This window comes from Mya arenaria, chromosome 12 (genome assembly GCF_026914265.1).
Source record: "Mya arenaria isolate MELC-2E11 chromosome 12, ASM2691426v1".
NCBI lineage: Eukaryota > Metazoa > Mollusca > Bivalvia > Myida > Myidae > Mya > Mya arenaria.
Window position 1 is genome coordinate 28,672,810 of NC_069133.1, and position 124,084 is coordinate 28,796,893.

At 37.1% G+C, this 124,084-nt stretch overlaps 6 protein-coding genes across 7 annotated transcripts; 3 read left to right on the forward strand and 3 right to left on the reverse strand.

The window, feature by feature from the left end:
* Positions 1 to 50,391: 50,391 nt before the first annotated feature.
* On the forward strand, positions 50,392 to 50,820 carry LOC128210582 (uncharacterized). Its single transcript, XM_052914934.1, has one exon. It carries the CDS (start codon positions 50,392 to 50,394, stop codon positions 50,818 to 50,820), a length of 429 nt encoding a protein of 142 aa, XP_052770894.1.
* Positions 50,821 to 50,822: 2 nt separating this feature from the next.
* LOC128210584 (putative uncharacterized protein ENSP00000383309) lies at positions 50,823 to 51,530 on the forward strand. The gene has a single exon (XM_052914935.1). It carries the CDS (start codon positions 50,823 to 50,825, stop codon positions 51,528 to 51,530), a length of 708 nt encoding a protein of 235 aa, XP_052770895.1.
* A 4,017-nt stretch (positions 51,531 to 55,547) lies between these two features.
* Positions 55,548 to 71,784, forward strand: LOC128212542 (chitinase-3-like protein 1). Of its 2 annotated transcripts, none has more exons than XM_052918034.1 (13): positions 55,548 to 55,746; positions 59,853 to 59,919; positions 60,384 to 60,552; positions 61,614 to 61,866; positions 62,683 to 62,792; positions 63,231 to 63,354; positions 63,792 to 63,977; positions 64,559 to 64,678; positions 65,171 to 65,423; positions 65,600 to 65,762; positions 67,007 to 67,158; positions 67,296 to 67,472; positions 70,835 to 71,784. In XM_052918034.1, the coding sequence occupies exons 2-13, from the start codon at positions 59,865 to 59,867 to the stop codon at positions 70,909 to 70,911; spliced, it is 1,839 nt and encodes a 612-aa protein (XP_052773994.1). In that variant the 5' UTR covers positions 55,548 to 55,746; positions 59,853 to 59,864; the 3' UTR covers positions 70,912 to 71,784. The 2 variants fall into 2 exon arrangements, with proteins under 2 accessions (XP_052773994.1, XP_052773993.1); XM_052918033.1 differs by having other exon boundaries at positions 55,548 to 55,682.
* Positions 71,785 to 72,146: 362 nt separating this feature from the next.
* LOC128212543 (golgin subfamily A member 6-like protein 25) lies at positions 72,147 to 87,265 on the reverse strand. Its single transcript, XM_052918036.1, has 7 exons — positions 87,124 to 87,265; positions 82,977 to 83,054; positions 82,639 to 82,701; positions 82,314 to 82,444; positions 78,786 to 78,856; positions 77,838 to 77,944; positions 72,147 to 73,002 (listed from the first exon to the last, which is right to left on the reverse strand). The coding sequence occupies exons 1-7, from the start codon at positions 87,244 to 87,246 to the stop codon at positions 72,829 to 72,831; spliced, it is 747 nt and encodes a 248-aa protein (XP_052773996.1). The 5' UTR covers positions 87,247 to 87,265; the 3' UTR covers positions 72,147 to 72,828.
* A 12,550-nt stretch (positions 87,266 to 99,815) lies between these two features.
* On the reverse strand, positions 99,816 to 107,655 carry LOC128212157 (transmembrane protein 272-like). Its single transcript, XM_052917453.1, has 5 exons — positions 107,576 to 107,655; positions 104,856 to 104,924; positions 103,239 to 103,307; positions 102,674 to 102,886; positions 99,816 to 101,966 (listed from the first exon to the last, which is right to left on the reverse strand). The coding sequence occupies exons 2-5, from the start codon at positions 104,911 to 104,913 to the stop codon at positions 101,545 to 101,547; spliced, it is 762 nt and encodes a 253-aa protein (XP_052773413.1). The 5' UTR covers positions 104,914 to 104,924; positions 107,576 to 107,655; the 3' UTR covers positions 99,816 to 101,544.
* Positions 107,656 to 110,721: 3,066 nt separating this feature from the next.
* On the reverse strand, positions 110,722 to 114,377 carry LOC128211909 (39S ribosomal protein L43, mitochondrial-like). Its single transcript, XM_052917034.1, has 3 exons — positions 114,228 to 114,377; positions 111,822 to 111,928; positions 110,722 to 111,407 (listed from the first exon to the last, which is right to left on the reverse strand). Exons 1-3 carry the CDS (start codon positions 114,356 to 114,358, stop codon positions 110,980 to 110,982), a joined length of 666 nt encoding a protein of 221 aa, XP_052772994.1. The 5' UTR covers positions 114,359 to 114,377; the 3' UTR covers positions 110,722 to 110,979.
* Between the last annotated feature and the right edge of the window lie 9,707 nt (positions 114,378 to 124,084).

Here is a 124,084-nt window from a genome sequence, read left to right on the forward strand (position 1 = left end):
ATGTTACTGTGAATACGGTACCGAAGAGATCAATCCCTGATGCCACTCCGGTATCCTGGATAAAATGTTACTGGTGAATACGGTACTGAAGTGATCAGTCCCCGATGCCACTCCGGTATCCTGGATAAAACGTTACTGGCGAATACGGTACTGAAGTGATCAATCCCTGATGCCACTCTGGTATCCTGGATAAAACGTTACTGGTGAATATGGTACCGAAGAGATCAATCCCTGATGCTACTCTGGTATGCTGGATAAAACATTACTGCTGGATACTGTAATGAAGTGATCAATCCCTGATGCCACTCTGGTATCCAAGATATATTATGTTACTGGTGAATACTGTACTGAAGTGATCATTCCAAGATGCCACTCTGGTATCCTGGATAAAATGTTACTGTGAATACGGTACCGAAGAGATCAATCCCTGATGCCACTCTGGTATCCTGGATAAAATGTTAATGGTGAATTCGGTACTGAAGTGATCAGTCCCCGATGCCACTCTGGTATCCTGGATAAAACGTTACTGGTGAATATGGTACTGAAGTGATCAATCCCTGATGCCACTGTGGTATCCTGGATAAAACGTTACTGGTGAATACGGTACTGAAGTGATCAGTCCCAGATGCCACTCTGGTATCCTGGATAAAACGTTACTGGTGAATACGGTACTGAAGTGATCAGTCCCCGATGCCACTCTGGTATCCTGGATAAAATGTTACTGGTGAATACGGTACTGAAGTGATCAATCCCTGATGCCACTCTGGTATCCTGGATAAAATGTCACTGTGAATACGGTACCGAAGAGATCAATCCCTGATGCCACTCCGGTATCCTGGATAAAACGTTACTGGCGAATTCGGTACTGAAGTGATCAATCCCTGATGCCACTCTGTTATCCTGGATAAAATGTTACTGTGAATACGGTACCGAAGAGATCAATCCCTGATGCCACTCCGGTATCCTGGATAAAACGTTACTGGCGAATTCGGTACTGAAGTGATCAATCCCTGATGCCACTCTGGTATCCTGGATAAAATGTTCCTGTGAATACGGTACCGAAGAGATCAATCCCTGATGCCACTCCGGTATCCTGGATAAAATGTTACTGGTGAATACGGTACTGAAGTGATCAGTCCCCGATGCCACTCCGGTATCCTGGATAAAACGTTACTGGTGAATATGGTACCGAAGAGATCAATCCCTGATGCCACTCTGGTATGCTGGATAAAACGTTACTGGTGAATACGGTACTGAAGTGATCAATCCCTGATGCCACTCTGGTATCCTGGATAAAATGTTACTGTGAATACGGTACCGAAGAGATCAATCCCTGATGCCACTCTGGTATCCTGGATAAAATGTTACTGTGAATACGGTACCGAAGAGATCAATCCCTGATGCCACTCTGGTATCCTGGATAAAATGTTACTGGTGAATTCGGTACTGAAGTGATCAATCCCTGATGCCACTCTGGTATCCTGGATAAAACGTTACTGTGAATACGGTACCGAAGAGATCAATCCCTGATGCCACTCTGGTATCCTGGATAAAACGTTACTGGTGAAAACGGTACTGAAGTGATCAATCCCTGATGCCATTCTGGTATCCTGGATAAAACGTTACTGGTGAATATGGTACTGACGTGATCAATCCCAGATGCCACTCTGGTATCCTGGATAAAACGTTAATGATGATTTCGGTACTTAAATGATCAATCCCCGATGCCACTCTGGTATCCTGGATAAAACGTAACTGGTGAATATGGTACTGACGTGATCAATCCCTGATGCCACTCTGGTATCCTGGATAAAACGTTACTGGTGAATACGGTACTGAAGTGATCAATCCCTGATGCCACTCTGGTATCCTGGATAAAATGTTACTGTGAATACGGTACCGAAGAGATCAATCCCTGATGCCACTCTGGTATCCTGGATAAAATGTTACTGTGAATACGGTACCGAAGAGATCAATCCCTGATGCCACTCTGGTATCCTGGATAAAATGTTACTGGTGAATTCGGTACTGAAGTGATCAATCCCTGATGCCACTCTGGTATCCTGGATAAAACGTTACTGTGAATACGGTACCGAAGAGATCAATCCCTGATGCCACTCTGGTATCCTGGATAAAACGTTACTGGTGAAAACGGTACTGAAGTGATCAATCCCTGATGCCATTCTGGTATCCTGGATAAAACGTTACTGGTGAATATGGTACTGACGTGATCAATCCCAGATGCCACTCTGGTATCCTGGATAAAACGTTAATGATGATTTCGGTACTTAAATGATCAATCCCCGATGCCACTCTGGTATCCTGGATAAAACGTAACTGGTGAATATGGTACTGACGTGATCAATCCCTGATGCCACTCTGGTATCCTGGATAAAACGTTACTGATGATTTCGGTACTTAAATGATCAATCCCCGATGCCACTCTGGTATCCTGGATAAAACGTTACTGATGATTTCGGTACTTAAATGATCAATCCCCGATGCCACTCTGGTATCCTGGATAAAACGTAACTGGTGAATATGGTACTGACGTGATCAATCCCTGATGCCACTCTGGTATCCTGGATAAAACGTAACTGGTGAATATGGTACTGACGTGATCAATCCCTGATGCCACTCTTGTATCCTGGATAAAACGTAACTGGTGAATATGGTACTGACGTGATCAATCCCTGATGCCACTCTTGTATCCTGGATAAAACGTAACTGGTGAATATGGTACTGACGTGATCAATCCCTGATGCCACTCTTGTATCCTGGATAAAACGTAACTGGTGAATATGGTACTGACGTGATCAATCCCTGATGCCACTCTTGTATCCTGGATAAAACGTAACTGGTGAATATGGTACTGACGTGATCAATCCCTGATGCCACTCTTGTATCCTGGATAAAACGTAACTGGTGAATATGGTACTGACGTGATCAATCCCCGATGTCACTCTGGTATCCTGGATAAAACGTAACTGGTGAATACGGTACTGACGTGATCAATCCCCGATGTCACTCTGGTATCCTGGATAAAACGTAACTGGTGAATATGGTACTGACGTGATCAATCCCCGATGTCACTCTGGTATCCTGGATAAAACGTAACTGGTGAATACGGTACTGACGTGATCAATCCCTGATGCCATTCTGGTATCCTGGATAAAACGTAACTGGTGAATACGGTACTGAAGTGATCAATCCCTGATGCCATTCTGGTATCCTGGATAAAACGTTACTGGTGAATATGGTACTGACGTGATCAATCCCTGATGCCACTCTGGTATCCTGGATAAAACGTTACTGATGATTTCGGTACTTAAATGATCAATCCCCGATGCCACTCTGGTATCCTGGATAAAACGTAACTGCTGAATACGGTACTGAAGTGTTAGTGATCAATCCCTGATGCCACTCTGGTATCCTGGATAGAATGTTAATGGTGAATTCGGTACTGAAGTGATCAGTCCCCGATGCCACTCTGGTATCCTGGATAAAATGTTACTGGCGAATACGGTACTGACGTGATCAATCCCTGATGCCACTCTGGTATCCTGGATAAAATGTTACTGATGAATACGGTACTGAAGTGATCAATCCCTGATGCCATTCTGGTATCCTGGATAAAACGTTACTGGTGAATATGGTACTGACGTGATCAATCCCTGATGCCACTCTGGTATCCTGGATAAAACGTTACTGATGATTTCGGTACTTAAATGATCAATCCCCGATGCCACTCTGGTATCCTGGATAAAACGTAACTGCTGAATACGGTACTGAAGTGTTAGTGATCAATCCCTGATGCCACTCTGGTATCCTGGATAAAATGTTAATGGTGAATTCGGTACTGAAGTGATCAGTCCCCGATGCCACTCTGGTATCCTGGATAAAATGTTACTGGCGAATACGGTACTGAAGTGATCAATCCCTGATGCCACTCTGGTATCCTGGATAAAATGTTACTGTGAATACGGTACTGAAGTGATCAATCCCTGATGCCACTCTGGTATCCTGGATAAAATGTTACTGGTGAATACGGTACTGAAGTGATCAATCCCTGATGCCACTCTGGTATCCTGGATAAAATGTTACTGTGAATACGGTACTGAAGTGATCAATCCCCGATGCCACTCTGGTATCCTGGATAAAATGTTACTGGTGAATACGGTACTGAAGTGATCAATCCCTGATGCCACTCTGGTATCCTGGATAAAATGTTACTGTGAATACGGTACTGAAGTGATCAATCCCTGATGCCACTCTGGTATCCTGGATAAAATGTTACTGTGAATACGGTACCGAAGAGATCAATCCCTGATGCCACTCTGGTATCCTGGATAAAATGTTACTGGTGAATACGGTATTGAAGTGATCAATCCCTGATGCCACTCTGGTATCCTGGATAAAATGTTACTGTGAATACGGTACCGAAGAGATCAATCCTAGATGCCACTCTGGTATCCTGGATAAAATGTTACTGTGAATACGGTACCGAAGAGATCAATCCCTGATGCCACTCTGGTATCCTGGATAAACGTTACTGGTGAATATGGTACTGAAGTGATCAATCCCTGATGCCATCTCTGGTATCCTGGATAAAATGTTACTGGTGAATTCGGTACTGAAGTGATCAATCCCTGATGCCACTCTGGTATCCTGGATAAAACGTTACTGGTGAATACGGTACTTAAATAGCTAGCGTTTCTGATCATTCCTAGATGCCAATATGGTATCCTTCATAAAACGTTATTGGTAACTATGGTACTGAAGTGATCATTCCCAGATGCCAATATGGTATCCTTGATAAAACGTTATTGGTAACTATGGTACTGAAGATATTAATCCCAGATGCCAATCTGGTTTCCTGCGTTACTGGTGAATTCAGTACTGAATTGGTTCCTGACCTGAAACAGATTTACATCAAACTGAAGCTATGCACAAAACAGACTTCAAAACTCCTATAGTTCATTTTTAGGCTGTATGCAACACATACTGAAATGATATCTTTAACACTTCAAGAATGAGTATTAGCACCAGTGGTGTTTTCATTAAAGGCAGAAATAGCCATTTCCCAGGGTTCGAATTTAACTTTGAGGACCACTCACAAAATTTTGCGAGTGCTTTTTGAGGCTACTTGCAAAATGAAAAATCAACTTTTTTATCATTTGCTTTAATTATTCCCTTATAATATTGTCAAATTAAAGTAGAAATTTACACCTAAGACATGTTATGAATATTAAAAAGTATCAATCTGAGTGACTCGACTACTAGAACTTAATGATGGCTTATTCTTTTTTGGGGGTACAAAAAGACTCATCAGATGCTGGCCGCTTTTTGATAACAAAACTGTCCAATAATTTGACATTGTTCACTTTGTATATTTAACCTCGCTATCGGGTAATAACCATTCGGCAAGCACGCTACAGATTTCTTTAAGAATATAAGTATAAAAAATGATAACATTATAAATTTAAAACAAATAACAGTAAATGTAGCATGGATGCTTTGGACCATAAAAAATATTGATTGACGAAGTCTTAATTCACTTGGACAGCTGGGCAGAAATATATTCAAAGGTTGAAGGGGTTGACACAGAGTGTGCGAAAGTTAGCCAATGATTGAGCTAGGTAATTACGTCATTTTAATTCACTTTGTATAATGCACGCCTCGGAGCATCCCGGAAAGATTCAAGATAAAACTCGGCTTTTTCCGTATTTGTTCTATTTTTGAAAAAAACTTACTAGAGCATGACTCTGTACTGTCTTCTTTATACTGATACTGTAAACATGCCACTTATAGGCTGTTTGCAATTGGTTTTGTAGCGGAGTTAAGTTCATGTTTATTCTACTTTCCTTTTAACATTTTGTGGTCTCGAAAAAGCCACTCGCAATTTGCAAATGTCGCTCGCATTTTGCGAGTATGCGAGTCTAAGTTCCAACCCTGTTTCCATCAAATGGTTAGCCATTTACTTTTTAAGAGCCATTATTTCCTCATGCATTGGAGTTATTTGACCAAGTAAAGTTCTCCTTGTAGCTTTCAATGGTGTAATATAAAACAGCACCACAAAAATGCCTTGCCTACTCTAATATAACATTTTTTCTAAGCAAAATAAGATTTTTCCACTTTATCGACTTAGCTTTGTATATCAAAAATGACATAGGGCCAAACTGAAATGTTTCAAGTGGTCAAATTTATGCTTTTCTGGTCCAGTTTTATACAAAGGTAACAGAAATGTTCAGTTTAACAAAAAAAAGTGATCATGAATTTATAGACATTCTAAGCACCACTACATAATGCCAAATTGATTGCTTCCGGGACAAATGGTGCAACATAAGAAATGGCAAAAAACCCAACCAAAACTGAAAAATTTATGTCAACTGCTAGTGTTTTCATGTATGAGGTGGCTACATGAAGTAGAAAATGCAGCAATAGCATTATTATGCCCATTTTTATTTTATTTTTTATTTTTTATTTGTTTTGAAGACTAGATTTGGCTTAAAATTAAGAGTACAGCACTTTACCATTGTCTAAAAGTTGCTTATTCACACCTGATTTGCTATAAATCTCACTCTTTTGAAACACACAAACAAGTACTACAGAGTTTACTAACTTTATTCTTTTGAACTATTGGATTCAGAGCCTCATCTGAATCATTGTCACTAAAATGTTGTTTAAAACCATTTTGGGTACATACAATGAGAAACACAACACATCTGAAGATATTTAGTGCCTTTGATATACAAAAAACAAACATTGTATTCAGATGCCTGTGGTTATAATTATTTAGCCGTTTTTTTTTATTACTATTGAATAATATTAGTTAATTAACGCTAAATATGTTTAATATGTGTTCATTTTTTCAGCTACTTGTTTTAATTTTACATATATAAACTCTTTATTGAAATAAATGACTGCATGATCAGTTCAATGTTTCAGTGCCCACTGTACTGGAAGTGTCCAACGTCCAAATGAAGTGATTACACATGCAATTGAGTTGGTTATGGGCGACAACTCACTGATGACGGTACTTAGCTTGACAGCTGGATTGAAGAGGGCGATCAAAGTGTATGAAACTTAGCATCTTTAGGTAAATATATAAATAATGCTAGAATTGATGACAAAAATGCATAGTCCGTGTACAAGGGTTAAGTATGTAATGGATGGTGATGATGGTCTTGCATATGATGATGATGATGATGATGATGATGATGATGATGATGATGATGATGATGATGATGATGATGGTGATGATATGATGATGATGTGGATGATGATGATGATGATGATGATGATGATGATGATGATGATGATGATGATGTCGATGATGATGATGGTGGTGGTTGTGGTGGTGGTGGTGGTTATGGTGGTTGTTATGGTGATGGTGATGGTGGTGGTGATGGTGGTGGTGGTGGTGATGGTGGTTGTGGTGATGATGATAGTGGTGGTAGTGGTGGTCATGGTGGTGGTTATTGTGATGGTGGTGGTGGTAATGGTGGTGTTGATTGTGGTGGTGGTTATGGTGATTATGATGATGGTGATGATGATGATGATGATGATGGTTGTTCGTGATGGTGATGATGGTGGTGGTGGTGGCTGTGTTGATTGTGGTGGTGGTGATGGTGGTGGCGGTGATGGTGATGGTGGTGGTGGTGGTGATGATTGTGGTGGTGATGGTGGTGGTGGTGGTGGTGGTGATGGTGAGGGTGGTGGCGATGGTGGTGGTGGTGGTGATGATGGTTGTGGTGGTGGTGGTGGGGGTTATGGTGATGTTGGTGGTGGTGGTTATGGTGATGATGAGTGTGGTGGCGGTAGTGGTGGTCATGGTGGTGGTTATGGAAATGGTGGTGGTGTTGGTGGTGGTGATGGTGTTTGTGGTGATGATGATGGTGGTGTAGGTGGTTGTGGTTGCTGTGTTGATGGTGGTGGTGGTGGTGGTGGTGGTGGTAGTTGTGATTATGGTGATGGTGGTGGTGATGGTTGTGGTGATGGTGAGGGTGGTGATGATGATGATGGTGGTGGTGGTGGTGGTGATGGTGGTAGTGGTGATAATGGTGGTGGTTATGGTGGTGGTCACGGTGATGGTGGTGGTGATGGTGGTGGTGGTGATGGTGGTTTTGGTGGTGGTGATGGTGGTGGTGGTGGTGATGATGGTGGTGGTGGTGGTGATAGTTTTTGTGGTGATGGTGGTTTTGGTGGTGGTGGTGATGGTGGTGGTGGAGGTGGTGGTGATGGTGGAGGTGATGATTGTGGGGATGGTGATGACAATGATGATTGTAGTGGTTGTCATAATGTTTTTGGTTGTGGTCAACTATGATGTTGGTGATGAAGATGAAAATGATGATGATGGTGATGATGGTGATGATGATATTGATAATGAATATCCCTAAGCTTACCTTTGAAGCTCTTTAAATTTCTTGTCCATAGTTCCTAAGCTGTTTCATTTAGATTGGTGTACACCGGGAGACATTGGCATGATGGTGGTTGTGGTGGTGGTTGTCATGATGGTGGTGATAGTTGTGATGGGGCTACATTGGCAGTCGTGTTCGCAAAATAGGCTGTGGACAACATCAATAACAAAGATATGTATTTTTTGCTCACTCCTTTGTATTAAAATTTGTTCAAAGTAAATATTATCTATAATGCATTTTAAATTGTGGAGAAATGTCGGATCAATTTTGTTATTTTAAATAGAAAATAAAAAAAAACAGCCACAATTGAAATATTCTTCTTCATGAGCTTATCATTTTTTGTCTAAAATTTATGGACATAATTCTTTATTATTAAATCAATATTTTTTATTTATTTTTTAAAATGTTCTTTGAATTAACAAATCTGAATTATTTTTTAAGAAAAACACGAAAACTGAAAATGGCATTTTCTGATGGTTTTTTAAATCTTATAGTGAAAATGCTAAAAGGCACCAGCATTCTTTCCCAAGATTTTCTTAACCAAACCCAGGTATCAGAAAATGTTTATTTCATATTCGTGTATATTCCTATATACTACCTTAATTTAAAAAGTTGAACAATTATGAGGCTTCATATGTATAATTTTGCACGTGGCTTATAATAGACTGGTAGGAAAGACTCATAAGTTGAGAAGTGAAAAACCATTTACAGCAATGTGATGTATTAGTGTAGTGAACATATTTTAAATTAATTTTAAACAATATTCGTTAAATATAAGCACGTTAATTAATATATTTGATATTTTCTTCTTTAATTATGATATTTATTTGAATCATGTATAAGAGTTGATGGTGATGAGCACGGTAGATGTGGTGGTCATGCTTGTGGTGGTGATGATAGGGATGAGCACGGTGGAGGTGTGGTCATGATTGTGATGGTCATGATGGCGATGAGCACGGTGGAGGTGGTGGTCATGATTGTGGTTGTCAGATGGTGATGAGCACGGTGGAGGTGGTGGTCATGATAGTAGTGGTCATGATGATGATGAGCATGGTGGATGTGGTGGTCATAATTGTGGTGGTCATGATGGTGATGAGCACGGTGGAGGTGGTGGTCTTGATAGTGGTGGTCAAGATGGTGATGAGCATGGTGGAGGTGGTGGTCATGATTGTGGTTGTCAGATGGGGATGAGCACGGCGGAAGTGGTGGTCATGATTGTGGTGGTCATGATGGTGATGAGCACGGTGGAGGTGGTGGTCATGCATGAGTGTGGTGGTCAGATGGGGATGAGCACAGTGGAGGTGGTGGAGTTGATGGAGGTGGCGATAGTGGTGGTGGTAGTGATTGAGGCTGAGGTGGTGATGATTGCGATGTTGCTGATGATAATGGAGTTGCTGATGCTGGTGGTGAGGGTGATTGAGGTGGAGGTGATGATGGTGTAGGTGATGGAGGTGGAGGTTAAGGTGGAGGTGATGATGGTGATGGTGATGGTGGAGGTGGTGGTTATGATGGTGGTGGTCATGATGGTCATGAGCACGGTGGAGGTGGTGGTCATTATTGGGGTGGTAAGATGGGGATTGGCACTGTGGAGGTGGTGGTCATGATTGTGGTGGTCATGATGGTGATGAGCACGGTGGAGGTGGTGGTCATGATTGTGGTGGTCATGATAGTGATGAGCACGGTAAAGGTGGTGGTCATGATTGTGGTGGTCATGATCGTGATGAGCATGGTGGAGGTTGTGGTCATGATTGTGGTTGTCAGATCGTGATGAGCACGGTTGAGGTGGCAGTCATGATTGTGGTGGTCAGATAGGGATGAGCACGGTGGAGGTGGTGGTCATGATTATGGTGGTCATGATGGTGGTGGTCATGATGGTGATGAGCAAGGTGAAGGTGGTTGTCATGATTGTTGTGGTCATGATGGTGATGAGCACGGTGGAGGTGGTGGTCATGATTGTGGTGGTCATGATGGTGATGAGCACGGTGGAGGTGGTGGTCGTGATTGTGGTGGTCATGATGGTGATGAGAACGGTGATTGTGGTGATGGACATGTTGTTGATAAGCACGGTGGTGATTGTGACGGTCATGATGGTCGTGGTCATGATGGTTGTGAACACGGTGGATGTGGTATTGGTCATGATGGCGATGAGCACGATGGTGGTGATCGTGGAGGTGGTGGTCATGATGGTGATAAGCACGGTGTTTGTGGTGGTGGTCATGATGGTGATGACAAAAAAAATAAAAAACAAAACGGAAATAGGTATCTGCGGTACAAGTTACCATTTCCTACCTGCTTTTTAATAGACAAAGTGAGTATGTGGCCACACAATTGCTTCATTACCTAATGATGCATGTTTGAAGGTGAACTCGTTAGAGTTTTCAAGCCTGACTGGTGGTTTAAGTACATGATGTTGATTGCAGACATCCCTTCGATACTGATCGGACTATGCGGCTGATTCACCCGATACCTGCTTCAGTATATCTTTTCGTGTATCTTGATCATAAGTTTGGCGTTATGCCCATAAAATACCAGTTTGGCCCCGTAGAAATAATCCGAGAGGCCCAGTACTACTCCTCGCTAGGACCTCTACAGTAGAGAACCCGCCTTGGAGGGCTCTTAAGGGTGCTGGCAGAGTAATGGTGTGTAACTTCTCCTTTGTCAAGTGTTTAACCTGACCTAAGCCAGTCACAAGTCTGGTTGAAAAAACAGGGAGTGACCACTTTCATAGGAAAACAGTTCTTTATAAAACAAGAACTGTGTTAATTAATTATTAAGTCTAATGAGTGGAGGGTATAGCAGTTATTAATAAATATCCCAATCTGCCCTAAAACATTAACCTTAATTCCAAAGTCAATCAAGGGCAATAATGTGTATATAAAGGATAATATGGATTTATCAAACCTCATAACGTCACGGCCCTGAACAACTGTGTGAAGTACTAAGTAAAGTGAATGAAGGGTATTGAAGTAATAAGTGAAAATCTCAACTTGCCCTAAAACTTGAACCGGACGCCGACGCTGGGGCGAGTAGTAAAGACTTCCTTATTCCTCGAATAGTCTAGCTGAAAACTATTCTCATATTTATTTCCTTTAAAATTTTGTCATTTTAGCTCTTGTATTTTTTGCTTCTGATTGTGTTTCATGAATCAAATTTCTTTTACAAATGTATGTTGTTATGTTTCTATTGATTATGCATGTTTGTACTTTGTCATCTGTTGCCTTCTTTAAATAAATCTGAAACTGGCATTAGTTGTACATATATATGAGAAATTACCAATGTTATCCAACAACCGAGTGAAAAAGATTTTTAACACCATGAAAACGTTTGTCTTTTTAAATGGGAGTGATCACTTCACTTAAGCGAGAAAAGCAAAACATAAACGAAAGATATCGGTGTTCCTATTGCATTATAATTTTAAATTCTCAGTGCTTGTGTCTGATTTATTCATAAATTCAATTGATGTCAGATGTATTTTAAAACAAATTACAAGCTGTGGCCTCAATTTACTAAGTTATGGCCATTATATAAATAAAGTATACGGATGTCACCTCTGTTCCACCGTAAGAAACACATTTTGGATTATTATAAAAGTTTGAGCGTACAGGGAACAAAAAGATTATATAAGATAACACGAGATGATACATTCACTTTTTTTGGATGCTGCTTATGCAAAAACACACTTTGTGACTCTATGGCGAAGAATTAAATGAATGATTTACAAAGTGACAAAAGTATCCTTCCAAGAAAGAATTGAATGTGCACAGGAGAACAGAATCAGAGGTCATGCAGTAGTATTTGACCAGTTATGCAGTTGGTATAAATATTTATATGAATAACTACAGAAACAAATCCAGGTACGGAAAATAAGGGTTTTTCATTATTTAGGAACTTCCTTTTACCATTTTCTATATAGCATGATGGTGATATATTTTCGTAGCTATGACGAATTTTATGAAAGAATTATCAAAAAGTAGAAAAAATAGGAGACCTTAAAAGTGGGAAGGAAGTGGAAAAAGAAGGAAATGTAGGATCGCTGGAAAGCACACTATTTAGTCTAATTCCATTAACTCGTTATTTTATTTCAAACTCATTCACAACTTAACACTATATCAGTTTTATTCCAAAAAGTGATTTATCAACTACAAACAGTTTCCAGGCATGTAATGAAAGTTCAAAAGGCACACATCAACAATATTGCAAAATGCGAGTAGCAAACACGTAAAAAAAAGTAACAGAATCTGCTGGTTCACATTTCATAGGTCATTCCAAAAACATTTTTGATTTGAAAGGCAAACATAATGCTTGCAACAATTATGAAGTATCATCAAAAGTAAAATTAGAGCTCTTTTGTGTCAGCTATGAAAATTAATAATTTAAATAAAATATTACAGACGACATTTTGCTGTAAAGCATGAGTTACGCTAAAATTAACACAATTCTTTTTACATGAGTGTCTGCATGTTGATGGCAAGTGATCGATAAAAAGTATGAATATGAGTAAATTAAAATAAATGAACAGATTTTAAAACAAATTCTTAAAGTGTCCCTTAAAAATGAACAGTTGTAATCATTATCAATAAGAACATATCTTTTGTGAACTAAAAATGTTTGAATTCCGTACAGTTGTAGGCCTACATGATAACAAAATTAAATAGAGCTATCACTGAAGGTGATTAATTCTCCTGAATGCCGCCTTTCATAATGATTTATCATTGGATGAAGTTTTATAAAATTCCATCTAATAGTTTTGAAGTTATTGTCCGGACAAAAGTTTGACAAAAAACACAGAAAAAGGCAATAACTCTATAATTTTCTAAAATAGTGTAATGATTCATGTATACTGAACTCCTTCTCATTGTGCTGTACAATTGTAGAAAGTTTTATTACATTCCATCCAGTAGTTTTCAAGTAATGCTCCGGACAAGAAAAAAGTAACAAAGGGAAATTACTCTGTAATTGGCTGAAATAGAATTGCGGTTCCTGTACTCTGCACTTCCTGTCATTATGATCTATCACTGGATGAAGCTTTATTAAATTCCATCCAATAGTTTTTAAGTTATGCTCGGGACAAGAAAAAAGTATTTAAGGCCATAACTCTGTAATTAGCTAAAATAGAGTTATGGTTCTTATGCACTGTACTGCCTCTCATTGTTCTTAACCGTTGTATGAAGTTTCAATAAATTATATCTAGTGGTTTGCAAGGTAGTGTCTGGAAAAATATGACAGCAAAAAACATAAAGGGCAATAACTCAGTAATTAGCTAAAGTAGAGTTATGGTTCTTAAACACTGCACTTCCTCTTATTGTGCTTTACCATTGTATGAAGTTCCAATGAAATCCATCCAGTACTTTTCAAGTTATACTCCGGACAAAAAAGTAACAAAGGGCAATAACTCTGTAATAAGCAAGAATAGAGTTATGGTTCTTATGCACTGCACTTTCTCCCATTATGCTTTACCATTGTATGAAGTTTCAATAAATTCCATCTAGAAGTTTGCAAGGTAATGTCTGGAAAAACATGACAGCAAAAAACACAAATAAAGGGCAATAACTCAGTAATTAGCTTAAATAGAGTAATGGTTCTCGAACACTGCGCTTCCTCTCATTGTGCTTTACCATTGTATGAAATTCCAATGAATTCCATCCAGTATTTTCCAAGTTATACTCCGGACAAAAAGTAACAAAGGGCAGTAACTCAGTTATAAGCAAGAATAGAGTTATGATTATTGTACACTGCACTTCCTCTCATTATGCTCTACCATTGTATGAAGTTTAATCCGATTCCATCTAGTAGTTTTTTAAGTTATGCTCCGGACAAGGTAAGTTGCAACGGACCGACCGACGAGCCGACAAACCGACCGACCGACCTCAGTATGACTCGAATATACCACCTTCAAACTTCGTTTGTCGGGGGTATAATAAAAGCCAACATAAGCAGCCAGTTTATTAATATTTTAGAGCAAAAAAAAAGCATTTGTGTTTCTACTTTGTCAATGACCCTTTATACACGTGTGTTTCTAGTATGTCCCTGTCCCTTTTCAAAGATTCATGCTTTCAAAAATAACTCATTCTACCCACGAGTTATAAGCACAATACATGTACACAAATTAAGATTTGAAATGTAAAGACATATTTATAACTTTAAATATAATATTGCACAACAGTTTAGTGTTTTTAATATCCTGAAACATTAATTACATTAATTTAAAAAAAAATGTTTATCTTATGTAAGCGGCAACTTCAAAGGCTTTTATCATGTTGGACTTTAAAGCAGCATTTTGGTTAGGTCAGATAAAATAGGTTTGGTAAGGGTTACATCCTATTTCAAAACAGGTAGGGTAGGTAGGCATTAGGCCACTCCTTTTTTATTTTTTGGTTTACAAGAATTTTTGGTAAAAATGTCCACCGGGTGGTCGAAAAAAAAAAAAAAAAAAAAAAAAAGGAAAAAAGTCACAAAACATACTCTTAAAGGGTGAAAATCAGAGAACAACATAAAAACATTGAAAATTTATATCATTTGCTTGACATTTTAACATGTTTACACGTATAAACTATCAAAGATACATTGAATATCACTCAGCAAGACATTTGTTTAGCTTTAACGGTATGCTAAAGCAAAAGTGAATGCAGAACACTTAAAAACTGACCAATATAAAAAAATTAAAAAAGAAGAAAAAGCGAATTTTACGCATTAAAATATACAAAAATTGCACTGTATTAAAACAATTCATTACATTTTCTAAATGTTGTTTCAGTTTTTTCAATATTGGAAAATGTCAATAAAGTGAAATAATTACCAATTTTGAAAATAAGGAAATAACAGTTTATGAAGACATTTGAGTTTTAATATTATGAAAACAATTCCTGAAAAACTAAAAACAAAACTAGACCTAGATTTGAGTTTTAATAACCCTTACCATGCTTGGTACTAGTTGCATGTTACCTGATCCATGCAAAGTCCGGATATTTTCAGACAGGGATAATTACCATGGGATGTTCACCAAATCCATTTCAAATTCAAATCTTGCAGCAAATTACCACATCAGTACATAAAAATCACATAGCAAAATAATAAATCTTGTATGTTACTTAACATTATGTACCAATGATAGTAAACTGACAGAGAAATCCATAATTATGTATCAGATATTTTCATCTTCTTCCAACTCCGCCATTTTGTGTATACATGCATTCACAGGGCATCTATACTTCATGCTTGTTTATTTTTCATTTTAAAGAGTATTCCTTGGTTACAACAACAAATTTTATTAACAGTGAACTATCAAGCTCATTACAAATTGAAATGGACTTATTCAAAATAGTTTTCCGTGTTGTTTTATCTAAATGTTCTGCACACAACTCGCAGGCATTAGTAAATGTCATTGACACATGTGTTTAACTCTGTCATTGTTTTTACTCTTCTATCCCAAACATGAATAGACATGTAATCTAGAATAAACACAAGCTTTACATTGACTCAATGACAAGTATTTCCAAACAATTCTGTGATTTAAAATCCATAAACACCACCGACCGAACTTGTGAAACTAGGTCACCGGTGTCAACTTAGAAATTTTACTTTCGATTTCACCACTCACACTTAGTGCACTGTTATTTGATATTTAACCATAACATGTTATAAAATGTTTTTTCTCACACATTATTTTCAGATATTTGTGTCTACTAATTCGATGGCAGCCGCTGACACTTTTATTTTTTATCTATAAACAACAATATTTTCATGACCTAAATTGGCGGGGAAAAACAACAATCACGTGACAGTAATTGTTCGTGTCGGCTGTTAAATTTGCTAGTGTTTATTGCTATTGTTATTTTAACAACTCCTGCATATTTAAATTAATTATTTCATACAAAGAATGACTGCTATCGTCAATTCTACCATTGCCAACGGCGCTGCCATAACAGTTGACTGGCACACATGCTATCACTATAAATTGGCGAATACGCCTAAGAAACAACAAACCAGTCGAGATCTACTGCATTCGTACTCTTATCTGTTCGTTTTTCTTTCGTTTCGCACCAAAATCAATACGGTCGGGAAAGTAATTTTGAAAAAAAAAGTGAAAATCATTTTTTTTTTTTTTGTACTTTTCGGAAAATTAGACCCGCCGGTTTTGTAAACCAATTTATATAAAAGAAGTGGCCTTAGGCTTTAAATAAAAACTTTATTGTCATAATTGGAGAATTGATGTTTAAGTTATCTTCTGTATAAAGCTTAAGGTTTAAAACTCAATATTCATGCATACACTGACTACCAACCGACCCTAAAAACGGTAGGGTCTGTGCCTATTTCGTAGGTAGGGTCTGGTAACCAGAACCAAATGTATTTTTAGGCCTTATCAGTATATCTTAATGTTAAAACCATTGTTATATTTAAAAAAAATAACGTAGCATGCTGTTTTTAAAGGTCACATATGGAAAATTCGACCGCCAAATGTTTGTTTGTGCATGTACACATATGCATCTTAACGACAAACGCTGTTTTAAATCACTTTCATTCGTATACTTGCCAGTCGGATATTCGACCATTTCCAATCGATTATTCGCAAATATTCAACTTCTTACCAGTCAGTAGTTGGGGATTCAGAGTATGTCTTTATATATAGTTTTAAAGGTCACATATAAAAAATTCGACCGCCAAATGTTTGTTTATGCATCTACACATATGTATCTTTGCGGGGATTCAGATTATGTCTATATATACGGTTTTAAAGGTCACATATGGAAAAATTCGACCGCCAAATGTTTGTTTATCCATTTATGCATATGTATCTTTGCGACAAACACTGTTTTAAATACCTTTTATTCGTATATTCGCCAGTCGGATATTCGACCATTTCCAGTCGATTATTCGCGAATATTCAACTACTAACCAGTCAGTAGTTGGGGATTCAGATTATGTCCATTTATATGGTTTTAAAGGTCACATATGGAAATTCGACCGCCAAATGTGTGTTTATGCATTTACACATATGTATCTCTGCGACAAACACTGTTTTAAATAACTTTTATTCGTATACTTGCCAGTCGGATATTCGACCATTTCCAGTCAGTAGTTGGTAATTCAGATTATGTCTATATATATATAGTTTTAAAGGTCACATATGGAAAATTTGACCGCCAAATGTTTGTTTGTGCATGTACACATATGTATCTTGACGACAAACGCTGTTTTAAATCACTTTCATTCGTATACTTGCCAGTCGGATATTCGACAATTTTCAGTCGATTATTCGCGAATATTCAACTACTAACCAGTCAGTAGTTGGGGATTCAGATTATGTCCATATATATGGCTTGAAAGGTCACATATGGAAATTCGACCGCCAAATGTGTGTTTATGCATCTACACATATGTATCTCTGCGACAAACACTGTTTTAAATAACTTTTATTCGTATATTCGCCAGTCGGGTATTCGACCATTTCCAGTCGATTATTCGCGATTATTCAACTACTTACCAGTCAGTCCGACTTTCGAAATATGTCCGTTAAATGAAATTATAAAATAAAATATAAATCATACTCACCTTTGTTCATGTAAACATAGGACACAGCTCCACCACGGAAGTATCAACAGCCCTTTTTCTTTGCACCACCGTAAAGTGGTGGAGCTGGCGTTTAGAGGCCGTGTAATACTATTTTTACTATGAAACGGATAACATCTTAGAAACAGTGAAATTATATTTCGATTCATACATTATTTCAAACGTTGAGATTATCCAGATATAACCAACCGAATTTCAATACGCCACTGGAAGGCATGGAAAAGATTATATTACCTCGTGAACACCAAGAGAAAATATTTCTCTCGTGGAAGTTTACTTTTGGTGCTCACTAGATGAAATACATTGCAATCTTCAACCAAAACAAACAATTATCCTCTATATATTCCGGAACCATCACCAATTCGAAAGTATTCATATTATGAATACTGAATCGCTTACTAGTAATTAAAAATCATTACGCTTTTAGTATTCAATTTGGTTTCTATTCAAGACAATAAAATGTAAATGACTTTTATATATCCTAGTATGATAAATCTGAATAACTGTCAAAAATATAACGACGACTCACGATGTTGACTCCGTGCGGGAATATTTGTTACTGGCATCTTAGATCAAATAAAGTAGCATTTGTCCGATTTTTAAGGAACATGATGCAATTATACTGGCGGATTAAAAAAAAACATTGCGTGCACAATAATAATAATAATTGTCCCATGGTTGAATACCCACTGTATAACAGTTACATTAAGGATTTAAATAACAAACAATATCATAAAAAATGACATTATTTTCGACAGAGTCTATATAACGCACAGTTTCTTTTTCCCGCTAACGTATAATCTTGTATATATCTTATCAGCGTTCTGATTTTAAAGGTATTAGTTAAAATAAGGCATTTCAATGATTCATTCGTCGGACATGCGGGGGCTCGGGCTTTTATGCCCCCTCTCCCTGCTATGATCCCTCAATGGCAGTACCCTAGGCCTATGTCTGCTTAACCTAAGTGACAATGAAGTCATATAGTTAGAATTGCTCCTTGAACTGCCATAGTACGCTGTCTGTCTGGATGATGTACGACATGATCATGTCTGAGGTCGAATGTACTTGTGAAAACGAGGTTTCTTGTATGTCGTATCTGTGGCGTATTTGATTTTACAACAATTGTGAGACAAGTTATTACAATATTACATTAATCACTCTCGTTGGCACGATGATCTGCGAGTTTGTGGTCTTGTGAAATGAAAAGAAACCGTAGCACCCGGAGGAAACCCACTCATGCGGCTTGACGACCACAACCCAAACTCACATTCCCCAACACCGGGTATCAGACCCGGACGCCCGCTCTGATATATGTGTAAAGGCTCGCTAAGCAAGATTTCTTACTGTTGATATTGACAATGGAGAATTTAAAATCAAATATTGACACTTATTTTAGCCATAAAACATCAATGAACTTGCAAACAATCAGGTATTTTACACATGAAATAATTAATTACTTTACATTGAAACGTTTTGATTTTTGTTTCAATTGTAGTTTTCATGCTTGTCTTCGTACATATATAAGAAATCCCGCTTCGGCTGCCTTTGACCGTAAGGTATGTTAGGTATTCCATTACCGTTATTAAAACAGAACAACCCAATTTTCGTACGTGTATATATCAATGCTCATAATAAATTATCAGACTTTTATCAAAAGGATGGAACACGTTACTGCTTCTACAAAGCTCCGATAGCAATAACACTTAAGGAGCAACGCACCTATCCAACTATGTAACGATACAATTGCTATAGACACAATGTCCAAAGGAAAAGAAACATCTTACAAACTCGGTTAATTTGTTTTGAATAATGCGGCATGTCGACCTTCGGATTTCAATCTAAATAAATCACAATTGAAATTGTGTGCTTTTCACTGGCTGAACAATAAATACCCGCCTACTCATGTGCGTCTAGAGACTACCATTTCGATAATGTTATTCCACGTCGAACCCATAACATGTTTGTATTGAAATATGTTTTGGAAATTTGTCTGAGATGACTCATGCAATTCAAGGTATACTATTCTTGATTTATGTTACATAAAAACCATATCTTAAAACCAAGATCTTGCTGAATGCTTGCATGATTTTGATTGGATGCATACCTCGTTATTCTGATCACTTCAGAGACATGCCCAGTATTCCAATAAAGACGGTCATCGAAGTATTGGTTACTGGTGACTCGATAAACGGATTGTATAATAAGCAACTGGAGAGTTTGATTCTCAACCGGCGTCTTTGCAACTGCTGCTTTCAAAACAAGACCATAGGCACAGTGTCTGAAACCATCACCATTTTAATAATCATATATAATTAAGTTCGAATTAAAGGCTTATCATAACTGTCTGAGCTTGTGGCATATTGAGCTTGTGGCATAATGAGCTTGTGGCATAATGAGCTTGTGGTATATCGAGCTTGTGGCATAATGAGCTTGGGGCATATTGAGCTTGTTGAATATCCGTTCACTTAAAAAACAAGAGGAGGAACGATTGGTATGTTATGGTACACATATTATCGAAGTTAACTTCCCGCAAAGTAAAGAAGCCGTCTAATGTGTCATGTTTTGGTATCAAAGAGAAACATAGAAGGTCTTCATTTGGCTGTGGTTTATACCATATACATGTTAATTTACGCATGTTGTTATACCATTTTCAGTCATTTTATTTAGTGAACTGCAGTATAATCTTAATGTAATCTGCGCTTAGCAATCTAAACAACTTTTAAAGCTATTTTGTATTCTTTTTTAAAGCTGAAACTACTTTCAGTTGAAAAACACTAGCATAGCAAACAGGTTATTTCAGAAAGATTGAGACCGTTTCGTTTATACTGGCTTATACGTTGTTTCAAGGCGTTATACTGGTCTGGAGATTAATATAATATGGAGAAGAGACTTCACTTAATTGTAATGAAAATGAATACATTTCGCTATATCGTTAAGCGAACTTGATTGATGAAATGTCAAACACAGTGTCATATTGGCTCTTATTGACTTCGAAACATTGTGCTTCTGTATTAAGCGAACCCCGCCATAACCTATGTAGACACTTCTTTTTAATCAATTTGGATTTTTGTGTGCAAACATGTTTATGTAGACAGCTCACGAATTGTCTTCAATTGTGAGCAGTATCTAAAGCAACCAAACGACAGGACATTCGTATATATATATATATGCATTTGGAATTGTATAGAGTAAATGAAATATTAGGATGAAACTGACTGAATCGTTTTCTTTTTCCATCATGTTAACAGGTGACTTTTGTTTTAACTACTGGAAATAAGTTGACTTCTTCGTCAGCGTTACTGCAATTATGCAATACTACAGTAACAAACACTCTCGAACTTTTGCATAAAACTAACAATAATCTGTCTGATTCCCAACTCTAAGAGAAATGACCCTTGAATTGGCAAAAAAAAATCCTCAAAGTGTCTACTCTTTAAATTTTCCTTCACATCGCTAATCACCAAACCTGGTGAAATAAAATAAGGAGGGGCATATTTTGTGACAGTCAGTGACCTCATCTTGTTTTTTTATATATTATTGCCCAAGTTTGACCAAGTTGGTGTGCATTACTTTGCACATGCTGGTCATTCTGTCAGTAGACCAACGCTTGTGAGGCTGAAATTATAAATGCTCAAGCCTAACTTGGTACTTGCACTTGGTAATGAGATTGGTCATGGATACTAGATGACTCCTTATTTGAGATCTTGAGGTTAAAGAAAGAGAAAGGTAAACATAAACACATTAAGCTTGGCCAACTACAGAATGCTATGGCAAAATATATCTTCAGGATGACTGAAGCTATAACTACCTTTACCAAACAACAAGACAAAACAAGGACTAAGCCTTTTTATTGACAACAATTTTTACATTGTAAGATAAATAGATTGAATCTGTGTCTTTGTGCCTGCTCGGCCACATCAGTCATCTTACATTTTATCCTGGATCGGAATGGTCATAGCCTCACTGACTGAGCTCTCTGAACTTGGCACACGTAAACTGAAACAAAAATAGCTTCAAATCTGAGTAAACATAAATTTAATGTTAATTCATCCCCATAACAATCTGCATTGTAAAAACATTGTTTTTCTCATACTTACATCTGCTGATACTTATCTCGAGATCTAAAAATAAAATCCTAATATGATTTGCTGAGCAGATTGGTGTGACATAAAAGTTTTCTGTTGCCAATAAAACCTCGAGTGACAATATTTCCCCCAACATGAAACTGGTTTAAAAATTGAGAAATGAAAATAATTTTAATTAATAGTTTTGAGCATGTCTATCTGTAATGTGTTCAGTTCTAAAAAGATCTGGTCTATAAGGAGGTTAAACTCATTAAATGTAGCAGAAAAAATTCAAACAAGAAAACTAAATCATCCTGTTGTATCAAGTCTCCATTTGTGCTCAGAAATCAGTAAAAGGTGCATTACGACACCAGACAGTTCTATATGATTCCTTCTGTATCTAGATTTATTTAACTGCATTTAAAATATAGACACAAGTTTATGTAGATCACAATTATCAATGATGGTCAAGAATGTGTAACATAAGCAGCATTAAGCTCTGTAAAACCTTTTAGCTCAATTACCTGGTATTTGGACTACAGTTTTGGCCAGACGAGCTATCAAAACTATCCCATTCCAGCGATTGTGTCCCTAGGTTGATCTCTAGGTCTATGAATAATATAAGAAATGTGTTTAAGTATGCTACGATGCACGAAATAAGCAATACTTTGTTCCTAAATCTTGCATTCTTTAACTATTTCATATAATCCTTATAATTGCAATTGATCAAATGAGATAGTTAGGTTAGCTAAACCTGTCCAAATACTAGGTAACTGTGGTTTTTAGCAATGAACTTATGTGTAGATTTAAAATCTGTTTTGAGTATGTAATAAAGAACCATTTATTGGTTATAACCAGAACTATTATCAACAAAACTCCAGGTGGGAGTCGAACTTGGGACCCTCTGATACAGAGTATGATTAGCTAACCTCTCCATTGCCACTAATACACTTAACAAATAAACATTGAACTGTTTTATATTGACATTAATCCAGAGGGGATTTAAACCAAACCAGGTCAATGAAATAGTAGTTATAACTGACCACAGGGGCAGGGTGTGTTGTTTGCCACAGCCCTATGGTCCTTATCATTTCCAAAAGGGCAAACTTATTCCCAGGCTGATATATAAAGATGGGGGAATTGTTACTAGTCCTAAATCACAATCACATGCCTCTTGTTTCTGTCTAGTCAAGAGTTCACTAAAAATTATTTGTGCCATTTTTCCTAATATAAAAAGTGTTCAAATACCGTTGTTTAATTATAATGCACCAGTCAATTGTAACCATGGCCTCCCCAGGTCCGGGGAATAGCGGGGACTTTGACGTTCAGCCAGGCCCTGGTAAAATACCCGCCCTGCGGAGACAAACTGATGGTAAAATCCCCGCCGAATGCCACTGCACCCAAGGGACCCTAGGTAAGGCCCATTCCCCACTATATTTGGAGCGAAGACAAAACAAGCGCATTCAACCCCCGATCAACGTTTACATCTTAATGCCCATTGTTATACCTTTCAACTATTTCATATTATCTTCATTCACATTACAAATCTAATTGATATATAATTCACTTCACAAGTCTTGGTAGCAAATTTGTGAGGGCAGCACAAATAATTAAGATTGAGTCAGCGTGTCTTATCAGAGATATAGGCATGGTGTTTTTCAAGATTTGAAATCGTTTAACTCGTTAAATTGGCCGCTCAACATGAATTCTAGACTATAAAGTATCCTAGCACATTCTACTTCTTGCTGTGAAAACTGTGTTTTTCCTCTAGCAAATGGCGGTATTGCCAAAGTTGCTCCATGAGCAGCCAGTTCATCTGAAATAAGGAACCCTCTGTCTGCAAGAACCAGGTCACCTACTTCAAGCTTTTCATAGAATTGTGAGTAAGCTGTTATCTCTTTGTCAGAGATTCTGCCACCCCAGCACTTAGAAATAAAAGACACAGCTCCATAAGGGGTTATACCAATTAAAAACTTTAAAGTATTATGGTGTTTGTAATTTGACCATGATTTTGCTCTTGGATCCAGATTTAACTTAAGTCTCATGGCAAGATTTGGTAAACATTGACTAAGAATTCTGGACACTTGTGTCGGGCAGGTATGAAACCTCATTGCTAAGTTAATATTAATGAGGTTAAGCCTTAATTTCATTAGAACGCTCAAGATCATGTCACCTCGACATAGCTTTCCGGTTGGTTTAATTAGCCCAGACATTAAAGTCAGCAGCCACAAGAACACTGCCACCGACGGCAGACCAGTCAATGATGTTATTGCATTGTTACTTAGATTCTTGTAAGTAAACTTTTCACTTTCCATCTTGTCTTTCAAGTCTCTGTTTTCACATAGCAGGCGTTGATACTCTATCTTCAAGGAGGAGTAGTCTGCCTTTAGTTGATCAAACTCTCTTTGTAGTGGATAAGGGCCTGGATATGTGCCTACAACAGTTGGGAGCAATAACATTTGAACAAAATTTGAGCTGCTATTGTTATGTAATTGGCAAATGTTCGCAAATAAAAAGTATCAAATATTCATGCTTCTCGAACATCATCATGTCAACAAACACTGACCAGTTTATTACATCACTAAGCCTTAATATAAAAACCATTAGTGTCTATTATAGGTTTAACTCCATATACAAATAGATAAGTTGATAATAGAAAAAATATCTTTGTCACATGGATGTGGAAGGTCTTGCCCTAACATCAGGAGTGTTTCTGCAATATCGGTTGTCTCACTGTGCGGGGGTGGGGGGGGCAATTTTCCTTTTCAAGTGGAGTCAACACAAGTCTGCCCTTATGCAAACGCTTATACCTCTCCACACGTGCTGGAGTCTGTTGGGGATGTTGAGGAGACGTAAAACTGAAAACACTTGGTGAGTAATCCGGATGGCATGGGTCTTTTGATGGGTTGCCTGAAATATGCATGAAGCACTCTTTAAAGTTGTTGTACTATTCTGCCTAAGTATTGCAATCACACTTCTGACACGAAAAATTCATAAACCGATTATTAACAACAGCTCAACTTTACACAGTATACATTATTTTTTTTAACAAATGAACTACATTCAATTTATTCGTTCATTGATGTTGTGAACATAACTTAGTATTCATCTTAATGGATTATTATTTGAATAAAATATAACAAAATTCAATAATCAAAAATGATATAAAAATACCAGAGATGAAATGCTGACTGCATAACCGATCATGCTGGGAAGGCTCCCACAATTTCAGGTAGTTCATAAAGTCACGTCGCCGCAGAGATTTCTGCCATTTCAACCCCCTATCTTTATCTTTAGGGAATCTAAAGAAATGAATTCATGAGTTCTTAGTAAAGCGTTGCGTGCATCCATGGTCGCAACAACTCGTCGGCATACTTTCTGATTGTTTAAGTTGTTATAGATCTTTTATTCTCACCCATATATGCCAATTTTAAAGTGATAGACAAAACCTCCGGTTAAACAACACTGATTCACTAAACACGGGGAGATAATAATAATAACACAGACTTATAATCATGGTTTAAATACCCAGAACCTTCCCATGTAATAACCGAAAAACCGCATAACCGATAAACATGTTAAATAAGGTGTAGTTTGGTGTTTAGGGGCCTAGTTTGTAGGCCTTTATAGTCGATTATACGTTTTTTTAATGCAATGAATCAATTAATTAATCAATCAATTAATCAATCAGTCGATCCATCAATCAGCCAATCATTACATGAACTAAAATATCTAATGTATTTTCCCTGATTTTTTATAACACTTCATTCGGCCTTTGGCCTTTCCGGAAATTGTTCAGAGTTGCACTTCTATTTATGGTTAAAACTAGTACACTCGGACTGTTGACCCAAATGGTACGTCAAAGGTTTGTTGGTCATCTACAGGTTTCCGAGCGTTTTTATTTATTCTTCAAATAAAAACACGCGTTTTGTTGTAGGATTACTTATTAAAATTCTATATATAAAGGAATTTCCTGTAAACTGTGTTTTTTTCGAAACATGCCTTTCCAAGGGATTGTGACTCAAAACATATTACGATTTGACTTTATATACAGCAGAATAATAATACAAATATTCGTAAGATTTTTGTAATTAAACACATAATCGACAGGCACACCCTTAAAATATATCAATCAAATTAAATTATCACATTATAATAATGGCATTGATGCAGAAGTAACAAAACATCTCAGCATTGTTTGTGCATAAGCTGTCTGCTTAAATCCAGGGACATAAACAAAGGGGTATAAATCCTGTATTTCATTGCAACATGTGAGCAACTAGAGTTTGTGTTCGCATGCGGATGGTTAGATCTCAGTGTGAATAAATCGTATAAAACGTATAAAATGGTTTGCAAGTAAGAAGGCGTGTGCCCCTGTAAGCACTAATGAAAAAAAGATTACAGACAGACAGAAAGACAGAGTTGTAATAAATATGGTCAAAGTCTCACAGAGATACATGGCAAATATTAAGGAAAAGGTTAAAAACATAAAGACAGATAAAAATTAAAAGATTACAGCGTGAACACGTCCTTGGGTGGTATTCAATATACAACTTGAGTAAATCTTATGGTCGTACATTATTGACATCTTTCACACTATTGGTCAGTTATTAATCACAAATAATCCGATTAGCTACATCGTTCTTAGATCCGATTAAGATCAATATTGAATACCAGCCCTTTACATATTTGCCTAGAGGGTTTCGATTTCGACAAAAGGTTGGTAAAGGGGACACAACTACTACTAGAATGTTGGAATTAAGTTTTTTGTGGAAGGGGCAGTACTGTATATGAATATTTTAAATAAACAGTATAAAGTGTACGCTTACGTATTGATTAAATATTATTTTTTAGGATGTTTATAAATACTGTGAGTTATGACTATGTTTATGAACTAATGACCTCTTCATATTAGATGCATATATTCCATTCACTAGATTAATTAGTTTTTCAGAATTAGTTGACGAACAATTACCAGTTCAATTAAATGATAATTATTCATAATATGCGAGCTTGATTTTTGTATTCCAAAGATTTTTAAAATTCATCTAGGCAAATTCTGATCAAGTTTCACGAAGATTGGAGCAAATATATTGCCTCTGTTTGTTCACACATTTTCTTTTTAGGAGTTTACCTTAAATTCAAGTGTTTGAACCAATGTGACCCACTTATAAAGTCTACCAAGATAAAATAAATGGGAACATTCTGACCACAGTTCGACCAGTCAATATCAATAATTTGTTCCGGACATGATATTTTAAGAATTGACCTAGTGATATACATTCTGACCGCAAAAAAAGTCATTGTTTTCACCAAGGGTTACATTCTCATTAAGTTTTAAAAGTATTGGACCGGATGTATTGTCTGAAGTATGCTCCCAAGATTTATTCTCAGATTTGACCTAGTTATTAACTCTATGTGACCAACTTTTAAATGCAGTGCATTTTATAAAAAGAAACATTTTATCCAAGTCTGAACATAATCTGACCAATCATTACCTTTATATGGTTCCAGACAAAAAAAACAAAGCTTAGATTTGACCAAGTGACCTATTATTTAAGTTTTAAATTAGTCCAAGAGTTCATTCTGATTACGTAAAATGAATAATGGACCATATGTAATGCATCTAGATTGTTTTAAACATTCTTTTAAGATTTGACCCTGTGACCTTGTTTTTACCCTATTTGCCCCGACTTTACAAGCGGATATAATATATCTAGTATGTTCCAAAGATTAAACCTTTTGACATAGTTTTTGACCTATTGACCTTGTTTCATGAGAACTTTTTCAAATGGTCGAGATTTCAGCAAGTGTGTACATTTTTTGAGCAATCCCTATCAAGATAAGGTTCCTGACAGAAAACAACGGATAGACGGACGGACGTACGGAAAGACCGAACTACGGAAGGACGGACAATGCCAAAACAATATCCCCCTTCCAACCTTCGGTTCGATCAGGGATAATAGATATAAGACATTTTCATGGTTGTTTTTACCTCAATTTGTTGGTGAAGAACGTGTTTTAAATTCCGCATAACGTAGTGATACAGCGTATTGTATAATTTTAGCAGCTTTAATTGCCAGGCTTACACGAGCTGTCACAGAGACAAGGCGCACGTTAAACCAGAATGATAAACCCACCATTTGTAATACAGGCAAATATAAATATCTGACTTGAACTAAGTACATGCAGCTTGTATTGTTTGGAAGCTGTTGTATAAAGTTCCGATGCAATACATCAAGTAGTTGCTGATGTATTCACATATGCGCGCTAAAGTGCAAAAGTTTATACAGAATATTTTAGCCATACATGTTTTATAAAGGGTCATTATTTGTATTAAATATAAAACAGTTAACTTAGTTTAATAGGAGGATTGGATTATTAAAATGGAGACCCTTGCATATAGTATCAAATTACTTTTGAAACTTAATGAGAATGTTTTCCTTGATAAAAACAATGACTTGTTTGAAACTTGGTCACATTAGGTCAGAAGGTAGGTCACTAGTTTAACACTTTCAAAAAATATTTCCAGAACCAAATATTGATATTGACTGGTGAGACTTTCTTCAAAATTTGGTTAGAATGTTCTCCTTGATTTAATCCTTGTAGACTTTAAAAGTGGATCAAATGGGGCCAAACATAAGGAAATAAGGTACAATCCTAAACACTGAAATACTTTAACAAACAGAGGCAATATATTCGTTTCGATCTTCATGAAACTTGATCGGAATTTGCCTCAATGAAATTTTGGCTTAGTTTGAAACTAGCTCACATGGGATCAAAAACTATGTTACTAGGTCAAATGTAAGAAACACCTTGGAAACACTCAAGATGCTATATTTTTGCAATATTTCTGGCACAATCTCCATAAAACGTAAGACAAATGTCTTAATGAAATCTTTCATTAGTTTGAAAATGTAAACATGAGGTCTAAATCTGGGCTACGGGGTCAAATCTGATTGATTCACTGTAAACATTTTGTTTTTAATTAAAAGAGATGCAAACTCATATCTCAGAGATAAAGTCCATCACTCTGCAGCCGTATTGGATGTTTCGGTTTGAATATTTTATTAACGCTCATTTCCATGCCATCTTCTTTGCCAAATCTGGCGGGGATATCAATCTAACGAATTTGCTTGTTAAAAATAGTCTTACAAGAACATTGCTTTTTTGTCGTATCAGTAACGAGACAACAAATTGGCGGCTAGCAAGTATATCATTTATAATCATGATGATGTACGTTTCTAAAATTAAATATAATGTATTCTTTCATGCTTTTCGATGAAATATGGAGTTTTGTCAGTGAAATAACAAACAGTGAAAATATCAAATTTACATTTTCAGTGCAAAATAAGGAGTGGAAATATCAACTTTCAGAACTACTTTTAAAAACCATTGCAGTTACCCTTGATCAAAACAGAACACTCAACCACAAAATGTTGGCAAAAACTTTTAAAATCTGAAGAAATTGTAGATAGCTTTAAACAAATATATTTGGAAATTAACAATTTACCGTTTATTAGAATATGGTTATCCCGTTGTTTTTTTCAGACATTGTCTTGATATTGAAGCCGAGTGTTCGAACATTTATTGTCATACCAAACAAATTACAGACGAATACAACTGTTTGAACATATATAGAATGTTATATCATCGCTCCAATGTATTTTTAACTGTTTGTCCTTGTAATACGACCTTCCCGGAAAATTAACACAGATATTTACAGATTAACTGATTTGTTTACCCCACGCGTCAAATTTGTCAAAAAACTAGCGTGGTCCTCATCATTACCGGGAAAAAACGACCTGTATTCAAGTGAAACATATTGGTCTCTGACAGTAAGATGACTGAATGTATCATGAAACACACTCTTAAACTAAGAAAAATGTTTTATATCCAATGATTATCCGCAATTGTTTTGACATCACATTCGACCTTTCATATTTTCATTCAATAAATGGCGGCGTATTAAATTGGTTATGTTTTCATACCACGCTTAAAATAAAAGTGTTTCCGTTATTTTTTGGAACATGGATGTACTTATAAAACTTCATTGAAAACTGTGCATAAAATCTTTACACTAAAAAACGAGCGAAAAATAAACTATAAAAAGAATATCAGAGAACTCTTTCTCCACAAACCGGAAATAGAAAATTGACAGTTATAATTTTTGCATGAGAGGCGCCCCACGGGAAACGGTGTAAATAACGCCCTTTTCAAAAAAGGGGGTATTTTAGAAAATAAATTATGTTTTTGTAAAACTCGGAAATAAGCATAAAAATGACAGAAAATTTGTTTATTTCAGTGTGAGATCGTATTTTACTCCACTCGTGATCATAGAAAAACTATATTTTCACTCGTGAAAATATTTCTTTATATGACACTTGTGAAATAAAATACGATCTTACGTACTGAAATAAACAAATATCCTCTATTTATCTATCACCTATTACGTATTTGACGCGATATTGGATCAAATGTTGTACTAATATTAGACAATTGACGACAATATATGCCAAAACTCGCCCAATATCGACCAAAGTCTGCCAATATGAAATCCACCGTTTTAATTGGCTACTAAACTCGCCAAAGACAGGATTAGAGAAATGGACCATTTTCATTGGCTGTCGAAACTCGCCCTAATATGAGAAATATGCCGGAACCTATTTCGCGCTCAGGCAAATACAGCTAGCCTCAGATAAATATCTGGGCCAATATAAAATAACCTTATTAATAACATTATATTACGAACAGTGTTGAAGTTTGATATTCTCTTGAAGTATGGGATTTCAAACTGGATGTTCATCAAACAACACATTGTGGCTGTTTGCCCTCCAAAAAATACCTATTTGTAAGGTTTCATTAAAAGGGACTTGCTAATGTTTTGGCACCAAAAATGAGTTATTGCGGTAATGCATTTGATAACATTTATATTATAAATATTTTACCATTTCATACCAAAGCTGCAGAACAACATACAATTAAAGTATTAAAACCCCTAGTTGTGGTGGGGTGCAAACCCACGCCGGGTAAAAAACAACTGATACCGTATACACTTGCCCACAAGAACTAGTTCATAAGCTGATGGATATTTCAACCATATTGATGACATTGGTAGCATCACGTGAAAATCAGCCTTTTGCTGAACCGCATTACTAACGCTTTCAAATCGCAGACTTCAAAGACAGTAGTTGAGCATATGTCAACATTTGTTGGTGTGTTCCAGACGCCAGTATCCTCGCCATACTTTATTTCGTGACATTGTTTTCCCCATAAAAAAGTTCATTTTACAAATTATTATAATTATTTTAATATTGCCTTTAACTATTATTTCATATATACTTTTAAAATACAGAATAGTATTTTACAAAACATGACATTGAATAGGACGAGGCGCATCCAACATTATGATAAAACAACAACACAAATACAAGAACAACAACAACAAAAAGAAGAAGAACACACCTAATTTGAAGCATTCTTATAGTTTTATATTCATTCTTCACATGTACAATCATATGGAAATATACTTTAAAAGGTAAGGTGGCCAGTACTGAGGTTGCTGATCCTTTTAACCGTTTTTAAAGAAATTCCTGCTAGTGTATGAAGACCAGTCAATTCTATTGCACACTGTCCAACACGTTCACAGAGTGAAGCACGCGCATATTACCGCAATTATCGTTGTAACGGTAACATAATACCGTGGCGCACTTCCGGTCGGAATGGGCGGGTCGTCCTTCACCACTGCAAACGAAAAAGGGGTGTTCATACATAAATATGCTGCGAGTGTGTCAAAACATAAATGCAATTTCAGTAAGATTTGATTTTGGACTTGTTTAATGTTACACTTTCATTTATATGTGTGTATAATGAAGATGAATGACAGTTGGTGACTTACTCATGGCCCCGCCCCTGCTTGCAATGATCCCGGGGGCCGGGGGAGGCTGCTGCGGCTGCTGTGGCTGGCTGCCTCCTACCAGAAACGGGGACCCTGAAACCAACGAATTAATCGAAGAAATAAATCATGGTCATGACACCCTAAATCAGGTTCACGTGAAACAACAGCCTTAAATCGAATCCATGGATAGGATGCACTGATACCACCACGACGGCCAACCTAGAATATAAATTTAACAATTTTAATCGAACAAATGGATGGATATATATTCATTTCATAAAAGAATTATTATTTGGAATAAAAGTGTTGAATGCATTATCGTCAATGTTGAGAGAGTAGTTTAAACTACTTATTAAATCAATTAAGCATGTTATGAGAAGAATTCACGTTAACAACAGCAAATAAAAAATTCACGTTAACAACAGCCTCTATTGAAATATCGATATTCATTAAAAGAACTAAAATAAATTTTACAAACAATTCGTTTAATGAATGAAATGAGTAATATCAACATATTAACACATGTTTGAGTTCTGAAATATTACTAATTACTAAGAAATGTATACAAAACAAAGACTCACGGCGCAAACAGCGTTGCATCGTTCTACAAAATCCTGTCGATTCGACATTTTGGCCAAGGATTCCATCGTTATATTACAAGTAAATCCAAAATATTTCACACTTGTAGAAGCAGAAAATAGTATAGTCTTTTATAGGCTAAGAAATATTTACCCATCTTTTCTCTCAAAATAGTTATTTAGAAATAACTGTCACTTTCTTGCTTGTTTACATCGGTTTTGAACCGTTGTGACACATGTGAGAACCCCGTTGAAGACACATGATTCCTCACCCTGGATACAGAGTCCTTGGATATAATGCGCTAAAAATGAATCTTCGGATATATCGCCCTTATTATCGATTGCCGGGACTTAGCACATTGCAACAGAATCTTGAATATAACGCTGGTATACGCAATCACTGGATGGAATGTCGTGAAACAGACACCTGGTATATAACGCCTTAATACAGAATACTGGAATGTGTGTGTGTACATTCGGAACTCCTCGGCAATTTTGATCGAAAACAACCTCTTATGTATATGGACGGTTTACAATGACAGAAATCTGGTCATTTTAAGTCCGCTGCAAGTAGATCGCGTAGTAATTTAACATTACAGTTAAACTTGATGACTTACCTCTTTGGAATCATATATATGTTTGCAATAATACACTTCACCGGTAATCAATTTAAACTTAGATAAACAAATACAAGCTAAAACACTAATTTTGATAAATATAATATTTTTTACGAACTACTTCAACTGATGTACCGGCAAACATCCGAGGTTGTTTTCGATAAAAATGGCCGAGGAGCTCCGAATGCTGGAATGTAATGCATTGAAACAGACTCCTTGTATATGAGACCATAAACAGAATCCTTAGATATAACGTCTTAATACAGAATCCTGGGATAGACCGTCCTAATACAGAATCCTGGGATAGACGGTCCTAATACTGAATCCTGGCATGTAACGTTTTAATACAGAATCCTGGGATAGACCGTCATAATACTGAATCCTGGCATGTAACGCCCTAGTACAGAATCCTGGGTAGACCGTCCTAATACTGAATCCTGGCATGTAACGTCTTAATACAGAGTCCTGGATAGACCGTCCTAATACTGAATCCTGGCATGTAACGTCTTAATACAAAGTCCTGGGATAGACCGTCCTAATACTGAATCCTGGCATGTAACGTTTTAATACAGAATCCTGGGATAGACCGTCCTAATACTGAATCTTGGCATGTAACGTCCTAATACAGAATCCTGGGTAGACCGTCCTAATACTGAATCCTGGCATGTAACGTCTTAATACAGAGTCCTGGTTAGACGGTCCTCATACTGAATCCTGGCATGTAATGTCTTAATACAGAATCCTGGATAGACCGTCCTCATACTGAATCCTGGCATGTAACGACTTAATACAGAGTCCTGGGTAGACCGTCCTCATACTGAATCCTGGCATGTAACGTCCTAATACAGAATCCTGGGTAGAACGTCCTAATATTGAATCCTGGCATGTAACGTCTTAATACAGAATCCTGGGTAGATCGTCCTAATACTGAATCCTGGTATGTAACATTTAATACAGAATCCTGGGTAGACCGTCCTAATACTGAATCCTGGCATGTAACATTTTAATACAGAATCCTGGTTAGACCGTCCTAATTCTGAATCCTGGCATGTAACATTTAAAGTCCTAATACTGAATACTGGCATGTAACGTTTTAATACAGAATACTGGGCAGACCGTCCTAATACTGAATCCTGCGATAGACCGTCCTAATACAGAATCCTGTGTAGACCGTCCTAATACAAAATCCTGGGATAGACCGTCCTAATACAGAATCCTGGACAGACCGTCCTAATACAGAATCCTGGTATATACCGTCCTAATACAGAATCCTGGGTAGACCGTCCTTATACAGAATCCTGGACAGACAGTCCTAATACAGAATCCTGGGATAGACCGTCCTAATACAGAATCCTGGGTAGACCGTCCTAATACTAAATTCTGGCATGTAACGTCTTAATTTTGATACCTGGGCAGACCGTCCTTATACTGAGTCCTGCGATCTAACGTTTTAATACAGAATCCTGGGTAGACCGTCCTAATACTGAATCCTGGGATGTAACGTTTTAATACAGAATCCTGGGTAGACCGTCCTAATACTGAATCCTGGGATAGACCGTCCTAATACTGAATCAAGGGTAGACCGTCCTAATACTGAATCCTGGCATGTAACGTCTTAATACAGATTCCTGGGTAGACCGTCCTCATACTGAATCCTGGGATAGACCGTCTTAATAATGAATCCTGGCATGTAACGTTTTAATACAGAATCCTGGGTAGACCGTCCAAATACTGAATCCTGGGATAGACCGTCCTAATACTGAATCAAGGGTAGACCGTCCTAATACTGAATCCTGGCATGTAACGTCTTAATACAGATTCCTGGGTAGACCGTCCTCATACTGAATCCTGGCATGTAACGTCTTAATACAGAATCCTGGTCAGACCGTCCTAATACTGAATCCTGGCATGTAACGTCTTAATACAGAATCCTGGGTAGATCGTCCTTATACTGAATCCTGGCACGTAACGTTTTAATACAGAATCCTGGGTAGACCGTCCTAATACTGAATCCTGGCATGTAACGTTTTAATACAGAATCCTGGGATTTAATGTCTTAATACAGAATCCTGGGCAGACCATCTTAATACAGAGTCCTGGGTAGACCGTCCTCATACTGAATCCTGGCATGTAACGTCCTAATACAGAATCCTGGGTAGGCCGTCCTAATACTGAATCCTGGCATGTAACGTTTTAATACAGAATCCTGGGTAGACCGTCCTAATACTGAATCCTGGGATAGACAGTCTTAATAATGAATCCTGGCATGTAACGTTTTAATACAGAATCCTGGGTAGACCGTCCTAATACTGAATCCTGGGATAGACCGTCCTAATACCGCATCCTGGCATGTAAGGTTTTAATACAGAATTCTGAATGGACCGTCCTAATACTGAATCCTGATATGTAACGTCTTAATACAGAATCCTGGGTAGACCGTCCTAATATTGAAACCTGGGATACACCGTCCTAATACTGAATCCTGGCATGTAACTTTTTTATTACAGAATCCTGGACAGACCGTGCTAATACTGAATCCTAGCATGTAACGTCTTAATACAGAGTCCTGGTTAGACGGTCCTCATACTGAATCCTGGCATGTAATGTCTTAATACAGAATCCTGGATAGACCGTCCTCATACTGAATCCTGGCATGTAACGTCTTAATACAGAGCCTGGGTAGACCGTCCTCATACTGAATCCTGGTATGTAACGTCCTAATACAGAATCCTGGGTAGAACGTCCTAATATTGAATCTTGGCATGTAACGTTTTAATACAGAATCCTGGGTAGATCGTCCTAATACTGAATCCTGGTATGTAACATTTAATACAGAATCCTGGGTAGACCGTCCTAATACTGAATCCTGGCATGTAACATTTTAATACAGAATCCTGGTTAGACCGTCCTAATTCTGAATCCTGGCATGTAACATTTAAAGTCCTAATACTGAATACTGGCATGTAACGTTTTAATACAGAATACTGGGCAGACCGTCCTAATACTGAATCCTGCGATAGACCGTCCCAATACAGAATCCTGTGTAGACCGTCCTAATACAGAATCCTGGGATAGACCGTCCTAATACAGAATCCTGGACAGACCGTCCTAATACAGAATCCTGGTATATACCGTCCTTATACAGAATCCTGGGTAGACCGTCCTTATACAGAATCCTGGACAGACAGTCCTAATACAGAATCCTGGGATAGACCGTCCTAATACAGAATCCTGGGTAGACCGTCCTAATACTAAATTCTGGCATGTAACGTCTTAATTTTGATACCTGGGCAGACCGTCCTAATACTGAGTCCTGGGATGTAACGTTTTAATACAGAATCCTGGGTAGACCGTCCTAATACTGAATCCTGGGATGTAACGTTTTAATACAGAATCCTGGGTAGACCGTCCTAATACTGAATCCTGGGATAGACCGTCCTAATACTGAATCAAGGGTAGACCGTCCTAATACTGAATCCTGGCATGTAACGTCTTAATACAGATTCCTGGGTAGACCGTCCTCATACTGAATCCTGGGATAGACCGTCTTAATAATGAATCCTGGCATGTAACGTTTTAATACAGAATCCTGGGTAGACCGTCCTAATACTGAATCCTGGGATAGACCGTCCTAATACTGAATCAAGGGTAGACCGTCCTAATACTGAATCCTGGCATGTAACGTCTTAATACAGATTCCTGGGTAGACCGTCCTCATACTGAATCCTGGCATGTAACGTCTTAATACAGAATCCTGGTCAGACCGTCCTAATACTGAATCCTGGCATGTAACGTCTTAATACAGAATCCTGGGTAGATCGTCCTTATACTGAATCCTGGCATGTAACGTTTTAATACAGAATCCTGGGTAGACCGTCCTAATACTGAATCCTGGCATGTAACGTTTTAATACAGAATCCTGGGATGTAATGTCTTAATACAGAATCCTGGGCAGACCATCTTAATACAGAGTCCTGGGTAGACCGTCCTAATACTGAATCCTGGCATGTAACGTCCTAATACAGAATCCTGGGTAGACCGTCCTAATACTGAATCCTGGCATGTAACGTTTTAATACAGAATCCTGGGTAGACCGTCCTAATACTGAATCCTGGGATAGACAGTCTTAATAATGAATCCTGGCATGTAACGTTTTAATACAGAATCCTGGGTAGACCGTCCTAATACTGAATCCTGGGATAGACCGTCCTAATACCGCATCCTGGCATGTAAGGTTTTAATACAGAATTCTGAATGGACCGTCCTAATACTGAATCCTGATATGTAACGTCTTAATACAGAATCCTGGGATACACCGTCCTAATACTGAATCCTGGCATGTAACTTTTTTATTACAGAATCCTGGACAGACCGTGCTAATACTGAATCCTGATATGTAACGTCTTAATACAGAATCCTGGGATACACCGTCCTAATACTGAATCCTGGCATGTAACTTTTTTATTACAGAATCCTGGACAGGACCGTGCTAATACTGAATCCTGGCATGTAACGTTTTAATACAGAATCCTGGTTAGACCGTCCTCATACTGAATCCTGGCATGTAACGTCTTAGTACAGAATCCTGGGTAGACCGTCCTAATACTGAATCCTGGCATGTAACGTCCTAATACAGAATCCTGGGTAGACCGCCCTAATACTGAATCCTGGGATAGACCGTCTTAATAATGAATCCTGGCATGTAACGTTTTAATACAGAATCCTTGGTAGACCGTCCTAATACTGAATCCTGGGATAGACCGTCCTAATACTGCATCCTGGCATGTTTTAATACAGAATTCTGAATGGACCGTCCTAATACTGAATCCTGATATGCAACGTCTTAATACAGAATCCTGGGTAGACCGTTCTAATATTGAAACCTGGGATACACCGTCCTAATACTGAATCCTGGCATGTAACGTTTTAATACAGAATCCTGGGTAGACCGTCCTAATACAGAATCCTGGGTAGACCGTCCTAATATTGAATCCTGGCATGTAACGTTTTAATACAGAATCCTGGCATGTAACGTTTTAATACAGAATCCTGGGTAGACCGTCCTAATACTGAATCCTGGCATGTAACGTTTTAATACAGAGTCCTGGGTAGACCGTCCTAATACTGAATCCTGGCAAATAAAGTTTTAATACTAAATCCTGGCATGTAACGTTTTAATACAGAATCCTGGCATGTAACGTTTTAATACAGAGTCCTGGGTAGACCGTCCTAATACTGAATCCTGGCAAATAACGTGTTAATACAGAATCCTGGCAAATAACGTTTTAATACAGAATCCTGGGATAGACCGTTTTGATACTGAATCCTGGCAAATAACGTTTTAATACAGAATCTTGGGATATACCGTTTTAATACAGAGTCCTGGGTAGACCGTCCTAATACTGAATCCTGGCAAATAACGTTTTAATACAGAATCCTGGCAAATAACGTTTTAATACAGAATCCTAGGATAGACCGTTTTAATAATGAATCCTGGCAAATAACGTTTTAATACTGAATCCTGGCAAATAACGTTTTAATACTGAATCCTGGCAAATAACGTTTTAATACTAAATCCTGGCAAATAACGTTTTAATACTGAATCCTGGCATGTAACGTTTTAATACAGAATCCTGGCAAATAACGTTTTAATACAGAATCCTGGGATAGACCGTTTTAATACTGAATCCTGGGATAGACCGTTTTAATACTGAATCCTGGCATATAACGTTTTAATACTGAATCCTGGCAAATAACGTTTTAATACAGAATCCTGGGATAGACCGTTTTAATAATGAATCCTGGCATGTAACGTTTTAATACAGAATCCTGGGTAGACCGTCCTAATACTGATTCCTGGGTAGACCGTCCTAATACTGAATCCTGGCATGTAACGTTTTAATACAGAGTCCTGGGTAGACCGTCCTTATACTGAATCCTGGGATAGACCGTCCTAATACTGAATCCTGGCATGTAAACGTCCTAATACAGAATCCTGGGTAGACCGTCCTCATACTGAATCCTGGCATGTAACGTTTTAATACAGAATCCTGGGATAGCCCGTTTTAATACTGAATCCTGGCATGTAACGTTTTTAATACAGAATCTTGGGTAGACCGTCCTAATACTGAATCCTGGCATGTAACGTTTTAATACAGAGCTCTTGGTAGACCGTCCTAATACTGAATCCTGGCATGTAACGTTTTAATACAGAGCTCTTGGTAGACCGTCCTAATACTGAATCCTGGCATGTAGCGTTTTAACACAGAGTCCTTGGATATAATACCCTAAAACAGAATCATGTGACATAACGCCCTTATACCTACACCTGGGATGTGACGCCCTACAACAGATAAAACTTACATACAGCAGCTTCCACTGAATTAATTGTTCCTGACGTCCGTTGTTTTTTTTATTGAATTGCATATTTTATAATATATGATAAATATTCGATACATATTGAATCTTTGTCAAAGATATTATACATAACAGTTTTAAACACATTTTCGCCGATTTAAGCTGTTGTAAATTCATAGTTTTACACTAACCTGGATATAAGGCGCCCATATCTTCAAACGGCCCGTCATCAAACGGCCCATCATCAAACGGCCCATCATCATCAAACGGCCCATCATCAAACGGCCCATCATCGAAAGGCCCATCATCCATTGGGCCATCATCTTGATAATGTCAATAAAAGAAGTCAAGGCGTGTACATAATTATATCAGTTTACCGTGTGGTTGTCTAAATATGTGAAAGCCATTTCCAAGAAGTGGGCCTGCTGATATAACGTCGGTGTTCGAAAACAAGGTTGAGGATTAAGGCAAGTTCTGTTTCTAAAAGTCATTTAACGACGTTGAATATATCGTGTGTGTAAATTTCATTTTCCAATGCCACCGAACGTAAAAACAGCTATATTTTTCTTACAATTCTTCATCTCTATATTTAAGAATTGATATGGTTAGTGAGATGATAATCCGTGCAGTGATACATATAGGTGAGCCGTTATTTTGAAATATTTATTATGTATATGTTCACTCAATATTTGCAAATGTTTTCTAAGATAAACCAACTACAACGCTGAAAATAACAGTTCCTATATAATTGTCAATTTGAACAGCGACGTCGGCAATAACGCCTATTGTCTCATCTACGTCACATACACGTTACAACGACATGGCCCCATAACGCCACTCACAAGTTTTTCTACGATCAAAGGTTTCCCGAAGAATACTTGAATTGCAATGTGAGTGTAAATATAACATGCTGTTTCAAAAACCAAGTCGTAAAGTGTTCAATTGAAGCACAAAGCGTACCTCCTCCCATTGCCATCCACGCGGTGCCGTCTGAACGTCGGAGCATGGAGGCCATGAGATCCGACCGGGCCGCCATCAATGTCGTGATCTTCTGAATATCCCAGCCGCAGAACGGCGTCTCTGCGGAATTCAGTAGAACAAACAATAATTTGTACAGTGAGACGTTCAACTCCATTTGGGTGCCAAAATGTGATATACCCCTTGAACGTTACACACACAAATAAATTGAATGTGGCTAAGTGAGTTTTTGGGCAAAGTATTGATTTGGCATAGACAAAGCCCATGGAAATTTCTATTTCAAAATGACAGCCTACATGGAAAAGACAAATGCCTTTATTTGAATCCAGCCATCTGATGGGACGGTAATCGGGAAACATCTTACTATAATTAGTAATGTTTACGTACGCCTCATAGCGAAGATGGAGGAGAGGACTCGCTGCTGGTCCACGTTCGCCGTACAGCCATCATATTCTGTTTTCATGCATCGTAACATGGCCGTGTAGTTGCTATAGGGTATAATCACATAGTCGTAAGCAGGGGGTATGATACTACGGTATATTGGACGTACCATATATGATATGTATAGTTTGTCCACTGAAGAAAAGTGTAAGTCCGGCCAATGCATACTATATAATTGTTCCGATGTTGTTTGCATATGTATGCATGTGTGCGCAATGTAACTCCATTGTTTAATTCTGACCAAACTTGCTCAAATTAGTCTTATATACTTTATCTCAACAAACATTTTTAATTGCGTGCTTTAATAAGTGTGCCAAAAGTGACGTGATATATTCGGGTCGTCAAACCTATCAGATTGATTTCAGCAACAACACATCTCGTCATACAAATTTCAAACGTGTGGTCTTCGTAACAAGGTAGTCAATATTAACAACTATTCAAGAATATAAATTTCACAATAATGAAATATCGAACGGAAAATCTACTACAAGTTATCTCTTTTCTATGTCATTTATTTATTTCATTGTAAATTAGCTCCTTGCATGGTCACATGTTTATGCCGTTTCGTTTTTTTCGCCCAAAATATTCTCATACGGAAAATAACCGAAAATGCGCCGATAGGCAAGGCAAAATGACATGACATGACAGTTTATTGCCCCGTCATTTACCGTATTTAAGTCGTATTTTCGCCATGCGTATTTGTATTTTTAGTGTATTTTTCAACTTTCGGTGGGCATGCCCAAACGATTGGGTATCTATCAGTAAAGGATTTAGGTAAAACAAATACATGTTCTCGTTAAGTAACTCGTTGATCAGGGACGCTTGGTCTTGAAATACGTTAATGCTAATGTCTGAAAAAACAGCGGTATGATTTGTTTTGTTAGAGATTTGAGCATACCTACGGAAAGTGGCGGGTCGAAAATGCGAAATGTGATAATTAATACATATTTTCGCCCCGCTACATGGCAAATTGTCGTATTTTCACCATGCTCTTTCGGCAAAATACCTGATGCGGGTATATCAAAACTAAAGATAGTAGTAGCGTTGATACAAATTGATCTTGCATACTGTCAAATTCAAATAATTGGCTTTCACATTAAATAAGTTATGTAAAGAACGTCCGTTTAGACGTTTTGCTTTTCGCACAGTGGAAACACCTTGGCCATTTATATCCAACAAAAATGACGGGTCTTGAAAATTAGTCCCGCTTGGCGGCCCCATATTGACCACGAGTGGTATTTGTTTTCAGCTGTCAAAGGAGATATTTAAAGTTTTAGGGATGAGAAGCAGTGATATTAAACCGGTCATGAAACTTTAAATGGATTTCTTCAAAGCGTTATTAAGATACGAATCCAAATCATTCATTTCAGCACACTGTTCACTTTATCGAATGGGTCTACTTAGCGTAATGATGATTGAGTTAATCGCCGGCAGCCTCATCCAATTTTGGAACACCTTGAAGTCCATTTTCAAGGAAAATTCCGAACTTGACAAACATTTCGCAAGGCCTTACTTACTTGCGACAATTTTTGCTGTTGTGAAAATCGCAAAGCAGCATGCAACTGTTTATGACGTCATGCAGCGGCCCATCAAATATTTTGGACAGGTCTGGACCGTCCAAAACTATAGTATGAGTCGCTGACGTCATAAAACTGGATTTTGATTAAAATGAAGTGAAATATGGACCTATGAACTATTATAAAAAGAATAGACACTAAGCTTCAGTCAATATACACATCCGGGGATGAATGGCCGGTACTTATAATGCTATATGACCCTCAGTGGTGTGTAATATTTCGTAATATATATTAATATCAATATAATTGATTGATTCATTATAAACTGAACGACAACAAACATGATTAACTTTTAGGGAGAAGAGCGATGAAAACGATTTAATTGGTACAATAAATTCTAAAAAGACGTAAAAGGTCGTTCCGCAGGATACTTACTCGCAAGAGGTGAATAATGTGAATCCATGGCTACAGTTGTCCGGCTGACAGACGCCGTACACATCCACCAATACCGCTCCTGTACGAAAGAAAAAACAACAACATAAAGGCATCAATTGATATGACATATAATTATTTGCTGATATATTCTTCATTTACGGACAGTATGTATTTATTGGCTGAGTTCTTGTCTGAGCTTATCGCACATGTGGGGGTAAGGTGTTTGCCTGAGGGAACAGTTCAGAACCCAAATAGTGGTTGGATTTGATTCGTATTGCCTGTGAACAAAATTGTAAGAAGAAGTATTTTTGAAAAATATACTCGGCCGTGGTAAACCAGCGGGGTGACATGTATCGGGACGAATGGTTTGAATGTTCGACATATGGTAGAGTTTTACAATGTTCGACTAAACACGTGTTATTTTCAATACAGAAATGTTTTCACCGCTAAAGAGTGATGAAACGTTATCACGGTGGAGAACCCACGTGACTTATTTGGTAAAGTGCACGGCGACAAATGTCAACAAGTCTCGATTAAGGTAAGGTTTTTAAAGATAACTTTCTTAATATTTGGAGAATGTTTGTGAAATAAAGACCATAAACCCCGCATTTAAGAGCTCTATCCACAGTAATAAAGAACTTTCTCTAATATTCTAAAGTTTTCCTGAAAATCTTGACCAACTGATTTCTCAGAGTTGAAATCTAAGGCAAAGTACACGGTTTTGACAAATCTATCGCTTTACTTCATGTTAGCCGTAAATAATTCATACACAAATCTTATTTTAAGCAATTTTATGTATTTTAAAGTTTTCAGCGTGTATTGTTGAACTTCTTATAGTTATTTCAAAGGCGAAAATGAACTAAAACCAAATTAATAAAGTACACGGACATTTTAGGTTTGATAAAGTACACGGTCATTTACAACCTTCAGTGTATATACTCATTATTTCACTGACTGGTGCTAAAACGAGTTATTATAGATTTATTTATTATTTCTATTCTTCAAATTCATTATTGAACATTGCTCCATGTTTGAAAATACGCATTGTAATGGAGTGACAATGGAAGAATGAACGCGTGTTAACAGTTAGACCGACGGAGTCGCCTAAATGATGGGCTCATTTTCATGAATCATGGAAACATGTGTTATCACACTAAAATTCAGTCCCGTATTTTAACAATATATTCGAAATTGACATATAAAGGGCTTGAAGTTTTTGTAAAGGGTGTTCCACTTCTCTTTCGTATCGTATATGTAAAACGTGTTTGTATTCATTGTACATGGTAAACAGTAACACATTTACTGCTTAATAACTTTTCATTTTGTCAATTTTGAGAAAGAAAAGTGTTCTTGTACTTTTAATTTCTTCGATTGCTAGCTGATTTGATAGACTTATGATTTTGTGACATTTGTTTCATTTCAGAATATGAAGACTCCGACTTTATGCAAAGAATGCGGAATGGCATTTCAAAATAAAACAAAAAAACAACAACACCTAGTAGACCACGATAGAAGGCATTCTGGTCAATTGCCATCGTTTTTGTGGGAAAGTGTTTACACAGACACAGGTTAGTTTTTAGCATTCTTTTTTCGCAGAGAAATAAGAATATACTAAAGTTATACTTTTATTATGACTCCCCTCGTGTAGAGGTTAAGATTTGCCGTCGTCTGACTGTGTTTCAACGTTTTTTAGGAGTTGCGTTATTCACATAATAATGTGGTCCGTGTTTCAGTGGACAGGGTCGTTTAGTTTTATGATGCTGATTACACGATCAAACACTCATTGCGTGGCAGTAATATAGTGTTTTTTATAAATTATATTCAATTACTGACATTGCCAGCATTTCTCGCTAACTTGTGACAGTACATGTCTTTTTTATAGGTGCAGCAATCACGGCGAGACAAAGTTGCACGTTTGCAAATATTGTGCCAAAACTGCTCTTGCAAGACTTGAAAATACACGAAAGACGCGAAAGCGGCCAATTGAAGCTAACCTGTGATGTGTGTGGGTTCAAATTGGGTGACACGACCAATCTCAGTGACCAGATTTCTACTAGACATAGGGGAATGACACGTCACAAATGTCTACAGTGTCGCTCAGCATTCAAGTTCAAATCTGGACTCAGCAGGCACGTTAAGGCGAAACACACCTAATCAGGACACATTGAAAGATCACAATGGTCTAGTTAGAAGTGCATTCCAGTATGTTGCCGAGTTAAAATAACGTTTTGATGAGTTTAACATTTTATTAAGATAAATAGCAAAACGTACTGTTACCAAATGGTGCTCTTTCAAAATGTTCGTTTGTCTTACAGTACTGAAAAAAATGCTGTGTAAAATTAGTATGAAAACGGATTGAGCATAAAACATTTTCACAAGGTTTAGAGATGCATTGTTGTCATTATCCCATTGATGTTCTATAAACACTTAACTGCATGTATCTTATATAATTCAGAAAGCTTTGAAACACAATTATTTTGTAATCACATTTCAGCCTTTAGTCTAGAACATTCTAATGTTCCATGCTCAGCTCTTATCTAGATGTTCAAGTCTTAGTCCTAGCCTGTAAGTTGGTATATAGTGTGCTCTCATTCCTCCTTGCTGTTTCACATCTAACTCCGAGCCGCCATCTTTACAATGAGTTCCTGTCTGTTTTGTTCGAACGACCGCAGTTTTACTGATGTAGATCAGATAATATGTGTTCAGACTGAACCAAATAAAAGATTCAGCGTTACCTGAAAGGTATGAACAATATGCTTTAAATGTGGATATATGTATAAACTAATTGTGATGTGCCTATTTTATTGTTTTATATCACATCAAAATAGGAACATTCATGAAATTTATAATCACCACAAACGGGCCGCTAACTACAGATATGTTTTATTCGCCGTCAGTCCAGATTATAATTTATAAGTAAAACTATCTGATTTTTGAAGAAATGTATGTATGATTCTGTATTGATCTGCATATTTAAAAGTAATCGAACTTATAATGGCAGACTTTCTCTTAAATTATCACATAGACTATATTTCAACACCTCATTAAATATGATTGCTAAATATTTAGTTATTTAGGTGTGCGTTATATAATGCAAAATTTATTGATATAACTTAAATAAAAACTAAACACTATACATTCTGACTTCACGAATAGAAAATGCTTATATAACTATTAATTTGTAAACCGCACTCTACTTTCAAACATAAACTAAAATGACCGTGTACTTTATCATCCTAAAATGTCCGTGTACTTTATTAATTTGGTTTTAGTTCATTTTTACCTTTGAAATAACTAGAAGTTTTACAATACACGCTGAAAACTATAAAATGCATAAAATTTGCTTAAAATAAGATTTGTGTATGAATTATTTACGGCTAACATGAAGTAAAGCGATAGATTTGTCAAAAGCCGTGTACTTTGCCTTAGATTTCAACTCTGAGAAATCAGTTGGTCAAGATTTTCAGGAAAACTTTAGGATATTAGAGAAAGTTCTTTATTACCGTGGATAGAGCTCTTAAATGCGGGGTTTATGGTCTTTATTTCACAAAAATTCTCCAAATATTAAGAAAGTTATCTTTAAAAACCTTACCTGAATCGAGACTTGTTGACATTTGTCGCCGTGCACTTTACCAAATAAGTCACGTGGGTTCTCCACCGTGGTTATGTATTGTATGCTTATTAGATTTATTGTTGGGCGTCACCATATATGACCAAAAGGAATTGGGTTCTTGAGAACATTCATTTAGACTATAATGATCGACCTTGAAGGTAGTAAGCCAGTTTCTTTGTGGCTTGCAACTAAACACTCTTATAAACTATAAGATATAAGGTATATTGAAATAACAATATAGAGATAATATTTAACAAACTTATAGTACACAATGAAACATAAAATAACCCATCATACTACTTTTATTCCATCCTCTTTTTATATCGTCAGCTATTTGGTCAGCACTTTAGCAGTCCCGAAATGATGTTTTGTTAAGTTGGTCTTAACACATGCAAGAGCGTATTACACAAAAACTCAATGAAGTCCGAAAATAATGTGTAAATTATTTTTAGCATTTTACTCGTTGTGTTTACTCTTAAATGATGACATTACTTTTCCTGAAAAATCGGTCGCGGTGATATTAAAACAAATCCAGCTTTCAAATAATCAGACATCGTTTCCGATACTCCTTAATTTTATTTGACTAATTTTACAACGACCAATGGGAGTTCTGGTTTTATAAAGTTTATAAAGATCAATGGTAATCTAAATGTTATTCAGTTTTGTGTACATTTGACAGGAAGTCAGGGTCCCAACGGATTGTACGCAATTTTGTCATCGAAGACCCATACAATATTTGTTGTAACCAGATCTTGCAACATGCGCGAAATCTATCTCGAGAGGTAGCAAGCGCTACGAAACGTTAAAGATGGTTCGGAGATAGGCACACGCCAGAAAAAATGTCGTTGGTGTGTCGCAAGTCAGACGTGCGACAATCGTGGGACCATCGTGAGTTTTCTTGTCGTGGGGGCTGTTTTTCACGTGACCAGGTCGTGGGACTGTCGCAAAACAGTCATGAGTAACTCGTGTGACGCTCGCGCGTCCGTCTCCCGACTATATAACGTGGCCCGGTCTGTTGCTTGCCATTTTTGGTCCGTGGTCTAGTGGTTACACCCTTTACTGTCCAGTTGCAGGTTCGATTCCCTGCCCCACCACTAAATTACTTATCACATTCCGGGAGGGGCGTTAAAGTGGGATTCCCGTGTGATAGTGCTATTCATTGGTGCAGGTAAAACAAACACGGTAGCTCTAACCAGAGTTACATTCTGGCTGTGCTTCCTGCCCCCAAAACTTAATATGACTAAAAATCCGAGTGCGAGTATGTACATGTATAAGCTTACACACTTGTCTGCCATTTGCTCCATATATTTTCACAATGGGAACATTGAAGTTCTGTCCAAAATTTTGAGCTTTGTCTCTCCATTTGAATCTACGTTTTGTATCCAGGGTGCATCCCAAGAGAAACAATAAGAGAAAGATAGTAACAATAGCTGATGTGCTCAGGTAGAATAGTCATCCTCCCTCAGCACCGACAGACAATTTTTATCTCGCCCGAGCTATATATACCTCTCAAGGAAAGAAAAATATTGCAAGACTAACGCACGACAAACTTGCAATGATGTGCGAGCCTCCTATGAAATTTTATTGTCGTGAGAAAATCTTGCAACGTTCTCACGACTGTCCTACGACAATTGTGATTAAAACATATATTTTTGGTACTCACGATAATATGTTTATCGCATGTCAATCGAAATGGTGTGGTTGGACAGGCTCAAGACAACCACACGATATATATATATTATGCCAAAACCTCGTTGAACAAAAACGATGCATGTCCAATTTTCCTCTGGATGGCAAGTCGATGCCACGAAGCTCAAAATTCCGTAGGAATGTCTTGGGACGTCCCCCGAATACCCACGATTTGCCCAAATGTTCTGTCGTGTCGTTGCACAGATGCGTCCTGGGCTCTATGTGACCTGGGCTAGTTTTCACTAACGTATTGAGACTAAATTTGAGACTCAGACTAGGTAAAGCAAGATTTTAATTACGTGTAAAAATGGTATTACAGGAGCAAAAAGGGTAAAAATTGTTGAATCTGTTACTTAAAAAAGTTGACTATCAGGCACACATCTTTGTCAAAATTTGTATCATTATAGATAATTTGAAACAATTAAGAATGAATTGTTCTGAGCTTGGGTCTAAAACTCAGACTAAATACTAAAGTGAATACTGCCCCAGGCTTTAATGGCCGAAAAGAATGTAAATTACGCTTGTCGGACCTGCAGCCTTTAAACGCTTTCAGCGCTTTCATTAAGGTTTTATAATTGTTACATTTTTATGCTCATATTGTGTCCTTTTGAATAAAGGAATAAAAGACGTATAGCAGGATTCCGTGCTAAATTATTGCGGTTTTCAATCCATGTTTAATTGTCCATGCGAAAATGTAACATTTGTCAAACCGATTGTGTACAATTTATCAAAAATTAAATACCAACATCACAGTCGCAGTATCAGTAGGCGGTGCTTAGCAAACTTTAAAATTAAACATAGATACCGTTAAGCATAATTATCTTCGAAATAATTCTTACCTAGAATTAAAAATAAGACTAAAATTTCCATTTGTTTTCAAATATCTAAATCCCGGTTATTTTGTAATTAATAAGGGCACAGGACAGCGATTTGCCTAAAAAAAACACCACATTCCTACATGCTCCAAAGGCTGTTTATGAAACAAAAACCTAATTATTTGAATCATTACGAAAGCACATGTAACGATTGGATATGATCATCCCATAAGAGGCCAGGCGCTTTTCTCTTGATTTAAAAAAAACAACGCCATGTTTCAACTGACACAAAGCAGTACGTTAATTAGCGTGTATTAAACATTTTACATGATTAGCATGATTAGTAAAAAAAAATCCGACATGCTAATCACAGAAATTTTGATTTCTTAGTATATGAAGCAGTTATATTTCATACAATTACAAATAAAAGGCCTCCAAATTTCGACGGGCCTCACCGTACTGCGTGAAATTAATAAATGATCGGTGTCAATACACAATTCCATTATTGTGTATCGATCAAGGATATCGATCATGGTGATCGCGCTGACGGATGACACTGTTATATATCTTCTCCCCTCAGGTCACCGTCATTGTCTTCTAAGAAATGTTATGTTGTTTTCGTAATGTTATTTGTTAAAATTATTTATCTAAATTTATACATTTCTTTGTTCTTTTTATTGGTTCGATCATTCATTCGTTCGTTCGTTCGTTCGTTCATTCATTCATTCATTCACTCATTCACTCATTCATGAGTTCGTTCGTTCGTTCGTTCGTTCAGACATTCATTAATGCATTCATTCGCTCCGCCACTTATCGGTGGTGCATAGAAAATGAGCTGTTGATAATTCCGAGGTGCAGTTGTGCACTTAGTTTTCATTAATTCACTCACTTCACTTCCTTTTAACCATTTTCATAACATTCTTTATTTTTTAGGTGAAGCGATTTCTGCTTATTCTGCTGTGTTGATGTTTCTGCTACTGTCGTTGTTGGAGCTATTTCTTGTACTGTCGCTATTAGAGCTATTCCCGTTACTGCCGCTACTAGAGCTATGTCTGCTACTGCTGGTAGTCGAGCTGCTCCTACCCGTGCCGCTACTAGAGCTATGTCTGCTACTGCTGGTCGTCTAGCTTCTCCTACCCGTGCCGCTGCTAGAACTATTTCATCTACTGCTGGTAGTCGAGCTGCTCCTACCCGTGCCGCTGCTAGAACTATTTAATATTTATGCTTCTGCTGGTAGTCGAGCTGCTCCTAGCCGCGCCGCTGCTAGAGCTATTTATGCTTCTGCTGGTAGTCGAGCTGCTCCTACCCGTGCCGTCGAGCTGCTCCTACCCGTGCCTCTGCTAGAGCTATGTCTGCTACTGCTGGTAGTCGAGCTGCTCGTACCCGTGCCGCTGCCATAGCTATGTCTGCTACTGCTGGTAGTCGAGCTGCTCCTACCCGTGCCGCTGCTAGAGCTATTTCTGCTACTGCTGGTAGTCGAGCTGCTCGAACCCGTGCCGCTTCTAGAGCTATTTCAGCTACTGCTGGTAGTCGAGCTGCTCCTACCCGTGCCGCTACTAGAGCTATTTCTGCTACTGCTGGTAGTCGAGCTGCTCCTACCCGTGTCGCTGCTAGAACTGATTCCGCTACTGCTAGTAGTCAAGCTGCTCGTTCCCGTGCCGCTGCTATAGCTATGTCTGCTACTGCTGGTAGTCAAGCTGCTCGTACCCGTGCCGCTGCTAGAGCTATGTCTGCTACTGCTGGTAGTCGAGCTGCTCGTACCCGTGCGCTGCTATACGTATGTCTGCTACTGCTGGTAGTCGAGCTGCTCGTACCCGTGCCGCTGCTATAGCTATGTCTGCTACTGCTGGTAGTCAAGCTGCTCGTACCCGTGCCGCTACTATAGCTATGTCTGCTACTGCTGGTAGTCGAGCTGCTCGTACCCGTGCCGCTGCTAGAGCTATGTCTGCTACTGCTGGTAGTCGAGCTGCTCGTTCCCGTGCCGCTGCTATAGCTATGTCTGCTACTGCTGGTAGTCGAGCTGCTCGTACCCGTGCCGCTGATAGAGCTATGTCTGCTACTGCTGGTAGTCGAGCTGCTCGTACCCGTGCCGCTGCTATAGCTATGGCTGCTACTGCTGGTAGTCGAGCTGCTCCTACCCGTGCCGCTGCTAGAGCTATGTCTGCTACTGCTGGTAGTCGAGCTGCTCCTACCCGTGCCGCTGCTATAGCTATGTCTGCTACTGCTGGTAGTCGAGCTGCTCGTACCCGTGTCGCTACTATAGCTATGTCTGCTACTGCTGGTAGTCGAGCTGCTCCTACCCGTGCCGCTGCTAGAGCTATGTCTGCTACTGCTGGTAGTCGAGCTGCTCCTACCCGTGCCGCTTCTAGAGCTATTTCAGCTACTGCTGGTAGTCGAGCTGCTCCTACCCGTGCCGCTACTAGAGCTATTTCTGCTACTGCTAGTAGTCGAGCTGCTCCTACCCGTGTCGCTGCTAGAACTGATTCTGCTACTGCTGGTAGTCAAGCTGCTCCTAGCCGTGCCGCTGCTAGAGCTATTTAATATTTATGCTTCTGCTGGTAGTCGAGCTGCTCCTACCCGAGCCGCTGCTAGAGCTAGTTATGTTTTTGCTGGTAGTCGAGCTGCTCTTACCCTGCCGCTGCTAGAGCTATTTCTGCTACTTCTGGTAGTCGAACTGCTCTTACCCTGCCGCTGCTAGAGCTATTTCCGCTACTGCTGGTAGTCGAGCTGCTCCTATCCGTGCCGCTGCTAGAGCTATTTCTGCTACTGCTGGTAGTCGAGCTGTTCCTACCCGTCCGCTGCTAGAGCTATTTCTGCTACTGCTGGTTGAGGAGATGTTTCTGCAACTGTCGTTGCTACAGCTATTTTGCTACTGTTGTTTCTGCAACTGTCGTTGCAAGACCTATTTCTCCTACTGCTGCTGGTAAACTTATTTCTGCTACTGCTGCTGGTAGACCTGTTTTTGCTACTGCTGCTGGTATGCCTATTTCTGTTACTCTATTTCTGCTACTGCTGCTGGTAGACCTATTTCTGCTACTGCTGCTGGTATACCTATTTCTGCTACTCTATTTCTGCTACTGCTGCTGGTAGACCTGTTTTTTGCTACTGCCACAGCTACTGCTACTGCTACTTTTTAAATTTCATGTACCATAGTTTATAAATATGTAAAACAAACTGTTTGATATTGCTTAAATTCATGCCTTTAAATAAGGTGTATTTGCTATACACAAGTGAATATGTGTTATGCAATAAACAGAGTTGAGTTGAGTTGAGTGGAAATAAAAATATTTTTCAGTCTATAAGTAAATTTCAAATGTTCCATCGGTATAAACAATAACCAATCAGATCTATAATGTCTGTACCTTGAGGCCAGAGGCGGAGTGGACCCAGTGTTGTCCGGAGATCAAACGATTGCAATCGATAGTCTATCAACAAATCGAACGTTTGGTCACATTAAAAGTTTATGGTGTTTTGGGATACTTATATATAGAATGAACTGTTAAAGGCAATATTTTGTTTAATTTAACGCATTGTATTTACTTAAAATATATATGTTCTAAACAATAAACAGTCCCGGAATAAGTGGCCACAACCCTGTTGCGCACTGCAATAGTTAAGGACACTGCAGGTTACTGTGATATATTGTTGGACACTTTAGGACATTGTGTTTTAGGAAGAAGATACGTACACTTTACATGCAGATTTTGTAATAAGGTATGTTTTTACGAAATTGTTTCATATAAAGCAATGTGCAAACCGACCAACGCTATATTGATCACTCATACCGGTCAACGCCTCCACTTTACCCTAAGTGTTCTGGTTCGAGCATTGGCACCGGCGTTACTAAGTGAGTTCGGTTGGTCACATACACGAACAAGGGGGGGGGGGGGTTCTGTAGAAGCTGCTTACCGTCCAAATAATGGACTCCACTCTCTCGTACCATCGTGCCAGCGAGTGGTGTTGGTATTTAGTTGCATAAATCAATATTTTGTACTTAAATGGTGATCTTTGAATATAGAACGGACATAAAACTGAAATAAGCGCAGATAAATGCGGGGTTGCAAATTCATAATAATATCATAACACGCGACGAAGACTGTAGTTCATTCCGAAATAAAAATAATAATAAATAATTTGCATCGATCTCAAACATTAATAATTAATTTTAATATATAACTTAATTTATGGTGAATAAATCTTTTTTTTAACTCTCTTATTCGCAGTTTGAATTAAAAGATTAGTTCGTGTATTTACTAGTTGGCGTGTTTTAACTACGTACGTTAAATGGGATAAAACCTCGCCGAAAGTCGCGAGTTTCAAGTTGCACAAACAAATAAATAATATGAGTAATTAAGAAAGAAAACTGAATTAAGAAAAAGCAACAAAAACACCGTTTAGTCACCATCTGAAATTGTGTTTCCCGCGCACGTTACCGTAGTCAAGGGCAGCTGATCTTAGGTGAAGGTCAATAATTACCTAAGATATGACTTATTTGCCACGGTGGGACATAGATAAGATGCCGGAGATACTTAAAACAGACGCATATACAAGCGCTCCGGGTGATACATTTAGACGCACATGGGATTGTTAACGCTTCGGTTGTCCATATCCCAGAATGGGACGGGCCCTGTTATAACAAGAATAAACAACTGTAAACTTGATTTTAACCTAGCACTTTAAAATCAGTAAGCAAATAATTCTTTAATTTGGTTTAAAAGACATAGTGTGTTCTGGGTTTTATGTCGTCTTGCATATACTGATATAGGGATCATTTTGCCCGGCGTCGACGTCCGCTGCGTACCACAGCTTTTGTCCGCCCTTTAACCAAAGTAGCGCATTTGTCATCCAATCCTAACCAAACTTGGGTGCTAGTTTTATTGGCGTCATATCTTGACCAAGTTCAATGAACAGCCAACGTACTATTTACTCCTAAGTTAAAGCCAATTATCAGCACTCTTACATGCTCATTTCTTACCCAACCTTTACCAAACATGGCTTCAATGTGTATGGGTGTAATATATCAACTGAGTTAGCCGTAGTTCTGGCCATTTATTCATCAAAGTTTCATTATTTTCCACTCACCAAACTGTGCATTTCTTATATTTACTAAACTTGGTTACAATATTTATGGGCACAACATCTCGATTTAGTTGGATTTACAGCCAGAAGTTACAGCTGGAGTTGTCATGAAACGTTTTACCAAATTATTTTTGACTTTCTCCGTTTCTTGACTTTCTTGTGCATATGTTGTACAATCTGCACTGATTAAAGCATGTTTAAGGGAAACAATTTTCAAACAAATCTGATCAACTATATAACAAAACATAACTAAACATATTAAACTTAAGTTAACAACTGTATTGCAAATGTTTTACTTTTTCAAATGTCATTGCCTTTCTGGAAATAAGCGAGGAATAAGTGCTGTCGTTAATATTTTACTCTTTTTAGACTATGTTATAAAAAAGGTACTGGATGTAGTATAAGGAATTATCTGCGTTCGCTTTTGCGCGTATTTCTTTACCACTTAATTTGGTTCGGCATGGATGGTCACTCTGGAAGTGCGACCTATCCGATTCGCGGAATTCTAAAATAATTGTTATTATTAATATATTCCACAATAGTTTAGGGCTAATGTCATTATCAATTGCATTGTTGTTGCTGCTGCTGTTGTTATTGTTAAACTATTGCATTTATCCATTGTCATGACTAACATCAGTTCAGTTTGTCAATATCAGTATGAGTAATGAAATACAAACATTCGTAGGGTTGTTACGAGTTTTGGTAGTCACCATACCAACAACCGGTACCGTAAGGGTTACTAATGTTGTTAGAACTTGTGTCCAACTCATTTGCTTTTTGTATACTCTATATCATTGTTGTAAATACCGATCATGTTGAAAGAAAAAAAGGCAATACAATATGTTAAAATCATCCTGGCAAATACCCGCGTACTTCTTACAGCCCTGTAACGTCTTCCCCATAGTAACCCCATAGTAACGTCTTCCCCATAGTAACTTCTTCCCAATAGTAACGTATTCCCCATAGAATCGTCTTCCACATAGAAACTTCTTCCCCATAAGTAGCACAATATTTTAAACTGTATTTTTTCTTCATTATTATTTTTCCTATACAATATATCATTTTGCTTATTGAAAATCCTATCAGTACACGGTATATCTTTATAAAACGGTAATAGTAAGTGGGGGAAATCGCCTGATCGGGAAATTGCTAAAGGGGAATCCCCTATAGTGTTGTCAATTTATTGCATTAACAGGGCAGACATTTCTTTTTTGTATACGCCCAAGGAAAAATAGCATATGCATATGCATGGATATTTAGTCTACGAAAATGTAAAGCCATGATTATGAATAGAAAGACAGATTTCAAATCAACCGTTATGCTTTTTTTAATTTCCCCACTCTTGAGATATCGAAAACAATTCAACTTATTTCCTGATTTTGAAGCACTTTCATCACGAAAGGGAAGCAAAATCAAGAAGGCGGTGAAACCAGCTGCAGTTCTATGTTGCTTCTATCACATATATATAGAAATCGGGAAAGTGTTTGAAGTATTTCGACACATGTTATTTGGCATAGTGAATGGCAGTTACTATTCTGGATAAAGTGTACAGAGATCGGCGTTACACCATTTTCTTACTGTAGTGGCTGTCATTTGTTCGCTGTTCTAATTGTGGTAAGAATAGTGTGACATAGCAGATGTCGGCAAACAAACAGTTCATGCACATATTGAAATCAAGGTACAGGATTAAATCCATACTCAGCATTTAAAATCAAATTCGACTCTTCTTAAAACGTAATGTTAAAAAGACTTGATAAATAACATCTTACAAAAAAGATTCTAAACATAAAAGACGCAACACAAAACGGATTTCTGATCAGGATATGTTCTATTCCTGAGCAGTTAACACGAAATAGCTGTTGTCACTGCCTATTTGGGTCAACTTAACGCTAGTGCTTTTAAATCATGAAACGCTAAACAGCTGTTTCAACTGCCTGGTACTGTTTACTTCATGAAAGTGCTTCTAAATCATAAAGACACCGAACAGCTGCCTCCACTTCCTGGTACGGTTTGCTTCACAGTAGTGTTTCTAAATAATGAAACGCTAATCAGCTGTTTTCACTGCCTGGTTTGGTTAACTTCACAATAGTGCTTCTTAATCAGGAAACGCTAAACAGCTGTTTCCACTGCCTGGTAGGGTTAACTTCACGATAGTGCTTCTAAATCATGAAACGCTAAACAGCTGTTTCCACTGCCTGGTAGGGTTAACTTCACGATAGTGCTTCTAAATCATGAAACGCCGAACAGCTGTTTCCACTGCCTGATAGAGTTTGTTTCACGGTAGTGCTCCTAAATCAGGAAACGCTAAACAGCTGTTTACACTGCCTGGTAGGGTTGACTTCACGATAGAGCTTCTAAATCAGGAAACGCTAAACAGCTGTTTCCACTGCCTGGTTTGGTTAACTTCACAATAGTGCTTCTAAATCAGGAAACGCTAAACAGCTGTTTCCACTGCCTGGTTGGGTTAACTTTACGATAGTGCTTCTAAATCAGGAAACGCTAAACAGCTGTTTCCACTGCCTGGTTGGGTTAACTTCACGATAGTGCTTCTAAATCAGGAAACGCTAAACAGCTGTTTCCACTGCCTGGTTTGGTTAACTTCACAATAGTGCTTCTAAATCAGGAAACGCTAAACAGCTGTTTCCACTGCCTGGTTGGGTTAACTTTACGATAGTGCTTCTAAATCAGGAAACGCTAAACAGCTGTTTCCACTGCCTGGTTGGGTTAACTTTACGATAGTGCTTCTAAATCAGGAAACGCTAAACAGCTGTTTCCACTGCCTGGTTTGGTTAACTTCACAATAGTGCTTCTAAATCAGGAAACGCTAAACAGCTGTTTCCACTGCCTGGTTGGGTTAACTTCACGATAGTGCTTCTAAATCATGAAACGCTAAACAGCTGTTTCCACTGCCTGGTTTGGTTAACTTCACGATAGTGCTTCTAAATCAGGAAACGCTAATCAGCTGTTTCCACTGCCTGGTTGGGTTAACTTCACAATAGTGCTTCTAAATCAGGAAACGCTAAACAGCTGTTTCCACTGCCTGGTTGGGTTAACTTTACGATAGTGCTTCTAAATCAGGAAACGCTAAACAGCTGTTTTCACTGCCTAGCTGGGTTAACTTCACGATAGGGCTTCTAAATCAGGAAACGCTAAACAGCTGTTTCCACTGCCTGGCTGGGTTAACTTCACGATAGTGCTTCTAAATCAGGAAACGCTAAACAGCTGTTTTCACTGCCTGGTTGGGTTAACTTCACGATAGTGCTTCTAAATCAGGAAACGCTAAACAGCTGTTTTCACTGCCTGGTAGGGTTAACTTCACGATAGTGCTTCTGAATCAGGAAACGCTAAACAGCTGTTTCCACTGCCTGGTAGGGTTAACTTCACGATAATGCTTCTAAATCAGGAAACGCTAAACAGCTGTTTCCACTGCCTGCTTGGGTTAACTTTACGATAGTGCTTCTAAATCAGGAAACGCTAAACAGCTGTTTCCACTGCCTGGTAGGGTTAACTTCACGATAGTGCTTCTAAATCAGGAAACGCTAAACAGCTGTTTCCACTGCCTGCTTGGGTTAACTTTACGATAGTGCTTCTAAATCAGGAAACGCTAAACAGCTGTTTCCACTGCCTGGTTGGGTTAACTTCACGATAGTGCTTCTAAATCAGGAAACGCTAAACAGCTGTTTCCACTGCCTGGTTGGGTTAACTTTACGATAGTGCTTCTAAATCAGGAAACGCTAAACAGCTGTTTCCACTGCCTGGTTGGGTTAACTTCACGATAGTGCTTCTAAATCAGGAAACGCTAAACAGCTGTTTCCACTGCCTGCTTGGGTTAACTTTACGATAGTGCTTCTAAATCAGGAAACGCTAAACAGCTGTTTCCACTGCCTGGTTGGGTTAACTTCACGATAGTGCTTCTAAATCAGGAAACGCTAAACAGCTGTTTCCACTGCCTGGTTGGGTTAACGTCACGGTAGTGTTTCTAAATCATGAAACGCCGAACAGCTGTTTTTACTGCCTGATAGGGTTTGCTTCAGGATTATGCTTTTAAATCATGAATCATCGGACAACTGTTTTCACTGCCTTTAGGGATAACTTACCGATTGTGCGTTTTAATAATGAAACGCAGAACGGCTGTTTCCACGGCCTGGTACTTCACGATAGTGCTTCTTAATCATGAAACGGTGTACAGTTGTTTAGTTGCAACTACCTGATAGGGTTTATTTCACGAATTGATTGTTTATGGTAATTAATTGAGTAACACAAACAATAACACGTATACTTTACTTTTAATTATAAACCAACGTTTCGGCGCCAAGCGCCTTCTTCAGGGTTATAATAACAAATACAAACGGACGTTACGTCAAGAACGACGCAATGTCGTTTGGCGGGAAAACGTGTCATATTACTTTTCACAAAACTTTGTGTAAAAATAATTGTTATAGATGCTTTCGGATTAAATAAATACAAAAATTTCCTATAGAAATATATTATACAAAAACATATATAGGAAAAAACGAAAGCAAGCCAAACTTATTTTTAATTGCAAAGCTATTCTTTAACGTAAAAAATAGCTTTAGAGTTCATTCCCTGAGGATATAAAGTTTTGAGTTTGTGAATCCAATAAGTCTCTTTAAATAAACGATTTATGTTATTCCTAACAATTTCAATAGGCATAAAACTAAAGTCATTTATACTATGCGACACGCTATTAAAATGCGCAGCAACTAATGATGAAGACATAGGGTCCGTAAAATTACAAATATCAAATCTGTGACTATTCATACGTTTTGACACGGCTTGTGTAGTTTGACCCACATATTGTTCGTTACATCTTTTGCATGTAATTAAATATATTACATCTTCTATTGCACAATTGGTTTCGCAGCAAAGTCTGTTATTGATGTTCTTTAACAATAATGATGAGAACAGAATCGGGAATTGTTAACTCGCTTTGGTCAAGAGTTCCGTCAACAAATGAAACAGATGGAATAACCGGATATGGTTGATATTTACATCTGTCCTAGTGACGTGGACGTGGTTACTTATGTAAATGTCACGTGACCAGTGGTCAGCAGATGGCCGTGGTCTGTCCTTCTGTGGAACCAACCGCCGGAGGTAATGGCTCGACACAATTGTTACTATGCCGTATTAATGAAACACCGAGATTCAAGTCCGATTGTTATATTAATGAAAACTTTTAACATTTCAATTCTATGTATTCTATCTTATTATGTCGCTGAATGCAGGGTTCAACATGGTTAAAATTAAACAACCGTTGACTTGTGACCGAGGGGACTCCTGAAATTATATTCCTATTGCCGTACTTATCTAGTTCTGCAGCTGTTCATATTTGTAGTATTGTTCATACCTACGAACAGGTCATCTAAATGCTGAAGATTGTAGTCACCGTAATAGTAAATTACTTTTATTTGATTTTATCAACAACAAATCACATGCATACACCCTGCTGCTGCTGATGATGATGTTACATCGCATGTATACGTGTCATATATAAAGGTTGACTTTATCCGAAACTTGAGGACTCATTAGAAATTTAAATAGTCACAACGATCTTTGTTCTTTTCTTGATCGGTTTTCTACTTTGGTATGTTCAAATGTTAAGCTAGGACGATTTAAAATACATTTTCATTTTCAATATTTCTGAAAGATTATGGTTCGTACATTACAAACAAAACGAGTTTATTTCAAGGGAGCGATAGCGACCGATGGAATACTTATTTGTATTTATGTGTAAATGCAACTAATTAGTAATATTGTTTTCAGGACTCTTGCACGATGAAGTGTGTGATCGCATTTTTGGCTGCTTTCATAATGGTGGCACATGGCGACGGTGAGAAAAGTTTACAATCATAGCGATACTTTGTTCAAAGCGCATATGCATACAGTTCAAGGCTAGGGGCACCCAATATTTTTGTTTATTATCATGAATACATTTAAATACAATACGTTATTTTATTCAAATTTATTCAAATACAATACTTTGTCTTTTTCATGTTTAAAAGGCTCCTCTTAGTTGGATTTTCCCCCCGAAAGAGTTACATAAGTATGTTTAACTTGTATATAATAATGTTAGCTGCAATTGCTTGATATGTTCTCACGCTTATTTTGTCAAGTATTGGTGAATCGATTTTGATTAAGAAAATTGGAAGCTTGGAAACGTTATTGTCAAACTGATTTTTTTAATTAGATATAGATCTAGCTGTTGATCATTTATTTAAAGCTATTTCCACGACGGGAGTAATTTTATAAAAAACAAACAACAAAAACACATTTACTGGTGACATCGGATTTCAGGCCGTAAGCGAGTGTGTTACTACAGCAACTGGTCCCAGTACCGACCGACAGGGGGCAAGTTCTTCCCCACGGACATCGACGCCTCCCTATGCACCCATCTCATCTACTCCTTCGCCAAACTCAACACTTCCGGCGAAATGGATATGTATGAATGGAATGACCCCAAACAGTGAGTAACTAAACACTTCACTTACTTAGTAGACTGTTACGCTGACAGTGGCCAAATGGTTAATCGCATCGGACACTTTATCAGTGGTTCTGTGGTTCGAAATTCACTCGGAGCTTCGTCGATGATAAGTACTGGGCCCAATTTCTTGAAAATAATTAAGCGTAATAAGCTTTTATACCTAATTTCTTTGTGTCAAATCACTTACACGAACCTAATTTCACATGATCAAAATACTCTTTAAATAAAAAGTGAGCTTAGCTTGTTCCTGTTAAAAGGCAATTATTTCAGAAATTGGGGCTAGAAAAAGTAAAGGGTTCTTAACCATATCTACATACAGATTTCAAAAATGTGTTCATACGTTCGTGGTTATGAAGCTCGACGGGTGTTGATCATTGCGACATAAAATCAATGTTACCAGTACACGCATAATGTTGTAAATGATGGCAACCAGTTATGTGATCTGCCTCTGTGCCATGTCTCAATAACGACCGTAAGACTTAAGATCGTAAATTTCCAGGCGTTACCTCGTTTGTTTTTTTCGCGTGAACTGAGTTTCAATAAAAAAATATTTATCGCATAGATTATGGCCGTACCGTTACGGGTGCACAAGAGCTTTTAGCAGCGTAAGGTTTACGGCTGGGCTATCTTTTGAAACTGGGACCATATTTGTAAGAGTTATAAGAATAAGAATCAAATGATATTTTATTTGTATTTAGACATGTAGTTTAAAACTAAGTCATAGATTTGTGATTGGTTAATAACGATCGAGTTTCCATACGCTTTTACTACTGGAGTTTTCTGCCCCTAAATGTTGTGAAACTTGGTACACTTGTTGACTTTGACCTATAACAATACGCACGTGTTACAGATGTATGACGTTTTATTGCTACATAATACATGTGTGAATAAAGTTAATTCCTTAATCGAAAGAAATGCGAAAAAACAATCGGACGTTGACATGCGCGAGCGTTTACTACATACGTTTAAGTGTAATAATTCAATCGGAATATAATACAACCATACGATATTGAAGTAGGCTATTCTCTAACTAACAATTATAGCTACAAGGATTTCAACGACCTGAAAAAGTCTAACCCGGGGCTAAAAACGCTGCTGGCGATTGGCGGCTGGAACGCCGGAAGTACAGACTACTCCAGTCTTGTAGCGGTCCCCGCAAAGCGGCGGAACTTCGCGGTGAAGGCGGTCGAGACTCTGGTAAGGTGGAACTTCGACGGCCTCGACCTCGACTGGGAGTACCCGGCCAGGCGAGGAGGAGCTGCAGCCGACAAGGAAAACTTCATCCTCTGGATAAAGGTAGAAACTTGCTTACTGGGCCAACGGCTGTTTTACAGGTTAATTTGAATGTATGGTTATAAATCTATCATGTTGGAGTTGTAGAAATAACACATTTATAAAAATAATCAACATGTACAAAAGTTACCAAAAACGTTCTTCCCAAGATTTCCCTGTAATATATATCTTCTTCCAAGTGGGTTTTTGTTGCGGGGAAGGGTATGATCCTGGATCTACCGATCCGCTTGTGTTTTAAATGGACTCTCTCAAAGACTTTATGGAAAGTTTAAACTCATTGCTTTTGCTCGATTGTGATGAAAGCTAATAGCTATAGCTTATAGAATCACGCTCGAGTCTGTTTCCTAGGTAGAAACCAGTACTGCTGAAAATTGCGAGACACCTTGAGAAGGTACCTTTAGTGCGGGGATCGAACCCACAACCTCTTGGTTAATAGACAGACACCAATTGATTTCATGTTGGTGGCAATGTTTTCATAATGTGTTCGAATTGAATTATTTTATCTATTATAAGGAACAAACACCGTAATATTATATAAGTTGATAGATACTTATTTGATTCGAACTTTAAGCCGTGATTAAATCCATTTTCAATATCGTTATATACTTAGTATTTCTGGTAAGTGATGTATTTTCTGTCCCATTTTGTAATACTTAGGTGCAACCGAACGTTAATCTCAACTTCTTATGACGATTTACCATTGTCTGAGGCAGTCTGCTTACATCATTTTTTAATAACTCATGCTATACTGGCTCGCCCGTACCAAATGTTTTTGAATTTGTTTTGTTCATGATGTGCACGTGGATGATTCTGTTACAGGACATTCTAGTCGAATTTAACAAGCATCAGCCGCGGCTCCTGCTGACGGCGGCGGTGGCCGCGGGGAAGGAGAACATTGATAACGCATACGACATCCCGGAAATGGCCAGGTAAGATTTCACACCCTCAAATCAAATGTATTCAACTGTTTCATGTACTGTATGTAGGTCTATCGAATGTGTTCTCTACGTTGTTAATCTGTGTATTTTTTTTTGCTTAAACCACTTTCTCCAAACCATGGTGGCAGATATATTTCTTTTTTTTTTTTCGTTTTTTTTCGGACAGAAAGTACACCACGCGAAAATACGAAAAAGTAGCGGATGTCCCTTAAGTGCGCGCACACGATTGTATATTCAAAAACACATGTACATTCTTGAATTTACAATGGGGGGAAAAGCTTTAAAATTGTCATCTTTGCGCCCTTTCGATGCGGCGTCAAGCGTACGACGACTAGCCACCACATAATTATATCATTAATCACCCTGAAGGCTGAAATTGGTAACTGAAAAGGCGAAAACACGAACGTCAAGATTGAGCTGTTATTACAGGTACCTAGATTTTATCAATCTGATGTCGTACGATTTGCACGGTGGCTGGGAGGATGTGACGGGCCACAACAGCCCGCTGTACAGCCATTCGGGGGAGGAGGGCGATGACACCTACCTTAACATGGTAATACTCGTACGCGTAGGCCTTGGAAATGTCATGTTTAATCAACATTCTTCTTGAGGTACAGACGCCTAAAGCGTCATTTAAAAAAAAGTAACTAAAGGAAGAACTTACATCAACAGACGTAAGGCCTGACAACTTCAAAACACCACAAGCTTGATATATTTTATCGATTAGAAGATAAGAAAGAAGTAACAACTATTATATATTATAGTATGTATATATTATAGTATGTATTTTGGGCCGGAGGCCTTTATGTACTGAATAAAGTTGAGTTGAGTTGAGTTGAGTTGAGTTATTGTTAAGCAGTAAATTCGAAACATTTAAAAGAAATTATGTTCAACGCATATGTTTTACATTGTGTACTTCAATACCAATACCCTTAGACCTCCCATGCTATAAATACCTTTCTTCTAAGTATGGCTTGTTCCCTGTATTAGGACTGGGCCGCCAACTACTGGGTGAGCCAGGGCTGCCCAAAGGAGAAACTCATAGTCGGCCTCGCCACCTATGGACGCTCCTTCCAGCTGACGAACGCAGTAGACTGGGAAATGGGGGCGCCGGCTAAGGGAGCAGGACCTCAGGGGCGGTTCACTAGGGAGGGCGGCTTCCTCGCTTACTTTGAGGTAAATTAAGCATGTGAGAGAACAAATTTCAATTGAAAATAATAAAAATAAACAACAACAACAACAACAATAATAATAATAATAATAATAATGATAATAAATGTACTACTGCTATGACTACTACTACTACTACTACTACTACTGCTACTGCTACTGCTACTGCTACTGCTACTGCTACGGCTACTGCTACTGCTACTGCTACTACTACTACTACTAATAATAATAGTAATAATAATCCCATGCACTCGCCCGCTTCTTAAAACAAAAATGAATAATTACTGTTTCAAATAACATTTAAGAACTTAATAATGTGTATTAAGTTTTGAAATTATTTCAATGTTTTATTCAAAAGAAGAGAATTTATACTTTCATATTGCATGCTAACTGGACATCTCTAAGTTAATTCAGGACTATTTAGCTACCTGACAACATGTACCGTGCTGATGCCCGCTTCATTGCAGCATCTTAGATGTACATGTAACTTCAAAAATCTTAAATCGGTATAAACGTCACAATATAGTATGTTTCGTACGTAAACAATAGTTTAATATAACAGCAAAAAATCTACTTCACACTTGTAGGTGTGCGCGATGTTGGAGGCGGGCGCCACACGGCGATGGGAAGAGGAACAACGCGTCCCTTACCTAACACTCGGGGACGTCTGGGTCGGCTATGATGACAGGCAGAGCTTTATAGAGAAGGTAAACTGTCTACGCCTATTGACGATGGGTCTATTTGGACGACCTCCTGCCTCATAGACAGTGTCACTTTGCTTATATTGCATGCGCTTTCGCTTTCGCCTTTTTACCCCGAGTACACCAAACTGAAGACGAAAAAGCGCGAAATAGGGAGCGAAAATTTGTCGACTGGTGGTGGATATACATTTGTAAACACGACTAAATATCTAATACTGCAAAGGAAAAATGACAGAAGCAATTTTCGGGTTTCAGCATACCACCGTGCAAACATTTACAGCGTGAAAACCCACCACACGTATTAGCAAAATTCATAACATATAAGTCAATTTAATAAAACATGAATAATAAAACACGTTTCACCTTTGGTCTGATATATATCTATGATTTTATGCTAATCTGACTAATGCACTCCATAATGCGCGAAAAGTATTATATTGAGGATGTGTTTATGCTAAAAAGTTATCTTTAACATTTTATTCCTAACCGTTTTAACAGCTTGAGTATATCCGTGACAATGATTTTGGCGGAGCTATGATTTGGAACATTGACCTGGACGACTGGAATTCCATCTGCGCGTCTTCCGGTGGCCCTTACCCATTAATGCGCCTCATGGAGCCCGTCCTTGGAGGATACACACCGCCGGACACCACCGCCGCCCCCACATCGACTACACTGGAGCCGGGTAGCAGCACAACACAGGAAGTGACAGAAACAACAACAAAAGCCCCAACAGGCCCTCCATCATCTGGTAAACACGCGTATTTTTTTTAATAATTTGTAAACATTCCATCAAACGTCTATACTTATTTATAAATGTTCAATTAAATACATATAGTCATAAGTTGCAAATGCCGGTTGTAGCTTGATTTTTAATAATTTACTTACTGTTTCATTAATAATCTACTGAATTGTTTCTTTAAACAGATTGTTCTGGCCTGCCCGAGGGCACCTACTTTCCAGACCCAAGCGACTGCAGAAACTACTTCCGGTGCTCACAGGGACGTCCGGTCCGTAGCACGTGCGTTGAGTCGCTTCGCTGGAACCAGGGTCGTCTATACTGCGACTGGCCGGCAAACGTCGACTGCAGGTTAGCATATACCTGTCCTTGATAATATAGAACACACCAGTTATGTACAAGACGAATGTTGATGTTAGGCATAAAAGACGCGGCTGAATGGGTTTTATTGAATATTAATACATATCTGTTGATGTTCATGAAACATTCTGATTAAGTTTCATGAATATTAGACCAAACATAATATGCAACCAGAGCCATAGCGGTACATTGCATGCCATTGTATGGAGAAAACAAAGTTTGCCCTTGGTGAAAATGTCCTAAAACACCTCTTACCATAGTGAGTTTTCGCGTTTTCTTTCCCCGCAAAAAGATGGAGGAGGATGCTGAATCGTTGTGTCACGTGAAAAATATCGATACCCAATTGACTCAATAAAGTCATGTGACAATATATACAATTGTTAACATTCCGAATAAACACGGACATAGCCGAACTATGACGGTTTAATTAACTTTATAGATCGCAGTTAATCGGTTGTATCCGGCATATGTAAATTATTTAGACTGGTACCTTGCATTATTACCGATAAAATTATTGGTGTCGGGTCGATTCGGCCGAGATATCATTTCGGCCTGATCCTTTTCGGCCTACTTTTATTCATTAAGGTTTGTTTTAAATCGTGTGAATTACGCTTTGAACTTTCATTTTATATCAGTTAAATTTAAATTGTGTTAATTTCGTTATTGCGACTTATATTTGTTAGTAAAATCGTGTGAATTAAGCCTTGTACTTCCATTTTATATCACTTAAATTTAAAATAGTCAATTAATGTCGTGTTCAGGCACTTATATTTGTTATCAAATGCGTAATTTAAACTATTATTCACAATATGCCCGTAAATTCTCACATGCTTATTTACTACCACAGCGTGTATATAAATCGTTTTCACAGAAAGTAAATTTCTAAAATAACGAACTCGTATGACCGGCGACCAGTCAATACAAAAACACAGAGAATAACTTTTTTTTTTAATTTCCTGTTTTAAACATTAGGCTTATTCGTTTTACATGACGTTTTGGAAGTTTTACGCGCATCAAAACGGTTATTGACTACAAATTTTAAGTAAAGTTGAATAAGAGTTGATATCATTAACATATCTTCTTTTTTTCATAATTAAAATTTATCCGTATACACTTCCCCAACATATATCCCTATAGACGAGTCCAGGCCGCATCTAATGAAGTATAAATAAAACTAAAATGCTGACTGCGCACGTAGGAACAAATAATTTAATAAAAATGTATTAATTTGATAGCGCCCAAACAACAGCAACGGCGACAACGAAAGCAGTATCCATAACGACAACAGAGCCAACAACGACAGCGGCCTCGACAACAGCAAAGCAAACTACACAGAGCCAGGCGACGACCCGGAATCCGACGACAACCGACTCGTTTAATATTAAAAGTAATTAGCTGTTTTCTCTCTGTTAAACATCTAAGTGATTTTTTTTATAATAAACACTTTTGGTGCTAGAAATGTTATCATAATTCATAAATCAGCTTTTAGCGTTTTTATTCAGTATGCTTTTTACCTATTGCCAGCGTTCTGTGTCGGACGGGCGGATGGTATCCACGTGCACCCCTCTGACTGTGGAGCGTACGTGCACTGTGCACATGGCCGGCCACACGTGGTCGCCTGCCAGCCGGGTCTGCGGTTTGATTCCCGACACATGGTCTGTAATTACCAAGACCGGGTCGACTGCGGAAGTCGTCCAAATGGTATGTATTGTCTCAGTTCGAGCTCGCCTCGATTGATTTCATAGACAACGGCTAAAAAGTAATTCATCGTGTACCCACTCGCAAAGGTATGCTTTCACTGAAACTTGTAATACATCTTTGAGAATGTCAAACTAAGTATACACAGATTATATATATATCAATATATTTTTTTTCTTTGATCAGACTTCAACTTTAGTTAAATGGGTTTTCGGAACACCTTTTATCCGATCCGTAGGTTACGCTCGGGAATGAAACATTTATCAAAATGTATATGTGTGCTACATGTCGTGTGCGTTACAGGCGTTACAGACGACACCCAGGAGGTTGGTTTTTGTAGTAAGCGAGTTGATGGTTTGTACTCGGACCCAAAAGACTGTTCCCGGTACATCCTGTGTGCGCACGGCGCTGCCTACATCATGTCCTGCCGTAAGGGAACCTACTGGGGACCAGCTCACACCTGCGACTGGATCGCGAACGTGGACTGTGGATCCCGACCGCAACCTCTAGGTAGCCATAGCTATATGGAGTACAGTACAACTGGCACACTAACACTGGCGGACTAACACTGATTTCTCTGGAGCTAGAGTAGAACCGACAAACTCGCTGACTAACACTGACTCCCGTGGCGCTAGAGTAGAACCGGCACATTGGCTGACTAACACTAACGTCCATGATGCTAGAGTAGAACCGGCACACTGGCTGACTAAAACTAACTTCCCTGGCGCTAGAGTAGAACCGGTACACTGGCTGACTAACACTGACTCCCCTGACGCTAGAGTAGAACCGGCACATTGGCTGATTAACACTAACTTCCCCAGAGCTAGAGTAGAACCGGCACATTGGCTGATTAACACTAACTTCCCCAGAGCTAGAGTAGAACCGGCACATTGGCTGACTAACACTAATTGCCCTGCTGCTAGAGTAGAACCGACAAACTCGCTGAGTAACACTGACTTCCCTGGCGCTAGAAGAGAACCGGCACACTCGCTGAGTAACACTAACTTCCCCAGAGCTTGAGTAGAACCGGCACACTGGCTGACTAACACTGACTTCCCTGGCGCTAGAGTAGAACCGGCACACTAACTTAGTAACACTGACTTCCCTGGCGCTAGAGTACAACCGGCAAACTTACTTAGTAACACAGACTGCCCTGTCGCTAGAGTACAATCGGCACACTCACTTAGTAACACTGACTTCCCTGGCGCTAGAGTAGAACCGGCACACTCAATTAGTAACACTACCTTCCCCAAAGCAAGAGTAGAACCGGCACACTGGCTGACTAACATTAACTTCCCTGATGGTTGAGTAGAACCGGAAAACTGGCTGACTAATACTCATTGCCCTGCTGCTTGAGTGGAACCGGCACATTCTCTTAGTAACACTGACTTCCCTGGAGCTATAGTAAAACCGGCACACTCGCTGAATAACACTGACTCCCCCGATGCTAGAGTACAACCGGTACACTGACTGACTAACACTGATTTCCCTGGAGCTAGAGTAGAACCGGTACACTTGCTGAGTAACACTAACTTCCTCGGAGCTAGAGTAAAACCGGCACACTCGTTGAGTAACAGTAACTTCCCCGGAGCTAGAGTATAACCTGCACACTCGCTGAATAACACTGACTTCGGTGTCGACTTTTTCGTGAACAACGTATATTGTACTAACAATTAGCCATTTCCTTTCAATGCCACATAATTATTCAAGTATGCATGTTCCCCTCCCGCATCGAGTTAGCCATCTATTGCCCATTCCAGTCAACACCTACAGCAGAGCATCGCCAATATGGGAGCACCTCTCTATCCGATAATATTAATTTGTAGTATTATATCTAGCTCGTATTGATAACTCGGACTCGTTTTGAGGAAATACTGTATTTGCCTATTTTGGGACCATCTGGTGACTTTAAGGTCACAGTTACAGCGAAAAGGGTTTTAAAAGTACACCATTTCTGTTAAAACTGTTTTAGGTAAAATGAAATTAAAATACAGATATGTCCCGTCTAAAAGTATCCCGCCCTTTTGTCATTTTGTTTCCAGATGTTACAGTATGAGAACTAAAAAAATACATTTGCATTTACTAATCAATGGCTGTATTTAATGTCTCTTTGGCATATCGCTTGCACCATATTTTAAACTAACCGTGAAATAATTAATTTAACTTTAGCTAAATAAAGTCAGAGGTAAGTAGGAAGAAACTCCTGTAGCATCTGGTGACGGGGGAAAGATTTCATATACGCGGTTTAGTTTGTGATTTTGTGAAGTTCTCCTTTTGTTTTTATGCCGACTCTATACCATCATGATATGTTATCTTACATATATATTCCTTGTTCCTTGATTCTGTGGACAAGATTTGTACAACTGAATATTTACACCTCAACTTCCATTCCTTAAATGAACTGCCTTTCGGCAATTGCGTTCATCAATCGATGAACGCAACATCTTCGGATATGTTCGGATCGTAATTCATTGCATAACAATATGCATGAACGCTATTGATCTTGTTATTGGTCGTATTGTGTCTGCAGGTCCCGTAAAATATAGATCAACATTTTTAAAAGTGTTAGTTTATTATATTTTAAATATATTGGTACCAGAAGTGTTTCAATTTTACGTTTTAAAGTGATTTCAAATGGTTGATCTTTTCCCGCGTTATTGTGACGTCATTTGAAAAAAAATGTTTCGGTTATAGTCGGGTCGTTCTATTCACAGAATGGGTAAGAACGGATTACTGAAAGGTTTTCTTAAATGAAATGAAGTATTTTTTAGCAATTCTTGAAAGAAATAATGAACTATTGGTGTAAATATAAGGAATGAATTGCGGGGTTGATGTCATTATCGGGGATATGAACGCAATTGGGTTGGTCAAAGTACGCGTGGAGTCCTTCGGACTCCACACACATTGACAAACCCAATTGCGTTCATACCCCGATAATGACATCAACCCCGCAATTCATTCCTTAAATGATTCTTGGCATCTTCTACGATCGCTTCTCTCCTTTTGTTTTTCATTTTGTTCTAGTTGTAGTTTTGGTCCTAGACATTAACTTTGTTTATGTTAAGATGCTTCGAACCTTACTTCGGAGTGTTTTGTACGCATGGTTGTTGTAGTTATTAGCATTTAGATATATTAACTGTTAGCAGTTCATCCCAAAGACAAAAAGTATTTTTGACGTTCAAACCAAGCTGGTGACGGTGTGTCCTTATTAAGAACAACATAAATACATGTAGTATTTATCGATTACAAAGTGCTAATAATATTTGCTTGCTTATTACTTTATAACATTTGCCTACAAAGCTTTAAACACTTCATGAATTACATAGAATATGTATTAAACCATGCCTGGTGTACACCTTTTTTAGAGTGGGCTAACCTGGGAAGCGTGGATTGGGCTCTACCAAGACCGCAACAGTTGTCACGATCACCTACATTGTCATAGCAATCGGGGACTCCCTCACACGTGCGGATTCATCCTTTACTCTAGCCCGGACATTCGGACATTTGACTTACCCGCCAACGTACAGATTAAGAACGTACAGATTAAGATATTCACTAAGTACAAACATAGAACGTGTAACATGCCATGTCTCATGGATTCCAGGGTCAATAACCATAAAGCATCTTAGTTAAAAAGTTCAACTTAATGGAAATATGTTGTTGTTTTTTTAAGTTTAATTGAAAGAAAACAAACAATGTTTTTACACCACAAATATGAAAGAGTTTTTACACCACAAATATGAAAACCGGAAGAAAAAGGTATAGGGTATTCGAAGTATTTGTTGCTGAAATTTGAATTTTATTCTTAAGTAAGAAGCTTTAAATTTACGGCCCCTAAATTGTTATCATTGACAATTTCGGTTACCTACACGTACCATTCAGTGTTACAAGCTTTATGAGGCAATCACGACCGCTGAATTTCTTAGAACTGTGTTTCATTATTCAGATTTTTTATTTATAAAAAGCATTTTCAACTTTTTTTTTTGTTCAAGTACACTTAATATATTCAAAAAATTGTAATACATGTATTGTGAATTTGATAGTTTGAATTTTTAGTTTACAGCACTACATATTCAAATACGTTTTTAAACTGGTTACACTGGTCGTTAAAAGGGTTGTTGTCCATTTTAAAGCCATTTTATCTTCACTAGATATATTCTGTTCCACTTTTTTGATATTTTTTTTTATTTTTAATGATTATGTTATTGTTTGTTCCATGCATGTTATATTATCTCTCAGCTGTTTCTATCTTTACTACAAATGTTATACAAATGTTACCCAGGTTAGCTTACTGATAACACAATAAAATTATTCTCCAGAATACATGCATTTGTCTTCGTTAAATAAATTGAAATCATAAATAGATTTAATGTCGAATTTCAGGAAAACAGATCGGAATCGATAAAATATTTGATATAAAAATTGAAACAAAAATCTCAGTTCCCGGTCCATAGTAACGAATTAACAAAATATGACAACTGCAATCTGATATTTTGTCAGCAGTCATAAATAACTAGTTTCAAGACATTAATGCAAAAATTAGCTCATTCCAAGTCAAAAAATAAAATAGGTGTCAAAACAGTCAATCTGTGAGAGTGCATCTTTAACATACAACATCCAAAATCAAACTAATACTTTCATTTTATAACACACTTCAATATATAAAAAAACTCCCAGTTGATTGATTAATCTTTTTATTAATTTTGTGTAAATTTATCACAGAAAATTCAAAACTTTAAACTTCTAACACTACCGGCACATGTAAATCATTTGTCTGGCACTATTTTTTTCCAGAGTGACCCAAACCTGATATTCACACAAGTACATGTACATGTATGTAGTAATAACATGGACAAATTAATTAATTGTATGGATAAAGGTCAATATTGATGATGTGTACAAACAGAATTGTCCCTTAACTTAAGAAAATATGTTGTTTGTTGAAATGTTCTTAAGAAAAGCCAAAATCATGGCTATGTGTCAGACCAGAATTCAAACAATACATGTACAGTCAAACCTGTATTAAGTGGCCACCTTATGGGAAAGATCAAAGTGGCTGTTTTAGACAGGTGGCCACTTCATCCATTATTCACTTATTGTTCCACATGCTGCCAGCTTTCCAACACTAATACCACATATCCACAGGAATATCAGTGTAGTGAATATATTACATTCAGATGATTCAAACACCTTGTCACATTGCCTAACACTTGTGAAGAACATAAAATATGTCATACAGTATGGATATCACAAATGACGTGTATTGTGCACTATTCTATCACTAAACTCAAACTTGAACTGTACTGGTTGCAGGTAATTCCACTTTAAACTCTGTACCAACATATTGTTTAAACCTATGTCACTTTTTCTTGCCCTTGGTTTTAGGCACGCCCATCTGTGCAGGGTTTCGTGCAGTGTTGGTGTTGTTACGAGTCACAGTGGATGGGTTCCGGGACCTTTTCCTCTCCTCCTCCTCCAGCAGACGAGCGATGTATCGTTGCTGTTTCTTCTCAATGTCCGCCTCACTCATCTCCTAATGAACATAAACAATATATTTTTAAAATATTTACTAATGAATGTTTACTTTATAACTTGACGTGACACCAAAAACACCTGATATAAATACTAAAAACTGTTAATCCAAAAGACTTTTTTACTGGTCACATGATAACCTAAAAATCCTATCATTAAAATCATAAAATGTAACTGCCTCAATATTTCACTTAGTAATTCAATTATTCCTTAATTCTACCATTAATAACTCTCCGTACTGACTTTATTTGTATTTGTATGTATTATTTTGAAAACCACAGTATCCCTTAATAACATTCAGACCCCTCACAATTGCCGTTAGATCAAATTAAAGTCATTGTTGTTGTTGTTGATAACCTTAATGTGACATTGACCTTTGCACATTGTCAGTACATAAAAAAGGGAAGAAAATAGCAATGAAATATCCATTATGTCTAACCAAAATGGCTGGTGCATTTGCAAGACCACAGTCATGGCTTTATGTCCAACCAACATGACTGGCGCATTTGTAAGACCACATGACATAATGTCTAACCAGCATGACTGGCGCATTTGCAAGAGCACATGACATTATGTCTAACCAGCATGGCTGGTGCATTTGCAAGAGCACATGGCATTATGTCTAACCAACATGGCTGGTGCATTTGCAAGACCACATGACATGTCTAACCAGCATGGCTGGTGCATTTGCAAGAGCACATGGCATTATGTCTAACCAACATGGCTGGTGCAATTGTAAGACTACATGGCATTATGTCTAACCAACATGGCTGGTGCATTTGCAAGACTACATGGCATTATGTCTAACCAACATGGCTGGCGCATTTGCAAGACTACATGGCATTATGTCTATCCAACATGGCTGGTGCATTTGCAAGACTACATGGCATTGTGTCTAACCAACATGGCTGGTGCATCTGCAAGACAACATGGCATTGTGTCTAACCAACATGGCTGGTGCATCTGCAAGACTACATGGCATTGTGTCTAACCAACATGGCTGGTGCAATTGTAAGACTACATGGCATTGTGTCTAACCAACATGGCTGGTGTATTTGCAAGACTACATGGCATTGTGTCTAAATAGCATGGCTGGTGCATCTGCAAGACAACATGGCATTGTGTCTAACCAACATGGCTGGTGCATCTGCAAGACTACATGGCATTGTGTATAACCAACATGGCTGGTGCATTTGCAAGACTACATGGCATTGTGTCTAACCAACATGGCTGGTGCATTTGCAAGACTACATGGCATTGTGTCTAACCAACATGGCTGGTGCATTTGCAAGACTACATGGCATTGTGTCTAAATAGCATGGCTGGTGCATTTGCAAGACTACATGGCATTGTGTCTAACCAACATGGCTGGTGCATCTGCAAGACTACATGGCATTATGTCTAACCAACATGGCTGGTGCATTTGCAAGACTACATGGTATTATGTCTAAATAGCATGGCTGGTGCATTTGCAAGACTACATGGCATTGTGTCTAAATAGCATGGCTGGTGCATTTGCAAGACTACATGACATTGTGTCTAAATAGCATGGCTGGTGCATTTGCAAGACTACATGGTATTGTGTCTAACCAACATGGCTGGTGCATTTGCAAGACTACATGGCATTATGTCTAAATAGCATGGCTGGTGCATTTGCAAGACTACATGGCATTTTGTCTAACCAGCATGGCTGGTGCATTTGCAAGACTACATGGCATTATGTCTAACCAACATGGCTGGTGCATCTGCAAGACTACATGGCTTTATGTCTAACCAACATGGCTGGTGCATCTGCAAGACCACATTGCATTATGTCTAACCAACATGGCTGGTGCATCTGTAAGACCACATTGCATTATGTCTAACCAACATGGCTGGTGCATCTGCAAGACTACATGGCATTATGTCTAACCAACATGGCTGGTGCATTTGCAAGACTACATGGCATTATGTCTAACCAACATGGCTGGTGCATCTGCAAGACTACATGGCTTTATGACTAACCAACATGGCTGATGCATTTGCAAGAGCACATTGCATTATGTCTAACCAACATGGCTGGTGCATCTGTAAGACCACATTGCAGTATGACTAACCAACATGACTGATGCATTTGCAAGAGCACATTGCATTATGTCTAAAAAGCATGGCTGGTGCATTTGCAAGACCATATTGCATTATGTCTAAATAGCATGGCTGGTGCATTTGCAAGAGCACATGGCATTATGTCTAATCAACATGGCTGGTGCATTTGCAAGACCATATTGCATTATGTCTAAATAGCATGGCTGGTGCATTTGCAAGAGCACATGGCATTATGTCTAATCAACATGGCTGGTGCATTTGCAAGAGCACATGGCATTATGTTTAATCAACATGGCTAGTGCATTTGCAAGAGCACATGGAATTATGTCTAATCAACATGGCTGGTGCATTTGCAAGAGCACATGGCATTATTCATAATCAACATGGCTGGTACATTTGCAAAATCACATGGAATTATGTCTAATCAACATGGCTGGTGCATTTGCAAGAGCACATGGAATTATGTCTAATCAACATGGCTGGTGCATTTGCAAGAGCACATGGAATTATGTCTAATCAACATGGCTGGTGCATTTGCAAGAGCACACAGGGGTGTAGAAATGTTTTGGAGTAGCAGGGAAGATCCCAAAAGTAGGCGGGGGGGGGGTAGTCTGGGTGTCCTTCCCCAGTTAGGGTCAAGGGGCCAATGCCCCTTGTGGAATTGAATTTAAGCCCTTTTTAACCAAAATTTCTAGTGTTGAACTGTTCTGGTACATGTTTATTTCGTAACAAGGAAACAGGGAAACATCTGTACTTGAATATGATACTGAATCTGAGAACTACCCCACTGATCTGAGTTTTACCCCCCCCCCCCCCCCCCCCCACCCCCTGACCCCACCTCCACCTCCGACCAGTGAGGGCCAACTAATAAACCAAATAGCTGTCAAATTCATATTCAGGATACTATTATAACATTCCAGACCACATGCATTGCCATTTGCTAGCAATTCCCTCCTAATCGTACGTGTACCTTCTTCTCTACCACTTATATACTTTCAGCCACTGAATCTCTGTGATCCTCTGAAAATTAAACATCTAACTTCATTTTCTGTGGTTCTAGATATTTCACCTGCAGCTAGCTAATTCCGTTTTAATAACAACCAAAAGAAATATCTGGACACTTTGTGACGTTTATTAAAAGCGTACGAAATTTCACCAAAGGTACATGTAAAATTCATCAAAATAATGGATTATTTTTAGCAGTGACATCAATGCAAGCTTGTTTCATTTTGTTAAACATCCGGATAACATGCGTATACAAAAAGGAATGTTGCGTAAATGGTAATAGGACTAACAGAAGGCCAGACACGCTCATGTTGCAAACTTACTACGCTTTTTGGTGTCTGGAAAAAAATATTCTTTTTTTCACCCTCCATTGCTTCGCTAATCATAAACTTCAAAACATCCCCATGGGGGATGCGACTAATGAGGTCATGTATCGAGCCAATGTTATTGTATTCGGAATGCTGGGAAACCCAAACCTAGAACTTGAAAACATCCCAGAGGGGGATGCGACTAATGACGTCACGAATCGAGCTAATGCTGCATTGTTGTCCGAACGCGTGGAAACCAAAATAAACAATACCATCAATCAGGGTTTTAAACTTATGTAAACATAAAAACATGACAAAAAATAACAGATTTTATTTTTGATGATGCGGGGATAAATAGCCGGGTGAAAATGTTTAAGTAACCGGGTTATTTTACCGGCTTCCGGCCCATTTCTACACCCCTGAGCACATGGAATTATGTCTAATCAACATGGCTGGTGCATTTGCAAGAGCACATGGAATTATGTTTAATCAACATGGCTGGTGCATTTGCAAGAGCACATGGAATTATGTCTAATCAACATGGCTGGTGCATTTGCAAGAGCACATGGAATTATGTCTAATCAACATGGCTGGTGCATTTGCAAGAGCACATGGAATTATGTCTAATCAACATGGCTAGTGCATTTGCAAGAGCACATGGCATTATTCATAATCAACATGACTGGTACATTTGCAAAATCACATGGCATTATGTCTTATCAACATGGCTGGTACATTTGCAAGACCATATGGCATTATTCCTAATCAACATGGCTGGTACATTTGCAAGACCCCATTCCATTATGTCTAATCAACATGGCTGGTGACCTTGACCTTTGAGGTAGTGACCGGGGTCTTGCATGCGACAAGTTGTCCTGATATGTGGAAAACAAGTTATTTTAAAATCTGTCCATACAAAAGAAAGTTACAGCCAGGACACAACCAACTATACTCTATGTCCTTATGCGGCATTCCATAGTAAACTAACACCAAGTGTGACCTTGGCCTTTTAGGTAGGGACATGGGTCTTGCATGCCACACATCATCTTGATATGTCGAAGACATGTGGCAAGTTATTTTAAAATCTATCCATACAAGAGAAAGTTACATCCCTGGCACGTCCACCTATTCTCTATTTCCTTATATTCAGCATTCAATAGTATTCAAACACTAAGTGTGACCTTGACATTAGAGGCTGGGACACAGGTCTTACATGGAACACATGTGGAAAGTTATTTTAAAATCTGTCCATACATAAGAAGGTTACACCTTGGACACAACCACGTTCAAAGGCGAGACAGTATAAGTGGGTTTGCCCTGTTACAGATCACACATACTACTCAGCACTACCTTTCTAAACAGTAGACTTTCTTGTCCCTTAATTATGTGCCTTAACATAATCTACAGACAAGCCCATGTTTCAGCAGACTGGCCCTACCTTTCTATACAGTAGCCCCTGTTCCTTTATCCTCCGTTCCAGGTTAGCTATCTCCTCATCCTTCGCTGTCAGTATGGCCTCCTGCTTCTCAAAATGTTGACTCATCTCTGAAGCATACATATTTAAATGTAGTTTGAACTAGCTTTGCTTTGATGGAAAATACCATAATAATCTTTGGGCATAAATTAATCAGTTTAATTCAACTTCATAATTTATATTTACACCTCAACTTTTATTCCTTAAATGAACTACCTTTCGGCTATCACAGTTATCATCTGATAAACGCAACATCTTTGAATATGTTTGGATCGCGAATCACCACATTACAATATACATGGAAATTGTTTATCCCTTAAAAAAGGAAATCAACATTTGAGACAGGGTTTATTAATGATATGTTTAAATGTATTGTTGCCATTAGTACCTTAATATTAGTTTAAAAGTGATTTTAGGTGGTTGATCTTTTCCCGCCTTATTGTGACGTCATTTGATAAACTGTTTCCGGTTACAAACGGGTTGTTCTATTTACAGAATGGGTGAGAAAGAATTACTGTAAGGTTTTCTTAAATGAAATGAATTATTTTTTTAAAACAATTCTTGAATGAAATAATGAACTATTGGTGAAAATATAAGTAATGAATTGTGGGAATGATGGGGATATGAACGCAATTGGGCTGGTCAAAGTATGTGTGGAGTACAGGACTCCATACACTTAAACAAACCCAACTGTGTTCATACCCTGATAATGACACCATTCCCACAACTCAATATTAAATAGCACCATCTTTGTATTTCATCATCATTCAAGCCAGTCTTAATACATGTAATACTTTGTCACTGAATAAAGAGTATTAACAAATAGCTTAATCAATGTAGGCAGATTTCCTTATATTTACTCTGCAGCCTGATAGCAATCAAATATTCAACTCTATAAAAATGAAAAACTACCTGAACATTTGGATTGGAGCTTCATCGCCTTGGCTGTGTCTTGCATATTTTTGCTTTTTAAGGTACCTTGTCTGAAAATGGAACATATCAAGTAGAGATTAAAACATTAATCCCTGTGTATAATAATTTTATAAGTATTTGAAAAACAAGTAACAGATGAAGAAATTCTTTATGTTTTAGTTATTGTTTATTTTTAGTCTTCTAAACAATTAAGTCGGCAGGCAAAGCACACTATTGCACCAACTTACCCGGTAAATGTTAAGAAGACCAAAAATAAATGCTAAGATTCATAGTGTTCAATGCGAAATGCCACACAAATGACTTTATATTTAATAGCCATTGCTCATGCTTAAGCTTCTAAATAACTCGCATTCAACCCAATTAATGACTAAATGGCAGTTGTTTTTGTTTAATGAAAATTTGGCAGTTTTGTAATCTGATTAATGGATATTTGGTTGGCAAAGCTCTTATGAATTATTAATTGTGAATCCTCTGTACCATTGGCTAAAATGACATTAAGAATGCTATCGTGCTGACCTTTAAATCCAATAATTGCTAAAAAGTGAACAACTTTTAAATATCCTGATACCAACTGAATTATATCACAGGAGCCATGAATTCCTACTAAGGAAAAATCTCAATATTGACCGTTTCCCAGTACACATAATATCATTAATATTTCAAAAACTATATATGCAGCTATACTTTTCTAAAAGGACAGATATATCATATTTTGGGGACAATTAAATTGAACATGGCTGTTATGCGAATATTGAAAGACAGTTAAGGTTTTGTCCTCATTGTAAAGATGTTGTAGAGACAGAATATCATTTTCTTTTGGTGTGTCCTTTATATGATACTATTAGACAAGAATATATAGGAAGAAAATATTATGAGAACCCAAATATAATTAAGTTTAATATATTGATGTCTTGTAATATTGAAAATATTGTGAAAAAAAATTGAACACTATTTATACTCAGCTTTTGAAATGAGAAATTCACTTTTTCAGGAATAAACATTACATACATGTACTTGTTTCAAGTTTTGACTGTTAACTTAGTATATCGTATTATACATATAAGTTATCAATGTCATTGTATCACAATGCACTTTATCTATGTTTTCACAAATACATGTACTATTATATAATCCATGATAACTAATTTACACAAGTAGTTTTCATGTATGTATTGTGTGATGTTTGCATGGGCTGGTGGCCTTGTAGCAAATAAACTTTTTGTTTGGGGACAAATGCTACGTATGCAAACAAACCAATAGTATGTCTCTACCAAAATGACAATAACAAACAATAAATTATGCTACCAAAACAGCATATCAGACATCAGTAAATCAGGCTACCAAAATAGCATATCAGACATCAGTAAATTAGGCTACCAAAACAGCATATCAGACATCAGTAAATCAGGCTACCAAAATAGCATATCAGACATCAGTAAATTAGGCTACCAAAACAGCATATCAGACATCAGTAAATCAGGCTACCAAAATAGCATATCAAAAATCAGTGAATAAGGCTGCCCAAACAGCATATCAAACATTGGTAACTCACGCTACCAAATAGCATGTTAAACATCCTTGAATCACGCTACCAAAATAGCATATTAAGCACCCGTGAATCAAGCTACCAAAACAGCATACCAAACAGCAGTGAATCAGGCTACCAAAAAGCATATCAAGCATCAGTGAATCAGGCTACCAAAATAGCATATCAAGTCTCTGTGAATCAGGCTACCAAAATAGCATATAAGGATCCGTGAATCAGGCTAACGAACTAGCATATCAATCATCAGTGAATCAGGCTACCAAAATAGCATATCAAGCATCAGTGAATCAGGCTACCAAAATAGCATATCAAGTCTCTAAAAATCAGGCTACCAAAAAAGCATATCAAACATCAGTGAATCAGGTTACCAAAATAGCATATTAGGATCCGTGAATCTGGCTACCAAGAGCATGAAGACATCGGTTATTCAGCTGCCAAAAGAGCATGCAGACATCGGTGAATCAGGTTACCAAAATAGCATTTTAGGATCCGTGAATCAGGCTACCAAGAGCATGAAGACATCGGTTATTCAGCTGCCAAAAGAGCATGCAGACATCGATGAATCAGGCTGCCAAAAGAACATATAAACAAGAGGCACATCAGTGCCTGTGCTCCACTGGCCAAAAGGTTCAAGCAAAGACCACCTAACGAACATTTTCGTCAAGTTTCATAGAAATACAATCATCAATTTTTGAGGAGAAGTTATTTAATTTTTTTTTTTACTTTAATAGCTCTGGCTGCCATGTTGTGCAGTGGACCGAAATGATTTGGGCAATTTGAGTAAAGGAGCACCAAACAAACATTTCTGTCAAGTTTCATCGGTTTCGACGACAAGTCGTATAAAGTTTTTTTTATTTTTTAGCTCTGGCAGCCATGGTGTGCAGTGGACTGGAACCATTTAACAAATTTTGGTTAATGACCACCTAAGGAACATTTCTGTCAAGTTTCATCAAAATCTGATCATCGGTTTCTGAGAAGATGTTCTTTAAAGGTTTTTCTATATTTTTGCCCTGGCAGCCATGTTGTGCAGCGGACCGGAACCATTTGAGCAATTTTGGTTAAGGACCACCCAAGGAACAATTCTGTCAAGTTTCATCAAAATCTGCCTATCCGTTTCAGAGGAGATGTCGTTTAAAGATTTTGCTATTTTTAGCTGTGGCGGCCATATTGTGCAATGGACCAGAACCATTTGAGCAATTTTAATAAAGGACCACCCAAGGAACATTACTGTCAAGTTTCATTGCAATACGATCATCGGTTTCTGAGGAGAAGTCGTTTAAAGGTTTTTCTATTTTTACCTCTGGGGGCCATCTTGTGCAGTGGACCTGAAACCATTGAAGCAAATTTGATAAAGGACCATCCAAGGAACATTTCTGTTATGTTTCATCAAAATCTGATCATCGGTTTCTGAGAAGTTTAATCAAAATCTGCCTATCCGTTTCAGAGGAGATGTCGTTTAAAGATTTTGCTATTTTTAGCTGTGGCGGCCATATTGTGCAATAGACCAGAACCATTTGAGCAATTTTGATAAAGGACCACCCAAGGAACATTACTGTCAAGTTTCATCAAAATCTGCCGAACCGTTTCAGAGGAGATGTCGTTTAAAGATTTTGCTATTTTTAGCTCTGGCGGCCATATTGTGCAATGGACCGGAACCATTTGAGCAATTTTGGTAAAGGACCACCAAAGGAACATTCCTGTGAGGTTTTGTCAAAATCCGCTTATCAGTTTCAGAGGAGATGTCGTTTAAAGTAAAAGTTTACGCACGCACGCACGCACGCACGCACTCACGACGGACAATCTGTGACGACATAAGCTCCATGGCCTTCAGCCAGTGGAGCTAAAAATCATTGAATCACGCCACCAAAACAGCATATCAAACATCAGTGAATCACACCACCTGAAACCGAACACTGTCAGCTTTGCCAAGAAAAACACATTTACACATTGCTACAGCTTACTGTTTCTCATAGCGTGCCTTCTGGTCGATGAGTTGCTGTTGTAGATTGGTCACCTCAGCAACAGCAGATTCCAACTGTTCCACGACCTCCGCCAGCCGAACCCGCGTAGCTGCATGTTCACACTTCTCATCCTGCAGTACGTAGGGAAATCAGGCATTTATTAACTGCTTTTTTGTGGAATAATGTATCACATAATGTCTCACAGGTATAATGTGTTACATGATCAAATTTTACTTGTCTAACCATGGAAGATATTCCTAATTATGACCTCCCTTTGTGAATGATAGTTTATCTATCAAAACATTTATTATTTCTTGTAACTTGCCTCCAACTGTCCAACCACTGCATCATACTGATCCCTGGGTACATAGTCACTCTTCAGACTTTCCTGGAATAGCATCAAAAATCAAATGAATGACTTTATACATCTGATATATTACGATATAAATCAACAAGGTGCAGCAGACACTTACTCAAACCATGAAAAATAACTATTCACCTTACAAAAACATTCTATTCATGTGCTACGCAATTTATAAGATCAAAGATTTATGTTTGAGCTTATTTTAAAATGTGAAAGAAACAACTGTATGATAAAATTAAGTCCACTATGATTAACAGTTTGTGTGTTTACCTATACAAATGAACACATAGATCATGTACCTGTAATGAAGAAATATCCGACTGATACTGGTCTCGTGAAACAAAATTGTCTTGGATTGTTTCGTTTTGCTGAGATATCTACAAGAGAACAATCCGCATAAGTAATCTGGTTTGGATAATTAGAATTGAGCCCATAGCACACAAATGCACCAACTTACCTCATGTGACAAAACAAATGTTCACACTAGTGCTAATTAATTTCCACCAAAAATGAAAGTATATTCATAGAATTTTTTTGGGTCACTCATAATTGCAAACAAAATGTTAAAAATTGTATTATCTGAATTATTTTCATAACTGTTGACATGTTAATAGAACTGTTACTACCATCAAATGTAATTTTAAACAATCCAACTTAATCGTTTTGTGAAGGCTACCTGTGCATTGGGGACATCTGGCTATTTTTTATTACGATCATTTGTACAATGCTGTTGTCTTTGCGCCAAAAATAGAGGGGAATGGGCATGACCTAGGGTCCCTGGGGTGCAGGAGCACATGGCGGGGATTTTACCAACAGTTCATCCCCACAGGGTGAGGATTTTTCCCGGGCTGGACCCAAAGACAAAGTCCCGGCTATTCCCCGGGGGGGTTTACAATTGACTGGTGCATTATTGGTCGAAATAGGTAAATGCACTCAACTTCCACTTTTATAGTGAAACATTTCTGTACTGTCCAATTAGCCAGCAATGTATTTTTGATGCCAGTTCTGATAGGTAGTCATGACATTATTTATACCATGTGATGTTTATTGTGTTATTAAAGAAGGCAATACATCATATTTATTAATGGTTATTGATATGGTTTTCTAGGATTTACATCAAGGTAAGTATGTAATATAATATATGGATTATTGTAGTTCATGTAAAGTAGGCATATGTTATATTAAATTTTGTCACACTAGAAGGGGATTTTTAAAGATCAATAGTTCGGCACAAGCATAATAAATGTTTACCCTTTTTCTTCACCCAGAAGCATTTTATGCTTAAATATAAATCATTTAGGCCTCTCCAAATTAATAACTTGTTCATTGGATTTCCCACACATATTTCTTCAGAAAAACAAATATATTTTTTATTCACAAGATTATTTTTTTTCGAGCACACATTTGTTTAGTGGAATATAGCCTTCTCCCTTAAACACTTCGGCGCCGCTAGTGAATAATTAAAGATTCAGATTCCTCAGAAACAGCGTATCATGAAATTCCTGTCCCTGTGAGGCAATGAGGGCGTCCTCGTGTTGGAGGCATTGGTCCCGGTTGAGCCAATGGTCGTGGACAGTACGAGGACGCTAAATATAAACCTGACTGACATTCCTATGTGCTTCTTGCCATCCCATGAGCTTTACCATTCACATAAAAACATCAAACAAGCCGAAGCTAGAATTTTGTATAATTTGTAAATATTAGTCAAAATGGAAAAAAAACATTGTGTCAGACTGAGTGAATGGAAAAAAGTATGAATCACACTTTGTGCTGTGAATAAATGTTTGTAGATTTTTTAAATGATCATGTGTATATTTTAACTAAATAAGGATACTGCAGTATCATTCAAATGTAAAATATTTGAACAAGATATCTAAAAAAAATAATAAGGAAAATATGCCAGTTTAAAAAAGGTAGGTGTTTAATTCTAAAAAAGCCTGAAATAAACCTGGTGCTGGCTGGAATTTTCTGTGACATACTTGGTGCCGAAATGGTTAACAGTACAGTGTAGGTTTTTTGTAAATTCTCTACTGGAACTAAAATGGCTACCAACGCCATTGCAAGATTGATAGCTGTAGTCTATATTTTATTGCAAATGCCTATATTCATTTGGTGAGTTATTTTCAAATCACCTTGTCTAGTCAGTTCCATGGTATGATATATGGCAAAAAAAATTAACATTAATTATTTTGAACCAAGTTTTTCCAAAGGAAAAGTGGAAAACCACTCTTGTGTCCAGGCTTAAACTTAGCCATGCAAAAGGTATTTTGAAATTACTTTGCAAAAATGTGCTTGATCTCAAATAGCATTTGTTTGATTACAAAACTAATATTTGTATCAAATTATCTTATAGTGTTATTATTCTTCAACTTGGATGTTTAATCTTTGTACTATTTACAATATCATTGTTTAGTTAATTAGTGAATAAAGTGTGAGTAAAAGTGACTGTATATATTTGTTCGCTCTTCCCTCGCTCCTCTTTTTTGCTAAATGCAGAACAAATATTTTTATTATTATTTCACTCGCCCGCCCCATTATTTTTTTGAAAAAATACGATGAACAAATGATCAATTTGGTGAGGCCTTATAATGTTATTTGAGTATGTATCATAAATGATATACATTTTGATAGGTTTACCTGCCTAGATTTAATTTGCAACAGCTGCTTGCTATTTCATCATGTTATCAGCTTTATATAGCAACTTCCCTTGCGGCTACTTTGCAAATTGATTGGTAAAAAATGATTAGAAAAATGATTTGAAACTTGAAAATAATCATTGTTCAATAACTTATGTTTAATCAGCATGGATTGAACTTTTATCTTCTTACTGAATAATGAATTGATTATATAAAAGCACAGCTTTATTTGTATACCATGCATTCAACTTGGCAAAATGATCCGACTGATTTTCTCTTAATTTATGAATTATATAAAATATGCACTAGAAAACATATATCAAGGTACATTATTATACTATCACATTTTGTCTTTAAATTCTATGCTGTTGTACATACTTTTGATATTGTCAGACCTGTTATACCTGTAATAGTGATATATATGCTCTATAAATGATTGGGCCAGAGACCATATCACAATCAGGGCTTTTTAAAGTTTGGAATCTCACTAATTTTTTTTGATCCTATGGTATTTTCTAACCAGCCTAGACATGAACGTGATTAATATGGTAGAAAGGGTGGATCCAGAATTTAAAGGGGCCTTCCTTAGCGAAATTAGCTTTAGATTTGAGCCTCTCCCTCAGAACCAAATTAATTTGATTTAAAGTGATGGCAGGTTTTTTTGGTACTTCCTCAAGAAAATTTGAACAATTCCTAGTCCGAAATAGTGCATTTTGGGTGTATTTTATAACTTTTTTCTCCTATATTGAAATAAAAAGAAAACTTGGACGAATTTAAATTAATAAATAACCATTGATAATTGGGGATAAATTAATTTAACGATTAATTAAATGTGTACTGAAACCTGCCATTTAGTGTGTTTATGTACAAAGCCAGATCTTAAAAAAATCTTTATTTTGGACATGAAAAAAAAAGAAGAAGGCGAACAATATCCAAAATATTTGCATTATATTGTCAGTAAAATGTGTCTCCTATGAACTACCACGTGTTTGGACCAATTTATACAAACGTCTGCCTATTAGATGGTAATGAGTGTTCATCGTAGTGAAACAAAGCAGCTGGTGCATTAAATTGGTGGTTATCATGTCACTTTTATTGGGGAATTTTGTGGAGTGTAAATGACAAGCCAGGTATTTGTATCAGAATTTTTCATGACTAAGTGGTTTATGACCGAAAATTAAAAAATAATAATGAACAAATCTTCAGGCCTATTTTTTATCCATTTACTGTAAGTCAAAATCAGTTCAGAAAACAAATTGTCGGTTTTAAGAAGCCATGCCTTTGATCAATATAACAAATAAATTATTCACTGCTTGTAAAAATTGTAAAATTTCTCTCTAGACAGGGGGAAAAATAAAAATTCAAGAGGTTATTTCAGCCGGGGGGGGGGGGGATGTATGACTTTGTGACATTACATTCAAATGTTTCTTCCTGTTTGCAAATCTAGTTTCAATTTGTTTCTTCTTGCTTGAAGTAAATTTTTATTGCATATTTTCATTGTTTGAGATTTTGGCTGTTCGGTCACTTAAATGAATTTGGTTGTGGAGAAAATTCACACAAATATATTATTAAATCTTTGTTTGTTGTGCCAGTCAGTTGATTTCAAAATATGCCAATAAATCCATATGGCAGATCTTATCCTGAAATGACTTTACATAAGCGTATTATAGCAGATTATGTGTTGCCATGTAATGAAATCAGACGTCCTTTTGAAAAAACAACACTTAAAAGTTTGGAAAACTTCTTAAGACAAGTTGTGACATGCCAGCGAAAGCTGCAACCTCGCCAACATGCACTAATGCATGCTCACATTTTGCTGCAGCCTGGTAACCCTTGCTTTCTGAATGGAAACAAGGTCTTGAAGTTGTTTCTGGACCAAAATGTGAGACGGTAACCGCTCATAATCAGTTGTGTCGCCGTCGGAATCATCCATCTTTAATGGGAAATTTATATCAAAGGGAAGTCACTATGCAATGTTATGACATTTAGTCAAAACGGTACAAAATAATTGGGGTACATTTTTAGACTATCTGCGCATGCGTGCAGGTTTGGAAAAGTGTCCCATCGCCTGCAGGATTTGTTATTATAACCTGACGTGACCATGGAGCACACTTATTTGTAATGGTGCTTTTTTATTTGACTTTTATGAGATAAGAAACCAAAATAATTGTCTAAGTGTTAAAATAGTTGTATCTCAGGTTTCGCTTTGCTAATGCTTCAAATACTATACATTGTAATTTACCTGCTACACAATAATAACAAGATACTATTCATTCTATGATTTTAGGCGTTTATATTTCTAATGAGAAGTTTTCATTTTTTGCATAAAAGCTTTGTTCCGGTGTATTCTTGGCATAGTTTTAGACATTAGGCTTTCAATTTATATAAGCACACATGCCCTGATACGACAGTGAGTCATGCAAACGTTTGGCGAAGCAAAGTAGTTCGGATTAAACCTGTTTAACATCCAAAGAGTACGAAGCATTCATAACAGCACTAGTACTATTTCTACACAGGTACTTACATAAAACATTAATACCATTAAATTTACAATAAACTTTAAAAAGCACAATCATATTCTCATTCATAAAACAGACAAGTTCCGATAATCTAAAAATAGTTTCAACTACATTAACTGACCGATATATTCTAAACATAGTTTCTACATACATTAACTGACCACATGTTTGTCCTCACAGCGGGAAAATGACCATCTGATAAGCTCTGCATTTTAAAAGTTATTATTGCCAAAGTTGCTCGTAAAAATACAATCATTTCCCTTAAAGAATTAAAACGTGTAAGTTCATAAAACTTGTCTAATGTATGCTATCTAATCAAAGCACCGAAAAACCTTTAGACGCGATTGAAAAGAGCATTTATTGTAACTTCAAATACATGGGGATACGTCGACTGAAGCAACCTGTGCATTTTGAATGGAATTATTGCTGAAGTTGTTTGTAAAAAAATGATTTTCCCTAAACAAAACGTGTATGTTAATAAAAGGAAATGATACATATATATATATATGATGTATTATATTTTCCTATCGTATGATATCTAATTAAAGCAACGAAAAGCCTTTAGAAACGATTGAAATGGGGCATGCATTGTAACACTTAATACATGGGGATGAGGGATTACGACGATTAAAATTTGAAGTGACATTTACAAAAAGAAAATTAACACAAGACGCCATAAAGATATAGATATGTTTGTTTCATCGCCCTGTGTGGGCACAAGCGCTTTCGGCACATTTTTCACTTTTATTTATGTGCCCTTCACCCATTCCCATAGTTCAAATAAAATTTGCAACTCTCACATATGCCCGCAGATAGTCTTTCAGCGCCTCGCGCTTTGATTTCATAGAGAGATCAATACTCCGCATATTTATAAAAGAGGAGGGTTTGTGATTTGACCAATCGGTAAACATGCGTCATGTTGTTAATTATTTCGTATATATGTTTGAATTGCTTAAAAGTAAAATGCTTTCCTGAGCTTTGGTACAAACACGGACCTATAAACCTATGGTTTATATGCCCGTGGTACAAACAAATCTGCATACACATTTCCAAATGTAATTCGCCCGAGTCGTCTCGACCTGAATCTTATGGAAACCAAGAACAGTTTGATGATTCATTTCACAATGGTCGAAAGCCAATAATAATATGTTCCATAATTGTCATACATTTGTAAACCGCCAAGAAAATGATATGCCAATGACAATCCTTTGAATAAATGAAGAATTTGAAACATTCATATTCTTTTGATTCTGTTTATTTAATAGTCTCAGTATCATTAGGCAAAAATCTAATATGAAATAGCTATGGCCATTGTTTTCATTTTCCCTTGACTTCATCTTAATTGTACTCTCAATTCACCGTTTGCCCAATCATGACCGTCGACGCTATATACTGATCCCTCTTGCACAAGTGCATGGTATCTAAGTGAGAATCTCTTGAACTCTTAAAACCAGAATTCCGCAAATCAGATTTGGAGCCTGGCGGGAGCGCCTATAATTTTAGTAGTTAAAGTCACCATGAGATTGACATTTGATATATTGAACCCCAAATCATAAGGGGCCATCTACTGTCGATGGCCAATTATATATAACGTTTGAAGACTCCACGCTAAGTCGTTCATTTGTAATTGACCGGAAATGAAAGTGTGACCCGGACGACGATGATGCAGGAACATTTAACCCGTATGTGTCTGTTTTGCTTCGCAGGCGACACAAAAACCGAGTCAAATGATAGACGAGCCTGAAAGTAGAGGAGCACTTGCCAGTACAACTGTTTCCCTGCCTGATGAGATAGAGGGCTGGATTGACCGCCGAGTTAAGGTAGCCGAGCCACAAGGCCAACATGAATGCGTCTGACAGCACCGGTCTCATACTCAGGTATGCCGACGTTACGTTTATGATGGTAAATGGCAGCCAGCAGGCAAGAAAGCTTCCAGTCAAAATGACCACCGTTTTCGCCACCCTGATGCCCATCGACTCTTGACTCGGTCTTCGAGTTGCTTCACACATTTCTCTGCTCCTGACGCTCAATGTTCGAACATGTTTGAACAGTTTAACATTGAAAAACACGATAAGAATTCCAGGGATAGCTATTGTCAGCGCCGTGCCGATGGTAACAAAGTATTTACCGACAAAAAAAACACACGCATGCTGCTTTTGCTCCAAGCATGACAAAACGTTGATATCCAATCCGTATGTATGTATGCGAAAAATAAACACAATACATGCCGAAGTTATAAGCATCGACCAGACAGACATGTAGATGACAACAAACCTCAGTTTGCTGCAAAGTTTGTGATATCTGAACGGATGACATATCGCGATATATCTCTCCAAAGTTAGGCCTGTAAGATGTAATACCGACGCTGATGACAAAACGACGTCCACTGCATTGAAAAGGTCACAAAACGCCAGACCAAAAAATTGTCGGAGCCCAAAGACCATGTTAAGTATGTTGTAAGTTATGATAGCTAGACCTACAAAGAGGTCCACACACGCCATGGAAGTGAGTAGGAACCGGGTCTGAGCCTTGTTCTGACCGCTCCTGTTCACTCTAATAATCACCGTCACATTAAGACAGACGGTGGTCAGTTGTAGAAGAATGGCTAAAATCACCACTGGCCATATTGAATCTTTGTCCTGCAGACCGATCTGTTGACCACCGGTGAGATCCTGGCATCTACTCTCCGTCCGGTTAACGTCTAGCAATGACGCGTTCATATATTTATGTACCAATTTTGTTCTACGAAACCTTTACATTCATCTAGTCACAACAAAATTTTAGTCCGTCGAATTAGTGTTTTCTACACAGCCTGTCTTCTATCGCTGATAGTTTTGCTTGTACGCCGTGAACTTGCTGGCAAAACGTCAACGCTATAATCATATTACCGCCATATAAGTCACTCTCGGTTAAAAACCTCGAAGGTAAATTTTAAATTTATGTTATAACTGAACACATATTGTGCATTAAAAACCGAGAACAACGATACAAATTAAAACTACCTTTATAGCTAGATTCCCTGCGAGGGTATTGGAATCTGAATAATTAACACGACTACAGCACGTCACCATTGTTTTGCTAGTGTAAAGTCATCAAGCGCATATAATTGTTCATGTTTTCCATGTGTAATCAATATTTGATGTAAAATTGTAATGCCCATTTGTTAGGGCTCATTTTTCTCGACATGATTTTGTTCTTGCGGTACTCCACCTAGTCTGCTATATTACTATAGCAAAATTTCAATTTTCATCTGATTTATATTATTAAATTTCTTACCATACGTCGATCCCATGGCAATTGCTGATAATAATAATAATAATAATAATAATAATAATAATAATAATAATAATAATAACAATAATAATAATAATAATAATAATAATAATAATAATAATGAATAATAATAATAAAAATAATAATAATAATAATAATAATAATAATAATAATAATAATAATAATAATAATAATAATAATAAATAATAATAATAATAATTCAAGTTACAAATCGGCACGTGCGATTCATGTTAGTATAAACACATAAGACATTTTAATATTGATAAAGTACAATGATGATTTTTTATTCCGGGACATGTGCCTACATTTTGGTAAAGTTGAAAGTGTATGATACCGTTGAAGATGCATGGTGCATGGCACAGACCAAATTGTAGGAGACATGTCGAATATACAAACCGGACGAGTTTACAGCTTCAAGTCACTTTCAGATTGATGTTAATATATATTACATTACTGTATTGAAAGTAGTGAACTTAATTTAGAATCAAAGTGCTGAAAGCACTGATGGACTAGGGCTTCATTTAGGGAAATGTTGACAACCATGTTCTAAGCATTGAAAAAATCGGCTCACATCACAAGGGGTCACTGTTTAATGGGCTAGCTTAAACTTTTGACTTAAATTGCTTGCAAGCTGCAAAGGAAATTTGAAAAATCTCGTTAGTTGTGTGTAGAGTGAGGGGGGCGGGGTGTGGGGCTAAAGCGTTAAATCAGATAAAGTCATAGTTCTTTTGAATTTCTCAAAGTCGTTTTATTAGACTTGTACAAATTTATTGACGTGTTTGGCGTATTTAACCAAAGTTCATATACTTCTTTAATTTGATCAAATCTTTTATATCAAAGGTCTGTTATTTGCAGTTTCAGAGAAGATTTTCAATGATGTAATTATATACTATATAGAAAACCTGTCACCTCTTTTTCAGGGGAGCTTTAAACCACAGGGCCATACTTTGAACAATCTTTGTAAAAGACATCTACATTGTACACGTATGTCAGACTGCATGCACAATGCTATTAGGAAGTAGTTTTTATTTGAAAAGTGAATAATTATTTTCTCCCTTTTAATTAGTGCTTGGTATTCAATTAATATAAAATGTTACCATGATAACTTAGTGCTGTTGATAAATATTAGGCACTGCCTTCTGTCTCATGCTATTCTTATTACTGCTGCAGACTTTTGTACAAAGCAAGTTGAGTAGACTAAGATGAGATGAATATCGTTTATCAAGTATAAAATATTGAAATGTCTTTTAAATACATTGACCATCAAATTTCATAACATGGTGTCAGCAGTTCATCACACTGCTTGTGAGAATGGAATACCAAACATAATCATATTTTTTTATTATATACCCATCACAAATCCACATGCAATATATATCACAAAATACTTTAACCCATATTCCGCTCCAGTGCAATACGGCCATATACCACTCTTGTGACGTCACGTCATAACAAGTATATTTACATTCACACTTCATTCCTTAACGATGGTTGTTGTTTATCAATTGCACTTTATTTCTGTATAAAGTGCAATGGCATTTGCCATGGATATCGCGTGCGTTTGTTCGATACTTCTGTCCTGTCATTGGGCGCAATAATACAAATGGGCGGAGCTTATTTACTACGGAACTATTTTTTTCAATGAAATCGTAGTAAAATTATTGGCAACTTGTCAAAATAATGCAGACGACGAAAACTTCATTAAAGAAGAGAAAACAAAATGAGCAACGATAATTTCATTGATTTTAATCTAGATTTTGATTTCATGATGGATGGAACATTTGAAGAACTATTTAATGACAATGATGATGACTTATTTCGGGATTCGGAATTAACATTTAGTGATTGTAAAGCATCTGACAATTCAACAAAACATGAAATCAGGGAATTGAAACAAGAACAGATGGAAGAAGAAGAACTGAAGGAAGAACAAGAAGATTGTAACAGGTTTAGAAGGGTAGGCGAGGAAGACATAAGGGTTTTTGAAGAGTCTCACCAGTCAAAGAACAAGAGAAAACACAAAATGGGCAGTAAAGGTATTTCAAGGTATGAAAGAGTTTTTTTCTTCATCTTTTGTGAAAAATGAGTGTTAATTATTTCATTTTGATTCTCCAATTGGTGAAAAGATAAATCAACTTAATTTAACACATAAAAATGTACAAAAACAGTGTTTAAAATTTTAATATTTACAATAAAAAGATATTTTAACAATATTATGAAAATATATTTTTAACAATATAGTGAACATATATACAAAACTCATTTAACAGGAAAACATAATTATAAACAACTATTATAAAACATTTTTAACACTAATACAATACTTAAATGAACAAATGCTTTTTCTAACTCTCAGAAGAGTTACTTGGCCAGATTTTGCGCAAGTTCTACTGCGAAGTCGCCCCGCAGCCATCAGAAAGGCGCTCAAAGGATTTCGGAGCTGGGTCTAAGGTGTACCACAAGAATAGTATGAAGAACATACGATCTGGTCTGAACAGACATCTGACCGACCTTGGCCGCAACATGGACATTGTTCATGGCACATCATTTAAGGCTGCAAATCGCACACTTGATGGCTTCATGAAGGAACAAACTAAGGCCGGACTTTCCCGACCCACACATCACAAGCCTATCATCGAGCAAAGCGACCTTGAACCCATTTCCAGGTTCTTCGCCAATGCTCCATGCTCTCCAATTATTCTTCGACAGTGTGTATGGTTCCAACTTGCTCTCCACTTCGTGTCACGCGGCCTTGATTTTCATCACCAGCTTCAAATCGACTCCTTTGAGTTTACTGAAGACCATGATGGAATTGAGTATGTCACCCTGAAGCACGAGACGCAGCAAAAATGAGGCTCCTTCAGACCGCAGAATGTATACGACAGGTGGCTCATGTTGTCCTGTAGCAATGTTAAAGTTACTCATCAATAAAACCGACAAATCGGCGCCTATGCTGTTTAATGCCTGCATCAAGGATGCCATCGCAAGACCTGAGGCAAATGACATTTGGTTCACCAATGCGCCTCTGTCAAAGCAGTCGTACAGCAGTTTCATGGCTGACATTTGCAAAGCAAGCAAAACAACAGGTTGGTACACCACGCACAGTGTCAGGGCCACAGCTGTCCAAGCAATGAACGACAGTGGCTTTGAAGCTCGTCATATTATGTTTATGTCCGGGCACAGGAATGAGGCATCATTAAAGTCGTATTGCAGGGCACCCAGCAATGTCCAGAAGAAAGAGCTCAGTTCAACACTGAGTCTTCTCGCGTCCTCTGGCTCTACTTCCGCAAAAGCTCCCATTGATAACACTTTACCCCACCCACCGCCACAGTCGTTTCATCCGATGTTAAAGTCCAAAGAAATGAAAATACGCTTGCAGATTTGTCTAACACCATATTTCAACATGGTTCTTTCGCCAACTGCTCCTTTAACATAACGCTTAACAAGTAAATTTACTGGAATTTATCTTAAATTTGACAACTCGTGTTTAACAAACACTTTGGGTCGCGTTTATCGCGAGATATGATGAGAACTTTGCATGTGACGATATTTTTGTTGTTTTCTTGTTATTGTAAATGTTCCTAACTCCAGTTGTATTTGCCTAGTTGTTAAACAGTTATAATGTGTATTTATAATATACTTGTCCTTGAAAATATAGAAACTGAACCTATAAATAAGGAACTATTTTATCTGCGCATTCATTGTTTAATGACATTCGGTTGAACAGCAGAAAAGAGTAAATGCTCTTGAATAATCAATTTATTTTAGCAGAAATGTAGATTTAAATGAATGTAAATATAAGTATTAAAATTCGACATGTTGCATTTTATCGGGGTATGGTATGCAATGGCGCAGTTCAAAATGTTGGTGGAGTCCTTCGGACTCCACCCATTTTGAACAGCCCCATTGCATACCATACCCCGATAAAATGCAACATGTCGAATTTTAATCCTTAAATGTTGCGCAATATTAAATTGATGTCATTAAACCAATGAGTGCATCCTTAAAATGCAATTTAATATGCAAAGATGTGGCTTCTAAGTGATCTAATCAGTAATGCATATAATAAAAGGATTATTAGTACTGCGTTTTGATCCGGATATGGCGGAATGTCATATTCGATTCTGGTAGTTTTTTTGTAGATTTTGATTTTACTCGGCTTGTGCCTTGTGAAAACCGAATCTGCAAAAATCTACTTGAGTCGAATACAACCTCCTGGATCAAAACGCAGTACTTATAACACTATAATGTACAAAACCTGTTACCCCATGGACAGAGCATCTTTAACCCACAGGGCCATTGAAACTTTGAACAATCATTGTATGCAGTACTTATAACCCTATTATGTATAAAACCTGTTACCCCATGGACAGAGCATCTTTAACCCACAGGGCCATTGTAACTTTGAACAATCATTGTAAAAGACAACTACATGTCAGACTACATACAAGATGCCAAGGAAGTAGTTTGGAAAAATGAGAATTATTTTCTCCGTCTTAATTTGTATGCATTAGATAACTCAATAAATGCAGCAGTTGACCATTCTTGTATTGTCCTCTGTCACTGTCCTGAAAGCTCCCTATCTCAATAGTTGCAAAAGGTTGTAGGTTCATGATTCCCTGGTCCAATATGTCATACAGAAAGAAGATGTTGAATGTAGAATCAAGAAGCTTTCTTTTCAGGCAATTCGAATTGAATAGTACTGTAACATTTGGAGTGCCTAGAATTTGTTGTATTCGTAGGCAACATGTATCAGGTGTTGCAGTACATTTGGCAAATACTTTTCACCCGTCCTTGTTAATCTAAAAAAGCTTTCATTTTGCAAAAGTAGTTCATATAACTATAATAAGGTTGCTTAATCAGAGTTTGAATAATTCTGAAAACTAGATGTGCCTTTAATTGCAGCAATTTGAACTCCAACTCATAATGTCAATTAAGCTGGTTAAGCAATACTGCAGTTCCTTGGTATGGGGATTGCTTTATTTACTTGAATAAACAAACATTTCTTGCGTTGGATAGTACAATGAATCTTTGAATTGGAATGTAAAGTATAACTTATATAAATAAATATATATTCTTAACTTTTAATATGGAATTAGACAATTAGTTAATTTTTCAACTGCGCAACAAAACCATGAATCTGAATACACAAGCTAATGCATCAGTCAATTGTAACCATGCCCCCCCACCCGGTCCCGGAATAGCGGGGTCTTTTATTTTCGGTCCAGCCAACCCCAGCTAAATTCCCACCCTGCGGAGATAATCTGGTGGTTAAGTTTGGTGGGACCCAAGGGACATTAGGTTAAGCCCCATCCACACTGTATTTTCATGGAAGACCCGGCACTGCGGGGCCTACTGAAAGGTAAAAACATGGCCCATTTCGACGGCTATCCCCGGTATACACCCGGATGTGGGAGCCTTGGTTTCAATTGACTGGTGCATAATGATCCTTGTGATCCAATCTCATGCCAAGACGATTTCTGTTCTAACATTGCCAGGTTAGTTATTCTTAAGCATAAAAAAGCCTGGACAGTATTTGAGAAAGGCTGTTGTGAGGTTAAATCTTCATTATTTCACTATTCCACAACATTGGGTGATAAGGGAACTTTATTGAATATTTTGATTTTAATTTTGTTCCCTAAACGCCACAAGTCAACTGATTAATACAAATTAATTCAATTCTATCTCCTCAATATTCGGCACTGCATTGTTAAACAAAACTAAAAAGTTAATCTTGTAAATTATATAACCAAATACCTTTCCCTCAAATATTTCACAAATTTATATTGATAGATCAACAACAATGCATCACCATACTGTATCTCTGACTGATTATTGATTCTCATTCTTTGCTAGAAAACAAAAAGTGAGCACAAAGCGTCTTCAGAAAAAGAACTTGTAAAGTATGCACCAGTCAATTGTAACCACGCCCCCCCCCGCAGGGAACAGCAGGTACTTTGACTTTCGGTCCAGCCAGTCCCAGGTAAAATCCCTGCCCTGCGGGAACGAACTGGTGGTAAAATTCCGTGAATAACCCCACACCCCGGGGATCTAAGGTAAGAGTAAGTCCCTGATATAATTTGCGGGAAGACAAAACCACCGCAATCTCCCGGCATTGCGAGGACACTAGTTCTGGTTTCCATAACTTTAATGTTGATATTTTTTTATGTTTACAACACATTGATCAAGTCCAAAAAGGTAATATACAATGTATAATGTGTTCGCTGAAGTTCTTTAGCTACGAGGACACCTGAAAGGTTAAAACACAGCCCTCCCCCCCGGTATATCCCCAAGGGGCCGTGGTAACAACTGACTGGTGCATTATAAGAGAGGAAATCAAATTTGAGCAGGCAAGATTGTTTTACCTACGGCGATGGTTTATCACAATGTCATTGAACAAAATGTACTTACACTGAGAGTGGCTCCAAGACTTTTCTATGCACAGGTAAACAATCATCTTATTCATAAGCCAGATGCTGTGCACATATACATACATTTGGCTTCATTTAGAATGAAACTTCATAAATAAGTATGCGCATATTTGATATTTTTTTATCTCCATTTTGCAAAATTGAAATCACATGATTTTATCAAACGAACTTGTATTGCTTTAAAATCTACGTGTCAAATTAAAAAATACTACCCACGGTAAGATGAAAATAAATCCGTTTGATGGTGGTAATCATTCAAAGGCGGCTTTATTGATAAATTTCTTCAATAAAACACGTATGAAATTCACATCATCAGCATCCGGAAGTAGTGATACATACATGTCTGAATCTATCGGCCGCTCTGATCAGAGTAAATGAGGTCAATACAGTAGACTGGTACCCTGATTTACTTTTCCTCAAAAATATAAAGTTATACAGGTACGCGGCATATGTGTTTTAGTTAACATTAATAGTATTTGAACAATAAATACCAAAAATCATGTTGTGTTTGAAAAAGTGCTTAGTACCATGCAATGGTTAGTTAAAAAATAAACTTTGTATCGAAAATAAAATATCACGGAAATATGCAAATTATGTCGAAAAAAGAACAGGGACCGACTTCGGATTTTTTTTTTATTAACAATGGATATCGTTTTTATAAATAAATACCAACATTCTATACAAAGGATATTAACAATACTTTTTTTAAACAAACTTTCCAGGTTGTTTTCTACTCAGACCGCACACTTTAGTCGCTTTACGTATGAATTCACAAGACATTTCGAATGCGCGATGGGCACCACGGTTATCGGATAAAAGAGAAAGAGGGTACCAGTCTATCAATACAGAGCATTGAACGGGAAAATTTCGATGCGTTCTTTTCCAATATGTTCATATTCTTATTGCATATACTCTTACCGTATGCAAGAACATTCATGTAGTTAACCCGATTAACTCACTCGCTACGTATGAATTTCTTGTGCTTCATTAAAAGAACATACGGTTAGCTTGAATTGTTAGGAGAACTATTTTTATTGGATTTTTTCATTGTAATCAGTTCTGGTACTACTTTGATTATTCAAATTCGCTAACGGCAATCCAATCAAAATACAGCGTATGAATACATTACGTCAGTGAACCCCCAGATGCGGCTTGAGAACGCAGATATCGTGAGTATCTCTATGAACTAGGCCACAAGTGCCCTAGTCCAAAAATGAAATATTTTTTTGTGTAAAATGGAAACAAATACGAGAGTGAAAGTGATTTTTCTCCATGTATGGTGTTTGGGTCGTGAAACATTTGAAATCAGCGTTAATTTGCGTGCAAACTCTAGAATATATAGGAAAAAATATATTTAGTGGTCTATAACCTGTAACTGGTTTAGCAGGAGTGTGTCACATTGATGACGCGATGAAGTGTTTACTTGTTGTTCCACTTCTTACAGAGATAAAAGGTTTTATCGGGGTGAAACAGACTTGCAGGGCGTGAAAAGTATGAACTTGTGTCAGGAAATAGAAATTCTCTTATGAAAGGAACATTAAGAATGAGACGGGGAAAAGCCAGACGCAACTATTCAAAAAGGTTACACACTAAACTTTGACTAAAGTGACGAAACCTGATGGCAACAACTCAAAATAACTCGAGAAATTCTAAAGTCGTTTGATTGTGCTTTACGTAAGTTTTAAACTGCTTGATGTTAATTTTGCCCATCACTTCTATTGCCTATTAACCGTATTCCACTGAAACTCAAGTCAGTTTTACCTGGGACCAATAACAAATTCGACTCTCAGGGTTTACCTATATAACTTTAAGAACTTAAAAATAAAGTATTTAATAGCATTTTCTTTCACTTATGATAATCGGTAAATTCTAGAATACATACATTGTAGTTGTATCTACTGGTTGTCATCGTGTTCATCTCAACACGTTAAATTTCTTCTTATACATTAACAAAGAACAAATAAGTCGTTCAAATCACTTGATTTCGGTTTTCTAGTGTTTGCTTCTCTTTTTCCTATGAGGCATTTGGTCCTTTCAAATCGACGGTAACATTTTACACAATATATTGCTTAAACATGAAAAATACGAACACTTACCGGCACTTGTCGGCTTAGCAGAAAGATGGTTTTCTACTCTATTAATCCAATGGTAACGTGATTGCTAGTCGTTTACCACTGGTGTTAATAAATGACAATCTACGATCCCTTATTTGCATGTTGTCTTGAATATAAAAATTCATGCCAAAGTTGTTTACCCAACAGTTTTATTACATAGAATAATGATACCGTGAAAATGCACAATTCTCAAACACGAAAATAACATTATAAAAGTAATAAATAATAAATAAGGAGAACATGTCAATAGAAGTCCCGCTATATAAGAGCGTTAACATTTTCAATATCACAATAGTTGGGCAATTTGATAATAAAAACATGAAATACGAATGAGAAAGATTGTAAAAGTATATTTTTGTTTATTAAAAGAACAGTTTATACTACTACCCAGTATCACGCATATGTAAGTAAACGAATTACTATAGTGACATGTGTATATGATTTAATGACATTTTAAATAAAACAAAAACATATAGTATATTCACACCAACACATCGGGCCTATAAGTCACCAGTCAAAATTAAACATATGTGTATGTCACAATGCACTAAATCTAATACAGTATATAGCATCAATGATTGGAATCAATATATATGGTATTATCATTGACCGTCCACAGGTGAGTTAAAGCAAGATGATAATTAGTTGACCATATAATATGTTATAGTATCACAAACATAAAGAAACAAAAACATGTGAAGGAAAACGGACGATTTGTTTAAAACAAATATAAAATTACAATTATACATATATACACAATATACTTTATTTATATATTGTCAGACATTCCGAAAATAACACTATAATTATTATTATTAAAATACTACTACTTGACAGTATACTTTGCTAATTGCCTAACATGATTTTGCATATATGTTTATCACTGTATTATGACGATTTACGATATATGTTTATCACTGTATTATGACGATTTACGATATATGTTTATCACTGTATTATGACGATTTACGATATATGTTTATCACTGTATTATGACGATATACGAATTCATCTTTTGACAAAAAGGGGCCCAAAACATGTAGTTCTTAAATCATTGTACAATTGACATTTTAAGACAAAATGGCACTCACTTTCATTGCTTTAGGAGTCACAGAGCGTATACAGAACCTAGAGTGCCCTGCCAGTCTCCATAGGCAGACGTTCGCATTTAGAGCAGTCACCATTGCCTTGGAAAATGATAACGAGGTAAAAAAAAAATTGTATTTATGTTCAATCTCCTTTTTACCAATGCGGAAATAAATTATGTTCGATGTGGACGCCCTTTTTGGAAGTGCATGCCATCTGACTTTGACCTATTAATTATAACCACCAACGTTAACATGAGTTAGGCGGGCCTCTAGCAAGGACTGTTCCTCAATCTCGGACAGTCTCCGTCATTAGCTCCATGTCATCAGAATACACATATAAGCATTGACACGAACTTCGTCATAGCCAGGCTAGTCGATTTCCTTGACAGGATCGTTGGCAAAGATGGCAGAAGAGGACAGTGACATTATGGTCACACTTTATGCTGGCCCAGAATCCGTTTGCCCATCTGCTAGTAGAGTATTCAAACACGCAGAATAAAGGTACTGGCAACAGTACCAGGCAGATAACAGGCAATCTAGGCATTATATAATCCATAGCTATCCAAATTGGGCATCCTTTAACATTGGCTAAATGGAGATTTCACCATATTGACGAGTTATGTCAATAGCATGCATATCATGCGGTGAATTTTGTGATAAATACATTTGATAAGTAATGTGTAAAACATTAATGACTTTTACAAAATATGAACTTGCGATCTTTGGTAAACTGACTCACTAATTTGTATTCTAGTATACACGTTCTCATATCTTTCAAATAAACTCTAATGTCCATTTGAAATAACAAATGCGGCATTTCCGGTTCCCGACACTGGCGTCATGACGCCGTATACGTCCCTACCGGTAGGCCTAACCTCCGTTTTGCCGGGTTCAGGTGTCACACCTTTATTTTCCTTTCCCATGGTGGTCATCTTAGCCCGCAGTTGTCGCTGATTGTGCTTCATGTTCTGCTTCAGGCTACCCGCGATGCCGGCCTCAACTCCCGGGGCGCTGTCTTTCACCTTGACGGCCTGACAGATGACACTGACGCAGATGCATACCAGAACGAACAATATCAGCCCGTACACAATCAAGTCTATGATGGTGACGGTCATAGCGAACTTAATGATGCTCTTCTCACAGCAATTCGGAGAACCAGGGCACCCGTTCATGACGTCACTATAGTTTCCAAACACCCATACGCTTCCTAAAATATAAACATACGGTTAAGACGTTTTTTTATATGTTAACTTACAAGCCATTCACGCTTGGCGATATTCGTTATTATTAAAAAGCATTTTACCATTTCAATTTGTCTATGAAATGCCTCGGTTCATATCCTACCATGAACTGTTCCCCTTCCCCTTGAATATATTAATATTCAAAACGAATACATACAATACGCTTTCAACCTTCAGATACGATTGATCCATGAATTAAAGTAACTCGCTCAATTATTGGTTTGTAAAATGCACTTTTTATTCACGAACAAAAGTGTGGCAAATCATAAGGGTAGTTAAAACAAAAATACCAAAACTGGAACCCTTCAGCAAATGTTGATATTTGCTCAAATTTCGTCTTTGAAGACCACAGTTTTCATTTGCATCAATAACGCAATTCAAAATGAATTACGGCTGTGACTGTTGTTAAAGTGTGGATATGCCGACTGTTTTTGTTTTTTTCTTGACTTTACAGGCGTGGGTTCGAACTCCATGCACTGTCCCAAAAATCTTCAGATACATTACCGGGAAAACTCAGTTTTGGTCCAAAAGTATGAGCGAGTCAATTTAAGCGTTAATGACCCTATTACGATCAAGAAACGATCCACTGAAAACATGAGAGCCTGTATACGATTATATAAAACAACTATACTAAATAGAAAATGCGCTGTTTATGGTAAGTTTAAGAACATACCACATATCAGCCAGACAAAGCTAAAGACCGCTGCCAGCCCGCCGAGGAAGACGAGGAACTTGTCTAGGGAAGACTTCGACTGTTTGCTCCTCTGTATGTCCTTGTTGGGCTTAAGGCGGCCGAGTAAAACAGTGAAGAATCCTGAACAGCCGGACACCAGCACATAGATGGGAACCAGGGGCTCGTACTCGCATTCATCAAGGTAAACCGCGCCTGCGCACACGAGGCCAATTAAGCATATACATGTACATCACACATTTATAGTCATTTTTCGCAGAGTATGTCAAACTTCTTTATGAAGGCGATACGCATTTTCATGGACTTTCTTGACATACTAGTATTCATCCTGCGACAAAATATGTAAACCATAAAAAACATGTGTTTTTTTTCAAAATGCCCCTTACATCTATAGGCTAACTTTACAAACATGTGAGACCAATCTCAGGTTTAGGTTGAACTTATTTTTCTTCGTCTATGGGTAAGACCAAGGCCGTAAGCCCTGTAATTCATTTGGGCAATGCTTTATCATGAATCAACTCTCTGGTCGAAGACTTGAGTTACTCACCCATGACGATCTTAGCGACGCCTAAACCGGTCAGTCCCAGCACTAGCAGTATGATGAGCGTGGCAAAGCCTGGAACACAAATAGGGACAACACAGTATGGAATGGCCATAAAGTTTCGTGTTTCCAGTAAGTTTTAAAAGTCTAATAAAGTGAGATTTTTTCTACTTTTTGTGGAAATTTCCGGAATTTCACGGATTTTAATGTAAATTCATCGTAATTAATGCGTACTCACCACGTCATCACATAATTGTAAAAGTTATACACATAATTCACAAAATAAATAAAATTTAGCAAGTCCCAAAGGTTCCCAATGATGGCCTTTGGCAGAACGCTAAACCATGCACAGTTGTGATTATTAAATAAGATATCTTAATGAAGTTAGTGGCATCTGATTGGTCTTGATTCACTTATTAGTGTGTACATATCTATCACATATTCTTTAATGACAAATTATGCGGCCTATCTAAACCAGGTGTGTAGCAACTGCCTTTTTGATAGGCAAAGTATGGGCAGATATCAGTCACAACGCCGTTTCGTATCAAGGTGCTCCGTGGCGTAAAGACTAAAGAGGGATGTCAAACACTGCACATAGAAAGGCTTCCAATAAATATCTTGAGTGAAAATTTTACAATATATTGAATGACTTGGAATGAAATTGCTCATATACACAGACTTAAAGAACAGTCCTCGTATTGTATAACTTTAAAAACACGTGGTGATTCAATGAATTTAGATTATTATAAACTTGAATCCAAAATTTAAGTGCTTTCGGTCTTTAAAAATTAATTCCAATGGGAATCTTCTAAGCTCGCTTAAAACTCGCCGAAAACTTAGGCATTTGATATATGTTGTTTGACAAGACACTTAAAAAAACCTTTTATGTAGTGCTTAACTACCTCACAAATGTACATAAGATCCCAAGATCTCCGATCTATATACTAAAATTGGTACAACTAGAACATCAAAACAATAATAAGTGATCATCTTCTTCATACAGATATGCATTTAAATTTTGTTCATTTTAACATTTTAACAACAATATTCATACTTCTAGTGTTGACACCATGTTGGAGTGTTTTTGTTTCGGTCTATTACAGTATTTCCTATATTGGAACGGTAAGAAGTAGGCGGCGCGTAACCTTTCTTAACTAGTTTGCAGTTAAATAACGACGCTATTCAATATACCGCACCTTAGTTATTGAATATTGTCATTAACAGCATGGTTTCGTCACCATCTAACCACCTGATTTAAAAATAAGATTCGCACTGAAGCGCCCGCGTATAATTCCATTAACTCGGAGTACGGATAAGACACTATTGCAAGGAAAAGATAATATATATCACAAAATATGTCTGTCAACAATATATTTACGTCATTACTTGCCCATTTAATGTACGACTGCGTTTTCTGCTTCCAAATATTAGTTAGTCTTGTTGGTGTGTGATGTTAATTCCAATACATATATAATAATGTATATAAAACACTGTATATCCGATATATCCGTTAACCCATTCAAATTTGGCCACAATAAACAATGTTTACCAGAGTACAAAACACAACCTATACGTTTCGTTTATGCTATATATAAGTAATAAAGATGTGTGAAGTATACATACATAAGATTATGCATATTTCGGACTTGGCCTTCCCCCCTCCGCCCTCTCCTCGGGCCATTCTGCTATGAGCTGAAATCATAACGACAACTTGCTAATAGGTAAATCAGAGCGTGGCATAATCATCAGAGACTCCTCCCACGACTTTAAGATGATATTTCTACTGCCGAAATGGTAAAAGCACCAGGCATCCACTATAAGTCAAGATCCGAGTAATTTCGAATCCAAATATGCTGTGTAAACTTAACAAACGCTACTTTAAGTTAATTGTATACATTGCAGTATAATAAGCAATGCGTATATATACCAGTGTCTGCATTTCTTAAACATGTTATTAAACATGTACTACAATGTATTTATACGAGAACTTCCAAAGCGGATGGTACGGTGGGACAGAGGTGACATCCGAGACACTTAATTTTTATTGTGGCCACAACATAGTAAATTGTGACCCAAACATTGTAACTTGTGACCACAACTTATGCACCAGTCATTTGCAACCACGCCCCCCCCCCCAGGTCCGGGGAATAGCCGGGACTTTGACTTTCGGTCCAGCCAACCCCGGGTAAAATCCCCGCCCTGCGGGCACGAACTGATGGTTAAACCCCGGCCAAATGCCCCCGCACCCCAGAGACTCTATATAAGGCCAAATCTCGGCTTAATTTGGCGCTATGACAACCAGCGCGGTCATCCGACCCTGCGGGGCCACATGGAAAGTAAAAACACGGCCCTTTTCCCCGGCTATCCCCGGTATACCCCCGGAACTGGGGGGGGGGGGGCGTGGTTACAACTGACTGGTGCATTAGTAAATTGTGGCCACAATTTGATAAGTCGAGGCCTCAAGCACGGACACATAAACCGTTTATAGGTCCGTGTCTCAAGTTACTAAGTTGTGGCCACAATATTAATGTCCTTAGTTTTTTTAGATTTATAATTGTTTATACAATATAAGTTGTTGGTGTTGTTGATGTTTTTGTTCTTGTTTTTATTTGTTATTGTTGTTGTTGGTGGTGGTAATGGTGGTGGATGTGTTGTTGCTGTGCATAGATAAAACAAACATACTAGTATTCTTTTCGCGTTTTTCCATTTCAATCATCTTTGAACATATCGCTAAGCGATGGGACATATTAAACCCATGTGAAAGACGTCATAATTAACATGTGTTTCGTGTGAATATCTGGCATATGCCACACATTACATGTTTTGTATGGAAATTTGAGAAGGGGACATACAAACAATTTCCCCAAAACAAAGTACTAATGTTCACCGTTTTGCTAAGCTCTCCTTGAGTTAACATGTTTAAGTGAATTTCAAATAATAATATCAGAATTATAAGCTTGTTTGGCTGTACTATGTAATATTCATTACTTTCCATTCAAATAAACCTCATAAATTTTAATCCTTTAAGACCATGCTCAAAATTCATTAATACACCAATCGATCACTGTTGGACCATATAAAAGTTAATAATCTACAAAACATTCAAGTAAACCATTCAGACTGATCGAACGTTTTGTCCCGTTTGGGAATTTAGAATAAAATATTTAATTGAAATATTTATATTTATGATTTATGTGTTCATGCTCATTTCCATTATCCGACCTTTATTTGAAAGAGACACGATCAATACGCGATATATGCGCTTTTTGAATAACTTATAAGTGTTGACCATCGTTAAAAGTGAACATTTACAACAAATTAACCATTTCATACTACATGAAAGAGTGTTGCATCACACCAAATAGGTTATTAAAACATTAATCCCCCTTGCACACTTTCAACGGTAGCTGAAATTATAATTAATAACATGTTTTTTCAAGCTCTTTGTTTATTTAACAGTAAGAACGAAGGTTAAACGATTAGAGTGGCCGTTTCATTCAACACGACGTTTAGTATATAAGTATACATATAAGATCGAAACTTTAAGCCTCAACCTTGAGAATGATGTATTCCAATGTCCATTATATTTTTTACGAACAGTTATCTCTTTTAGTATCATTCTTTTATTTTTTAAAATCAGGCTTGAAAAAGTAACTGACTATACAAATTATGTTTTAGTAATCGATTACTTCATGACTACAGGGGCCGTATTAACGTCTTGAGGCCGAGTCTTGGGTCTGAGGGTGAGACTCAAGACTCGAAACTGCAAATCGTCATTCTACTGTACAGTTGTTAGTGGAATAGCAAAATGGTAACACTCGCCATATATGTTGCATAACATATATAACAATTATTTACACATTTTCTGACAAAATGAACAATATCGCAAATAATTCATGACAGTCAAAATTCTCTTTTAACACTCAAACTCAGGCTCAAGTAGTTTGTGAATACAGTATGTTTTTTTCCAATAAAGCTAATCATGATCTAGTTAAATTATGCTTAAAGTAAGCTCTTTTGAAATAATTGTGTGAAGGGGATAACCTTCTTATTTTTAACAATGGAAGTATCGCTTTGGTTTCAAACACATGTACCTATAACATGTATGCATCATCTATTCTTTGTTTCTGCTTGTTACAAAATGCATATAATTTCAATCATTGAGCAAAAATACAGCTATCATAAAATCTTCATGATTGGAGCCTTTTTTAAATTCATATATCTAAATGACGATTTCAATTTATTTCGGGACTGAAAATATGTTAAGGGCAATACTTATTGAAAAAAGTTACTCTTTAAAGTTTATAAAATACATTAAATAACAAAATATAATTCAATCATACCTGTGATTATTAATCTCGAATATTCCTGTGCGTTTTAAATCATATGACTAATGATTATAATCATTCATTTATTATTCAGGCCAAAAGGTTAAAAATCGTATGGGTGTCTATCAAAAGTTAAGGTATTAAATGTGCTATTGAGGAAGAGGTGACACTTTTCATGAAAACAGTATTTAAACAGAATTGATTGAATTAAAAAAGATTTGCCATCTTATTTTTCAAGAATTTCGTGTTTTGGCTAATAAATACCACGAAAAAGTAAAATATCATTATCATGTCATATTATATGATTATGGAATAAAATTATTTTACATGTACAACATCCTAAACCACGCCTGGAGTTATATATATAATAAAATAAGTATATTATCCAAGCATATTTTGATATATATATATATTTTTAAATGTCCATGACAATCAATCCCCCCCCCCTCACCCCCGTTCGAACGCCATGTATTTATCAACTTTGCGCCCATGAACTTCGGTTTATTGAAACTGCTATTTTATCGCAAAAACATCACAAATGGCAATAACTTTGTTATTAGTGAAGACAGAATTATGGATACCATACACTGTACTTCTCTTTATTGTATGTTTCATAAAATTCCATCCAGTAGTTTTAAAGTACTGCTCCGGACGAGAAAAGGTTATGAAAAGCAATAATTCTGTAATAGGGTGAAGTATAGTTATAGTTCTTGTACACTGCACTTCCTGTCGTTGTGCTTTACCACTGTATGCAGTTTCAAGCAGTTTCATCCAGATGTTTGCAAGTTCTTGTCCGGAGACAACAGTTTGACAAAAAACAACAACAATGGGCGATAACCCAGTCATTTGCTCAAATGTGGTTATGGTTCTTGTACACTGTACTTCCTCTCATAGTGCTTTACCATTGTATGAAGTTTTATTAGGCTACATCTGGTAGTTTTAAGCTAATGCTCCGGACAAAAGTAACAAAGGGGAATAACTCTGTTATTGGCTAAAATAGAGTTGTGGTTCCTGTACACTGCACTTCCTCTCATTATATAATATCATCATGCAATGTATACTTGGCTTCCATACAGTAGTTTTTAAGTTACAAGGAAAATTGCAACGGACCAACTGAACTGACCACAGGGTGACTCAAATATACTCTCGTCGTGGGAATGAGAAGCTTTGTGTTACGTCTTTATGCTTAGAAATAGGTCATTAAAACTCCAAAAAAAGAGTAATTATTACGCTGCACTCTCACAGATTGGACGTTTCGACAACTTTTTTTTATTTTTTGTCTTGGAACGAGCCAATTTTTACGAATATCTATAGAAACCAGTTATATACATCCTCGGCACCCCAGCATATCATAACCTATATGATATCATATAGGTTATGATACGCTGGTGTGCCGAGCATGGTTATATAAGACTGCTGACAAAAAATCAGATCACAGATTTTTATATTTAAGTACAAAAAATGATGTTTTATATCATAAAACATTAATTTTCGAGCGGAAATATGAAAATCTACGATCTTTTTTTGTTAGCAATATTATATCATTGGTTTGCAGATATTTACGCAAAAATCTGTGAGAGTGCAGCTTTAAGAGGGTGCCAATACCATCTAAAACAGGTGACGTTACACACAGGAATTTGTTACACCCTTTGTACATGGTATGTTGATGAGTTTGCAACATTGTACGATCTGCAGTGAGACGTTTTATTCTTGCTCGAGTTGTCCGCCCGTCTCAAATCATGTCCGCTTCATATCTTTTAAATAGCGGGAAAAATTCTGAAGTAACTTGACACAAATGTCCACCATGTTGAGACGATGTGCAGTGGGCATGTAACAACCAATTCGGTTCAAGGTCAAGGTCAGACTTAGGGGTCAAACGTCATATGAGTATATTACATGTATCTCTTGAACCGCTTGAAGGATTTTGAAAGAACTGTCACAAATGTTCTCCATATTTAGACGATGTGCAGAGCGAATGTATCAACCAGCTCAGGTCAAGGTCACACTAAGAAGTCATATGATTACATTCTGTTTCCGTTCCAAATCTCGTGAGCCGCTTGAAGGATTTTGAAATATCTCGCCACAAATGATCACCATATCAAGACAATGCGCAGCGTGCCTCATTTTATTAATACACCCGTGGCATGAAGACTTGTCTACCAAGTCTCAAGCATTTTATTCAGATGACAGTGTCAGCAACAGTAGGTTATTTTTGTGAATGACACGCTGTTTTTGTTCTAAGCACTCTATGCTCTTCCATATATGTTTTTTTCTGTAGTAACTCATTCTTGAAGTAAAAGGATCCTTTCTTATTCTATTTTTTTCGTTAAAAACGAAACATCTGGCAAATGAAGTCACACCTTCGTAAAAACAGACACCAGGATAGCAATCTTTGTTAAGTTACCCACAACAGCAGAACAGGTAATGATTAGAATTTCTTTAGGATGTTGCTCTTATTCGTGTTAAATATAGACAGCAATACAACCAATAAAAACAATTAACAAGAAGCAAACAACTATTCATAACTGGACTACTCATGGATTTCCTGTTGACAAAGTGGTCATGTCCATAGAATACTGAAGTTTAATAGTCCAAGTTCAAATTTTGCCATCAAACTGTTGGTGTTGACTGTGGCCTTTGACCCCCGCCATCCCCCCAAAAATAACTTCTGGTTTTCTATCTACAATTGGCGTCCTAGATCGAATCTTTCTCAAGTCTCACAATTTTGCCAAATAACATTGGCTGTGACCAAAACAATAATACTTGTCATCCACTGGTCATGTACAACCTCCAGGTCAAACTGTTATACATGTTTTTATATTGCAATTTTAGAAATGCTGTCAGTCCTGGCCTTGACCATAGACCTCTCAAAAAATAACGGTCATATTCTTGTCAAGAGCAATCTACCAATGAAACCGTTTTCAAACATTGGCTGTGACCTTGAACTTAGAATTACTGATCTGCCAAATTAGGATTCATTTATTGATCGATAACAACCTAAAGTAAAGTGGTCAAACAATACTTCATGGGAGAACAATTTTGTCAAACCAAACAGTTTTTGGTCATTCATAAATGTATTTATATGCTGACTTCTGAAGTTGGATTTAGAAGGATGTTTGGACATAGTCATAATGTTGAAAATAAAGAAAATTAAAACAACAAACAGGCTATCAAAAATGTATATGCAAGTAATAAAATGCATAAGAATGTACAGAATAATGAACATCAAATAAGAAATAGTTTAGTATGAAGCTATGGTTGGTGTATTTCCATCATAAGTAGTTGTTCAAGTATTTCATTAATAACTCTGATAATGCTTTATAAGTAATTTTTCGTGTAAAAGATAAATGCCCATTATTGAGCATAATTAATGATCATGTTTCAAATTGTTTAAATAATAATGAGATGAATTCTGAACACTATGCAGTTGCTTGCTGGCTGTTGGATTGAACACAATCTGAATCTGAAGAGTGATCAGTGTCAGTCACATTTCTATTAATCTGGACACTATCTCCGTCTACTGCACCATGTAAAGTACTTTGTTCACCAGCTGTCCCTACTTGCTGATGTTGTTGATCTTTATACATTTCCAAAATACGCTCAGTAGCCGACTTATAAAGAGGCACACAATCCGAGAGACCTTTATCCTTCATGTCTGTCACATTGCGGGCAGTTTCCTTGAACATAAAGGGGTGCCAGGTGCCCTGTATTGAGGGTGTGTCTGTGTGCCACTCCTTGCGCAGCTTCATGATCTGGGTCCCTGAGCGCCCCTTCATCAGACCCACCCACTGGGCAATCTCGTCCTTACTACATCGTGACACTTCAATTTGTTCTTTGTACCCATTTACTGAAAAAATGGTTATTAATAATATATTGATAATTACTAAAAAAAATGAACATGTAAGCATGTGAAGAGATTCAACATGTACCACCATGTACAAAACTTAGGCAAAAAAAATTGGTTTGGTTAGGGTTTCATCCTTTTCAAAAACAGGTAGGGTCGATAGGCTTTTAAAAAAGAGAGAAATATTAGGCTTTATATAAGATTATAATTTTTTTAATTGGAAAATGTTGTGAAAGTTATCTTCTGTATGAAGCCTTAAAGTGTTTTAGCTACATATTAACACATTTAAAACTTTAGTTTTTAAAAAAAATTGTAGGTAGGGTAACAATATGTTTGCTTTTTAGGCCTTTAATAGTGAAGAAAGTCAATTACATGTTATCATGCACATAAGTCAAGTACAGGTACACTTCTACTTACAGTATTCTGCAGTTAACAATGGTTTCTTGTGCCGTCTGGGTTTGATATAGAACACAACTCCTGGGTTTCCCCGAGTGAAGTCAAGCAAATCCTCTTCAACAAAACGCCTGAAATGATATCCTACATTTGAGTCAAGTGAACATATGAAAGAAACATCAGAATACATATATCAGTATACCACTACAGCTTTTGCCATATCAATAAAAGTTTTCACAGTATGTTTTTTAAATCCAGTTACTGGCGCAATTTTTATTTAAAACAGTTTTTTGGAATCAGATATGTCAGCTGTTTGAAGGCCCCCTCATGGTCTATAAAAGACAACTCTTATTTTTTTACATCAAAGGTGCTCAATTACTCCGGATTTTCTGCCATTTGCACCATAATGGTTTTGACTGAGACATTATGCCCACAAACACTGTCAACAAGTTTCATTACGATTTGAAAATAAATACCTTACGGCACAGGTCTTATAAATGCCTTTTTTAACGTTTAGGTCCATACATTTAATTGGAGAATTACTGATGTGAATGTGATTAACCCAATGATCGAGTCTCACCGGGACATTATATGAATTATGGTAATTTCATAACCTTTCCATTTCGTAACCGCTCAATGTTGGTCATTTCGTAACCATTGAGGTAGTCAATTCGTAACTGTTAAGAAATCTAATGGTCATATTGTAACTGTTGGCTCATATATGAGGAATTAATTTAATACCATTTGAGTTTACAAAAATAAGTATACTGTAAGTATGAAACAAAAAAAATGGAATTAAATCTAGTAGTTTTATTCCTGTTTTTATTCTTAATAGTGTAGTGCGATTTGCCAATAAACTCTGAAACTATGACAAATTATAGAAACATTCAAACTAGCTAGTTTTTTATGTTGCGAAGGAAATATTATAAGTAGGCTGAGTATTGAGTATAATATTTGTTTAATTCATAGATGTTTTACCATTGAGACAAATTGTGATGTAACCTTAAGCCATTATTTTTAAATTTATTGACCATATAACTTTAGATTTTTATTTAGTGTGTGTATTTGACATATTTTATTTATTCAAAGAACTCACGCTTTGATCAATGATGCCATTTTTTTTAAATTGCGTAGAAGTATTGTAAAATGTAGTGAGTTTGCCAAATGAGAGTATGCGCTTTTAATATGCTTATTGTATTAATAATGTGTTGATATGTTTAAATTCTGATGTGTAATTGGAAATTAACACCATAACTAATAATTTTAGGCTGTTTTTGTCGGTTATAAAGTATGCAGAATGGAATATGGATCAATTGAGAAAAGACCAGGATAAAATTGTGTTCGTTTTAAACAATTCAAACAATAATAGTCAATGAAATAGGTCCAAAATGACCCTTGATTATTTGTAAATGTAATTTTACTCATAAATACATCGCGATCAGTCAAAAATTATTGTTTATAAGTAAGCATAATGTAAGAAAATAATTAACATATTTTAGAAGTTAAACAATTCATTTCGAATTTACCATGATATATATCTCTAATTACTATTGAGTAACATAAATTTTTGCCTTGTTATTAGAGAGAATTTGAGTAATGTCTCCCAACGGTGTCTTGGTTGGTGTGCCATATACATTCAGGTTCGAACAATACACTTGAGGAGGTGCTAAGTGTACCATTTATCCCCTCGTTAACTGATGGTTACCATATGACCGATTGATTTCTTGACGGTTACGAATCGACTTACAGAATGGTTACGAAATAACCAAGATTCAGCAGTTACAAAATGTTAAGGTTACGAAATGACCAGATCCCCATTATATCAACATACACTGTCACCAACTTCCGTCATATAGGATCTATAATAAATATGTATAATATAATAATTTTTTGTCTGCACAAGGTTTTAGCTGATGCCCCGGCACTAAACCCAGAAGTTATACCTGTATGTTGCCTTTTCTGCAATTTCTGCAACACAAAAATCAGTCTGACTTTAATTTTTGTTCACTTTTTTGTCAGGCATATTTTAATGTTGCACCACTTGGCTGTAGTCAACTTAAAAATCTGATATTTCCGTACAACCAAATTGGAAATGATCTTACATAGTGAACTCTTCATCCTGTGCTATTATAGACTTACATTTAAACCCATGATGCAGAAGTTTGATGCCAATATTAGTTTTCCTCGTTAAACAGCCCATGCCCAGGTTATGTAAGGGTTTACTGCAATGGTAATATCTAGATCTATATAATCTTATGTATGGAAACCATAAAGAAGTTGCTGTCCCTCCGTTTTGTTTTAAAACTGTGTGTTGACAACACTAGGGTACAAGCCAACCGTCTGTTTTAACGCTGTCAACATCCGAATAAATAATCCGGATAATCATCTAGTCCTGACCTCAAAAACAATTATTAACCGACATTTTGTTACCTCGCAGTTGCACTTCCAGTGCTTGATTTACAAAGACTTAGAGTTACACGCTGCAACTGACAAACATGTCTACCGACTCCATTTTGCATCACATTTTTAAGGAAAGAACTTGGTAGCGTTTTTCCTGACATGACTTTGGAGCTACTTGGTTGAATATTCGGAAAAGGGTGTGCTAAACCAGTTTGACAATTTCGGATTTGCTCAAAAATGTGCGGACTTGTGAGATGTGAGAAACTAAATGCATTTATTATCAGAATTGATGATATTAAGTGTGGTATCTAGTTGATTCTATATATTTCATAAATACAATTTCCTCGTGGAAGTTGCTAGTACAATCTAAGTAGAGGGAGTGTCAGACATTTCGACCCCTTACAATTTTTATCACTTAGTGGATTGCTGATTAGGGAAATCGTTTGACTGCCGAGAAAAGCGCAGTAAAAATCCATCTTATTAAAATAGCGTTTTCTTTAAAAATGAACTTAAACATTTTGGACATTTTCTTGAAATCAGAAACGTTGAGATTTTCTTAACTTTGTTCCCCTCATCCGGCTAAATACTAGTACTGGATTTTGTCTTCGTAAGATTGTCCAAGGAAATGGAACCGAGTCGCATGAGCTCTCCAGAAGTAATAGTTTTGTAGCCACGTGACGTACAACAATGTTATCATTGTGGGATAGGGAAGACGTTTTCCAGGCATTTTAAATTTTTTATGTTTATCTGGAAAAAAGCTTTCAGTAAGTATAATACTATTGAGTAACCTATAATTCCTTGGGAATCGTTTGGGAACAGCTCTTGTCGTATACAATTTACGTTTAATTACATGTTGTTTATTTTAAATGTCCATGTATGTGCATTCCTTACTGAAATAAATCGATCTATCTATAACAGCTCTTGTCGTATTCAATTTACGTTTCATTACGACATTTCTTCTCTTTGCTGACTAAAAGCAAAGGAAACAGTTAAAAAATAAATAATGGAAATAAGCTTTTTAGCAGATTCTTCCATCAAGGGCTAGACCACTGTTAAAAAGGTTCGCAACTCAAAACATTGACCCACACATTGATGATGAAAAGAAATTTGGCAAGGCTTAGTCCAGCGCTAACAACAAGTCAAACAGTTTTCTTTTTCTTCCCCTCCACCCTGGTGCACCACCCACGGCCACGGTTGCCTCAACGACTTCGGCCCTGCATGCCAAGCAAAAGGATGTCTACGAAGGGCCATACCCTAGCCAATGATAAGAATGTTCATGATTCTAGTGACTGTGGAAGCTAGTGACACGTATAGGCCTTATTTTTGACAAATAGTCCAGTTTAAAGTCTACTACAATTTTGCAAGAATTGGCTTGAAAAGCACATGCATGGCGTTTTGCTAGCTTCGAAAAGGCACCACTCAGCTTTCTGTGATGTTTTATTTGATACAGTTACATGTATTGTTAATGAGTATGTCCTAGATGTAATGGAATTTAACAAACATCAGAAAATCTTTGTGTGTACCGGTAATTATGAGTCTGTTTTTGGTTCAATAGGATTTTCGAGCAAACTTCGGCTTTGAATAGAAAGTATGGGAAATGAAGGGAGTGGTGGAGACTGGGATGGCAAAGGACTAAAACCTTTAATAAGTACAATAAGTTTATTAATGTAAATATATTGAGCTAGTATGTTATTAAAACAACAACATATTTTGATACCGTTTACATTTGATGTACAAGTAATTCGTACACAGTTATGACGTGCAACATAGAGGTGCACCTCGAGATGAACCTTTTCGTAGAACGTTTCTCTACAATAGATGTGCGCCTCTAATCTATATATCTCTATATATATATCTATATTTTGGTTCTATTGTTGACTTTAAGCGGCTTTTGACGCAAATGTGTGAAGAGTGTAGAGTATTTCTTAGAGAAACAGCCTTAAAATGTAAAACATAATATAAAGTTTTGTGAAGTCCCTGTAACGTAACCATGCAAACGCCATTTAAGGCTGCACTCTCACAGATTGAACGTTTTGACAACTTCTTAAATATTCGTCTGGGAACGAGCCATTTTTTTGTGAAAATCCATGGAAACCAGTTATATAAGACTGCTGACAAAAAATTCGCAGATTTTTATATTTAAGTTTAAAAATTGATGTTTTGTGCCTTTTTCTTAAACCGTTAACCGTAAAACATTAATTTTCGAATGGAAATATTAAAATCTACGATCTGATTTTGTTAGCAATCTTATATCATTTGTTTACATATATTTACGCAAAAAAGTGCCCTTTCCAAGACATTTTTTTTTGTAAAAATGGTAAATCTGTGAGAGAGCAGCTTTAAACCGCCACAGATAAAAGCACGTATTTAAGAATGCCATACTTTGAAGACAGTTGTTATTCTTTACAGTGCGTTCAGTAAGGCGAGCGTTTGCAAAACGCTCGCAAACGTTTTGTTTTGTATCCCAGTTGCAATGCAGCGCATACACGTTAAGCGGGAAATCAAACAGCAAACGTTCGCTGCAAACATGTTTACTGAGCGCGTTGATGCGTGTTGTTATTGTATTTATGACTTCAATAAAGAGAACGAACCTACACGACGTGTTTTACCGTGATAACCCCAAACAGACTAGGAGCTTGTTGTACCAAAATTATTCTTTCAAATAGTATTCACAGTTCATATAAAATCGAACAGTAACGCTTATTCATAATTTATTTAAAATTGAATTGTTGCAGACCATGTATTGACAATGCATGCTTTTCTTATTAAATTGAAAATACAACATATGTATAGTTCATTTATTTGTTACCGAGCCATTTTCCACGAAACTAGATTTCGATTTAGACCTCGATAAACATACCTAGTTTTTTTTAAATAGTATGTTTGCACTGTGCTGTTTGTGGAGTTTTGTGCTGTTCTTCCATGTTTCTTGTTTGTGAATATTTGTTTTTGTGTTCCATGTCTTTTGCGTTTACCCAGTGCCATTAAACCGGGTTTATGTTTAAACTTTTTGCTACTGAGCTTGTTTCTGTAGTTTTCACATTTGAATGGATATTGCAGTATTGGTCATTTTTAAATAGTATCGGGTATTAACAGTTTCTGAAGATACTTTCAAATAATTAAGAGAGCTAAAACGACTGGAGTTGTTTACCATTACAAATGGTGCGTGCCAAAAATGCCCTGTTTCAAAAAAGTCCAATTCCTGAAAGGCCCAATTCTAACAAATGTCTAAAACTTGTTGTTTGAACGAACCTGTAAATGTGGACCATTGGTCATATGGTTTTAACATTTCATGTGTTAAGTTATCAGTACAATTCATTCAGAAATTAACATCTAGCATATTGAGATACAGAAATAATTTAAATAGCATTACTTAAGATGGAACGCGACTCTGAGCGAAATTTCGAGTTAATGTCTGAAAATTGGTATACGGATAGAAGAGCATATGCCCAGTTAGGGACTATTTTTACTTTTTCAATATTCGGAACAGTTTTGAAACTACGAGTCTTCAATATATGCCGTCATATCTTTGCGTTCCAGCTACAATAACCGACATATGCGGATTGAGATATATATGTAGGATAGCCATTGGGAGCTCCTTTGCCATTTTCTATCGAAAACAACCACAGATGTTTATGAAAGGTTTACAAGGTCAGATATCTTTACCTAACTATGGTGCAATAAGATCGCACAGTAATTTAAATTTTGTATTTAGCAGTTAAATTTTATGACGTTTCGTATTGGAATCATAGTTTTTCATACAGTAATGCGCTTCAATCAATCTAAACGTAGATGTACAAAATACACATTAAAACAATACAATCCATTTAAACTATTATCAAAATTGTTTACGAACTACTTCAACAGATGTATTGGCAAACATCAAGGTTATTATCGATTGAAAATGGCCGAGAAGTTCCAAATCCAATGACAGCAGCAAATACAAAGTTCCAACTGGATCTGCACTGGGGCTGTCTTCAGTCCATAGTAGGTTAATAGTAATACGAACTGAATAATTTCCTAAAAGACTTTTGCTTAAGATTTTTAAAAGTATTCACTTTTGTTTTAGCCTTGGTGTTGTTGTTGTTGTTACTTAAATACTGTTATAATTATTTGAATACAGTTTTGTTGGCATGTTGCCAGAGGAATTGTGAAAGAACTTCAACTGTGTTTTAAGTATTTTTTGTGTTCGTTTAATTTTTGAAGTTAACAAAATAAGCAAACCCTCCTATGATTTCAGATGGAAAATCAAATGCTGGGAGGATAGGAGAAGTGGCTGCGACTGTGACCAGCTCATCAAGGAGTGACCTTAACATTCTCCAACTTGTAGCTGATGCCTGAAAACCAGTCGAGCTCTTCCATCTGAAACACTACCTTCAACAGTACTGTTCTTCAAGCTATTGAAAAAATCTCGAAGTAACGTCATTTTGTACTTGTAGGTATGATAACATAAAAAAATGTCATATCACCATTTCTTTAAGCTAACATTTATAAGCATTCAATATTAGATTTCAATTTCCCAAGAACGTTTAAATAAATATACTCAGACCCCAATTTCTCGAAACTTCTTAAGCTTAACAGGCTTATTTCAATAAGTCAAAATACATAGTGAAATTGAGTTTTTATAAATGAAAATGGTTGATTGTGATTACCATAAACATAACTCCTATCTTAAGTATAAAAACTCTTAAAGAAGTAAATATTATGCAAATTATTGGAAAACTAAAATAGTGAGCTTAGCTTATAATAATAATCCTGTTATAAGGGACTTAACAAGTTTCGAGAAATTGGGGCCTGCTGTTTAACATCATTTTATTATAACTAGTCAAGTCATTCCCCACCACGACATTCAGCCTATCGGCTTCAGGCAACAATTCTGATGTCACCTTGGGACAACAGTTTTGACTGTAACCCAAATAAACATGAAATTAGTACACAAGTTTTTGTTATTCTTTTGTGGATTTTTTTTCGGTTTTAAATATGTCTTATCAATTTATAATTTCAGCAGATGGAACCAAATTTGTGCAGTGTAGAGAGATGACTGAATCAGATGCTGTGGAGTACAACTTATGCTTCATTGCTGAAAATTGGAGGAGTTGTCTTGCCTGAACTCCAATGTGAAATCTGCACCAAGGGCATGGATCTTGAACAACAGGGATATTTACATGAGAAGATAAGGAAATACTTAGGAAATAACATTAATAGACGAAAAGCTTACCCAAGACCATCTCAACCAAAACAATGAACACACTATAACCTTTTCTTCTTACAATTTGTTTAGATATATCTGTCATACAACTGATGTATGGTAGGGTGAAATATATTTTCAACTACATGTATAATATGTGTTCTCTATTGAAGGTTGTCTATTGCAACCAATAATTGACATACATTGTATTATTCGCCTGTGAACTTTCTACAAAATTCCCTTGATAGCTTTACTTTAAAGAGGCTTTCTTACTCCCAAATAAGATGTACCACAATTAATACAAATATTTTTTTTAATATACCATAAAGGACAAATACATGTCAAAAACAATAGTTCTTACGAAGGATACACATTTAAATTTTAAGGGGACGTGCAGAAAACACGACTTATACAGTCATTATGAGTGGATAGAAGATCACAATTTGTTAGCACTCACAAGTAATTTAATATTTTTGCATTTCTTTTTCAGCTATTAATACATGGTTATAATCATGTTATTAGTAATTAATATTTTCCATAAATGCATTATGTAGAATAAAGTTGTTAATCACTCAAATTTTACATATGTTATTCATGTGTATTAATTTAATTAGAATAAGAGTGGCACTATAAAGTAATTGCTATTAACTTTTAATGTCTGCCTGAATAATCAATTTGAAATCCAATGTTTGACCAGGTTTATAAGAAGGCCGAACTGCAATGTCAAAACAAAACATATAATATATATTTATATGTGTATCTAGTTTTGTAATGGTAACATTTCAGTTTGTTTTCTATATCAAAATTATTATTTACTATAATTTTGTATCTTAGTAAAATAGGTATGTAACAAAAGAACACAGTTTATTATAAGCGTTCCTGTAGTTGATAGAGATTTATCTGTGAAATAGAATTACCATCTTCATCATTTAATTAATTTTATTTTTCTATATTTGTCTTTAAAATGGTTGAAAATTGAGAACTGACTACGATAATGGGGAAAGGTGTTATGTGTATTGTTATTTTACTAAGTTTGGTAAAAAAATGAAATTATATTGTGTATAAAGGGTGTAGCTACAAAATGCATAAATACCAAAATAAACCTGTTAATTGTATTACTATTTCTGAATCTTTGTAATGTTTTTTTTTGTACAACAATAAACCACTCTGGACATAATTGAACACATGTCTAAACATAACATTTATCACAATGGAATATCATAATTCGTGCAACGTTGTATTACCAGAATATTGTATATATATATAGATGTTGTATGGTAACAATTTTTGGTAAATGTGTATATTTGTAATTCGTTAAAAGCCCCCAAAAATAAATTGATCGCAAGTCTTGCTCAAAGCAACAAAAGTGTTTGTGTTTATAACCATAACAACACAAGTATTATTACACATACTCTTACCTTTTAGAAGGTATTTCTTAAATGGCTGCCTATACTTTTGTAATTTGAGTATATTTTTAATGCCTTAACTTATGTAATTTGAGTGTGTTTTTTTAAATGCCATTACCTTTGTCATTCGAGAAGATTTTAGTGGCTATACTTGAGTCATTTGAGTATTTTTTTAATGCCTAGCTAGTCCAAGTTTCTCGAAACTTCTTAAGCAAAACAGAAATACGTAGCTTATTTCAGTTAGCCAAAATGCCAATCTCATTAAAATCAGATCCCCAATACACGCTTCACGACGTTACGCTATGTGGATCATCGTACATAACGTAATGAAATGAAGTGAACGTCACGATATGATTTTAATGAGATTGCCAAAATGCATACTTTAATTGGATTTTGATACACGAAAAATGGTTTGTTGTAAATGAAAAATCCCATATAAAGTATAACAATACTCAAAAGAAGTAAATATAATGCAAATGATTGAAAAACAACAATTGTTACTATTAGTAAGCTTAGCTTAGTCCTGTTATAAGGGACATAAGAAGTTTCCAGAACTTGGGGTAATCATGTTTGTTACAAATTAAGTATTTTTTAATGCCTTTATTTTTGTTAAGTAGTTTTTTAAGACCTCTAGTTTGATCCCTGATGTGTTGCATATTGTATTGCATTTTATTGTCGTTGCCATGGTAACATTGTTAATATCAATGAAAGTATTGCAATGGTAACATTGTTAAAATCAATGTATTATCATGATATTACTAGAAATATGTCACCACTTAGATTATGTTATTTTGTGTATGGTATAATTATATAACTACAAAATATATAAAGACATGAAAAAACAACACGTTTTCTTGGATTATTATCTCTAAAATTCGCCATGTATAACACACTTTGAATTATTGGTAATAAAGACTATGCCATAATCGTGAAGTTTTATTTTTAAATCAGTACTGCGCCATATGTAAAAGTCTGCACCATATGTTTTTGTGCCATGCACCGTTTATAAAAATGAGCCAAGTGGTGCCTTCGATCAGCATGGATTCCATGTCCAAAACCTTTGGCCAATCTGGACTCTATTGTATAAGGCCTTATGATGCATGTTAACGGCAGGGTTATCTTGGACTAGAGTAGTGTACAAAAACTCATGGCAAATTGTTCTTTTTAACCATGTTTCGGAAAAAACCCAGGTTATATGATTAGGGTATGATGATCTTGGCCTTCGTATGTTCGCATCTTCGTCTAGCTCCATTTATCCATAATTACCAAGCACATACGTTGTGCACTCAAGATAACGTGCCATTTTATTAATCAGAGTACACAAAAACGCAATGACGCTAGGTATTACACAAATTCAAACTGATATTTGAAGTGACGGCAGCTGTTTTGGGGAATTTTTTTATGATGACAACTCTTGAAAAATAATAACATTGTTTATGTTAGTTTATCAAGGTCAGTTTTGAGGTTTATCTGCACACGCTGGCTGCATTATGGCTTGACCCCACCGTGATGCCATAACGACTTAAATGGTGTTTAAATGCCATATGTGACCTGAAATAGAAGTGACAGCAATTCGCAGTCAAAACCAGACATTGGAAGACTAGAAGAAACAGAGTAAGATACAAGAGATCAGGTGCAATATCCTTAACCTTAGCGAAGAGACCTCTTGGTTCTTTAACATGCTCGGTGTAAAGCACCGATACACTGGATACAACTTTCCTGGTTTGCGATACACTGGATACAAGTTTCCTGGGTTGAACCAGTAGTGAGTACACCCTTTTCCCGTTCTAGAGTTAAAATGCAGAGCGCTAGGGAAGGTAGCTACTGGCACCATATTTTGACCTCTTTCAGTTCTACATGGCCAGGGTTTGAACCCCTGACCTTCCACACCCAAAGCGAACACTCTACCAATGCGCTATCGGGACAGTAAAAATAACAAAGCATGAGTAGTGTGTAAGTTTAATTATACATGCACTCGAAAAGCTCATTTAGCAAGTGCTAAAATAGGATTGTTTGTCATTTCAGTTTCTTTGGACCATAATGCACAGACAATCGTAACACTCGGCCATCTCCACCAATCTTCAATTTTGTTTGATACTGGCCGAGGTGTTTCGATTGAGTGCACAGACAGAATGTTATCCTGGTTAGAGCTTCCCTGGTTATATGTGCATATACATATGTGCCAATGTATTGGCCTGTCACAGGGGACCACCATTTAACGTCCCTCCTGGAGGATGATTAGTATGTTTTAGCGTTGCGCAGGTTAGTTGAACCTAGCTGCGACTGCTGGAATGACAGACAAGTGTGTTACAACTAGAACACCGATCCACCACCCTATATCACAGAGACTTGAATATATGATGCAGATCCCAACAGCTACCACTAACTTACTTGTAATAGCTGTATGTGGTCTCAGTTGGGTAAAATGGGAGGGCGTCAAGAATGATGCCCCGCCGTATCGCCATTTCACCTCAAATTTTATATCGTGTCAATCTTAAATATGTGTGATGTCTCCTAACTTATTTCCATTGTGAGACAAAGTGGATTTGTGCCTTGATATACGCATTGATCAACCTAAATTGTGCATATATGTTATATTATTTGATGTCGACTGATCCAATTCCACTTTAGTTCACTTTTATTTTTAGACATTATCAAATAGTTGCGGTTAGGGAATGGTGTAGGTTAAAGCATTCACGCATACAAAAGATTGACCACGGATGGTCAATAATGCACCAAGAGGGGTCATTCAAATGGTTGTCCAGAAATATGCCGGACAAATAGCTTGCAGGACAAACGTTGCCAGTATGGTTTCTACTATGGTGTGACAAGTGATATCCATGACTACAGGTGGACCTCCGTGAACCACCTGTCTTCGTTACACAGTGTTATTACTGGGTCACACAAATGACTGCCGTTTCAGAAATCCGGGGTATCTGTAGTACCGTACTATCACCGGTAAAAACCAGGTTAAATTTATCAGACTCCATACTAAAACTAAAGTACAAAGGTCTATCACGGATTTTCAACGCGGACTGAACTCCGATGATGTTCGTTACTATCTTTAGCCCCGTCCCTGGTGTCACTGGGCTAAACCAATTTTAATGATGAGGGCAGAAGACGTCGCTTCGTTTCCTATTCAGTAACACAGAAGCTAGATCTGACTTCCTTGGTTGCTTGGAAGTTTCGTTACCACACTAATTCGAACCAGTCCTGAAAACCTTCGATTAATATTTTTTTTGAAAAATAGTGTAATTAAAAACGGATTTATTTTTATATTCGATGGGTTCGCT

Excerpts from the sequence above, each read along its gene's own strand:
- LOC128212542 (XM_052918034.1), top strand. The coding sequence starts at position 59,865 with ATGAAGTGTGTGATCGCATTTTTGGCTGCTTTCATAATGGTGGCACAT. Across the intron at positions 61,867-62,682 it reads ACTTCATCCTCTGGATAAAG|GACATTCTAGTCGAATTTAA; the intron begins GTAGAAACTTGC and ends ATTCTGTTACAG. Across the intron at positions 64,679-65,170 it reads GGCAGAGCTTTATAGAGAAG|CTTGAGTATATCCGTGACAA; the intron begins GTAAACTGTCTA and ends CCGTTTTAACAG.
- LOC128212543 (XM_052918036.1), bottom strand. The coding sequence starts at position 87,246 with ATGGATGATTCCGACGGCGACACAACTGATTATGAGCGGTTACCGTCT. Across the intron at positions 82,445-82,638 it reads CAGTGGTTGGACAGTTGGAG|GATGAGAAGTGTGAACATGC; the intron begins GCAAGTTACAAG and ends TACGTACTGCAG. Across the intron at positions 77,945-78,785 it reads GCTCCAATCCAAATGTTCAG|AGATGAGTCAACATTTTGAG; the intron begins GTAGTTTTTCAT and ends TGTATGCTTCAG.
- LOC128210582 (XM_052914934.1), top strand. The coding sequence starts at position 50,392 with ATGTCTGCTACTGCTGGTAGTCGAGCTGCTCCTACCCGTGCCGCTGCT.
- LOC128211909 (XM_052917034.1), bottom strand. The coding sequence starts at position 114,358 with ATGTCAGGAAAAACGCTACCAAGTTCTTTCCTTAAAAATGTGATGCAA. Across the intron at positions 111,929-114,227 it reads ACTGGAAGTGCAACTGCGAG|GCGTTTTGTTGAAGAGGATT; the intron begins GTAACAAAATGT and ends ATATCATTTCAG. Across the intron at positions 111,408-111,821 it reads ATTGTTAACTGCAGAATACT|TAAATGGGTACAAAGAACAA; the intron begins GTAAGTAGAAGT and ends CCATTTTTTCAG.
- LOC128210584 (XM_052914935.1), top strand. The coding sequence starts at position 50,823 with ATGTCTGCTACTGCTGGTAGTCAAGCTGCTCGTACCCGTGCCGCTACT.
- LOC128212157 (XM_052917453.1), bottom strand. The coding sequence starts at position 104,913 with ATGGCCCGAGGAGAGGGCGGAGGGGGGAAGGCCAAGTCCGAAATATGC. Across the intron at positions 102,887-103,238 it reads CGTCGCTAAGATCGTCATGG|GCGCGGTTTACCTTGATGAA; the intron begins GTGAGTAACTCA and ends TCGTGTGCGCAG. Across the intron at positions 101,967-102,673 it reads CTTTGTCTGGCTGATATGTG|GAAGCGTATGGGTGTTTGGA; the intron begins GTATGTTCTTAA and ends TTTATATTTTAG.